The sequence below is a fragment of the Melanotaenia boesemani genome, chromosome 12 (genome assembly GCF_017639745.1).
Source record: "Melanotaenia boesemani isolate fMelBoe1 chromosome 12, fMelBoe1.pri, whole genome shotgun sequence".
NCBI classification, from domain to species: domain Eukaryota; kingdom Metazoa; phylum Chordata; class Actinopteri; order Atheriniformes; family Melanotaeniidae; genus Melanotaenia; species Melanotaenia boesemani.
In genome coordinates this window covers 5666967-5809767 of record NC_055693.1, presented here as the reverse complement: position 1 = coordinate 5809767, position 142801 = coordinate 5666967, and the positions used below count along the sequence as shown (strand labels likewise).

Below are 142801 nucleotides of genomic sequence, written 5' to 3'. Positions count from 1 at the left end.
AATATCAGAATAATTATAGACTAATTATTTATTATTATTAATTATTAAAGCATTTAAAAATAAATAAATAAATAAATTATAAAGAGGATGAATAGGGTTAACTAAATTACCTTCAGCACGTTTTCTTCTACTCTCTGACCCAGGACGCGGTATGCGGTCAGTTGCAGCACCACCTTAAAAAAAGAAAAGCAGAGTCTCAACGAACTGCAGATCCTCTAGGTAGCGCTGTCTCTGAAACATTCGAGTCACATAGCAAGAGAAAGAGCTGTCCCCAGAATATGCGTCAGCGGATGACACGTTATCGGGATCCAATATGGCAGCAATAACAGCTTCAGAGAGCTGAGTAGGTTACATTAAACTTTCTAAAAGTAAAAAGAAGCAAAAAACTGTTGCAGTAGTTTACCTGATACGCTTGGAATGGCCATGGGGTTGTTCACCGGAGGCAGGCTTTCTCCCCGGCTGGGCTTTGTAGACTCCGGACACTTTCTGAGGCTCAGCCAGTTAGCCAGCTTAGCTGTAGCAGCAGCAGCAACAACGGGTCCTGGCCTGGTTGGCAGAACCTTGATGCATACGTTTTCCCGATAAACGGCCAGATTTTCCACCCTGCTCGCTGGTTTATGCCCTCTGGATGGGTGTGTGCGTGAAGCAGGGATCAGCGGAACTGGTTCAGGCTCCGGGAGTGTCTCTGCAGCATTCAAGAGATCTGCAAGTAGGTTTCATTTGTGTTAAAACACACAGACAATGGCCATATAATGGTCAGTGGAATTGCATTATATTAAATGTTGTTTTTCGGCTGAATCACATACCAAAGTCTCTCTGCGTTAGATATAAGTCGTCAAATTTTTCTGCAGTGAGTAGCAGAAAAACAAAGTTTTTTTTTTATTAAAGCTTGCAATAGAAAAAAAATAATAAACGGCCGGCGGTGATGATCGACTTACCTCTAATTGCAAAGTTTTTAGCCGGTCTTGATGGAACTGGGGATGTATTTCTGCCACGGTGAGTGTGCCAAGGTAGACGGATTTTAAACTGAATTTAGTACTTCTGAAGAAAACTGAGTCAATGATTGGGAAGATTAAGGCCTACCACGCTCCATGCTTGGCTCGGATGATGCGTCTTCAGTCAGATTTTAAAAGCAAGACACTGGTCGGCTTACACCTTAGCATATATATAAGAAATGCCTATCTGTACATTTGACATTAGGATTCTGTATGTAGATAATGCCTGCAATAAGAAGAAAATGACTTGTTTGATGTAGATAATTATGACTCCTAGAGCTCAGTATGACTTCCCGGACGTCTGTTTTCGCACCCCGATCTAGTGCAGCCAGATGTTCATTGATCCAGCGTCGGATGTTATTAAGCTTTGAACTTTATGACTCCCCTGGAGAGACGCAGCGATGCATGGTACGAATTGTGCCGTTGAAAAAGGTCTGGTCAGTCTTATTTCGACCAACACGTAGCTTGCATTTAATTGCACCCCTCATAATAACTAGGGGACCTGGATGCGAACAAAAGTTCTCTAATCTTACAGCGGATGATATTAAGCTTTTCATTTAAAAAAAAAAATGCGCTCCTCTCTGGCAAGACGCTGTATGAGCTCTCTCGCACATGCAAAGGGAGGAGGGAGGGAGGGACATTGGCCGCTTTTCTCTCTCAATTTCTCTGTCTTTTACTCTGCAGTAGTAATATTTAGGTATCACACTCTTTTGCTAGTACTTTCACCAAAATAGCCATTTCTTCTTATTTTTCAGTGTTTCTTTATTCTTCTCCTCTTTATACCCTTGGTTATTTTATTTTATTGTTTATACGTGTTTCTTCCTTTCATGTATTCTTCTTTATACCAGTGTTTTATTCATGTTTTTTAGATACATCAGCATCCACTGGAAAATCTTGGGAAGAAGAAGGAGCTCATAGTTAAGGTAATTATTTTTAAAGCTGTACCTTATTTTCTTTCATTCTGCAGTAGTATTCAAGTGCCGACATTTCTGGTTAAGGAGGGACTTCCGCTCTCTAGGAGGAGGTGGGACTTCTGGTTAAGGAGGGACTTCTGGTGATGACGTGGCAGCTTCTGATTGGTCAATCCCACCTGTCTTATCAGTTTGATAAAAGGTGGTGCGTCTTTTCTCTATTTTCTACCGCATGTCCATTACGGGTCGCTGGTAAGCTGAAGCTTATCCCAGCATTTAACAGGTGAGAGGCAGGGTACACCCCGGACAGATCACCAGTCCATCGCAGGGCCAACACAGATAGCGACAAACAACCACTCACACACACACACACTCACTCCTAGGGAGAATTTAGAGTGACCAGTTAACCTAACATGCATGTATTTGAATGGTGGGAGGAAGCCGGAGTACCTGGAGAGAAACCACGTATACACAGCGAGAACATACAAACTCCACACAGAAAAGCCACCGCCCTCGAGGTTCAAGGATCGAACCAGCGACTTTCTTGCTGTGAGGCTGTGGTGCTAACCACCACACCACCATGCAGCCAATTTCTATGATGATTGTAAATTGTTATACACCATTAAAGAAGTTACATTTAAGTTTTTACTAATTCTTTGAAATATCTATTGAGAGGAGATACCAAGTCCTCCCCATCTTATTTAGAAACTGGAGGGAAATTATTTTACTAAACCAAAAATAAAGCAGATCCTCTGAATTGCTATTGGTTGCTGCTATTTGGTCCATCTGATTTGACAAGGCTAGTAAACCACACAGGGGTCACTTGCAAGTGGACTAAAGTTTGATTCTTTGATTTGTACCAGGGGTTGAACGTGCATTTATATTACTCCAAACAACCTGTACTCTGTTTTGTTGAATGCCAATGCCAGGTACAATCTGGTGCTGAAACATGATTGGCTCTCTAACCAGGAAGTAGAAGAGCAACACAAGACACAAACAGATCTTTCTGTCACATGGTACCAAATTTGGAAGGCTGTAACATTATTGTTGAAGGTAAAAGTTTTTATTTTTTAATCTTTCCCAAGCCCTGCTGACACATTATGGTTATAATATGAGGTTATAGAGTTATCTTATTACATATATTATTTCTTTCATGAATCTTTATTTGTTTGTAATGTGTAATATACCACACATCTCTTTATCTCTCTCCTCTTTAGCTGATGTTTTATCTCACATGAAAACAACCACGTGCAGTCTTGATGTCATACCCACCAAATTCCTCAAAGATGTTTTTAGTACTGTTGTGCCCAGCATTTTATCCATCATTAACCTATCCTTGTCAGAAGGTGTTGTCCCCTCCTGTTTTAAACATGCTGTGATCCAGCCTCTTTTAAAAAAGCCTAATTTAAGCATTGATGATTTTAACAATTTTAGACCAATCTGAAACCTTCCCTTTTATCCAAAGTTTTAGAGAAAGTTGTTTCTAATCAGATTTTAGGTTTTATAAGTGAAAATGACATCTGAGAAATTTCAATCTGGTTTTAAAGCTCTACACAGCACTGAAACAGCTCTCCTCAAAGTCTCTAATGACATTCTTTTAGCCTCAGATAGAGGAGAGAGCATCATTTTAATTCTTTTAGATTTAAGTGCTGCATTTGACACTGTTGATCATGCTATTTTAATCGATCGTCTTAAAACCTGGGTTGGCATCACAGACACTGCGCTTGATTGGTTTTACTCTTATCTTTTAGATAGAACCTTTGGGGTCACCATAGGTAATTATACTTCCTCCTCTGCCCACATTGCCTGTGGTGTACCGCAGGGCTCTATTTTAGGTCCCATTCTGTTTTCACTTCATATGCTCCCTCTAGGACACGTTATCGCCCGACATAACGTGTCCTTCCACTGTTATGCGGATGACACACAGATATACCCCCCGCTGAGACCAGGGGACACTGGAAGCCTAGCCGCTGTGTTAAGAGTGTTTCAACGATGTGAACAGTTGGATGGCACAAAACTTTCTTCAGCTCAACAGTTGTAAATCTGAAATTATCTTAATCAACCCTCCTCACTCCACTGCCCATATTGAAGACAGTCTCGGTCCTCTTTCCACTAACATCACACCATCTGCCAGAAACCTAGGTGTAACATTTGATTCCAGTTTTAATTTTCACCTTCACATTAATTAAGTCATCCAGTCCTGTTTCCTTCACCTGCGCACAGTAGGTAAAAATCAGTAAAATCAAACCTGTACTCTTCCGACCTGATCTAGAAAAAGTCATCAATGCACTCATCTTCTCCAGACTTGATTACTGCAACTCCCTCCTCTCCAGTCTCGAAAATAAATCCCTCTCTCGCCTCCAACTTGTTCAAAACGCAGCAGCTAGGCTTCTCATTAGTGGCAATAAAAGACAACATATTACCCCTGTTTTAGCCTCGCTGCACTGGCGTTTTAGAGTTGATTTTAAGGTTTTACAGATTACTTTTAAAGCTCGTTTAGGGTTGGCACCCAGCTACATTACAGACTTACTGACACCCTATGAGCCTCCACGCAGCCTTAGATCCTCAGGCAGGTCGAAACTAAAGACCAAAGGTGGCCGAGCTTTTTCTGTCTGGGCCCCTCGACTCTGGAACGACCTGCACCATCAGTATCATCTTTTAAATCACTTCTCAAAATGCACTTTTATCGATTGGCCTTTTTATAATATTATAATATTTTATCTATTTAATTTTCATGCTGTACTCTGTATGTGTCTTGTCATTGTTTTCTGCTGTGTGATGTCCAGCACTTTGTAAACTCTGTTTTTAAAAGTGCTATACAAATAAAGATTTATTATTATTATTATTAGTAGGTATTTCCCTGCAGAGACATAGTCATACCTGGGAGATGGAATGGAGTGAACTGGTTTCTAAGACAACAAAAAGTTGTGTAAAGTGAGGTAAGAGTGATGACAGTGTTCTACAGAGAGTAAAGGTGGAGAGAGGAGGGACGGTTGGAAAAGATAAATCAGCTTTAGGACAGAGTTTAGGTCAGAGAGCTGCTTTAATTTTCAGCTGCAGCTGTCTGATGATGGAGCTCCAGGACGGAGCTGAACTCTGCTTTCCACAACTATTCAACATGTCCTGCAGGAAGCCGACACTTCGCTGGTCTGAAACTGTGCTCCTGAAACTCTTGCTGTTCTTCATCTCTCTGACCACCATAGCCATCAACTTGCTCGTCATCATCTCAGTCTCCTACTTCAGGTAGAGATTAACTTCTAAGTAGAATCTAAAATTTAAGTGCATGAATAATGTTACATGGTTATATTGACATAATTTGATTATGTAAAATTTTAATTGCAGATATTTTTACATAATTTGTTGGTAATTAATGTTTCTCTGTCTCCTTCCAGGCAGCTTCACACACCTACTAACATCCTCCTCCTCTCTCTGGGAGTTTCTGACTTTCTTGTAGGTCTTGTGTTGATGCCAGGAGAAATCTTTAGATACACATCCTGCTGGATTTTTGGGGATATCATGTGTACTATATTTTTGTATATGATCTGTCAAACTCTCACTTCGTCAATCAGTAGTATTGCTATCATATCAGCTGACCGCTTCACGGCTATTTGTTACCCTCTGCATTACTCCAAAATAATCACTTTAACAAGAGCCAAATACTGTGTTTGTCTTTGTTGGCTTTGGTCTTTTGTTTTCAGTATTTTCTACGTGAGAGATGAGCTGATTCAACCAGGCACGGGTAATTCCTGCTTTGGAGAATGTGTGCTTAAATACACTTATATTACAGTCACTGTTGATATAATTTTGACCTTCACATTTCCAGTTACTGTGATCATAGTTCTGTACATGAGAGTATTTGTGGTGGCTGTGTCTCAGGCTCGCGCCATACGCTCTCACATTACAGCTGTTACAGTCCACCATGCAGTGACTTTATTAAAGAAATCTGAGCTGAAAGCAGCCAGGACTCTTGGTATTCTTGTCATTGTATATTTATCATGTTTATGCCCATATTACTGTTACTCTCTTGTTGATGTTAACATGATGAATCCTACAGTTGCAACATTTTTTGCCTTTATGTTTTATTTTAACTCCTGTCTAAACCCACTGATCTATGCTCTGTTTTACTCCTGGTTCAGAAAAGCGATTAAACTCATTGTCACTCTGCAGATCCTGCAGCCTGGATCCCGAGAGACCAATATACTGTAGTGTAGAGAGACTGTGGGGTTGTTTTAGTCCCACCAACAATTATGCAACATCTTATTCCATCATTGAAGTAAAAGATGGATTAAATTAATTTAAGGGCCCTCAAAAGCAGTAGTAATGTTTTTTATCAAATGTAGTTAATTACAGTGCTCAGAATCTAATTCATGAAACTCATATTATATGTTTATTGATCAATATCCCAAAATGGTTTTAAAAAATAAAAAGTAATTGTCATTTAAAAGGATATGAGAAATTTATTAAACCAAGTTTCAAAACAAATGGGTTCTACTGATGTGCTTTGTTCCGTTTATGGACAATCTGTCTAAAGAAACTAAATTAAATATTGTGTTTAAAATAAATTATTAACCCTGCTATTATAAGAAAATGTAGTAAAAGATTTGGTCTGATTTGATCTGTGATGATCTGTAGATAGTAAATGACGTGTAAAATATTATTATCTGTTGGAAATATATAGCATGTTGGTCAATGCTCTCTCTCTCTCATATATATATATGTGTGTGTTTGTGTGTGTGTGTGTCACGCGAATCCAGAGAGAAGTCGGACACAGGTGCAGGTAGGAATAAAGAATATTTAATAAAGCGTCTAAGCACAATAATGACTGGTGAGAGTCAGGAGCAGGATAGAGAATACCACACAATGCAGCAGTCTGTGCAGGGAGATGATAAAGACGGGTGACCAAACTGAGCAAACTGTGCAAACTGAGGATGATTATGATAGGAGGCAGGTGTGTCCAAGATGTCTGAAGCTGAGGGTTTCTGTGTAGTGTAGTGTTGTAAACGGTGATCAGTACTCAGGAGATGCAGAGCGCACTCGAGAGGAGGAAGCAGGCATGGCAATATATATATATATATATATACATTACACACCCACACAGAAAGTCTAAGGTTCAAACCTCCTCCCACCAGTGACCTTCTTGCTATGATACAGTATCTGACGCTACTAATGAAGGAAAAGTTGATCAGCTGATCACAGACAACTGACTGTAGAGGAGGGGGATGCTGCTGAGGTGTGCTACAAGTTACAGCAATGACGAGAACAGTGACGTGTGTTTTTTTTTTATGTGGGAAAGATGCAGGTGATGAACCTTATAAACTGGAAAAGTGTGGGTGTTAAAGCATCCTTATCCCCACTGGGTGTGACACTCAAATCCATGAAAAGAGCCAAACAACTTGTTCAATGCTGCCTCTAGAGACCTCCATGTCTCACTGTAATTTTAACGCAGTTAATGACATAAATTAGTTAAACATTGCTTTTGACAACCCTAATTGTTTGCAAAAAATTTTGACCCTTTTTTTAAACTGGATCACGTAGAATTAGCTTAGTTAGCACTAAGTAACTTGGATACTGAAGTACTCTTTGAGCATCTTTATAGTTTGTTTTCAGATGCTGAAAAGCTTAAAAATCTGAATTTATATTGAGTCCCTAAATACACTCACTGAAAACTAAATATGAAATATGATTAAATTTTTATACTTTTTATGGTAAGAGCTGAGCATGTATAAAAATAACTATGTGCAAAGACAAACTTCCACTTTATGTCTGCATCAGAATCAGATTTGATTTCTGCACCAGGGAAACTATTTCTGCTTGTAGATGTAGGAAAATGTTCAATCAGCACCTGCTTCTCACAAACAGCAAAGTATAGAAGTTTTTTTTTCTTCCCCTCCTCCCTTTTCCCAGTCCTTTTAGATAAAAGTTTGACACATCCTCTGTTTAGTTAGAGCTCATTGTGATGTTTGTGTGACACTGTGTGATTTCTCCTTATCCCAATGATTTTTGTAAAAGTATAACTCATGAGTGGATCCTTCTCAGTGAGACTTGCTACATCATTTTCCACAACAAGTGGTTTCACCACATTATCTTACAAACTAATCTAGTGCTACCAGATAAATAGTTTAACCCTGCTATGTAGATTTTAGGCTAACATCAGATTGATAAACTTTACTAACAGTGGTAGTTAATTGTTTTACTTGCATGGGAAATTAGTCTCTTTAGAAATGAGCAGCCAAATGTCAATATTTTTAAAGGGTGACTAATTAGGAACAAACCTTAATATTTACTCCAAATCGGTGTGGTGACACTGGTGATCCATGTCTGCCTGGAAAGATATTTCAAACCTCCCACAGGGACCTGAGGTTAGGCCTCAATGATATGGAAACAATCCAATTGCAATTTTTCTGACCAATATTGTAAACGTGATTTGGTTTGCAATTTAATCTTTCATTATTCCATCATTCAATTCCAGCTTCTTGTTAATCAAGAAATACATTTTCTATATGAGATGGAGGATTATCACGTGAGATGACATCTAAATATACACTGCTTAAAGTTGAGATGTCAACGGCTCACTTACCAACTGCAAGATGCAACCTGTGGCCAAAACACTGATGTTATTTATCTTATCTACACCACAGTGTCTCATTTCTCCTTTCTGTGCTGCACATGACAGAGTTTCACCTCAATGCCAGACATGTTTGTGTTAATTAGCTGTGTGTTAGCAAGATTTTGTCTATTGTATTCTGTTATTGCAAAGTTGTACAGTTTCCACACAATCCATTCACTTTCACAATCACTTCAAGCCATTGAATCTTTTTTTAACAGCATTGTGATCTTCATCATTGTGATCGTAGAAATTTGTAATAGTCATATTTAGAGAGGTGAGACATCATGCACCCAGTTAGCTTTAGCTTCTAAATAACTGTCATGAGTAATAAATCTGATTTATGGGGATACATGTACCAAGACATCAGTGAACTGGCGAGAAATCTGATAAAAAAGTTTTTTTTCTTTTTTGTTTCCTTTAGCATCAGCAGTGAAAATTTGAAGGAGGAAATACACTAAAAAGAAGAATAAAAAGCATACTACTGATGAAAGCTACTATTGACTATTACTAAGGCTCACTATGTTTGAGTTTGAGTGTCTTGGATGGACTGGTGCCCTATCCAGGGTGTACCCTGCCTTTCATGGGCTCTCTCTGGGTATTACAGCTTCCTCCCACTGTCCAAAGACATGCATGTTAGGTTCATTGGTCTTTCTAAATTCTCCCTAGGAGTGCGTGTGGGTGGGAATGGTACTTCTCTCTCTGTATTGGTTTTGCGTTTGACTGGTGACCTGTCCAGGTGTACCTGCCCCTCACCTGCTCAAATGCTGGGACAGGCTCCAGCTTACCCACGACCCGTAATGGACAAAGTGGTACAGATAATAAATGAATCAATGAATATATATATATATATATATATAGGAAAATGCAGTAAATTTTGGTTTTGAAACTCTGGCTCTAGCTAATGATTTAAATATGGATATACTAAAAAAAAAAAAATCTGCTTTTTTTTTTTTTTTTTTTTTTCTTTTGTCCTCCATGAGCTGCCACCTTATCGTGGTGGAGTTTGTGGGTCCTTACGATCCTAGTGGCTATGCTGTCGGGGGCGCATGCCCCTGGTAGGGTCACCCATGGCAAACAGGTGTCTAGGGGAGGGACTAGACGAAGCGCAGCTCAGATGACCCTTATGATGATGAAAAAACAAGGACCAAGGTTTCCCTTGCCCGGACGTGGGTCACCGGGCCCCCCCCTCTGGAGTCAGGCCTGGAGGTGGGGCACGAAGGCGAGCGCCTGGTGGTAGGGCCTTTGCCCAAGGGGGCCGGTCGGGCTCAGCCCGAAAGGGAGACATGGGCCTCTCCTCCCGTGGGCTCACCACATGCAGAAGGGGCCAAAGGGGTCGGGTGCATTGTGAGCTGGGCGGCTGCCAGACGGAGGGCGTTTTGCTGGGGGACTTCAATGCTCACGTGGGCAATGACAGCGAGACCTGGGGGTCGTGATTGGGAGGAACGGCCCCCCTAATTTAAATCTGAGTGGTGTTTTGTTGTTGGACTTCTGTGCTCTTCATGGATTGTCCATAGCGAACACCTGGTTCAGACATAAGCGTGTCCACATGTGCACTTGGGACCAGGACACTCTAGGCCGCAGTCCGATGATCGACTTTGTAGTCGCGTCGTTGGACTTGCGGCCGCATGTCCTGGACACTCGGATGAAGAGAGGGGCGGAGCTGTCAGCTGATCACCACCTGGTGGTGAGTTGGCTCAGATGGTGGGGGAGGATGGCGGTCAGGCCTGGCAGACCCAAGCATGTTGTGAGGGTCTGCTGGGAATGTCTGGCAGAGTCCCCTGTTAGAAAGAGTTTCAACTCCCATCTCCGGCAGAGCTTCAACCATGTCCCGGGTGAGGCAGGGGACATTGAGTCTGAATGGGCTGTGTTCCGGGTCTCTATTGTCAAGGCGGCCAGCTGCAGCTGTGGCCCTAAAGTCGTCGGTGCCTGTCGTGGCGGTAAAAAGGTGAAGAGGTGGTCTAAAGCTCCTTGGTGGCAAGGCCCCGGGGGTGGATGAGGTCCGCCCAGAGTTCCTTAAAGCTCTGGATGCTGTAGGGCTTTCTTTGTTCACACGCCTCTGCAGCATCGCGTGGACATTGGGGACAGTTCCCCTGGACTGGCAGACTGGGGTGGTGGTCCCCCTCTTCAAAAAGGGGGACCGGAGGATGTGCTCCAACTACAGGGGGATCACACTCCTCAGCCTCCTCGGTAAGGTCTATTCAGGGGTGCTGGAGAGGAGGGTCCGTCAGATAGTCAAACCTCAGATTGAGGAGAAGCAGTGTGGTTTTCATCCCGGTCGTGGAACAGTGGACCAGCTCTACACCCTCTACACTCTCTTTGGGGTCTTTGAGGGGGCATGGGAGTTTGCCCAACCAATCTACATGTCTTTTGTGGATTTGGAGAAGGCATTCAACCGTGTTCCCCGGGGACTCCTGTGGGGGGTACTCCTGGAGTATGGAGTGCCGGACTCGCTTATACAAGCTGTCCGATCCCTGTACGATCGGTGTCAGAGCTTGGTCCGCATTGCCGGCTGTAAATCAGAATCGTTTCCAGTGCGGGTTGGACTCCGCCAAGGCTGTCCTCTGTCACCGATTCTGTTCATAACTTTTATGGACAGAATTTCTAGGCACAGCCGAGGTGTGAAGGGGATCCGGTTCGGTGGTCTCAGGATTGGGTCTCTGCTCTTTGCGGATGACATGGTTCTGTTGGCTTCATCAGGCCGTGATCTTCAGCTCTTGCTGGAGCGATTCGCAGGCGAGTGTGAAGTGGCTGGGATGAGAATCAGCACCCACCGGAAAGAGGCTCCGGGGCAGACCCAGTAGGAAACGCTGGACAGATTATATCTCTCGGCTGGCCTGGGAACGCCTCGGGATCCCTCCGGATGAGCTGGTCAATGTGGCCGGGGAGAGGGAAATCTGGGTATCCCTGCTTAGGCAGCTGCCCCCACGACCCGACTCCAGATAAGCGGAAGAAAATGGATGGATGGATGGATGGTTTTTTGTCAATTTTTTTGTTTTTTCATGGAAAAATTGCATTAATTTCCCACAACATAGGCACTTATCAACTTGTCATTATGTTTTTTTTTTGTTTGTTTGTTTTTACATTTTCCACAGATATCCCATAGAAGAAAGCCTGTCAACTGCATACAATTTATGTTTTTCCTTATTTAAAAACATAAAAATATAAATAAAAAAAATGTTTCTCAAAAATGGCAATAAATTTACTATAGTAGATATTAATAAAAAATCATAAGTTGTCTTTTTCTTTTAACATTTGCATTTCTAAAGGAGTTTTATTTAGCTGAGCTGAGGGAAAAATGTCTCTTTGGATTGTAAAGGTTGCAGACCCCTGTACTAAACAGAGCACTTATCTCTTTAAACAGCAACAGTTAAAATATTTCTTAATATACTGTATATAAAATCAAATATTTATGACCAAAAAGGGTGACATTTAAATGATTTTCTAATTAAATTAAAATAAATAAATAAAGTGCAGCAGGATGAATTTAAAGCTGTGAAACTGCTTTCTTCTAAACACAGAAGGAACAATATGTGGTGAATATCAGCATCTTTCTTCTTACTCCAAGATGGCGGCGCATGTGTACGCAATGGCTCAGGGCTCTCAGCTTTTGTTTGTTTTGTTCGTATTTCTGTTTCTGTTCCAGTCACTGGAAGTATTAGTTCAGTACAGCAGTGCTGAATCATTGAACATCGGAAGAAACTGCCAACTTTATGCATCCCCTGAGCCGGATTTCATACCACCAGAGATGCAACGGATCATCACGGCTTTCGCCATCCCCTCTTTGTGGCCTAGGAGACGAAGGAGACACCGTAAACAAAAGTGGGGTAAGAGGAGTGGTGTGCGTGCTAGGCTACATGCTAACCTGCACTGACCGGCTCTTTCCAGTCTCTTCCTCTCCAACGTCTGATCACTTGCCAACAAACTAGACGAGATTCAGTTGAAGATCGTCTCACAGAGGATGGACAGCTGTGTGGCCATCATTACTGAAACCTGGTTGGATAACGACACACCTAACGCCACAATGGAGCTAGCGGGGCGCTCTTTGTTCCGAGCAGACAGGACTGCAGCCTCTGCTAAATGCAGAGGCGGAGGGCTCGCGCTTTATATCCACAATTCCTGGTGTACAGCCACACACATCATCGGAATGCACTGCACACCCGACTTGGAATACCTGGCTCTGAAATGCAGACCATTCAAGACGGTGAGAGAGCTCTGCTCCATCCTGATCATAGCTGTTTACGATCCACCGCAGGCTAACGCTAAGCTAGCGCTAGAGGAGCTCTACTGTCTGATTGGCAGGCAGATGAACTCCGACCCAGAGGCAGCTGTGATTGTGGCTGGAGACTTCAATCATGTGGAACTCAAAGCAGTGCTTCCTAAATTCCAGAAGTTCATACATTTTCCCACCAGAGACAATAACATACTGGATCAAGTTTACTGCAACATCCCTGGAGTATACAAGGCTGCAGCAGCTCCTCATTGGTTCATGTCGGATCACATCTCTGTGGAGCTGATTCCAGCATATAAACCTCTGATCTGCAGGACAAGACCAACCACCAAAACAGTTCAGGTATGGACTGAGGAGGCTTCTTCAGTACTTCAGGACTGTTTTGAACTCACTGACTGGGAAGTGTTCAAAGATGGCTCAGACCTGGAAGCCTACACATCATCCTTCCTGGACTATGTGCAGTTTTGCACTGATGCTGTTCTGCCCACAAAGTCCATCAAGGTGTTTCCAAACCAGAAACCATGGTGTGACAGCACATTGCGGTCTCTGTTCAAAGCTCGGGATGAAGCCTACAGGTCAGGTGACAGGCTGGCCTACAGCAGGGCCTGGACAGAACTGAGGAAAGGCATCCAGCAGGCCAAACACAGGTACAGACAGCGTATCGAGGAGCACTTTGCTGACAACAATCCACGGGAGATGTGGAGAGGCATCCGAACCACCACTGACTACAGGAACAAAAACCAGCAGATCAGTCATGACCCCACTCTGCCTAACACCTTAAACACCTTCTTTGCACGCTTTGATACACCTGGCAGCAGAGAGACTATTTATCTTCCACAACCCAAGGAGCAGCCCCAGCCTCTCGTCCTGCAGCAACACCATGTGAGCTCCACCCTGAGGAGGATTAACATCAACAAAGCCGCAGCATGAATATTTTTCATGCCTAAAAAATTAAAGAAGAAGATGCCAACTGTCTCATCTGTTACACCTGAGAGAATTGGGATGGAAGCCAACATGGCAGAGTGGAGCAATCAACCAGAATTTGCTGCATTAATCCACTCAATAACAAGAGAGAAAATAACCGAAGCAACTGATAGATTTCAGTTTCAATTGGATTTCTTAAAGGTTGAACTGAAGGAGTGCAAAGACAAACTAGTTGATGTCGAGGTGGCGCTCTTCAGTAGGCTATGCAAGAAAGAATGAATGAAGTGGAGAAAGTTTGTACCGTGCTCCAGAACAAAAACAAATAACTGCGAGAAAAAACTAAAAGGCTGGAAAATTTCAAAGAAGATTCAAAATCAGTGTTGGGCCTCGACAAAGATGTGGAAAAGGGATGACCTACTGAAAGGTAAAAATCTTCGTTGCCAACCTTTATGTATATGAGTGCATGCATTTTTTTTTTTTTTTACATTTTTTAAAAATGTTAACTGTAATTGATGTTGCCAAAACTGAAGTCGTCAAAATGAATATATATATATATATATATACATAATTTGTGGATTGATGGATAATGTCAGTATGTTTTGGGATTCCTTTTCCTCAAAGAAAATGAAAATGAGGAGTGCACCTACAGCTTGTGGACTATCACAGGTCATGAATAAACCAAGGAGTTTGTTTAGAGTGATGGCACTCGAGTAGCTAACTGTATTGACCATATGTTTATAAATACACCAGAACTTTGCACTAACTCAATATCCATGCAAATAATTCCAGCAACCATAATCTCATTGTAATTGTGAGGAAGACAAAAGTCCCTGAGCCTGGTCCCAAAGTAAAAGATCATTTCAGAGATTTAATCAGGCCACATATGAAGATGTTAAAGATGCTAAATAGTCAAAGGTGATCCAGTATAACCATTTCAGGCTTTTAATGAAATTTTTATGACAGTAGATCATCATCCACCATTAAAGAAGTTTATGGTTAAAAACATCAACAGCCCATGGTTGGATGAGGGACTAAAAGAACATTTGATGGAAAGGAATCAAGCAAAATCAACTGAAATTTCATCAAGTCTTAAATCAGATTGGCAAATATAGTGCAAATTAAAAACTTTTGTTACCAAACAAAACAAGGAGAAAAAGAAACTGTTATGAAAAAAGAAGGATTGAAATTAAACACAATAGAAAAAAATGATGGAATATCTATTGAGAGGAAATACCAAGTGTACCCCATCTTATTTAGAAAATGCAGGGAAACTTTAACTAACGATATAGCAGATCGTCTCAATTGATATTGGTTGTTACTGTGGTTTGAATTCACAAGGCAAGTGAATCGCAGGGTCACTTGCAAGTGAAACCAAATGGTCTAAAATTTGATTCTCTCTCACACCAGGGGTTGAATGTGCATTCATATTACTCCAAACAAATTGAATTCTATCTGTTCTATTGAATGCAGATTGTCAGGTACTATCTGGTGCTGAAACATGATTGGCTCTCTAACCAGGAAGTAGAAGAGCAACACAAGACACAAACAGATCTTTCTGTCACATGGTACCAAATTTATAAGGCTGCAACTGTATTGTTGAAGGTGAAAGTTTTTTATTTCTTAATTATTCCCAAAACCCCCTCTGACATACTATGGTTATAATATGAGTTTATAGAGTTATCTTATTACATATATTGTTTCTTTCATGAATCTTTATTTATTTGTACTGTGTAATATACCAGTAGGTATTTCCCTGCAGAGACATAGTCATAACTGAGAGATGGAAATAAATTAATTGGTTTCTAAGACAACAAAAAGTTGTGTAAAGTGAGGTAAGAGTGATGACAGTGTTCTACAGAGAGTAAAGGTGGAGAGAGGAGGGACAGTTGGAAAAGATAAATCAGCTTTAGGACAGAGTTTAGGTCAGAGAGCTGCTGGAACTGCAGCTGTCTGATGATGGAGCTCCAGGACGGAGCTGAACTCTGCTTTCCACAACTATTCAACATGTCCTGCAGGAAGCCGACACGTCGCTGGTCTGAAACTGTCCTGAAACTCTTGCTGTTCTTCATCTCTCTGACCACCATAGCCATCAACTTGCTCGTCATCATCTCAGTCTCCCACTTCAGGCAGAGATTAACTTCTAAGTAGAATCTAAACTTTAAGTGTATGAATAATGTTACATGGTTATATTAACATAATTTGATTATGTAAAATTTTCACTGCAGATATTTTTACATAATTTGTTGGTAATTAATGTTTCTCTGTCTCCATCCAGGCAGCTTCACACACCTACTAACATCCTCACCCTCTCTCTGGCTGTTTCTGACTTACTTGTAGGTCTTGTGTTGATGCCAGGAGAAATCTTTAGATCCACATCCTGCTGGATTTTTGGGGATGTCATGTGTGCTTTGTATTGGTATCTGGTCTGTCAAACTCTCACTACTTCAGTCAGCACAATTGTTATCATATCAGCTGACCGCTACACGGCTATTTGTCACCCTCTGCATTACTCCAAAATAATCACTTTAACAAGAACCAAATACTGTGTTTGTCTTTGTTGGCTTTGCTCTTTTGTTTACAGTATGATCTTCATGAGAGATGAACTGACTCAGCTAGGCACGGGTAACTCCTGCTTTGGAGAATGTGTGCTTAAATATACTTATATTACAGTCACTGTTGATATTATTGTGACCTTCATATTTCCAGTTACTGTGATCATAGTTCTGTATATGAGAGTATTTGTGGTGGCTGTGTCTCAGGCTCGCGCCATGCGCTCTCACATTACAGCTGTTACAGTCCACCATGCAGTGACTTTATCAAAGAAATCTGAGCTGAAAGCAGCCAGGACTCTTGGTATTCTTGTCATCGTATATTTATCATGATTATGCCCATATTACTGTTACTCTTTTGTTGATGTTGACATGATGAATCCTACAGTTGCAACATTGTTATTTCTGTTTTATTTTAACTCTTGTCTAAACCCACTGATCTATGCTCTGTTTTACCCCTGGTTCAGAAAAGCGATTAAACACATTGTCACTCTGCAAATTCTGCAGCCTGGATCCTGAGAGACCAACATACTGTAGTGTAGAGTGACTGTGGAGTTGTTTTAGTTTACAATTATGTGACAGAGCAAGGTGGTAAAGGTGTGTGTGTGTGTATAAGACAAAATGACAGTTGTACTATCACTGATTTTATTGATTTACATTAAAAATAGGCCTGGGCACATCAACGCGGTAATCATGCGACAATGCAACAATTAACACTGTTAATTTTTTTAATCGCGCAGTTTTTTTGTTTTTTTTTTTGGTTTGTTGCCACTAGCTTTGATCACAGAACATGGCGTCCATGTCTTCCTTTTCTGCTGCAGCGGTGTGTCTGATGTAATCAGTAGAGAGCAGGTTGATTAAAATAGGTATATATAAACCTATTTTTGTCATGGTCAGGGTCCGCAGCACGGAAGGAAGACCCAAATGCAGAACACACAGAGAGGTGAGGGAGGAAGTGAACAGTGTTTATTTACAACCAATGTGAGGAACTTGGTCCAAGTCTGGGAAACTCTTCCTAAGAGAGGGCAGAGGGTTAGCGTGGATCTGACAAGATGTTTGGTAATCTCAGCAAGATCAGCAGCTTACTATGTTCCAGAGGTTGACTGTTGGTGGAGGGGTAAAGCCGGGGATGATGTCTGGTTCCAGTGAGTGAGTTAGATGGCGGGCAGGGCGAGCAGGCAGACACAGGTGGTTAGCTGGCATGAAGAGGAGTCCTGATCCTGGGACCGGTGAGTTTCCAAGGAGTAAAAATCCAAGTGCTGAGGAACAGAGGTATCAAGGTGAGTGAACTAGCAATGAAGTGCAAAGGAAATCACAGGAATTGGCCGGATTAAAGAGAGACAATCTGGCAAAGACTGGAGCTCCTGCTTGTCCCTAAATAGCAGGGAGGAGAACAGGATTACGAGCTGGATGATGAGCTGCAGGTGGTGGCAATTGAAGCTCCAGACTTTGGATTCCCTCTGCAATTTCTCACCGCGGATGAGTTTGAGCTGAGGTAGAGGAGCTGGCTCTAGACTCAATTCAATTCAATTCAATTCAACTCAATGTCTTTATTGTCATTGTACTGGTACAACAAAATTAAAAAATGCCAGTCCTTAAATGTGCTGATTGTGCATTAAAAAAAACAAACAAACAAAAAAAAAAAGTGAAAAGATAAGAAAAATAAATAAAAACAATAAAAACCGATAAAAAACATCACACACACAACATTAACATCCTACGAATATGTACAGTGATCAGTGCCTGTTAAGTACATTTATTGCTCTGGCATAAAAACTGTTCTTTAGTCTGCTAGTTCGTGCTTTTATGGACCTGAACGGTCTACCAGAAGGAAGCAGTTCTATAATCTAATGGATGCCCATTTTTTTCCTTCTGAAGTCTATCATCAGTTCCTTAGTTGTGGTAGTATTTAGCACCAAGTTGTTCTTTTTACACCATAACGACAACTGTGCCACCTCGTCTCGATATGCAAACTCATCCTCCCCAGAGATGAGCCCCACCACAGTTGTGTCATCAATTTTATTATACTGTTGCTGGAGTGAGTGGGAGTACAGTCAGAGAGTAGAGCAGAGGACTTAGCATACAGCCCTGAGGAGATCCAGTGCTGAGGCTGAGAGCCAAGGAGATGTGAGGGCCTACTCTAGGGCCTACAGAAAGTCCCTAATCCACTGGCAAATGGAGTAAGATAGTTCCAGGGCTGACAGCTTATTCACCAGTATGTTTGGAAGGATGGTATTAAATACTGAACTAAAGTCCACAAAGAGTAGTCGCACGTACCTCCCCTACTGCGGTACTGCGGTAGTACTTCAGAGTACTAATCAGGTTATTATTTGGGTTTGGGACTATTCTAGAGGTCTTCAGACAGAGGGGAACCCTAGCCTCAGACAGGGACTGGTTAAAGATCTTGGTGAAGACCCCCGCCAGCTGATACGCGCAGTCCTTCAACACTTGTCCTGAGACACTGTCAGGTCTTGCAGCCTTTCTAGGTTTAACAGCCCTCAGCGTGCTCCTTACCTAATGCTCCTCAACCGTGAGGACATGGCTACAGTAGACAGGTGGATGAAGCGGGTTTGCCTCCACCTCAAATTGGGCAAAGAAGTGGTTCAACTCCTCTGTAAGTGTGAGGTCGCCGTCGACCGCAGAGTGGTTGCTGGATCTGTAATTAGTGAGGTGCCGTATCCCCTGCCACACCTGCTTGGAGTCGTTGCTCTGAAAGCAGTCCTCTATCCTCCTTTGTAGTCTGCTTTTGCCCCTCTTTGTGCCTTGTAAAACAGAAAGGCATGTCCTGTGACAGTCAGAGCAGGTGCAAGCTTCTCCTGGGTACAGGAGAGCACATTACAGACCAAGCAATATCCTCTACAAATGTGACAGTGTGGCTTTTCATAACATCTATAGCAAAATTGGCAAATGTATTTGTCACGTGTAGCAGGCGGAGGTGAGGACCCAAATGCAGGCAGTCAAGGCAGGAGGCAGAATTGGTGCAGGTGACGAGGTTTATTTCCCAAAACGAAGACAGGGAACCACACACGACAGGGATAAATCCAGTGAACAAAAAACCACACATGACCAAATGAGGATCTGACAATGAATGACTGAAAAGTACTTATACACAGAGGGAGTAACAAGACACAGGTGAAGTGGATGACTAATCAGGCCAGGTGATCTAATGAGGCAGAACAGAAATCACAGGAAAACAAGAGGGAAAAAACCAAACATGACAAAACTGAAAGCTAAAGCATGAACATAACTATAAACCAAGAACACCGAACTAAACATGACAAAAACCAAAATCCAAAGCATGATCAAAACACCCACCAAAACCCAGAAACCGTGACAGTATTTACTGCCGATAAAGCTGCAAAGGTTTTTTATACCGTAGTAGTGATTCTGTATTAGGAAAAGAAAGAGAGGATTAGAGCGGTCCGGGAAATCAGTTTCAAATTTTGACGGGACAGTTGTCTGGTGTTCTTTAAAAGACGTTTAAAAGATGTTTCAGCCGACTGTGAAGAAGAAGATGCAACCTCTTCACTCGCTTGGAAATCTCTTCCTCCACCGTTCTGAATGGTGGCTGCCGAATTTATTGGCACTGCTGAATTTAGTGGCGCAGGTGTGATGTCTTCCTCAGAACCAGAATCTGAACACTGCTCTTCAAAGCTGATTTGAGAATCAGGATATTAAGACAGTTGTGTATAAATGCTTTCAGAATCTGTAGATGGGTCATCAAAGCTGGTTTCAGGATCAGAATCTGAAAACAAGGTCTGGTTCATGACGTTTATGACACGCAGTGGTTCGATAGGTATGGGTCATTCTGTTTCGTGGTAGTCGGATGAGGGTGGAGAGATCGACGCTGATTCTATCAACTCAACGCGTGAGGGCTGAACTGGTGAAACAGAGGAAGGTGGGGAATCAATGTGCAGTAAGGCTTTCATCTATCAGATCTAAGTGTGAGGGCTGAATCAATGAAACAGGTTCTGAAGAAGGATTTTCAAACTCCAGTCCGTTATCACCTTCATTTAATGATGCAGGGGGTATCTGATTTAAAGCATCTGTGAGTTGCTGTAATGCATCCATGGTTTATGTACAAAAATGATACACCTTACAGTCACACAGCTAAAGGCGATCACTCAGTTTTCTTACAACTTCCATGAAAGTGAGCCCGAGCTGGAGAAAAACGTCCAGCGCTGACGTGGCCGTTGCTCCACCGATGTGAAATCGCAGCAGAGCGCCCTGACGCATGCCGTCTTCTTGGATGTTGTCTTTTGAGAGCTGCACAAAATACAGAAAAGAAAGTACTTAAAAATAAATTTTTTCACTTAAAAAAAATAAATAAATAAAAGAATAACCTATTATTGAGTTAAAGTTTTACCTCTATTTACACGGTTTGTGGCAGATAAATCTGCTGTTTGCGTCTGTTTTCTTCTCCTCATCAACCTTTCTGAAAAGGGGATACATCAACATCAGAATAATTATAGACCAATTATTTACTATTATTAATTATTAAAGCATTTAAAAATAAATAAATAAATTATAAAGAGGATGAATAGGGTTAACTAAATTACCTTCAGCACGTTTTCTTCTACTCTCTGACCCAGGACGCGGTATGCGGTCAGTTGCAGCACCACCTTTAAAAAAGAAAAGCAGAGTCTCAACGAACTGCAGATCCTCTAGGTAGCGCTGTCTCTGAAACAATCGAGTCACATAGCAAGAGAAAGAGCTGTCCCCAGAATATGCGTCAGCGGATGACACGTTATCGGGATCCAATATGGCAGCAATAACAGCTTCAGAGAGCTGAGCAGGTTACATTAAACTTTCTAAAAGTAAAAAGAAGCAAAAAACTGTTGCAGTGGTTTACCTGATACGCTTGGAGTGGCGATGGGGTTGTTCACCGGAGGCAGGCTTTCTCCCCGGTTGGGCTTTGTAGGCTCCGGACACTTTCTGAGGCTCAGCCAGTTAGCCAGCTTAGCTGTAGCCGCAGCTGCAACAACGGGTCCTGGGCTGGTTGGCAGAACCTTGATGCATACGTTTTCTCGATAAACGGCCAGATTTTCCACCCTGCTCGCTGGTTTATGCCCCCTGGATGGGTGTGTGCGTGAAGCAGGGATCAGTGGAATTGGTTCAGGCTCCGGGGGTCTCTCTGCAGCATTCAAGAGATCTGCAAGTAGGTTTCATTTGTGTTAAAACACACAGACAATGGCCATATAATGTTCATATAAGTCGTCAAATTTTTCTGCAGTGACTAGCAGAAAACAAAGTTTTTTCTTTTTAATAAAGCTTGCAATAGAAAAAATAAAATAAACGGCCGGCGTTGATGATCGACTTACCTCTAATTTGCAAAGTTTTTAGCCGGTTGTGATGGAACTGGGGATGTATTTCTGCCACGGTGGGTGTGCCAAGGTAGACAGATTTTAAACTGAATTTAGTATTTCTGAAGAAAACTGAGTCAATGATTGGGAAGATTAAGGCCTACCGCGCTCCATGCTTGGCTCGGATGATGCGTCTTCAGTCAGATTTTAAAAGCAAGACACTGGTCGGTTTACACCTGAGCATATATATAAGAAACGCCTATCTGTACATTTGACATTAGGATTCTGTATGTAGATAATGCCTGCAATAAGAAGGAAATGACTTGTTTGATGTAGATGTTTATGACTCCTAGAGCTAGTAATATTTAGGTATCACACTCTTTTACTAGTACTTTCACCATTTCTTCTTATTTTTCAGTGTTTCTTTATTCTTCTCCTCTTTATACCCCTGGTTATTTTATTTTATTGTTTATACGTGTTTTTCTTCCTTTCATGTATTCTTCTTTATACCAGTGTTTTATTCTTTTTCACTGTTTTTTAGACACATCAGCATCCACTGGAAAATCTTGGGAAGAAGAGGGAACTCATAGTTAAGGTAATTATTTTTTTAAAGCTGTACCTTCTTTGCTTTCATTCTGCAGTAGTATTCAAGTACCGACATTTCTGGTTAAGGAGGGACTTCCGCTCTCTAGGAGGAGGTGGGACTTCTGGTTAAGGAGGGACTTCTGGTGATGACGTGGCAGCTTCTGATTGGTCAATCCCACCTGTCTTATCAGTTTGATAAAAGGTGGTGCGTCTTTTCTCTATTTTCTACCGCATGTCCATCACGGGTCGCGGGTAAGCTGAAGCTTATGCCAGCATTTAACAGGTGAGAGGCAGGGTACACCCCGGACAGATCACCAGTCCATCGCAGGGCCAACACAGATAGCAACAAACAACCACTCATACACACACACTCACTCCTAGGGAGAATTTAGAGTGACCAGTTAACATGCATGTATTTGAATGGTGGGAGGAAGCCGGAGTACCTGGAGAGAAACCACGCATACACAGGGAGAACATGCAAACTCCACACAGAAAAGCCACCGCCCTCGAGGTTCAAGGATTGAACCAGCGACTTTCTTGCTGTGAGGCTGCTGTGCTAACCACCACACCACCATGCAGCCAATTTCTATGATGATTGTAAATTGTTATACACCATTAAAGAAGTTACATTTGAATTCTTTGAAATATCTATTGAGAGGAAATACCAAGTCCTCCCCATCTTATTTAGAAACTGGAGGGAAATTATTTTACTAAACCAAAAGCAGATCCTCTGAATTGCTATTGGTTGCTTTTGTTTGGTCCATTTAATTTCACAAGGCTAGTAAACTGCACAGGGGTCACTTGCAAGTGAACCAAATGAACCAAAATTTGATTCTTTGATTTGTACCAGGGGTTGAACGTATATTTATATTACTCCAAACAACCTGTACTCTGTTTTGTTGAATGCCAATGCCAAGTACTATCTGATGCTGAAACATGATTGGCTCTCTAACCAGGAAGTAGAAAAAAAACACAAGACACAAACAGATTTTTTCTGTCACACAGGGTGTGTCCCAAATCGCGCACTTCTATACTTCGGACACTACATTTAAGTGCTTAGTGCGCTGACACAGAAATTTCAGTAAAAACTCAGTGCACTGAAAGTACCCGGATGCTGCCCTAAACTCAGCCAAAAATCTAGTGCGAAACAATGGACACTACACACACTAAACAGACGCCATCTTGCTGAGGGACTTTCAGCCAGTTTTTCATAGCTGGCAGCCACCGACTCAGCGGTACGATGCAGGCGGAGGGTATTTTCTACTGTTGTAAGTATGAAGATATTTGATCATAATTCTAATATAAACTGCAGCATGCTTCTTATCTCTTCTATCCCTGATGACAGTTATGGATCCGATCATTTGTTGGAGGCTGCAGTAGAGTTAGCAACGTAAATGTTAGCAGTTTTATAGCCGATTTCGTGGATGTAGATGGGCTATAAGTGTTAAAAATGAATAATGCTATAGGTTCCGTATGTTTATTCATGATTGTTGAACCTCCAGATTAAGCACTGCGGGGTCTCTGGCATAAACGAAATGGTCCTTGATCTGAAAACTGAAACACCGCTGGTTAGAGAACCGGCCCGTTTCGATGGTATCGCTGACGAAGCCGTAGCTGATTGTACATCACTTTAAATAAACGTCTGCAAAGTACCCATAAAGTACATAATAATGTTAGCTTTTATATAACCTGCCATTGTGTGTTCACCGTAGGTCACTGTGGCATCAAACTACCGAGCCAGCAGTGGCACTGAGCCATTTACCACCTGCGGGTTAGGACACTGCTGTGGAGAAGAGGAGGCGGCAAGAGAGAAATGATTTAATAAAAATGTTAAATAAAATGTTTTCTGCATCCCTGTTTTAGCGTCTTCATTACTGCATTTCATATTTTAAATGATGGTTTCTAGTATAATAGGTTTCCTGTTGCCAGACGTGAACGGTATCAGTGTAAACACCAATGAAAACAGATGTATAATGTAACGTACTTTAATTCAGTTAAGATATCTTTGCATATTTAAAAGCTGTTTGTTAGTGTTTTAAATTGCACTTTATACTAACAAGTATGGGGGAGACATGCAAAGACACATGAACGTGTGCTGGTGGTTTCTATTGTTATCTACTGAGATAGATTAATACACTGGAGGCCACGGTTCTTTGTTTCACTAATGAGGCCTTTTGAAAGGCATTTAATAGCATAAAAGTATGATGACATGCAAACACGTATGTTAACGTGATTTTGGATTTTGGAAGAAAAAAAAAGTGTATTAATGGAGCGGCACTGCTAAGCTGGTACGTCACTACCGGTAAGTACAAAACGTTAGTGCTCAATTTAGATCAGGACTTACCCACGATACTGTGCACTACAGAAGGTAGTGCTTAGTGCGCACTATGCACTACCTTCCAGTGCACTCATGTAAGTGCACGGTTTGAGACACACTCACAGTACCATATTTGGAAGGCTGTAACTGTTTGTTTAAGGTAAAAGTTTTTATTTTTTAATCTTTCCCAAAACCTGCTGACACACTATGGTTATAATATGGGTTTATACACTTATCTTATTACATATATTGTTTCTTTCATAAATCTTTATTTATTTGTACTGTGTAATATACCAGTAGGTATTTCCCTGCAGAGACATAATCATAACTGAGAGATGGAAATAAATTAATTGGTTTCTAAGAAAACAAAAAGTTGTGTAAAGTGAGGTAAGAGTGATGACAGTGTTCTACAGAGAGTTAAGGTGGAGAGAGGAGGGACAGTAGGAAAAGATAAATCAGCTTTAGGACAGAGTTTAGGTCAGAGAGCTGCTGGAGCTGCAGCTGTCTGATGATGGAGCTCCAGGACGGAGCTGAACTCTGCTTTCCACAACTATTCAACATGTCCTGCAGGAAGCCGACACTTCGCTGGTCTGAAACTGTGCCCCTGAATCTCTTGCTGTTCTTCATCTCTCTGACCACCATAGCCATCAACTTGCTCGTCATCATCTCAGTCTCCCACTTCAGGTAGAGATTAACTTCTAAGTAGAATCTAAACTTTAAGTGTATGAATAATGTTATATGGTTATATTGACATAATTTGATTATGTAAAATTTTAATTGCAGATATTTTTTAAATATTTTATTGATAATTAATGTTTCTCTGTCTCCTTCCAGGCAGCTTCACACACCTACTAACATCCTCCTCCTCTCTCTGGCCGTTTCTGACTTTCTTGTAGGTCTTGTGTTGATGCCAGGAGAAATCTTTAGATCCACATCCTGCTGGATTTTTGGGGATATCGTGTGTACTTTATATTGGTATCTGGACTGTCAAACTCTCACTACTTCAGTCAGTTCAATTGCTATTATATCAGCTGACCGCTACATGGCTATTTGTTACCCTCTGCATTACTCCAAAATAATCACTTTTAGAAGAGCCAAATACTGTGTTTGTCTTTGTTGGCTTTGCTCTTTTGTTTACAGTATTTTCTACATGAGAGATGAACTGATTCAACCAGGCTCGGGTAATTCCTGCTTTGGAGAATGTGTGCTTATGATTTCCTATATTACAGTCACTGTTGATACAATTTTGACCTTCATATTTCCAGTTACTGTGATCATAGTTCTGTATATGAGAGTATTTGTGGTGGCTGTGTCTCAGGCTCGTGCCATGCGCTCTCACATTACAGCTGTTACAGTCCACCATGCAGGGACTTTATCAAAGAAATCTGAGCTGAAAGCAGCCAGGACTCTTGGTATTCTTGTCATTGTATATTTATCATGTTTATGCCCATATTACTGGTATTCTCTTAACATGGTGAATCATACAGTTGCAACATTTTTTGTCTTTCTGTTTTATTTTAACTCTTGTCTAAACCCACTGATCTATGCTCTGTTTTACCCCTGGTTCAGAAAAGCAATTAAACTCATTGTCACTCTGCAGGTCCTGCAGCCTGGATCCCGAGAGACCAATATACTGTAGTGTAGAGATACTGTGGAGTTGTGGTAGCCTTACCAACAATTATATAACAGAGCAGGGTGGATCTACATCGGACAAAGGTATGTGTGTGTGTGAATAAGAGATGGAATCAAAATCCATAATAATTCTTTCTTTTTTAAGTTTATGGCCCCTCAAAAGTTTAGTTGAGGTCCAACATCAAACACTGAACATTGTCTGCCTCTCGCTCTCACATGCAGTGGCAGCTTGGTGTGTGTGTATACATGTGTGTGCGTGCAACTGTGTGAAATATTTTAATGAGTGTTTTTACTGTAATGTAATTCTACTTTGATGTATGTTATATGCATGAATGTTTTTAATCACGTAAAGCACTATGTGTTGCCTGTGGCATGAAAAGTGCTTTATAAATAAAGTTTGATCTGATTTGATTTGATTTGAAGAATTCCTTGAAATAACAAGAAGCAGATAGAAATATCCATCCAGTCCATTATTTCTAAGTGTACACTTATCAACTTTAATGATCCAGTTAATTTCAACGTCCTAAAGCTAATTTATAAAACTCAAAGAAAATGTTTATCCATCAATTTCCAAAAAAAAGACTTGAATAAAGACAAAGAAATGATCATTTAAAAGAAGATGAGATAGTTATTAAACCAAGATTCAGAACAAAAGTGTTGGAGTTTCGGTCAGTTTATGGAACAATCTGAATAAAGAAACCAAATGTATTATGTTTAAAATATGTGATTAAAGCTGCTATGGTAAGAAAATGTAATAAAAAGGTTAATTTGTTTGGTCTGTTTTACTTTCTGCTGATCTGTAGATAATAAATAAAGTGTAAAACATGAAAAATGGATTGGAAATTTATACAACTTTTTGTCAAATTTTATTAAATGTTTGCTGCAGTTAATTATTTGTGTGTGGGGGAGTGATAAACATCTGGTTTGATGGAAACAATATCATGGGCATCCAACCACACCAGGAGCGAGTCCAACCATGTCCTACAGAGGTCGCTGCCATGGCAACCACCCCGATCAGGGCAGACCGGGGCCCACATCACAGCCATAAGGCTTCAGTGCAGGGCCTGAGCCACCCAGACAAGGGTGATCACCGTTTCAAAAACCCCCAGACAGAGCAAAACGATCGGCGTGGAGAATCCCCAAGAGCACCTAACCCTCCTTCCTCACTCACATTCCTGTACCTGACAGCCAAGGCTGTCCAAGATGGCGAACACTGTTTGTTTGTACCCGGTTAGGTCTGTTTTTAATAAGTCAAAAACATCACGTTTTTAATACGTTTTACTGTGTTTTTTGTGCTGGATTTACCTGTCCGAGTGAACTTTATTGCGTTGTGGCTTTCTTTTGGGTCTGTACGTCTTAAACCAGACTGTCAAGCGCTGATTGCCAACCCAGTTTCGTTTCACTAGCTTGCTAGCCTGTTTGTTTTTAGCCGCCATGCACACCGAGGAACAAATCTACCGCCTGAAAACAAATAAAACTATTGCAGACTTAAAAGAGGACATCAAACGGCTCTCAGATGAACTCAGACAGAAAGACACCCTTCTCTCACAAGTCATCGACATAGCCTTTAAACAATCGCAGCACATTACCTATGGTCACTACACTCCAGGACACTGTTGTATGGGACCCTCTTTCTTGTCCCCTACCATCATCCTGCCTAACTGGGCTGACGTGGTGGTCCGTGAGAAAGGAAAGAGCTGGGAAGGTTTCAGCCTCTCCAACCGTTTTGCCGCCATGATGGATGAAGCCTCGGCTTGTCTTGCTGTTCCTGAGCCTGAGACAAAGGATCTGAGCCCTCCATCCCAGACCGACAGCACCCAGGTGGCTCCTGTGGCCGGCACGCTGAGCCCATCCCCACCACAGCGGGCCAGTGGTTCCCTGACAATGCAGACCGGCGGACCGAGGCAGTAGGACCCAGCTCGGGCAGCGGCTTCCTCCTCTCGCCGCAGACTGTTAAAGGAGGCTGTCATTAGGAACTCTGGAGGGTTTTCTCGCTCTGATACAGCAAGGAGCCCTCCCGTTAGCTCCGTCAACACCGCGGTCGCTGGCCCCTCTATACAACGGTCCCCTGCTCTGCCCCGCACCATCATCGCTGCCACCGGCCTCGGGAGCTCTGTACAGGACGCCACAGCCGTCTAGCAGCCACCTTCCTCGCCTCCACTGTCTCGATCCTCGGACTCGTCGCAGCATCTCTCCCCTCAGCCTCGGCCCCTTTTCTCACCCACAACACTTCTAGTGGGTGTCTCCATAATACGGTACTGTAGATTTTTTTTTTTTTTTTTTTTTAACTTGTCCTGTCCAGCATCATAGCAAGCAAAATGATAATCTGGTTGCTGTATCGTGCTGAACAAATTTGCTCTGCCAAGGGGCGGCCTATGGGTAAGGCTCCTCTTGATAATGTGATTAATTTATTTATTTATTTACTTTGAATCACGGAATCTATGTAATCTTGCTGGACCTGACCGGAGGGGACAGAAAAAGATGGAAAATAGCAAAAAAAGAGCAAAAGGGAAAGAAGAAAGGAGACAAAAAGATCACAGACAGAAGGAAAACGACCCTACAATCCACACCATCACCAGACAACAAACTGTTACACCTGTACATGAACACATCAGAAAATTTCCTACAACTTTTACAAAAGCAGAAACACACACACAGAAAAAAAAAAAAAAAAAAACAACAAAAAAAAAAACAGGGCTGCCAGTCATTAAGAGATTTTAAATAATAACCAAATCAAATCAAAAAGACATAACAGCAACCAGATACTAACTCACAGGAAAAATACAAATTTTTTTTTTTTTTTTTTTTTTCTTTTTTTTCCCTCCTCTCTTTCCTTTTTTAATAATTATCGCTTAATATTAAAAACCCACTAGACAACTCAGTGACTGTGTCAGCATGCAGAGCATGAGAAACAAGTGATCAGTGATGAAGAGTGGTGAGTGAGATCATGCAAATGCGACCTCGCCTCCACGGAGGCCAGAGGCAGACCAGGGCCTGGGCCGGGCCCTCAGCAGCAGACCCGGAGCACCAACCCAAGCCACCCCACCACAAAGACGACTCCAGCCCCACCCGAAGGGCGGCAGAGAAGAGCCCCAGCAAGAGCCCCCCCACGGTCCCGGGGCACAGGCCCCAGTGGGCCAAGATCAGAAGCAGCCGACCCCGCCAGGGACCGGCCACCCAGGGCAGCCCAAGCGAAGGGCCCAGGGCCCCAGGAGCCCAGAGGCGGCCACCCCACCGCCCAAAGGCAGAGGGCCCGCAACATGCCTAGGAGGACCAGGCCCCCCCAGACAGCCACCCGGCGTAGGCCAGCACACACCCCGATGTTCCAGCCGCACACCCCGGGAACCAGGGTGCTATCGGCCCCCTCCCCCCACTCCCCATCTACTTCAACCTGCACCCCATATAACCCCACACTCACACCCTCCCCCGTGCCGCACCCACAATCGCTCACCACCACACAATCACGCCACACACAACCCTCCCACCATGCCCCGTGGGGGACACCCCAGGGGCATGGTGGGAGGCGGACCAGCGGACAGCGGGCCCCAACCCCCATAGAGCCAGCAGCCCACCAGCGCAGCCATCCCGGGACCCGGCCCCGGGGCAACCCCCTGCCCGCCCCCAGCCACACACAGGAGGAGCAGGGGCGTAAGAGGTCCCCAATACCCTCTCCCTCCCCGCTCCTGACTGTTTATGTAGTGTGTGTTGTGTGCAATTAAAATTGAGGGGCAGTGACTGAAATGAGCCGCGAGCCGGGCCACCTAAGTGGCCCCGCCCGCCATGCACCACATGCCATGCCCCCCAGGTGTTGTTTGTGTGTTGTGTTTCTTGTGTTTTGGTGTCTTGGTGCAATTAAAACTGAGAGGCGAGCAGCCACGGGGTGCATCCAAGGAGACCACTGAATGGTCTCCTCCGTTCCACCCCTCATGGCCCCACGCCTCCCAACTCCCTACGTGTGTGTGTGTGTGAGACAGAGAGAGTGGGAAGTAAGAGGGGTCCGGGGATGTACGTCCAGAGGGAAGCAAACTTCCCTCTGGATGATGAGCCTTTAGTGGCATTAGGCACCCCTGCTCCCCAGGAGGCCCCCCAGGGAAAGACAGGCCAGGAGAGGCCGCCCCCCACGACCGGGCCATTCAGGGACCGCAGCCAGTGAGCCGCCACCCACCCCAGAAAGTTCCCACCCTCCCACACCCCTAACGGGGAATGAGAGGATGGGGACAGCGGCAGACCCACGGCCCACCACCCCCAGGCCCGCCCAAGCCCCCCCCACAAGTGCACTTAACCCCGCCCCAACCACACACAGAAACACATGCACACACCTATTTCCTTGCACACTCCCACTCATCATAACTCACATATGCCCTCTCAGCCCCACCCAAAAAATATAAACACTCGCACAGCATCCAACCCTCCCACTCTCACTCCCCAGACACACCCCCACTCATCCTAACACATGCATCCGCACGCACACAAACATACCCCCCCATTCACACAAACATCCAAAGTATAGACACACACACAACATACAAGCATCCCTGTCTCACACCCCAGCACCTCCCCCTATAATCCCCCGAATCCCACTCAGCCCTCCTTCAAACCCCTACACCCCCCCTGCCCCCGGGCCATACCCTGGGTCCCAGGGTGTCAGCCAGACACCAGGGCATGCACCAACCCACACCATGGCAGCACATCCGGGCAGGCCCAGACCCCAGGCACATACGGAGCCCACCACCCCGGAGGGAGGAGGACCACCCCCAGGCACCAGAGCCCAGAACCCCCGCCCAGCCCGCCCCAGAATAGCCCGGCCACCCGTCTCAGGACCGACGCCCACCAACCCAGGCACCACCATTGGCCTCACCCCCCGCCACGAGGCGACTCCAACCGCTGGCCCCCACAGCCCCCAACGGGGCCAGACTCAGAGCCACCCCCACCGCAGAGCAGCCCGGTCCCGCATCACGGGCAACCACAAAGAACCCGCAACCGCCAGTCACTCTTGGCCCTTTCTCAAACCCCCATAGCAACGAGGTCACAGTCCTCCACCTACACTAAGTGATGGAACTAAGCACAGGGGACCAGAAGGAATGAGATTCAGCCGAATAGTTCTTTAAGGAGGCAGACATTGTCTCATTACTGATGTGGTCAACTAAGAGATTCCTAAACTGCTGAATACACAGATTATTTTTGTTTTTCCAGTTCACAAGGATAGTTTTCTTTGCGATGCATAATGCTGTGCGTATCATGTGTGCAGAGTTAAATGCCATATTAATGTCACCCAAGTCACCTAGTAGACATAGTGCGGGGATTGTAGGAATATTACATTTAAACCATGTTGACATGTCCACACATACCTGAAGCCAGAACCTGTGGACAGGTGTGCAGGACCACAAGGCATGGAGGTAGTTATCTGGTGTGTTTTCATTGCAGTGTGTGCAGATGTTTGATTGTGACAGACCCATCCTGAACATCCTTTGTCCTGTATAATGAGTTCTATGCAGAATTTTGAATTGTATTAGTTGCATATTTGAATTTTTAGTCATTTTAAAGGTGTTTAAACATATTTGTGACCATTTATCTTTATTAAAGTTACTGGATAAGTCACCCTCCCATTTTGAAGTTGGAAGACAGATTGAGTCTTCTAGTTTAGATAATAGTCTATATGTTTTTGATAATAGCTTTGGGGCATTGAGATTCATGAATTCTGCCACCCTAATAGGTAGCTGTAAGTTTAATTGATTAATGGTATATTTTTTACATATAATAGATTTAAGCTGGTGATATTCTAAAAATGTTTTGCTACTGATTCCATATTGTGAAGTGAGAATATTAAATGATAAGAAGTTTCCATTTTCTATTATATGTTCTAACTGTTTTATTCCTTTATTTTTCCATTGAGTAAAATTGATAAGCTTTTTGTTTTGCAGGATGTCAGGGTTGTTCCAGAGGGGTGTAAACTTACATGGAAAAAGTGAGGATTTGGTTATTTTTAGAAAATCCCACCAAGCCACTAAGGAGGAACTGATATTGATGCTTTTAAAACACTTATGTGTTTTGATGGTTGAGCTGATGAATGGCAGATCAGAGACAAACACATCCTCACACAATGCTTGCTCTACATCTAACCATGTTTCATCCAGACTGCTAGGTTTAAGCCATTTGGAGATATACTGCAGCTTGTTAGCTAAGAAAACATGATTAAAGTCGGGTAGCTCCAATCCGCCTCTATCTTTAGTCTGTTGTAAAGTTTTTAGACTGATACGTGATGGCTTATTTTTCCATAAAAATTTAGATATATGTGAGTCCAGTGACTTAAACCAACTGGAGGATGGTTTAGTGGGTATCATTGAAAACAGGTAGTTTACTTTAGATAGAACCATCATTTTAACTGTGGCAACCCTCCCCATGAGTGATATGGGTAAGCGCCTGCACCGTGAGAGATCATCCTCTATTGCTTTAAGTAGCTGGACATAATTTAGCTTTGTTAGTTCTGATAACCTGGGGGAAATGTTTATGCCTAGATATCTAATGTTTCCAGACTGTATTGTAGTATTGGGTATGTTTTGTAGGTCACAGTTGATGGGCATAATAATAGTCTTAGACCAGTTAATAGAGTATTCAGATATTGATGAGAATGTGTTAATAAGTGTGATTGTCTGGGGGAGAGACGTTGGTGAGAGCTGGAGAAAAAGTAATACGTCATCAGCATAAAGACTTATCTTGTGTTCTATATTTTTGGCATGGATTCCTTTAATCTCTTTATTTTGTCTTATGGCAGCAGCTAGGGGTTCAATAAATATAGCAAAGAGTGATGGAGAAAGCGGGCAGCCCTGTCTGGTGCCTCTCTGCAAACAGAAGCTTGGAGAGGTTTGATCATTGGTCTTCACACATGCATTTGGGTTGTTATATAATATCTTTATCCAATCTATGAATGATGACCCAAACCCAAATTTGTTTAACGTTGCAAATAAAAATTTCCAGTTTACTCGGTCAAACGCTTTTTCTGCGTCTAAAGAAATTACTGTGGATTCCAGATTATGTAGAGTAGAATAATCTATGATGTTAATTAATCTACGCATGTTAGTAGAGGAATGTCTACCTTTAATAAAGCCTGTTTGGTCAGGATGTATTATTAGAGGGGTTATTTTTTCTATTCATCTGGCCAAAGCTTTGCTAATTATTTTGAGATCTACATTTATTAATGAAATTGGACGGTAACTGGATGGAAGTGTCGGGTCTTTACCTGGTTTTAATAGTAGAGTAATATTGGCTAGGTTCATATTTTAAGGTATTTTTTGTTTTTCCTTTATTTCTAATATCATATTGTAGAAAGTGGGTGCCAGCATTGTCCAGAATTCTTTGTAGAATTCTGCTGGGTAACCATCTGGACCCGTAGCTTTATTGTTGGGCATATGCTGGTGAGCTTCATGGAGTTCGCCGACTGAAAGGGGGGAATCCAAGACCATTTTATCTTCATGTTTTAATTGTGGAAGATTAATGTTACTAAGAAATTTATCAATATTGTCATCTGTTGTAGTTAGTTGTGATGTATATAATGTTTTATAGAATTCTTTGAAAGTGTTATTTATCTTGTCAGGGTCGTGGCTGATGTTTCCTTCTGGATCTCTGACAGAGGAGATGGTTGTTTTCTCCTTATTTGTTTTTAACTGATTAGCCAGGAACCTTCCGGATTTGTTGACATGCTCAAAATTCTCCAAGCGAAGTCTTTGCACCAAGAACTGTGTCTTTCTATCTATTATTTCTTTTTTTTTTTGTTTGTTTTTTTTTTTTTTATTTATTTTTTTTAATCTATTATTTCATTAAATTCAAGTATTGAAATTCAAATTTAGCATTTCTGAAGAAAACTGAGTCAATGATTGGGAAGATTAAGGCCTACCGCGCTCCATGCTTGGCTCGGATGATGCGTCTTCAGTCTGATTTTAAAAGCAAGACACTGGTCGGTTTACACCTTAGCATATATATAAGAAACGCCTATCTGTACATTTGACATTAGGATTCTGTATGTAGATAATGTGTGCAATAAGAAGGAAATGACTTGTTTGATGTAGATGTTTATGACTCCTAGAGCTCAGTATGACTTCCCGGACGTCTGTTTTCACACCCCGATCTGCCAGATGTTCATTGATCCGGCGCCAGATGTTATTAAGCTTTGAACTTTATGACTCCCCCGGAGAGACGTAGTGATGCATGGTACAAATCATGCCGTTGAAAAAGGTCTGGTCAGTCTTATTTCAACCAACCAAGTCTGCATTTAATTGCACCCCTCATAATACCCGCTCTCTCCTCTTTAGCTGATGTTTTATCTTACATGAAAACAACCACGTGCAGTCTTGATGCCATACCCACCAAATTCCTCAAAGATGTTTTTAGTACTGTTGGGCCCAGCATTTTATCCATCATTAACCTATCCTTGTCAGAAGGTGTTGTCCCCTCCTGTTTTAAACATGCAGTGGTCCAACCTCTTTTTAAAAAGCCTAATTTAAGCATTGATGATTTTAACAATTTTAGACCAATCTCAAAGCTTCCTTTTTTATCCAACGTTTTAGAGAAAGTTGTTTCTAATCAGATTTAGGTTTTATAAGTGAAAATGACATCTTTGAGAAATTTCAATCTAGTTTTAAAGCTCTACACAGCACTGAAACAGTTCTTCTCAAAGTCTCTCATGACATTCTTTTAGCCTCAGATAGAGGAGAGAACAGCATTGTAATTCTTTTAGATTTAAGTGCTGCATTTGACACCCCTGCTGAAAAAAACAGCTTAAACCAGCTAAAGCTGGTAGCAGGTCCAGGCTGGTCTTGGCTGGTTTATAGGCAGGTTTAACTGGTTTACCAGGCTGGACAAGGTGGTCAGGCTGGTGCTGCTGGTCCAGCAATACAGATGGCCAGCTTGGTTAGTTGGTCACCAAAACTGATGTTGGTTGGTCAAGCTGGTTCTTGAGATGGAACAGCTGGATGGCCAGCAAGCTGGAAGGACCGACCATCAAGGCTTGTACAGTAAGCTGGTCGTTTGTATTTGGCTGACTGGTCAGCGTGCATGGCTTTCACCCGGGAGGTTGTGGGATCAATCCCCGCCCGGGCCCTCCTTCGTCCTGCCACATTTATATTATATATATAGATAGATAGAGTGTATATAAAATAAATTAACATAATATATCATAAAAGAAATTACCCCTGATCTTTTAATACCACTCTATTAGAGTATTAACTAGAAGGTTCAAGGGTGAGTTACCTCCTTTGTTTAAAAACATTTTTCACAGTTCCAATGCATAATAAGGTTCATTTTTGATGAATCCCTTAAATCTTTAAAAAATCATTCTGATTTTATAGGAATTTATTTAATTGAAATTTATTTAGGAACTGAGTGTAAAAAATGAAAAAAAAATATTTGTGTACATAGCAGGCATTCTTGCATAGCTTAATAATGTATAATTTAATTTGGCAAGTCTTTATCGACATCACAGACAAAATGTTTACAAAAATGTGATTACATATTTAAGTGCAGTACTCAAAGGCAAAGAAATGCTAAAATGAGTGTGTGTGTGAGGGAAGGAGATTTCAGTCTCCCGTTTTGTCACTTATATTGAAAATAATAAACAAACATAACATATTCTTTGTGGTTCAAACAATTCCAAAATAGAAAAAATAAATCAATAAGACACACAAATGCATTTTAAGAAGCCCAACACTAAATATGCCAAAGAACTAGCTGCTGAGAATTACCCAAAATCCATCATAAGAAATGCAAAAAAAAAAAAAAAAGTTAACAGGGGGTTCTGTAGGCTACATTTTAGTATCTTTTTAACACACCAGTATCTCAAATGTTGGAGTCTCATCTGCCAGGGTCACACCATCTCGTGTTTCATCTGCTGGCATCTCATACTGCTCCAAAGACATAGGACATACAATGAATGAAATACATTTATTCTGTAGTTCTTGCTGTCCCTTTAACTGAGAAGTGAATTTCTTTCTTTCAATAGAAAATTAATAAGTGATATTGCATTTTTAGCTGTACTGTAGTTTAATTGCCAGTTTACCATCTTAAACCAGGCATACATACCTCATTTTGATGACATATTCTCCTATGTGTTGATCTTGGGATCTCCAAACTGCAATGAGGTTCAAGGTACACTTTGTACTTTCTCTTTGGCATCTAAGGGGTAAAATAATACTGCATGATCATGATAGTCTTTTTTATTTGTTTCCTATTTAACATATACAAATATCTGTGTGGAGTGACATCAGAACTGTGGTATTTCTTATCATATAATGCACACTGATTGTACCTACATGTTGCATGTCTGTGATTATACCGGTAATTTACAGTAATGACTTAAAGTGAAATTTCCCATTGACAAACTACAAATTATATTGCTGCATCAATCTATGAAAACACAAATCAAGATGTAGTTTATAGGAAGCATCCTTCCAGTGTGTATTTTAAGGGCAACAAATGTTTTATTTGGTTTTTATTTTTGCCATGTCTAATTTCTAAATTCCATAAAATCATCAGAATGCATTCAGACCTTTTAACTATGAATGACTTCAGCAATACAATATTGCCCACAGTAAGTATGTACACCCCACATGTGAAAATCATGGTTGTAATTTGTGACTACAATCCAACTCCTTCGAGGCGAAGGGGGGGCTCAACTTGAGTACAAGAACAATATCCGTACTGTAGCAAGTTTTCATATGACGGACTCTAGAACATTCCACCGCAGTGTCGCGAGCTCATGTCTTCACAGGGTTCTTGCACCATTTTGAAAATAAAATTTAAGGCTTTTTAATACCTCACCAAATAAAATTTTATCCCTCAAAATTTTATAACGACTTATCCGGAATATTCAATTTATTGGCTCCTACAATGGAAATAAAGACACTAAATTTCCCGTTTATTATCAATTCTGTGCCATACGCAAAACTATCCCAAAGGGCTATTCACGAGAGGCGTTTTTGTAAAAAGAAATTGACAGTTTGATAGCCAACCCTTTCAACATGGTTTGGTCCATGTAGATTTAAAACACAAAGCTCACAGTTGTCATTTTCATTTATTTTCCTTTGTGATGCAGGAAAGCTGAAACAAAACATAAATTGGATTAGATTAAGCAAAAATGAAGCGGACTGCATTATGGCTCAGTAGGTACATTTGCAAAACGTCTTAAACAACATCACATGACTTAAGGAACTTGTGAATAGAGGTCCATTGATTTGTGACATCCTTCTCCTCAAGACATGTGGCGTAGCTCTGCCACTCTCTTCTCAATTTCACAGTCTAGCTCCACTAACTCCCCTCTCTTTTCCTTGCATCTTCTTCTCATGGTATTGGATTTAGTTATAAATTCCGCCATCTTGGTTCCTGCTGCATTCTCAGCCTTCTCTGCAAAGCTATCTGCATCGTTGTGTAGAGTTTCACACACGGTTGAGATTGTTCTTCTTTTCTTGCGTAGCTCTTCAAGCTCACCTTCAATCTCTTTTCTCTTGTTGGTCTGTTTTGTCTTTTCCCTTTTCTTCCTCTCATCATCCAAGAACATCCTGTATCGGTTGCGGGCGGATGAACACTCATTCAACAGTTCTTTAGTTAACGGCACTTTGACCACTCCACCACACGTTCTCACACAGTCGCAGATAAGTCTCTGTGAGACTACAGTGTCTTCATTCATATTGTACATCTCCACCTGCTTGTTTATGGAGAACCCACGCTCCACAGTAGCTTGCCCATGGGACAAGAGCAGCAGCTTTTCCACAAAGCTCCAAAGTTCTGCATATCCGTTCATGGCCTTATGCAGGAAGCTGTCAACTCGGGATTTTCCATCCAATGCACTGAAAGCAATGAACTCCTCTCCTCTGGCCTCACTGAGGAGAAACTTCTGAAATTGTTCGGCAATCTTATCACCTGAATTTAGATAAAGACAAGTATATTTCCTGGTTAAAATAACACTTTATGAAAATCAGAAGAGATTTATTTTTCCTACACTGGAAAATCATGACATATTTCTAACTATTTAGTGAGAACATATATTAGGCCAACAGACATAACCTTTACTAGGCTACATTTCTAACAATACAACTAAAAAGATTTACTGCAAAAAGGCTAGTATGACTTGAAATCTAAAATAGACTCCTTTTGATAAACAGTAGGCTAATTGGTATAATTTCTGATATGTCTGCAGATGTTACCCGCTGTCACTCCTCCAGACAACTTCTTATCCTGCACGAACTTGATGATAAGGGCCTTCATTTTTTGCAGGCACATGTCTGGTTCAGTGTACATTTTCTGGGGGTCCAGGCAAATCATATTTCGGACAGTGGGGTACTTCAGAGGGCACTTCAGTAGAAGGTTCTGACAAAGTTTGGACAGAGCAGTCTGGCTGTCTCGCATGAACAGTAGAACATCTCGCTCACTTCCACCACTCTGACTGCCTGACATTCCCTGACAAAAGTTGAACACACTTGAAATATCAAATAAACTCCCTATGACTTACTCTACACGACACTTGACATATCCATTTAATGTCAGCTGCTTGATGTCTAATCAATTAATCTGAACTCTTAACTTTTCCACCATAAATAATTCAAGATTCAAGTGATTTAAAGCTGACAAGCACATTGTGAAAAGTAATCTAAGATAAGCATTACCTTAAGGGCAGCTGTGGCTCCCAAGCCAATGTCCAGTTGCTTTGGACTGACCCAAAGTTTTTGGTCTGTCACATCAAGCTTGACCAGTTTTACTGGAGAAAGATCAACATGGACATCTCGCTTTATGAAACGTCTGAGAAGGCTCTGAAAATTGAACACAAGCACAATAATTATGATTGTAACTAAAACTGGATAACTTATTACAGTATTCAGTTCACAATATTTCATACAAACGTAATTATGCCAACAACTTATGTTACTTTTGCTTTTTACTCCTCTTAAAATGACCGTGCTTTAATAATTGAACAATTAATATACTTTTAGTAGTCATTAAACCTACCCTGATTAGATCCTCCAAATCTCTGCCAAGAAATGGAATCATTGGGGCATCTGTCTGGTAATTGGTGAGAAATGGCTGAAAACTTCTTGAGACACTCATGAAGAAGTGCAACTTTGCTAGGATCAAGGGATCCATTCGGGCTTCTGCGATAGTGTCATATGACGATGACCTTGGATTGGGGAGTTTCTTGGCTTTGACCTGAACCACATAGGTGATGATATATTGCCAAATTTCAATGGCTCTCTCCACTGCCGGCAGGTTTTCCAGCCATCGATGTCCACAAAATGGCAGAGGAAATGTATTGCACTTGGTGACTAATACAAAGTCTTCTCTCCTTGCAGGTGCACAATGAAACAGGTAGTGCAGGGCTTTTAAGACTTTCTCAACTTGCCACACCGCAAAGCCATTCTTGAACGAGTTGTGCATAGTATGAAGGCCACAACTCCCAGTCATTTGTAGCTGGGCTCCACCACACTGCTCTCGGTGTTCCTCTTGTAAGAGTTCAACAAATTTCCAATTAACAGAAGGCCCATCCATTGACAGTGAGACCATGTTGTTCAGATCCAACTCCTTTGTACCTTCCTGGACATTTGTAAATACAAATAAATTAAAAAAGTTATTTATTCAATATGCCAAGACCACCTAAGTTTAAGTTGGGTTGTTCCATTTGTGTGATTTTATTTATATATTAAACATATATAACTTACCTTGAAATGAGCCATGATGTCCTCGGCCCTGGAGTGACCCATGAACTCCGACCCATAGAAGCGGGAGATGACATGGTGTGTGCCAGTCTCATCATCAGTAGTCCAGAACCGTAAATGAAGGTCCATTTGTTTGCTCTTTGTCGTTTTATTCATGCTTTCGTCAAACATGACAACATATGGCTTCTCAGAAACGCTACGTGATAGCTCCTTCTTGATGAATGAAGCGATGCCATATTTGGCAAATGATGGGTATTTTTCCATCATAGAATAAGACACAAAGAACTCAGAGTGAAGTCAGCTTCATCGCGATGGGGAGAGACTGTGGTTCAGCACTCAGAGAGTGTCTGGTGTCAACTCCTAAGTCTCAACCCCAGTGCATCCTTTTTATTGAGCAGCTATCACACTTCAGAAGAGCAAGCAAAGTTCTCGCAAACTTCAAACAGGGAAACACATTAGCATACAACACTTTATGACCCTTATCACACAGAGCTGTGACCACCACATCCTGTCCTCTGCAGGGTGGGTGAGACCGAGAACCTTCAAACAGGGAAACACATTAGCATACAACACTTTATGACCCTTATCACACAGAGCTGTGACCACCACATCCTGTCCTCTGCAGGGTGGGTGAGACCGAGAACCTTCAAACAGGGAAACACATTAGCATACAACACTTTATGACCCTTATCACACAGAGCTGTGACCACCACATCCTGTCCTCTGCAGGGTGGGTGAGACCACAAATCATTACCCATCCTTAAGGGAGAAAGTTTAAACTGTTAACTTTAAATTGTCAACTTCGCTTACTCTAACAGCGACATATGCCGTTTTATTTTCACCACACGTGAATGATTTTGCAAGCTGGGAATCAGGGAACATAGCAGCAAAGACGTCACGTATGTCCTCATTGGATTTAAATGAATTGTGCCTCGTCACAGTGTGGAGAACCCACAGTACCTCTGCCTTTTGTGTGTCTGGCGGTGACATGAATTTTACCATATCCGACTGAGAGGTGCCGTCTGAAATTGGAGAGTCTTTAGATGGTGCTGCCAGCAATGCGGGGATTAGCCTGTTCCCGCTATGACTAGCTGCTGCTTCGTACCGCTGGTGTTTCCCTCCTTTCATGTGCGACTCAACAGCTTTGAGCCCCATGTTCCCCAACGAAAAAGTCTTTCTGCAAAATTTGCACTTTGCTTCATGGTCGTTTTCGGTCGGTATCAACCACCTTCGAAAGGCCTCCTCGTCCATCCACTTCACGTTAAACTTGCACTTCCCCATCTTTGAACGTACCGTACGTGTCGCGCCGACATTCTTTTATACGCATCCCCGCGTGACATTAGAGTGTGTAGCCGACGTACCATAAAGCCGTATTTATATCATGAAATCTCATTGACACAACACTAAATAATGTTTCATGGTGTGGCACTTTGCTTTGCCGTCAGTCTTAAGCGCACCAGCTTATAATTTAATACCTACAACAAAATTTATGCAAATTTAAGACATTTTAAGACCTTGATTTTCCAGATTTAAATTTAAGGCTTTTTAATACTTTTTAAAGACCCGCGGGAACCCTGCTTCATGCAGCGCGAGGACGTATCAAATCGGCGGGAATTTGTCGCAATTGCCGTGATGTTCGCTTATGTTAGATATACGGATGGCTACAAAGCTATCGTCCCAATTTCAGATATAAAAAATTTTGATCCGAAAACCTACAAGAATGACGTTCTTTATCAAATTCTCTGGGAAAACGACTACTACAACGGTCAAGTTCTCCTACTGAAAGGTAAGTTGATGCAAAGTTAAGATTTTTATAGTGTATATAAGCTAACGCCATCATTAGCTTAATTTAGCTACTAGCATAAGACACCACTTCTTATATATGGTCTTCGACAGACTTAAGCTTATTTACATAATTAGCTAGCATGTTAACATACACACTTACGTACTTACCTTTTCATAGAAACTCGAGAGGACCTTCAACAGTTCACAGAGAATCCTCGGAAGCGGATTAGAGTCCCAAAGGTCATGGAGGAGGGGCTAGTTGCGGTGGAAAAAAATCCTGAAGCGGTCAGAGAACGTAGTGACTTGAAGAAAAAAGCGGTAAGTATATGCAGGGCTCTCACCTCTCACGCATTGGGCGTGAAACACATTTCGACTTGCTCACATGCCGAATATACCATTTCTCACGGTGAGAAATCACCATAGACTGTAAAATCAAAGATCAATGTCGCGCCGGAATAGTACTACAAGTCCCACAATGCACTGCGGCTGGTTGCTGCGCGACAGTCCGCAGCTCTTCAGCTAGAAGCAGAAAGCGGCGGCACCGGATAAACAAAGTGGGACCGCTCGCTTTGACTTAACTTGAGACGAAGCGAAGCCACAGCGTTCCTTTTCCATGGAACCCAGGGACTTTACACTCATTGTTAAAGACGCAGGTGATTTGAATCATACACCAGAAATTACTGTGTGACAAGCCTTGGAAATGGAACATGTAATGAGCTGTAGAAAACAAGCTGTTCCGTTTATAGGAGTTAAATGTTCAGTTAAAGTTTTATCTTCAGGAGATAACCCTCAGAGCTCTTTCAGATTGCACTTTTTCAAAGCACCATTACTAAAAAACGGGAGCACACGGAGCTCTGCTTTTAACTTCATTACCAAGTGGAAACTAAGATAAACTCTGAGTTTTTGTTTGACTTCAATGGACCAAGTAAAACCGGAGATATGATCTTGAATTTAACGGTATAAAAATGTAGTGGGATATGTTTGGATAATCAAGACTGATTTTGTAGATTTATTGATTCAGTTAGCATTTAATGTTATTTATGAGTTAAGTTGAATACTATCATTACAACAAAAAAAGCTGCAGATAAAACCAGAATATAACAGATTTAACCAATCTGGCCCACTACCTGCATTTGGCTTTCATGCCCTGCTCTAGAAAGCTCCACTGAGCAAAAACCTCCATAATGAATGATAAATGCTGCATCTGATTGAACCAGTCAGATTAAACAATCATGATTTAAAACTATTAAAAAAATCAGCTTTTATATGTTTTATTTTTATTATTGATATTCATAGCAAAATATCTGAAAAAACTGCTGCATTATGTGGATATTGTTGTTAAAAAGCAGATCACAGTATTACCTGAACATATGAAAAACCATACTTTCTGTTCATTATTAAAGTTTGAATGTATAAATGCAATTCACAGTGCTTAAGCATTTTAGTCATTGCTTTGCACTAGGTGTCCAACTGTAATATCTATTTGTGTGTTCTATAATGCATTTAAAGATATAAATATCAAATAAGAATCACAGCATTTGGTTGTCTCAAATGTCGGGAAAAAGCAACTCAGAATTTGAACATTTCTCATCATGATGCTCAGTGTTTAATGCTGTCCAATCTACCAAATACGCTCCTGATATATGGTAGGACCATTGACTTTTTTTAATTTATACACGTCATGCATGTCATGAATGTAGTGGAGAGACCTGAAGTCAGCATGAGCCCATCATAGTGAAACTGTCCAAGTCTGCAGGGGACATAAAAATTAGCGCTGCAGACCAGGGGCCTCATTTATCAACAGTGCGTAGGAATTGCTTCTATCTCCTTAAGCATTCACTATTTGTATTTCAAGTTCTTACAGTAAGTGTCCACATAAAAGATCATACTTGTGAAATTTTCTTTTAAAGTGAAACACAATTATACCAGTAAATGCTTAATAAAATATTTTTTTTGTGTGTTTTGTGTTAGAAAACCATCCAAGTAGCTGAAGGAAATGAAAAAAGAAAAAGCCTTATGTGGATCTTGGAAGAAAAAAAGGCAATGAAAAAAACTTCTCCACTTCTTGCAAATGAACAAAAGGGGAAGAGGGAGGAAACGCCGCCAGACAGCTTCTCTGACAGTGATGAAGACGGAGAGGAGTTGTACCACAATGGATATATGATGAACTGAAACTGAAGTACCACCAAATGCAAAGAAAGATGCAGGATCTAAAACAAGATGCGGCCAATTCCAAAGAAAAGTAAGACGGGATGAAAAAAGTACACTTAATAAATTAATGTATTTATCACACTGAACCAAGTAAGGGTTTCTGACATACGTTAGCATTGGAGAGACTAATGACTAGCATGCCGAGGCTGGTTACCCACTGGATGGTATACTCCCTTTGCTGTCCTTTGCTTGTCGCAATTTGTTGCACGTTTATTTTGAAAAAGTAAAACACTAGGATTGGGAATTGCCTTTTATTATGAAGAAAGGAGTCCACAGTGAACCTTTCATTCTTCTCACATATAACCTGAATCAGTGTATACTGTGTAAATGCTTAAATGAGGAGGCTAAAATTCACTGAAGCATTCTGGTATCAAGCCACTGAAATCACTTTCAACATAATATTTCATCACCAGTGTGTAGTGATGCACGATATGTAAAATTTCAAATGATTAAATGATTAAGATCTGGCTAGGGATAGCAAATGGAAACTACACTTTTGGCAAAATTGTTTTTTATACGCTGTCCCCTTATCAATTAAACAAATAAAATTGAAATAATATTGGCCAATATCAGATTGATATCGGGCTGATATCGATATCCAGTTGTAAAGACAATATTGGCAGATACTGATATTGGGCCGATAGTATCGTGCACCACTACCAGTGTATTATTGTGAACGTACTGTTGGAGTTCTTAATGCTGCTCTTTTTTTTTTTCTTTTTTTATGAAGATTTGCTCAACTAAACAAGAGTAAATGTGAGCTGGAACTGGAGTTGGCTAAATATAGGGAGGCAAACCTTTCTCTGCAACAAAGCCTAGATGAGGTGCTTAAACAACTCTTTTCACAAAGTGAGTATTATTTGTTCATAATTGCACATGAATAACTAATAGCAGTATTTTTCTTTTGACAGTTTTTTTTTTTATATGTGCTTATAGGATATATATATCCTTTTGAGCCACTACAAAAAACCTCTGCAATAACATAAAGGGAAAAAAAATACTAAAAAGGGTTAGGCCATAGGGGTCTCTACATACAGTATTAAATATAGCAAAGTAGGGGCATTTTTTAAGACATTGCTGAATATGCAAAAAATGAACTTTCATTAATAACTTTGCAACAGTGTTAACTTGCATAGGTCATGTACGCTTGAACTTCATTCATGTTGACTGAGGTGAGGTGAATGAAGAATTTGAAATGACTAAAACAGGTGGGCAACATTTCCTTTGGAGGGCCAGGTTGACTTGAAATAGCAGGTTAAGAGCCACACATTCTACATTTGAATTGAAAGATGATATACATGACATGGTACCAAATAAAAAAATATCATGTACTATTTCTAAACAAAAACATTCTCATGTACATGAATACATTCATGCATTTTGGCCATGTACGGGCTAAAACGGGTCTCAAACTCAAATAAAGCGTGGACCAAAATGTTAAAATTAGTACAATTCGACGGCCGGACACGTTCTTTATTTAGAACTTATTGAAATAACCACTTTGCACATATTGACACTTGTGCCTCCAGTCATATCAGTCAGCAAGAAGTTACATAGGAAGACCTGACAGTATGTGCCAGTTATGCAGCAGTTCGATGACAGACAGTCGGACGACAGACAGGAACGCGTGCGCATCTCCCGTAACTGCAGCGCTGCTAAAAACAAATCGAATACATTTTTTAAAAGTACGCTTTTCTACTCTCCAGCTATTTCACCTGCAGCTGTCAAGAGCTCTGCGGTTCCTCTCTTCAGTCTAACGTTCAGCTGCATTCGGGCTTCGTGGTACATGATGGCACAAAAAAAAAACATTTTCAATCATCTTCTCAATTAACAACAGGGGATCAGGTTGCTGGAGCTGATGAATGAGTGGGACAAGGACTGGCGCATGCGTGACCACGCGGACCAACTTTAATATTTACTCCAAACCGGTGTGGTGACACTGGTGATCCATGTCTGCCTGGAAAGATATTTCAAACCTCCCACAGGGACCTGAGGTTAGACCTCAATGATATGGAAACAATCCAATTGCAATTTTTCTGACCAATATTGTAAACGTGATTTGGTTTGCAATTTAATCTTTCATTAATCCATCATTCAATTCCAGCTTCTTGTTAATCAAGAAATACATTTTCTATATGAGATGGAGGATTACCACATGAGATGACATCTAAATATACACTGCTTAAAGTTGAGATGTCAACGGTTCACTTACCAACTGCAAGATGCAACCTGTGGCCAAAACACTGATGTTATTTATCTTATCTACACCACAGTGTCTCATTTCTCCTTTCTGTGCTGCACATGACAGAGTTTCACCTCAATGCCAGACATGTTTGTGTTAATTAGCTGTGTGTTAGCAAGATTTTGCCCATTGTATTCTGTTATTGCAAAGTTGTACAGTTTCCACACAATCCATTCACTTTCACAATCACTTCGAGCCATTGAATCTTTTTTTTAACAGCATTGTGATCTTCATCATTGTGATCGTAGAAATTTGTAATAGTCATATTTAGAGAGGTGAGACATCATGCACCCAGTTAGCTTTAGCTTCTAAATAACTGTCATGAGTAATAAATCAGATTTATGGGGATACATGTACCAAGACATCAGTGAACTGGCGAGAAATCTGATGAAAAAGTTTTTTTCTTTTTTGTTTCCTTTAGCATCAGCAGTGAAAATTTGAAGGAGGAAATACACTAAAAACAAGAATAAAAAGCATACTACTGATGAAAGCTACTATTGACTATTACTAAGACTCACTATGTTTGAGTTTGAGTGTCTTGGATGGACTGGTGACCTATCCAGGGTGTACCCTGCCTTTCATGGGCTCTCTCTGGGTATTACAGCTTCCTCCCACTGTCCAAAGACATGCATGCTAGGTTCATTGGTCTTTCTAAATTCTCCCTAGGAGTGCGTGTGTGTGGGAATGGTACTTCTCTCTCTGTATTGGTTTTGCGTTTGACTGGTGACCTGTCCAGGTGTACCTGCCCCTCACCTGGTCAAATGCTGGGACAGGCTCCAGCTTACCCACGACCCATAATGGAGAAAGTGGTACAGATAATAAATGAATCAATGAATATATATATATATATAGGAAGGACTACTGCTATGTAAAGAAAATGCAGTAAATTTTGGTTTTGAAATTCTGGCTCTAGCTAATGATTTAAATATGGATATACTAAAAAAAAAAAATCAGCCTTTTTTTTTTTGTCCTCCATGAGCCGCCACCTTATCGTGGTAGAGGAGTTTGTGCGTCCTTACGATCCTAGCGGCTATGCTGTCGGGGGCGCATGCCCCTGGTAGGGTCACCCATGGCAAACAGGTGTCTAGGGGAGGGACTAGACGAAGCGCAGCTCAGATGACCCTTATGATGATGAAAAAACAAGGACCAAGGTTTCCCTTGCCCGGACGTGGGTCACCGGGCCCCCCCCTCTGGAGTCAGGCCTGGAGGTGGGGCACGAAGGCAAGCGCCTGGTGGTAGGGCCTTTGCCCAAGGGGGCCGGTCGGGCTCAGCCCGAAAGGGAGACATGGGCCTCTCCTCCCGTGGGCTCACCACATGCAGAAGGGGCCAAAGGGGTCGGGTGCATTGTGAGCTGGGCGGCTGCCAGACGGAGGGCGTTTTGCTGGGGGACTTCAATGCTCACGTGGGCAATGACAGCGAGACCTGGGGGTCGTGATTGGGAGGAACGGCCCCCCTAATTTAAATCTGAGTGGTGTTTTGTTGTTGGACTTCTGTGCTCTTCATGGATTGTCCATAGCGAACACCTGGTTCAGACATAAGCGTGTCCACATGTGCACTTGGGACCAGGACACTCTAGGCCGCAGTCCGATGATCGACTTTGTAGTCGCGTCGTTGGACTTGCGGCCGCATGTCCTGGACACTCGGATGAAGAGAGGGGCGGAGCTGTCAGCTGATCACCACCTGGTGGTGAGTTGGCTCAGATGGTGGGGGAGGATGGCGGTCAGGCCTGGCAGACCCAAGCATGTTGTGAGGGTCTGCTGGGAATGTCTGGCAGACTCCCCTGTTAGAAAGAGTTTCAACTCCCATCTCCGGCAGAGCTTCAACCATGTCCCGGGTGAGGCAGGGGACATTGAGTCTGAATGGGCTGTGTTCCATGTCTCTATTGTCAAGGCGGCCAGCTGCAGCTGTGGCCCTAAAGTCGTCGGTGCCTGTCGTGGCGGTAAAAAGGTGAAGAGGTGGTCTAAAGCTCCTTGGTGGCAAGGCCCTGGGGGTGGATGAGGTCCGCCCAGAGTTCCTTAAAGCTCTGGATGCTGTAGGGCTTTCTTTGTTCACACGCCTCTGCAGCATCGCGTGGACATTGGGGACAGTTCCCCTGGACTGGCAGACTGGGGTGGTGGTCCCCCTCTTCAAAAAGGGGGACCGGAGGGTGTGCTCCAACTACAGGGGGATCACACTCCTCAGCCTCCTCGGTAAGGTCTATTCAGGGGTGCTGGAGAGGAGGGTCCGTCAGATAGTCGAACCTCAGATTGAGGAGGAGCAGTGTGGTTTTCATCCCGGTCGTGGAACAGTGGACCAGCTCTACACCCTCTACACTCTCTTTGGGGTCTTTGAGGGGGCATGGGAGTTTGCCCAACCAATCTACATGTCTTTTGTGGATTTGGAGAAGGCATTCAACCGTGTTCCCCGGGGACTCCTGTGGGGGGTACTCCTGGAGTATGGAGTGCCGGACTCGCTGTCCTACAAGCTGTCCGATCCCTGTACGATCGGTGTCAGAGCTTGGTCCGCATTGCCGGCTGTAAATCAGAATCGTTTCCAGTGCGGGTTGGACTCCGCCAAGGCTGTCCTCTGTCACCGATTCTGTTCATAACTTTTATGGACAGAATTTCTAGGCGCAGCCGAGGTGTGAAGGGGATCCGGTTCGGTGGTCTCAGGATTGGGTCTCTGCTCTTTGCGGATGACATGGTTCTGTTGGCTTCATCAGGCCGTGATCTTCAGCTCTTGCTAGAGCGATTCGCAGGCGAGTGTGAAGTGGCTGGGATGAGAATCAGCACCCACCGGAAAGAGGCTCCGGGGCAGACCCAGTAGGAAACGCTGGACAGACTATATCTCTCGGCTGGCCTGGGAACGCCTCGGGATCCCTCCGGATGAGCTGGTCAATGTGGCCGGGGAGAGGGAAGTCTGGGTATCCCTGCTTAGGCAGCTGCCCCCACGACCCGACTCCAGATAAGCGGAAGAAAATGGATGGGTGGATGGATGGTTTTTTGTCAATATTTTTGTTTTTTCATGGAAAAATTGCATTAATTTCCCACAACATAGGCACTTATCAACTTGTCATTATGTTTTTTTTTGTTTGTTTGTTTTTACATTTTCCACAGATATCCCATAGAAGAAAGCCTGTCAACTGCATACAATTTATGTTTTTCCTTATTTAAAAACATAAAAATATAAATAAAAAAAATGTTTCTCAAAAATGGCAATAAATTTACTATAGTAGATATTAATAAAAAATCATAAGTTGTCTTTTTCTTTTAACATTTGCATTTCTAAAGGAGTTTTATTTAGCTGAGCTGAGGGAAAAATGTCTCTTTGGATTGTAAAGGTTGCAGACCCCTGCACTAAACAGAGCACTTATCTCTTTAAACAGCAACAGTTAAAATATTTCTTAATATATATAAAATCAAATATTTATGACCAAAAAGAGTGACATTTAAATGATTTTCTAATTAAAATGTAAAGTGCAGCAGGATGAATTTAAAGCTGTGAAACTGCTTTCTTCTAAACACAGAAGGAACAATATGTGGTGAATATCAGCATCTTTCTTCTTACTCCAAGATGGCAGCGCATGTGTACGCAATGGCTCAGGGCTCTCAGCTTTTGTTTGTTTTGTTCGTATTTCTGTTTCTGTTCCAGTCACTGGAAGTATTAGTTCAGTACAGCAGTGCTGAATCATTGAACATCGGAAGAAACTGCCAACTTTATGCATCCCCTGAGCCGGATTTCATACCACCAGAGATGCAACGGATCATCACGGCTTTCGCCATCCCCCCTTTGTGGCCTAGGAGACGAAGGAGACACCGTAAACAAAAGTGGGGTAAGAGGAGTGGTGTGCGCGCTAGGCTACATGCTAACCTGCACTGACCGGCTCTTTCCAGTCTCTTCCTCTCCAACGTCTGATCACTTGCCAACAAACTAGACGAGATTCAGTTGAAGATCGTCTCACAGAGGATGGACAGCTGTGTGGCCATCATTACTGAAACCTGGTTGGATAACGACACACCTAACGCCGCAATGGAGCTAGCGGGGCGCTCTTTGTTCCGAGCAGACAGGACTGCAGCCTCTGCTAAATGCAGAGGCGGAGGGCTCGCGCTTTATATCCACAATTCCTGGTGTACAGCCACACACATCATCGGAATGCACTGCACACCCGACTTGGAATACCTGGCTCTGAAATGCAGACCATTCAAGACGGTGAAGGAGCTCTGCTTCATCCTGATCATAGCTGTTTACATTCCACCGCAGGCTAACGCTAAGCTAGCGCTAGAGGAGCTCTACTGTCTGATCGGCAGGCAGATGAACTCCGACCCAGAGGCAGCTGTGATTGTGGCTGGAGACTTCAATCATGTGGAACTCAAAGCAGTGCTTCCTAAATTCGAGAAGTTCGAGAAGAGACAATAATATACTGGATCAAGTTTACTGCAACATCCCTGGAGCATACAAGGCGCAGCAGCTCCTCACCGGTTAATGTCGGATCACATCTCTGTGGAGCTGATTCCAGCATATAAACCTCTGATCTGCAGGACAAAACCAACCACCAAAACAGTTCAGGTATGGACTGAGGAGGCTTCTTCCGTACTTCAGGACTGTTTTGAACTCACTGACTGGGAAGTGTTCAAAGATGGCTCAGACCTGGAGGCCTACGCATCATCCTTCCTGGACTATGTGCAGTTTTGCACTGATGCTGTTCTGCCCACAAAGTCCATCAAGGTGTTTCCAAACCAGAAACCATGGTGTGACAGCACATTGCGGTCTCTGTTCAAAGCTCGGGATGAAGCCTACAGGTCAGGTGACAGGCTGGTCTACAGCAGGGCCTGGACAGAACCGAAGAAAGGCATCCAGCAGGCCAAACACAGGTACAGACAGCGTATCGAGGAGCACTTTGCTGACAACAATCCATGGGAGATGTGGAAAGGCATCCGAACCATCACTGACTACAGGAACAAAAACCAGCAGATCAGCCATGACCTCACTCTGCCTGACACCTTAAACACCTTCTTTGCACGCTTTGATACACCTGACAGCAGAGAGACTATTTATCTTCCACAACCCAAGGAGCAGCCCCAGCCTCTCGTCCTGCAGCAACACCATGTGAGCTCCACCCTGAGAAGCATCAACATCAACAAGGGCGCAGGACCAGATAAGGTGACAGGTTGGGTCCTGAAGCTGTGTGTGCATCAGCTGGCTGGAGTTTTTCTGGACATTTTCAACCTGTCCCTGCAGCTTGCTTCAGTTCCTGTGTAACTCAAATCCTCCATCAGTGTGCCGAAAAAATCTGCTGTCACCTGCCTCAGTGATTACCGCCCTGTCGCTCTAACACCGGTAATCATGAAGTGCTTTGAGAGGATCGTCCTAAGTCACATCATGGACTTTATCCCTGTCCTCTCCCGCACCTCGACTCAGTATATGACAGACAAAGGACGGCTGGTTGTATAGCTGCAGACCCCACCGACCCAGGACATGGACAGTTTGTGCCTCTTCCCTCTGGAAGAAGGTACAGGAACATCAGAACCCACAGCAACAGACTAAGACACAGCTTCTTCCCCAGAGTTGTGAAATCCATCACCCCATCCCCTCACACATCTGCCCCCCATCCATAGACTGAGCATTTACCTCTGCAGACAGACATTCCCACTGCACTGCACTTTAATACACATAGTACGACACATTTATATGTGTCGTACTATGCCAATTCCAAAATCCTAAAGTAATTATAATTTGAAACAAGATGGCTTTTTAAAAATGAAATGATTACAAGAATTGTCTTAAAACTGTTAACAGTGAAATTAGTAAAATAGTGAGCTAGAATATTTTTCATGCCTAAAAAAATCCACTCAATAACAAGAGGTTAACCGAAGCAGCTGATAGATTTCAGTTTCAATTGGATTTCTTAAAGGTTGAACTGAAGGAGTGCAAAGACAAACTAGTTGATGTCGAGGTGGCGCTCTTCAGTAGGCTACGCAAGAAAGAATGAATGAAGTGGAGAAAGTTTGTAACGTGCTCCAGAACAAAAACAAATAACTGCGAGAAAAAATTAAAAGGCTGGAAAATTTCAAAGAAGATTCAAGATCAGTGTTGGGCCTTGACAAAGATGTGGAAAAGGGACGTCCTACAGAATTTATGGCATCATTCTTTAAAGAGGTATTGAAAGGTAAAAATCTTCGTTTCCAACCTTTGTGTAAGGCAAGGCAAGGCAAGGCAGTTTATTTGTATAGCACATTTCATGTACAGGACAATTCAAAGTGCTTTACATAAAACAAAGACATTACAGATATTTAGAATAGTAAAAGGCATCAACACATAATCACAATAAAATAATAAATTACATTAAAATGATTAAAAGCAAGATAAGTTAAAAAAAAAAAAAAAAAAAAAAGTTACCGTGCAGATTTCATGCATAAGCGCATGAGAAAAGAAAAGTTTTTAACCTGGATTTAAAAATGTCTACATTTGGGGAAAGTTTAATCTCCACTGGCAGTTTGTTCCATTTGTTTGCAGCATAACAGCTAAATGCTGCTTCTCCATGTTTAGTCTGGACTCTGGCCTGGACTAGTTGACCAGAGTCTTTGGATCTAAGAGCTCTGCTAGGTTTATATTCTCTGAACATATCACAGATGTATTCTGGGCCTAAACCATTCTGGGATTTGTAAATGATCAGAAGGGTTTTAAAATCTATTCTGTGACTGACTGGAAGTCAGTGTAAAGATTTTAAAACTTGTGTGATGTGTTCAGATCTCTTAGTCCTGGTTAAAACTCTAGCAGCAGCATTTTGGATGAGCTGCAGATGTTTAATGCTCTTTTTAGGAAGTCCTGTTAAAAGACCATTACAGTAATCCAGTCTACTGGAGATGAATGCATGGATGAGTTTCTCTTGGTCTTTCTGGGAGACTAAACTTTTAATTCTGTTGATGTTTCTGAGCTGGTAAAAAGCTGTCTTAGTGACAGCTTTGATGTGGCTGCTGAAAGTCAGGTCTGAGTCTATCAACACTCCCAGGTTACGAACTTGGTTGGTAATTTTAAGAGCCCGAGTCTCCAGGTGTTTGCCAATGCTGACCCTCTTCTCTTTGCTACCAAACAGAATAATCTCAGTTTTGTCTTCATTTAATTGTAGGAAATTCTCCCTCATCCAGGTGTTTATTTGCTCCAGACACTGACACAGTAAGTCTATTGGACTGCAGTCATCTGGTGACAGAGACACAAAAAGTTGTGTATCATCTGCATAACTTTGATAACTAATGCTGTAGTTTTGTAATATTTTACCCAAAGGGAGCATATACAAGTTGAACAGAAGAGGTCCAAGGACTGACCCCTGGGGGACTCCACAAGTCATGGCCACTCGCTCGGATTCATAGCTGCCGATCGTAACAAAATAACTCCGGCCTTCTAAATAGGACCTGAACCAGTTAAGGACCGCTCCAGAAAGTCCAACCCAGTTTTCCAGCCTGTGCAACAGGATTCTGTGATCTACAGTATCAAACGCAGCACTGAGATCCAACAGAACCAGGACTGATACTTGACCAGAATCGGTATTCAACCTAATGTCATTTAACACTTTGACCAGAGCTGTTTCAGTGCTGTGATGAGGTCGGAAGCCGGACTGAAATTTATCAACATTTCCACATTCATTTAAAAAGCCATTAAGCTGGTGAAATACAACTTTCTCAATAATCTTGGAAATAAAAGAGAGGTTAGAGGCGTCTAGAGTCCTTTTCTTTAGGAGTCTTAATAGCAGCTATCTTTAGTGACTTGGGAAAAATGCCTGATGCCAGCGAGCTGTTAACTATCAGTAGGAGATCACTTTCTACTGAGGTAAAAACTGTTTTTAAAAAGTCGGATGGTATCATGTCCAGAGTGCATGTTGTTGATTTCAAATGCCAAACTGTTTCTTGTAGGACTTTTAAATTCACCATTTTAAATTGTGACATGACATCAGAATTATTTCCGGGTTTTAGACACAGACTAATTTTCTTGTTTGACTGTGTGGAATTAATATTTTGCCTAATTGTTTTAATTTTTTGGCTAAAAAAGTTTGCAAATTGGTTGCATTTCTCAGTGGAAAGGAGCTCTGGGCTTATCTGTTTAGGAGGATTTGTAAGTTTTTCAATCATAGCAAACAGAGTGCGAGAATTGTTGACATTCCTGTTAATCATTTCAGATAAATGCAGCTCTCTGGCCTTGCACAACTCATTGTTATAGTTACGCAGGCTTTGTTTGTACAGCTCATAGTAAATTTGAAGTTTATTTTTCCGCCATTTCCGCTCAGTTTTTCTGCATTCTCTTTTTAGGCCGGTAACCACAGTGGTGTTTCTCCATGGTGTTTTCTGTTTGCTCAAGTTGCTCTTGATTCTTATCGGTGCAACAGCATCCATTACATTCAAGATTTTCAGATTGAAATTATCCAGGAGTCCATCAACTGACTCTGCACTGGTTGTTGGTAACATAGCTATGGCCTCCACAAACTTAGCACTTGTTCTTTCATTAATGTACCTCTTCCTAACGGAGAAGCAGGTTGGTTGAACATTCTGAGTGATCAGTAAATCAAACAAAATACAAAAATGGTCAGACAAGGCCAAGTCAGTGACCGCAACAGAAGAAATATCAACACCCTTTGAAATAACCAGGTCCAGAATGTGACCTCGAATGTGGGTCGGTTGTTTAACATGTTGCCACAAACCAAACATGTCCAATATGGAACAAAATTCCTTGACATTACCATCCGTCATGTTATCTATGTGAATGTTAAAATCCCCAGTTAAGATGAAATGGTTAAAATCAGTAGAGATAACTGACAATAATTCAGAAAATTCATCAATAAAATTTACACAGTGTCCTGGACGTGTATATGAGTGCATGCATTTTTTTTATTTAAAAAAAAAAATGCTAACTGTAATTGATGTTGCTCCAAAACTGAATTAATCAAATTGAATATATATATATATATATATATATATATATATATATATATATAAATATATATATATGTCACAACCTGTCATGCCACTGCTCCATCTCCAGTCCCCTGATCTTCCTCACCTGGTCCTGATCTGCTCATAATCATCAAGCCAACCAGTTACACCTGTGTCCCATTAACTTCCCAGTCCTCTTATACACCAGCACCTCAGTACCGGTACCAGTATGTTTATCTGCTAAGTACTATTCTGTAAATAAAACCTTGTTAACACGCCCTTGTCTCCCTGGAGTCTATGTGTAACACACACACACACACACACACACACACACACACACATACATATATATATATATATATATATATATATATATATATATATATATATATATATATACATATATTGCACTTGGTATTTAGACATAATTTGTGGATTGATGGATAATGTCAGTAGATAGATAGATAGATAGATAGATACTTTATTGATCCCGAGGGAAATTCAAGCATCCAGTAGCATATACATACATCAAAGGTTAGTACTTGACATTAGGGGTTAGTACTTAAGCATACCTAGACTAATTTAAAATTAAATAGAGGCAACGGCAGATAAAGAAGACCATTATTATGGTCTATGTACATATATACTGTACAGGTGATCAAGTATGTACATATGTTGACGGTGGTAGCCAAACAAGGTGAATGAGTGAAAAAGTGCAGGATGTGCAAAAACTGCTGAGACAGTGTTTACAGAATGGGATAAGAGCAAGTGTGCTTCCAAATGAGAAAAAGGCACATGTCCATAAAAACTATTCAGACTATGGTAGTGGTTGTGACCCCTGGGCCCTCAGCGAGATGTTGTACAGCCGGATGGCCCGGGGTACGAAAGGGTTTTTGAGTCTGTTGGTGGAGCAGGTCAGGGACAGTAGTCTGGGGCTGAACACACTCCTCTGCCTGCTCAGAGTTCTGTGCAGAGGGTGAGAGGAGGAGTCCAGGATGGTCAGGATCTTGTCCAAGGTCCTTTTTTCTGCCACTGAGACCAAAGAGTCCAGCTCTGTGCCCACCACAGATCCTGCCCTTCGGATCACTCTGTCCAGCCGTGCTGCGTCCCTTTTCTTTATGCTGCCTCCCCAACACACCACAGCATAGAAAAGGACACTGGCCACCACAGTCTGGTAGAACATCAGCAGCAGTTTCTTGCAGATGTTGAAGGACCTCAGCCTCCTTAGAAAGTACAGACGGCTCTGTTCATTCTTGTGGATGGCGTTGATGGTCTCTGACCAGTCCAGTCTGTCATCCAGCTGCAGTCCCAGGTACTTATATGAACTGACCGACTCCACCTCCACACCCTCTATGGAGACGGGCCTCAGGTCTGATCTGTTCCTCCTGAAGTCCACCACCAGCTCCTTGGTTTTGGAAGTGTTCAGCTTCAGGTGGTTCACCCTGCACCAGCCAACAAAGTCTTCCACCAAACTCCTGTACTCCTCCTCCTGTCCATCCTTAATACATCCAACTATGGCAGTGTCGTCCGAGTACTTCTGCATGTGGCAGAGCTCAGACTCATACTGGAAGTCTGATGTGTAGATTGTGAACAGGACAGGGGAGAGCACAGTGCCCTGTGGTGCTCCGGTGCTGCTGACCACAGTGTCAGATGTGCAGCCACCCAGCCTAACGTACTGTGGTCTCTCTGAGAGGTAGTCCACAATCCAGGAGACCAGATGTGAGTCCGCTCCCATGTTATGCAGCTTGTCTCTCAGAAGAGTGGGCTGGATGGTGTTGAAGGCGCTGGAGAAGTCGAAGAACATGACCCTCACAGCGCCGCTGCCATTGTCCAAGTGAGTGTGTGCCCGGTGAAGGAGGTACAGGATGGCGTCATCCACCCCCACCTTTGCCTGGTAGGCAAACTGCAGGGGGTCCTGGGGGTGTTGAACCTGGGGTCTGAGGTGGTGGAGCATCAGCCGTTCCAGGGTCTTCATCACATGTGATGTTAGAGCCACCGGCCTGAAGTCTTCTGGTTGACTCGCGTGTGGCTTCTTGGGGACTGGGACGGGACAGGATGTCTTCCACAGGGTTGGAACTTTCCCCAGACTGATGCTCATGTTGAAGACCCGCTGGAGGGGGTCCCCCAGCTCAGCAGCACAGGCCTTGAGTAATCTCAGGCACACCTTGTCCGGACCTGCTGCCTTACCAGGGCGAAGTATGTTTTATGGGTGATTTAAACATAGACTGGAATTCCTTGTCCTCAAAGAAAATGAAACTGAGGAGTGCACCTGCAGCTTGTGGACTATCACAGGTCATAAATAAACCAATGAGTTTGTTTAGAGTGATGGCACTCGAGTAGCTAACTGTATTATGCTAACTGTATGCTAAGCTATCTGTATATGTTTATAAATACACCAGAACTTTGCTCTAACTCAATATCCATGCAAATAATTCCAGCAACCATAATCTCACTGCAATTGTGAGGAAGACGAAAGTCCCTGAGCCTGGTCCCAAAGTAAAAGATCATTTCAGAGTTTTAATCAGGCCACATATGAAGATGTTAAAGATGCTAAATAGTCAAAGGTGATCCACTACAACCATTTCAGGATTTTAATGAAATTTTTATGACAGTAGATCATCATCCATCATTAAAGAAGTTTATGGTTAAAACATCAACAGCCCATGGTTGGATGAGGGACCAAAAGAACATTTGATGGAAAGAAATCAAGCAAAATCAACAGCAATTTCATCAAGTCTTAAATCAGATTGGCAAATATATTGCAAATTAAAAACTTTTGTTACCAAACAAAACAAGGAGAAAAAGAAACTGTTATGAAAAAAGAAGGATTGAAATTAAACACAATAGAAAAAAATGATGGAATATCTATTGAGAGGAAATACCAAGTCTACCCCATCTTATTTAGAAAATGCAGGGAAACTTTAACTAACGATATAGCAGATCATCTCAATTGATATTGGTTGTTACTGCTTGATCTGTTTGAATTCACAAGGCAAGTGAAACCAAGTGGTCCAAAATTTGATTCTCTCATTCACACCAGGGGTTGAATGTGCATTCATATTACTCCAAACAAATTGAATTCTATCTGTTCTATTGAATGCACATTGCCAGGTACTATCTGGTGCTGAAACATGATTGGCTCTCTAACCAGAAAGTAAAAGAGCAACACAAGACACAAACAGATCTTTCTGTCACATGGTACCAAATTTATAAGGCTGCAACTTTATTGTTGAAGGTGAAAGTTTTTTATTTCTTAATTATTCCCAAAACCCCCTCTGACATACTATGGTTATAATATGAGTTTATAGAGTTATCTTATTACATATATTGTTTCTTTCATGAATCTTTATTTATTTATACTGTGTAATATACCAGTAGGTATTTCCCTGCAGAGACATAGTCATAACTGAGAGGTGGAAATAAATTAATTGGTTTCTAAGACAACAAAAAGTTGTGTAAAGTGAGGTAAGAGTGATGACAGTGTTCTACAGAGAGTAAAGGTGGAGAGAGGAGGGACGGTTGGAAAAGATAAATCAGCTTTAGGACAGAGTTTAGGTCAGAGAGCTGCTGGAGCTGCAGCTGTCTGATGATGGAGCTCCAGGACAGAGCTGAACTCTGCTTTCCACAACTATTCAACATGTCCTGCAGGAAGCCGACACGTCACTGGTCTGAAACTGTGCTCCTGAATCTCTTGCTGTTCTTCATCTCTCTGACCACCATAGCCATTAACTTGCTCGTCATCATCTCAGTCTCCCACTTCAGGTAGAGATTAACTTCTAAGTAGAATCTAAACTTTAAGTATATGAATAATGTTACATGGTTATATTGACATAATTTGATTATGTAAAATTTTAATTGCAGATATTTTTTAAATAATTTTTTGATAATTAATGTTTCTCTGTCTCCTTCCAGGCAGCTTCACACACCTACTAACATCCTCCTCCTCTCTCTGGCCGTTTCTGACTTTCTTGTAGGTCTTGTGTTGATGCCAGGAGAAATCTTTAGATCCACATTCTGCTGGATTTTTGGGGATATCATGTGTGCTTTATTTTGGTATCTGGACTGTCAAACTCTCACTACTTCAGTCAGCACAATTGTTATTATATCAGCTGACCGCTACATGGCTATTTGTTACCCTCTGCATTACTCCAAAATAATCACTTTAACAAGAGCCAAATACTGTGTTTGTCTTTGTTGGCTTTGGTCTTTTGTTTACAGTATTTTCTACGTGAGAGATGAGCTGATTCAACCAGGCTCGGGTAATTCCTGCTTTGGAGAATGTGTGCCTAAATACAACTATATTACAGTCACTGTTGATACAATTTTGACCTTCATATTTCCAGTTACTGTGATCATAGTTCTGTATATGAGAGTATTTGTGGTGGCTGTGTCTCAGGCTCGTGCCATGCGCTCTCACATTACAGCTGTTACAGTCCACCATGCAGGGACTTTATCAAAGAAATCTGAGCTGAAAGCAGCCAGGACTCTTGGTATTCTTGTCATTGTATATTTATCATGTTTATGCCCATATTACTGGTATTCTCTTAACATGGTGAATCATACAGTTGCAACATTTTTTGCCTTTCTGTTTTATTTTAACTCTTGTCTAAACCCACTGATCTATGCTCTGTTTTACCCCTGGTTCAGAAAAGCAATTAAACTCATTGTCACTCTGCAGGTCCTGCAGCCTGGATCCCGAGAGACCAATATACTGTAGTGTAGAGATACTGTGGAGTTGTGGTAGTCTTACCAACAATTATATAACAGAGCAGGGTGGATCTACATCGGACAAAGGTATGTGTGTGTGTGAATAAGAGATGGAATCCAAATCCATAATAATTCTTTCTTATTTAAGTTTATGGCCCCTCAAAAGTTTAGTTGAGGTCCAACATCAAACACTGAACATTGTCTGCCTCTCGCTCTCACATGCAGTGGCAGCTTGGTGTGTGTGTATACATGTGTGTGCGTGCAACTGTGTGAAATATTTTAATGAGTGTTTTTACTGTAATGTAATTCTACTTTGATGTATGTTATATGCATGAATGTTTTTAATCACGTAAAGCACTATGTGTTGCCTGTGACATGAAAAGTGCTTTATAAATAAAGTTTGATCTGATTTGATTTGATTTGAAGAATTCCTTGAAATAACAAGAAGCAGATAGAAATATCCATCCAGTCCATTATTTCTAAGTGTACATTTATCAACTTTAATGATCCAGTTAATTACAACGTCCTAAAGCTAATTTATAAAACTCAAAGAAAATGTTTACCCATCAATTTCCAAAAAAATAGACTTGAATAAAGACAAAGAAATGATCATTTAAAAGAAGATGAGATAGTTATTAAACCAAGATTCAGAACAAAAGTGTTGGAGTTTCGGTCAGTTTATGGAACAATCTGAATAAAGAAACTAAATGTATTATGTTTAAAATATGTGATTAAAGCTGCTATGGTAAGAAAATGTAATAAAAAGGTTAATTTGTTTGGTCTGTTTTACTTTCTGCTGTTCTGTAGATAATAAATAAAGTGTAAAACATGAAAAATGGATTGGAAATTTATACAACTTTTAGTCAAATTTTATTAAATGTTTGCTGCAGTTAATTATTTGTGTGTGGGGGAGTGATAAACATCTGGTTTGATGGAAACAATATCATGGGCATCCAACCACACCAGGACACCCATGTCCTACAGAGGTCGCTGCCATGGCAACCACCCCGATCAGGGCAGACCGGGGCCCACATCACAGCCATAAGGCTTCAGTGCAGGGCCTGAGCCACCCAGACAAGGGTGATCACCGTTGCAAAAACCCCCAGACGGAGCAAAACGATCGGCGTGGAGAATCCCCAAGAGCACCTAACCCTCCTTCCTCACTCACATTCCTGTACCTGACAGCCAAGGCTGTCCAAGATGGCGAACACTGTTTGTTTGTAGCCGGTTAGGTCTGTTTTTAATAAGTCAAAAACATCACGTTTTTAATACGTTTTACTGTGTTTTTTGTGCTGGATTTACCTGTCCGAGTGAACTTTATTGCGTTGTGGCTTTCTTTTGGGTCTGTACGTCTTAAACCAGACTGTCAAGCGCTGATTGCCAACCCAGTTGATCGTTTCGCTAGCTTGCTAGCCTGCTTGTTTTTAGCCGCCATGCATACCGAGGAACAAATCTACCGCCTGAAAACAAATAAAACTATTGCAGACTTAAAAGAGGACATCAAACGGCTCTCAGATGAACTCAGACAGAAAGACACCCTTCTCTCACAAGTCATCGACATAGCCTTTAAACAATCGCAGCACATTACCTATGGTCACTACACTCCAGGACACTGTTGTATGGGACCCTCTTTCTTGTCCCCTACCATCATCCTGCCTAACTGGGCTGACGTGGTGGTCCGTGGGAAAGGAAAGAGCTGGGAAGGTTTGAGCCTCTCCAACCGTTTTGCCACCATGATGGATGAAGCCTCGGCTTGTCTTGCTGTTCCTGAGCCTGAGACAAAGGATCTGAGCCCTCCATCCCAGACCGACAGCACCCAGGTGGCATCCGTGGCCGGCACGCTGAGCCCATCCCCACCACAGCGGGCCAGTGGTTCCCTGACAATGCAAACCGGCGGACCGAGGCAGTAGGACCCAGCTCGGGCAGCGGCTTCCTCCTCTCGCCGCAGACTGTTAAAGGAGGCTGTCATTAGGCACTCTGGAGGGTTTTCTCGCTCTGATACAGCAAGGAGCCCTCCCGTTAGCTCCGCCAACACCGCGGTCGCTGGCCCCTCTATACAACGGTCCCCTGCTCTGACCCACACCATCATCGCTGCCACCGGCCTTGGGAGCTCTGTACAGGACGCCACAGCCGTCTAGCAGCCACCTTCCTCGCCTCCACTGTCTCGATCCTCGGACTCGTCGCAGCATCTCTCCCCTCCGCCTCGGCCCCTATTCTCACCCACAACACTTCTAGTGGGTGTCTCCATAATACGGTACTGTAGATTTTTTTAATGCCTCCACTTGCTGTTTTCCTGGAGCTACTGTGCGCAATTTGCAGGACAAACTACCGGGGCTGCTGCAGGCAGCGGCCCCCACTATCAACAGGGTGATTATCCATGTAGGGACTAATGAGACTGCACGTCAAGAGTCTGAAATTACAAAGTTAGAGTTTAAGGACCTCTTTGAGTTTTTATGAGCTTGTGGCAAGTCTGTTTTTATCTCTGGTCTGATTCCCACGCTGGGTCGTGCGATCGGTCATTTTAGCAGGATTTTATCGCTCCACTCATGGCTCCAGCACACCTCCTCTACTTACAACTTTGGTTTTATTGACAACTTTAATTTTTTCTGGACTCGTTCAGCCTTTTTCAGGGCGGATGGTCTCCATCTCAGTCCACTAGGGAACCGGTTTTTAACTTACAACATCATCCATGCAGTTCAGACTCATAAACAAAATTGACTTGAAACCCCCTCTGCTCCCACTTCACCCCCTCCCCCCTCATTGGTACCCCCTCAACCCAGTTCCCCATGCATCCCTCTTCAACACAGGATCACTGTCATCACCAACCTGCACCCTTACAGGCAGTTCATCCCCAGAGAACCTTCTCCTCCCGGCCTTATCACCATTCCTCTCTTTCCCTCGTCACCCCCCTGCTCCCCGTTCCACTCCAATAAACTTTGGTCTTTTAAATATCAGATCCATCAACAACAAAACATTCATTTGCCACGATTTTATTACTAGCAATTACTTGGATGTTTTGATTTTAACAGAGACCTGGCTAACTCAAGGAGACTGCACACCACTCATTGAAGCAACCCCCCCTGACTACTCATTCCTTCATCAACCAAGACTGTCCGAAAAAGAAGGGGGGGGGTTGCTGCCATTTTTAAGAACAACTTTAAATGTACTCCTGGTCTCTACAACTGTTTTATCTCATTTGAGAATCTGTGTTTTATCATATCGTGTAAAGAGCCTGTGTTTGTTTTAGATATTTATAGACCCAGTGTATGGACCTCTACAACAAAGTGTTGATTCTTGGTGATTTTAATATTCACGTCTGTTGCCTCTCTCACTCTTTTACTTCTGATTTTATTGAAATTATTGACTCCTTTAATTTAACGCAAGCAGTTCACTTTCCCACTCACTCTAAGGGCAATTTTTCAACTAAGGATATCTGTGTGTCTGATCACAAAGCCGTTTTATTTAATGTTATTTTATCTCCAAAGTCTGTTTCCCAGGGTTTACCTTTCTGATCTTGTGTTTTTAACTCCTCTTCTGCCTCTAGGTTTTCTCAACTTTTTACCCCAGCTTCCTCGACTGCTCTTAACACAGATTTTAGCCTGGTAGAGCTGGTCTCTTCTTTTTATCAAACCTCAAACTCTATTTTAAATATTGTTGCTCCTTTTAAAGAGAGAAAGCCTAACTTAATTTCCCAACCCTGGCTCAATGAACACACCCAATTGTTAAAGAGGATTTGCAGGCAAAATGAGAGAAGATGGAAAAAGTCCAGGCTAAATGTATTTTATCTCACATGGAAAGAAAGTCTTAAATCCTATCAACATGCAGTCAAAGAAGCGAGGACAGCTTTTTATTCTAACATTATTACAAAAAAATCAATCCAATCCTAGAGTTTTATTTAAGGTTTTAGACTCAATCAGCAACCCTAAGCCCTGTCATTTTAATGATGCATCTACAGAACCGTGTGAACTGTTTTTAAATCACTTTGTTAAAAAGGTCAATGACATAAGAAATCAAATAGTTGCTCCGAGTCACACCATTACTGTAAGAAGAGAATTTGTTTTACTAATTTTACTCCTTTATCTCCTCTTTAGCTGATGTTTTATCTCACATGAAAACAACCATGTGCAGTCTTGATGTCATACCCACCAAATTCCTCAAAGATGTTTTTAGCACAGTTGGGCCCAGCATTTTATCCATCATTAACCTATCCTTGTCAGAAGGTGTTGTCCCCTCCTGTTTTAAACATGCTGTGATCCAGCCTCTTTTAAAAAAGCCTAATTTAAGCATTCATGATTTTAACAACTTTAGACCGATCTCAAAGCTTCCTTTTTTATCCAAAGTTTTAGAGACAGTTGTTTCTAATCAGATTTTAGGTTTTATAAATGGAAATGACATCTTTGAGAAATTTCAGTCTGGTTTTAAAGCACTACACAGCACTGAAACAGTTCTCCTCAAAGTCTCTAATGAGCTTCTTTTAGCCTCTGATAGAGGAGAGAGCATCATTTTAATTCTTTTAGATTTGAGTGCTGCATTTGATACCGTTAAACACGCTATTTTAATTGATCATCTTAAAACCTGGGTTGGCATCACAGACACTGCACTTGATTGGTTTTATTCTTATCTTTTAGATAGAACCTTTGCGGTCACCACAGGTAATTTTACTTCCTCCTCTGCCCCCATTGCCTGTGGTGTAGCGCAAGGTTCTATTCTAGGTCCCATTTTGTTTTCTATTTATATGCTCCCCCTAGGACACATTATAGCCCGCCATAACATGTCCTTCCACTATTATGCAGACGACACACAGATATACCTCCCGCTGAGACCAGGGGACACTGGAAGCCTAGCTGCTGTGTTAAAGTGTTTCAATGATGTGAACAGTTGGATGGCACAAAACTTTCTACAACTCAACAGTTCTAAATCTGAAATTATCTTAATCAACCCTCCTCACTCCACTGCCCATATTGAAGACAGTCTCGGTCCTCTCTCTTCTAACATCACCCCCTCTGCCAGAAACCTAGGTGTCATATTTGATTAAAATCTTAATTTTCATCTTCACATCAAAAAAGTCACCCAGTCCTGTTTCCTTCACCTCCGCACCATCAGTAAAATCAAACCTGTCCTCTCCTGGCCCGATTTCGAAGAAGTTATCAATGCATTCATTTTCTCCAGACTTCACTACTGCAACTCCTTCCTCTCCGGTAAAGTTTTACTGATTACTTTTGAAGCTTGTTTAGGTTTGGCACCCAAGCAGGCATTACAGCGTTACTGACACCCTACGAGCCTCCCTGCAGCCTTAGATCCTCAGACAGGTCCCTTTTAGCTTTGCCAGGGTTGAAATTCAAGACCAGAGTTGACGAGCTTTTTCAGTCCGAGCCCCTCGACTCTGGAACGACCTGCCTGATATGGCTGGCACCATCAGTATCATCTTTTAAGTCACTTCTTAAAACACATTTTTATCGACTGGCTTTTTTATAACATTTTTATTGACTTTAGTTATTTTCAAAATGTACTCGTGCATGTATCTTTTCATTGCTGATTTTTTTTACCTTACTTTGCTGTGTGCTGTTCAGCACTTTGTAAACTTGGTTTTTTAAAAGTGCTATTCAAGATTTATTATTAAGAGGAAAACACTGGAGTTAAAACATTCATTCATTCATTCATTCATTCATTCATACATATATACAGACATACAGACATACAGACATACATACATACATACATTATCTTTACAGCTTAGTCCATTACTGGTCGCAGGTAAGCTGGAGCCTATTGCAGCATTTCAACAGGTGAGAGGCAGGGTGCACCCTGGACACCAGAGAAATTCACAGTTTCAGCAGCTTCAAAGTTGGAACCATTAAGGCCTACAAGTTACAGTAAAAATGCAACAAGAATACAATGTAAAATTATTATAGAATGAAAAAAAAAAATATGAAATGCATCTGGCAGTTTTTGTTCTAGTTGTGCAATATGACGGTGTGTCACATACAGTTATACAACTTGAGTCCACATATGGATGTGTGTGTGCGTGTGTGTGCATGTGTGTGTGTGTGTGTGTCCAAGGTGCATGGTGTGAGTTAGAGTGCCTCTAGAGAGAGAGTGGCGCCACCGGAAGCTCAAAACGCTTGCCGATCATGTGGTCCATGTAGCCTCCAAAAGTTCCAGGAAGTGCTTGGCAGCCCATACAAAATAATAAGAAAACTACGATAATAGGTAAATAATGATCAATGAAGGCTTTGCTTTGCAATATTTTTATAGTTGTGTTCATTGATATGAATCATGTTAAGTTTACTAAACCTGTATGACATCAACAGCAATGTAAATCGTAATATTTTCTGTTTTTTTAAACTTTATCTTTCAGACTGAGACATACCAACAGGTGACGACAATGATTTACCAAGTGACTACACAATAAATCTAGGCTCACAGCATAATGATAACTGTTCTTACAGGAAAACTATATCCAATAAATAAAATTTAGATCCCAATTCATTTCAAATAAATGGGTTATCTATTCTTACTTATTAGTATCTACTTGTGTGAATTGCTTTTAAGTCTTAAGACTTATTTTGACTGAGGCAGACTGATAACTACACAAGTCTGGACTCACAATATAATGTGTTCTTACAGAAAATCCATGGCAAATAAATAAAATTTTGATTTCAATTCATGGAAAATACATGGCTTTCTATCACTATTTGTTAACTATCCCAAGACTTACTCCCTATATATACACATAATAAATCCGACAAACACCCTTTGTTTTCGAAATGCATTTAATACCTAAAAGAATTCCTTTACAATAGCATAAAACTCGACTAGATCAGCATGTCTAGCCATTTCTTTTCTCTGCTATCCTTGAATACAGTCTTCACCATGGTATGCTGTGCTGCATGGGGATGCTCCAATCGCTCAGAGAAAGGCGTGCGTATGTATGGCTTCCCCAAAGACAGGGACAGAAGGAAAATATGGATGGCCAAAGTCAGCAGGATACATTTGACCACCATCAGGGACTGTGAAAACAAAAAAAATGTGTGAGGTAATCATATTAAAACAATGCATTTACACATTTTCAAAGACCATATCATTGGGAAGTTTAATATTTTTAAATTAAATACAGAGAACACATCACAGGGAGATTTATATGGTTGAGGTTGCAGAATGTAGAAAAAAAGACAGGAAACAACACTTAAAAGTGGCCAAACCAGGAAGGTGAAGAAGAACAGTATCCCAGTTAACGTCAGGCTACCCCAGAACTGCTGAAAGTTCTTCAGGACAATGCTGCACGAGGGAAGAGTGATATACTTCCCTTAAGCATCTCTCTGCTTCTCTGCTCTCATCCTGCACACTGGGAGAGTGCTGAGTGCTGTCTAGTGCAGCAAATGCACTCAAATACAATCAGCCACTTATTTTGTATATGTATATTTTGTTAAGTTCTTAAGGTTAACATGTTTGTTACATTTAACAGGTTAGGTTTTATAGTTGCAAAGATTGTAAACATATATACTAAGAGTATTGTGCTATCTAATACTGTGTATTCATCTTCATATCTTTGTCCATAATTCCACAGCCTTATAAATACATTAAGATTAAATAAAAATGTAACTACTATCGCTCTCCCTACACATTAACCTCGCTATCAACGGCGTTGGATCAATTTATATTGACGAACAGAATTTACATTCATCAGCCTGTGGCATCTGTTGCTATCAGTGTGCTAGCATAAACTTTTATCGGTTTATAATCTCTAAATATATTAATCTAGACATGACAATCCGTCAACATATTTATTTACTCCTGTCAAGTTGATTTCGATGCACAACTGATATGGAAATATGACTATTAAAACATCTTACCTTGAAGAAGTGTAGCTCCGACAATCTGCTCCATTGAAATACATTGACCGTCGCTTAGCTTTTGCTAACTTCCGGGAACTTTTGAGGGGCTCCATACGCCGCCATTGCTGTGAAAAAACTGAACCATTGCAGTGAACGGAGATGGTGCCACTCTCTCTCTAGAGGCACTCTAGTGTGAGTGTGCAGTGAGTCCGGACCTCTGTTCAAAATAGGGATATTTTGGAATATATACAGTACTTGAGAATCCATTTTTGCCACAGTCAATAACAAAATTTGGTTTCCTTTGATGGTATAGTTTATTATGTTGAAGATATTTTCTTTGCATTGTGGTTTTAACAGGACAACGGGGACACTGCAAATTCATGTCATCTCACCAGTGTTATTTTGGACAGGCATCTCAGTTTTAGTCTTAGTTTTAGCCTTCAGGATGAAAATGCCTATTAGGTTTAGTCACACTTTAGTCACTTCTGAGCTTGATAGTTTTAGTCCAGTTTTAGTTGCTGAAAACTCAAAAAGGTTTTAGTCTAGTTTTAGTCAAATAAAAAAAAGTATTAGTCTTTTAATAAATTAATTTAGGTCAATAATACATATTAAAAAGTGGAATCAAGGTTGACAGGTTATAACAAGTATTGCAATTCATAAAACAAGTTAACCTTAATGCTTCTGCATAATAACCATATTCTTTACCAGACTGACATCTTTAGCTTGGAGTTTCCGTGCTATACTTAATTGCTGTTGGGGAGAAACCTTTTTTTTTATATATTTCATCTTTTTTTAATGAATTGATGCCCTACTTCATCATACAAAAATGTCACACAAGAAAATAGCAGCTCTACAAGTTTAGCAACAGATTGTGAGCTTGTTGTTTGGTTATTTTTATCAATAATTACAAAATTAAAAGGAATGGTTTTAGACTGATAAAGGTTTCCCAACCAACAACTAATACTGTAATCAATTACTCCAAAAGAGCAAAGAGCAACAACATCCTTACTTTGTTAACTGTGGCTTTATTTCTGAGAATTTTTTGAAGTGCAATACTCCACCCTGAATATACAAGAATATATACATATTCTCAACTTGACCTGGTCTACCAGTGAAATTATGATGGATTATAGTTCAAATTAGGGGTGTCAAATTATCACGTTAATTGCAAAGATGTTAGCAAGTTAGTAAGCCATAGCAAAGCTGTTCGCCAAACTAAACTCAAGGAGAACACCCCGCATATGAGCAAGTCTGCGAATGACAAGCTGACAAATGTGATTGCCAAGTGGATAGCGATGAACTGCAGGCCGATAAACATAGTGAAAGATGAGGCGTTAACAGAGGTGTTGCAAACTGCGTCCATTGACCCATCATACAACCAAGTGATGACCAAAATCATCACGTACGACGGGGAAAAGAAAAACAAACTTGAGATTTTAGCGAAGGATTCGCCCAACTATGTTGCTATAACTGGAGATCACTGGACATCAGCTGGCAACCACAGCTAATTGGGGGTGACCGGACACTTTATTGATGGTGAGTGGAACCTCAACTCATTTGCGCTTACCGTCATGAAAACAGAAACCAGGCAGTTTGCTGATAAATGCGCCGAATAGTTTCTCAAGGTGGCAAATGACTGGGGAATTGAAAACAAGATATCCACCATCGGTACAGACAGTGCAGCAAACATGCTGGCTGCTGTGAGAGACCTTCCATATAAACACATCGCCTGCAATGCTCACATTCTCCAGAGGACCATCATGGTCTGCCTCGATAACAGTGGGTTTGCCGGTGTACTAGCAAAGTGCCGCAAGATTGTTGGCCATTTTAAACTAAGCCCTGCAAGTACCATAGAACTTAACCAGCAACAAGTTACACTTGGAAAAAAGAGGTAGCAGCTTATACACAATGTACTGACCAGGTGGAATTCGACACTGGCAATGGTCTCACGTCTGCTACGAAACAGAGAGGCTGTTCAGGCGACGTTGGAACAACAGAACAATCACAGATTGGTCATGCCAACCGAAGCTGAGTGGGGGAAACTGCAGAGGCTGGAGGTCCTGCTTGAACCATGCAGGTAAGCCCAAATACCTGTCCATTTTAATGATGTAAACAACAATAAAATCTGTAATACTAACATAAATGAACATTAGGTAGTTAATTTTTAGGACAATTAAATTGGAAATCAGTTACACTTTAAATACCCAGCTAAGTTTATTTTGCAAAATTATCCACTTATGCAGGTATGTGACTAAGCTGCTGGGTGGTGAGGCCTACGTCTCTTGCTTTGTAGTGCTGCCTGCTTTTCGCTATCTGGACCGTGTCATGGACATCACTGATGATGATCCAGCCTACGTGGAAAGTTCAAGAATGCCTTCCAGAGGGAACTGGCAGTACGGCGAACTGATGGAATCGAGACATAATACATGGTGGCCATAGCACTGGATCCATGTTTTAAGGATTTGAAATGTCTTCCAAGTAAAAAGAGGGAACAGGTAAAGACCATAAGAATAAGCTGGACTAACTAGTCCAATTTATCAAATCAAACTTTATTTATATAGCACTTTTCACACATGACAATGCAACACAAAGTGCTTCACAAAATAAAAAAAAAAAAAAAAAAATATATAAAACAGCCTGCTGCACTTAGTTTCATTTATCCGTTCATCCATCCATTCAGGTGTGGATCAGTCTGGAGAGCATGCTCCAAGCAGCAGAGCCCAGAAGAGCAGCGACTCTCCAGCCCCCCACAGAGGATGATGAACCAGCTCAGAAGAAGAGGAGGAGCGTTCTCTTGCTGGGGTCTGACTCTGATTCAGAAGAAGATGGAATGGAGTCTGGAGAGCTGCAGCGCTACAGAGCAGAGCCCAGCATCAGTATTGATGACTGTCCCCTGCAGTGGTGGTATGCTCACTCAGCAGCCTATGAAAAGCTGTCAGTTCTGGCAAGCAAGTACCTGGCCTCTCGGCAACATTTGTGCCTTGTGAGAGACTGTTCAGCCTTGCAGGCCACATAGTGCAAAAGAAAAGGGCGACCTTGCTTTCAGAAAATGTGACCAAGCTAGTCTGTCTCAGCGACTGGCTGAAGAAGAGGCAAGAGGTCAGCATAGTTGCTTTGTCTTCTGTAGCCAACTAGAATTGATGGCTTGATGGTATTTCAGCACTTTAATTTGGGATGATGAACAATGTTATTTTTAATGTATTAACTTACAGCACTGTGATTAATGGGTCTTTAATTTTTATCTGAAGCTGAAGGAAAGCAAAAAAAATTCAGCGTTCAATACTTGTAAAGCTCAGAAAGTGTTCTTGTTTTTTGATGTGTTAACTACAGCACTTCATTTGGACCTGATGTTATGTTTTATTTTAATTTTCTAGGAGCATCTGTAGCAGGTCATCTCAGTTGCTATTGGTTGCTACTGCTTGGTCCGGTTGATTTAACAAGACAAGTGAATTGCACTTTCCAAGCGAACCAAGTGGACCAAAGTTTGATTCTCTGATTCATATCAGGGGTTGAATGTGCATTCACATTACTCCAAACAAAATGTACTGTTTTGTTGGACGCCAATTGTCAAATATCTGGTGCTGAAACATGATTGGCTCAAACCAGGAAGTAGAAGAGCAACACAAGACACAAACAGATCTTTCTGTTACACAGTACCATATTTGGAAGGCTGTAATATTATTGTTTTTATTTTTCCCAAAACCCTGCTGACACACTATGGTTATAATACAGGTTTATAGAGTTATCTTATTACATATAGTTTCTTTCCTAAATCTTTATTTGTTTGTAATGTGTAATATACCACTAGTTGTTTCCCTGCAGAGATTTAGTTATATTGAGAGGTAAAAAGAGTGTTTAGAGAGGGAATTGGTTTCCATGACAACAAAAAGTTGTGTAAAGTGAGGTAAGAGTGATGACAGTGTTCTACAGAGAGAAAAGGTGGAGAGAGGAGGGACGGTTGGAAAAGATAAATCAGCTTTAGGACAGAGTTTATGTCAGAGAGCTGCTGGAGCTGCAACTGTCTGATGATGGAGCTCCAGGACGGTGCTGAACTCTGCTTTCCACAATTATTCAACGTCTCCTGCAAGAAGCCGACACTTCACTGGTCTGAAGCTGTGCTCTTGAACATCTTGCTGGTCTTCATCTCTCTGATCACTGTAGTTCTAAACCTGCTCGTCATCATCTCAGTCTCCCACTTCAGGCAGAGATTCATTTCTCTAATCAAGCTACTGTTTCACTTTTAAAAGTGGAAACAATAATATTAACATGATGTGACAGTGAAATGTTTTTCATCAGGAATATTTTGAAGTCATTAATGGGTAATGATGCTTTTCTGTCTCCTTCCAGGCAGCTCCACACACCCACTAACATCCTCCTCCTCTCGTTGGCTGTCTCAGACTTTCTTGTTGGTCTCCTGTTGATGCCTTTGGAAATCTTCAAAAAAAGTGCCTGCTGGATACTCGGGGATGTTGTGTGTGTTTTATATGGTTATCTGGTCAGTCACATGGTCTTTGCCTCAATCGGCAACATAGTTCTCATATCCGTTGACCGCTACGTGGCCATTTGTCACCCTCTGCAATACCCCATCAAAATTACTGTGACCAGAGTGAAATGCTGTGTTTGTCTGTCTTGGCTCTGGTATGGTTTCTTCACCATTGTTTACTTAAAGGATGAGCTGATTGAACCAGGCAGGAATAATTCCTGTTTTGGAGAGTGTACGCTTTTCATTAGCTATGTTGCGAGAGCTGCTGACCTTGTTTTAACCTTTATAATTCCAGTTTCTGTAATTGTATTTGTGTATGTTAGGGTTTTTGCTGTGGCTGTGTCTCACGCTGTTGCCATGCGCTCTCACATTACAGATGTCACCTTTCAGCATTCGGTGAACGTGACAAAGAAATCTGAGCTGAAAGCAGCCAGGACTCTGGCTGTCCTTGTAATTGTTTATTTAATATGTTTCTGCCCCTTTTACTGTTATTCTCTTGTCACTGTTGATTTAACTGGAACATCATATGCATCATTTCTGTTCTTTCTGTTTTATTTTAACTCCTGTCTAAATCCAATAATCTATGCCCTGTTTTATCACTGGTTCAGAAAAGCTGTTAAACTCATTGTCACTCTGCAGATTCTGCAGCCTTGCTCTTGTGAAGCCAACATAATGTAAGCAGTGTGTGAAATTGTTCCTCCTAACAGAGTTGGTGAAAGAACGAGTCCAGGAGTCGGACAAAGTAAAAGTAAATTCTGTCTTTGGAGTATCAACAATGAAATGATATGTGTTCAAGAAACAAGTCTTGCAAATTTGTAAAACATTATTATTATTTTATTACTACTACTACTACTAATAATAATATACAGTATAGGATGACAACAATTGCAGCCTATAATAAGTGTTTTAATTTAATAAAATTTATCCTGTTAGCAGATAATTTCACTGATAAATATTTAAGCTTCAACAAAATAGGCCAAGTATAAACACAGTCTTTGGCCTCTACACGAAAATTGCGTACCCATTATGAAATTCGTACATTTCTGCACCCATGAGGTCCATTTGAATAGCTTTGGAGTCATAGTAAAGGGAACACTTGTACAATTTGTTAAGAACTGTAAAAATGTGTATATTTGTTACTGGCAGAGAATAAACGAAGATTGTTCGCTGAGTATTTGCTCTGCAGTGCTGTTATATATAGTATATGACAACCATAAGAACAATGTAAACACAAGTACATACAATATGACTCGGTCAAACTCATCAAGCCGTATGACATGTTCATAAGCAGAGAGTTAACGCGACCCCAGCAGCAACCATTCCAGGCCAAGTTCTAAAATAAACACCTTCCCTACAAGATACTGTTTTGTGTATGTTAAAAGTAAAGTAAAATAGATTTTTTATACATTAGATTCAATTTCAGAACAAAACTTGAACTTTTATTTCACGCTATTCAGATATCAATAAGAATGTTACATCCACTTGGAAATTATTGCTCTATTTTTCGGGATTAACAACATAATATCTCTATAGAAAAAGCCTGTTATGTTTTTTTAATTAACCAGACAGCCCTTTTGGTATTATCTCGTGTAAATACAATGAATATTTACAAGTCAGGGTGAAAGTGGTAGCAACAAGTGGAATGTAGATAAAGTGGCCTGCAGATGACAGTCTTTCATTCTGTCCACACACTATCTGTGGTGCTATGGTGTGAATACAGATTGGATCACAATAGATCGGCTCAACTTGATTGTACGTAAAGTGCCCTGAGATTACGTTTATTTGTGCTATACAAATAAAGCTGAAAGCTGAATTGAACTGTACAAGAAACCAGAATGAATCAAATACTCATTAAAATGAGCATTTCATTATTGACAGCGATTTTTAAAGACACACGAAGGAAACTCTTATGGCATTTTAGAATTAGATGTGTATTCTAAATTAAATGACCAAACATTCATTCATTCATTCATTTTTTTCTATTGTTTAATTAGAACAACATATTCAGGGTTGTGGGAAAGCTGGACCTATCCCATATCTCAATATCTCAGAGGGAAGAATATCAAAATTTGGACCAGGAAGGAGAAAGAGCCTTGTCTGCCAGACAGAATTTGTTCGTCTCCCAGTGGTTCCAAACAAACAAACAAACATATGTAAATATGTATAGCTATAATTACAGGAAAATAATTACCATCTTTATTTTTTTCATCAATTTGCAGTCTCAAACAAATAAGATCAACCAAAGTAATCAGTCTAATATTGAATATGTTTTTGTACTGCCACCGAAACCACTCTGGCCTTTGACGATTGACCATGAATATCATTTTAATAATAAACACTTCAGCCACCGTGAATTGTGAAGTGAGAGGGTGTTTAAATTGGGCTTTCTGCCTACAAATGCTATCAAAATTGAGAGTTTGGATGCTAGGTGAACTTTGCCATGCTCTTTGAGCCATTCCTATACTTAGTGGACCCAGCTGCTGTGGCGTGTGATTTAGTCAGCTTTAGGTCTGAGTGTTGTAGATGAAAACAAATTTAAGGCAGCAGCAAATGTCAAAGTAACACCCATGTTTGGATTCAGATTTCCTCAAAATATCATTGTACTGGCACAAAATCAGCAGTGGTACACAGTAGTAATGTTATACGTTGTTGCTGAAAGATTAAATTCCTCTTCTCGTCTCACTAATCTGCCAGGTGAAATGAAAGCTGGTAAAGAAGCACAAAACTAAGTTTTGTGGATTTTAAGTTAACCAACCGTGTTTTTAATCGTTAGATGAAAAACAGTTTTTTAGTACTTACTGCGGTACGCTGCCATCCGGTCTGTTTTTCTATGCTTCCCAAATACAAGCAGTGTTCTTTATTGTTAAAGGTTAAAGGTAAAAAGCACGAACCAAACGGTTAGCTACAACCAAGCAAGCTAATAGCCTTTATCCTTTCTACTTAGATGTCTGGTGCTTTCAGTCCTGCACATATCAATAAAAACACATTTCTGTTTACATTTGTTTACATAATAGATAGTTATGAGATTCTGAGTTAAGTATTTCCACTAAAAACTCTTTAGAAAATAAAATAAATTTATTTGACTGATGTACAATTTGTTAACTTACCCTGTCTGAAGGGCCGATGTCGAAAAAGTTGCCTTGTAGCAGAGAGTAACTCTTCTGGATGTGTTAGTTCGTGCCTTGCATGAGAAACTGCAGCAAACATTGATCGAAATGTTCTGTCCCTGTCTGAGTCCATTTTACCAGTCCAGGGAGAAAGCATGGCAACTGCTGGAAAGCGGGAGAAACCGTCCTGTGTTCATTTACACGTCACAACGTTACATCGAAGATCGAAGTTGCCATCATGAAATATCTTTAACTGGAATCAGGAATATCCACTATTCAGATGTGGACATTGGCAATGTGAGTTGCGGATATCTGCAACTCAATTATTACACTACATACACATGAATGGGAAAAGTGATGTCATTTATCCTAGTAAGAATACAACTTTAGATATCTGAAATGTTCATTTTGACTCGAAGGAATAGAATTACAGATATCTGATGCAGATATATATATATATATATATATATTAGGCCTATGATAAAAAAAATGCATCCCCATACATCCATCAATTCTCTGTATTGACAACGGGATGTGGAGAAGCGGGATGGAAAAGATGAGCTGGCTGGCTATATGGATAAACTAGAGAATAAACTCATCATCAATGAAGCAACCCATAGACATCGCCCCTGTGAAGAATGAGGGTTTTTAAACACCCTTTTTTAACACGCACTCTTTTCCAGGTAAGAGGGTACCATACCTGCACTTTTCCCATATGTTCCCGTTTTGCACCAACATGGCTGATCTAGTGGCTCTCTGGTCGTCTCTGTATATGTCCAGCAACTGCATCCTCCCTCTTCTTTCATGTTGTTCCGTGAATCATGATGGCTAGGGTTGCAACTATGGACTGTTCTTATAGTCAATTAGTCATTGACTATTAAACGACTAGGCAACTAATTGGATTATTTATCTCATAATTATTAAATGGATCTTATTTCACTTTTAGCTTTTAAATCTTGAATGAGGTTATGTAAGTCTGACGTGCCTCCTCTTTAAATGTTCGAGCATTGCAGACATACTTCCATGGTAAGCAAGGTCCGCTTTACAAATCTCACATGTATTTAATTTATTTTGTAAGTTTAACTTGAAGTTATCCCAGACTTTTGACGTCCTCTGTCACCATCTGTTTCCTGACTGGCCACCATATTTTTCCCTTGGTGGACTTTATTGTGCATATGCAACTCTCAGCAGAGATAAGGAAGAAGACAGTTGCAATGTGCACCCTACTGACAGCTGTCGGTGCCAGTTGATCAGCTTTGGCTAGTGGTAGACAGGGTTTATAATTCAGCTATGCAGGGTTGGGTCTAGAAAAGTTCTGATGGGGATCAGGCAGGGGCACGGACCAGGAAAAGGGGGGCACAAATGAGACCTTTTTAAAGGTCTGGATTTTATGAAATATTTAACTGATTATTACCACTGAAGTGTTCATTTAATGTAAAGATTTTTTTAATCAAATATCTATTTTTATCAACATGTGTTTACTTTGGGTGATGCTGCTAAAGGACTTTTATCACTGCTGCACAAACACTCACACTTCAATGATAAAAGAAAAAAAAACATGTTTTCATCCAGATCATAAGTTTTATCAGACTTTCTTCATCCATGTTGGCTTTTTAACGTTAGTCACATTTGCTGGTTTTATGACAGAAATTATCACCATGGAGACAGTTGGTGAGATGATGCTGTATGAATTCTGAATTATGATCTGTAACATGGTAGAGATAATTTAGAGCAACATATCAAAGTATATGACATGCTGCATTTACTGACCCTTGGACATCTGACATTTACCCAAGGGAAGGTCAGTTAACAGTAAATATTTGTAGCATTGCTCATTCTGTTGATACAACACAGTAAAAACGGGCAAATTTCAGGCATAGTCGCAAATGGTGATTAATCATAATTCATTTGAAGGCTGTAATTAATCTGATTAAAAATTATAATCATTTGACAACCCTACTTATTACATATAGTTTCTTTCATAAATCTTTATTTGTAATATGTAATAAACAGTAGGTATTTCCCTGCACAGACATAGTTATAACTGGGAGATGGAATGGAGTGAACTGGTTTCTAAGGTAACAAAAAGTTGTGTAAAGTGAGGTAAGAGTGATGAAAGTGTTCTACAGAGAGTAAAGGTGGAGAGAGGAGGGACGGCTGGAAAAGATAAATCAGCTTTAGGACAGAGTTTAGGTCAGAGAGCTGCTGGAGCTGCAGCTGTCTGATGATGGAACTCCAGGACGGAGCTGGACTCTGCTTTCCACAACTATTCAACATGTCCTGCAGGAAGCCAACACGTCGCTGGTCTGAAACTGTGCTCCTGAAACTCTTGCTGTTCTTCATCTCTCTGACCACCATAGCCATCAACTTGCTCGTCATCATCTCAGTCTCCCACTTCAGGCAGAGATTAACTTCTAAGTAGAATCTAAACTTTAATTATATGAATGATGTTATTTGGTTATACTGACATAATTTTCATTGCACATATTTTTACATAATTTGTTGGTAATCAATGTTTCTCTGTCTCCTTCCAGGCAGCTTCACACACCTACTAACATCCTCCTCCTCTCTCTGGCTGTTTCTGACTTACTTGTAGGTCTTGTGTTGATGCCAGCAGAAATCTTTAGATACACATCCTGCTGGATTTTCGGGGATATCATGTGTGTCTTATATTGGTATGTGGCCAGTCAAACTGTTGTTACTTCAATCAGCACAATTGTTATCATATCATGTGACCGCTACACGGCTATTTGTTACCCTCTGCATTACTCCAAAATAATCACTTTTAGAAGAGCCAAATACTGTGTTTGTCTTTGTTGGCTTTGGTCTTTTGTTTACAGTATGATCTACATGAAAGAAGAGCTGATTCAACCAGGCACGGGTAATTCCTGCTTTGGAGAATGTGTGCCTAAATACAACTATATTACAGTCACTGTTGATATTATTTTGACCTTCATATTTCCAGTTACTGTGATCATAGTTCTGTATATGAGAGTATTTGTGGTGGCTGTGTCTCAGGCTCGCGCCATGCGCTCTCACATTACAGCTGTTACAGTCCACCATGCAGTGACTTTATCAAAGAAATCTGAGCTGAAAGCAGCCAGGACTCTTGGTATTCTTGTCATCGTATATTTATCATGTTTATGCCCATCTTACTGCTACTCTCTTGTTGATGTTGACATGATGAATCATACAGTTGCAAAATTTTTGGTCTTTCTGTTTTATTTTAACTCCTGTCTAAACCCACTGATCTATGCTCTGTTTTACTCCTGGTTCAGAAAAGCGATTAAACTCATTGTCACTCTGCAGATCCTGCAGCCTGGATCCCGAGAGACCAATATACTGTAGTGTAGAGAGACTGTGGAGTTGTATTAGTTTCACCAAACTATAAATATATATAGACTACATTCTGGCTAGCCTGGGATCGACTTGGGATCCCCCCGGCTGGTGAATGTGGCTGAGTAGAGGGACGTCTGGGTTTCCCTGCAACAAGACCCTGGATAAGCGACAGAAAAAGGGTGGATGAATGGAAATAAATTATTAATGCTGCTTTGATAAGAAAATGTAATAAAAGGGTTCATTTGTTTTCGTCTGTTTTTTAAATAGTAAATGAAAGTGTAAAACATGAAAAATCTCTTGGAAATATATAGCATGTTGGTCCACAACAATTTTTAGTTGAAGTTAATAAAATATTTGGTGTAATAAACGTTTTGTGTATGGGGGCTGATTCTATAAGATTTTCTTGTTTCTGCTCCTTTCAAAATCAATTGAAAGGTTGCTGTTATCAACATTTTTCATTCTTCAGCTTCATGTGACAGTTACATGGATCTGACTGACATGAGACTGATAAATTTAACTAACTATTGCTAGCATGTTCAAAAACAATACTTTACATCAAGAGAGATGGCACTAGCGAAGGAAAAGTTTATCAGCTGATCACCGATAGTCTTCACAACAGGAGAGGGAAGGTGAGGAGGAGGCTGCTGAGGTGCACTGCAGCCGACAGCAACGACCAGAACAGTGATGTTTGATCAAAACTACGTAAAATTTTTTTTTTTTTTTTTTATGTGGGAAAGGTGCAGGTGATGATTCTTCTCAACAGGAAAAATGTGGGTGTTAAAGCATCCTCATCCCCCACTGGTGTGACACAATTCCATCAAAAGAGCCAACCAGCTTCTTCCACGTTGCCTCATAAATGAGAAATGCCGTGGATGCGTGAACTGAACATACTGTATTTCTGAGTGCCAGATTTCCATGGAGCCTTCCAGGCAAAATCCTGGCTAAAACATATTGCAAACAGGCTTTAATATATAGGTGAAACACATCAAATCTGGCAGCACCAGCCACCATAGAGCTGCACCATGCATGCGTCATGAAAGTGCGAAGACCAAAAAGGCCCGATAGGACTCCTTCTTTGGCTTGACAGCATCCCTTACTGCAGGTGTCCACCAATGAGTTCGGGGGTTACCGGCACGACAACCTTATGGCCACAGCTGCGGCTGGCTGCCTCGGCAATAGAGGCACAGAACAGGCAGGCTAAGTGGAACGCGGCTTTGGTGTTCGCTAAGGCAAAAACTTGGGCATGGTAGGAGTTTGGAGAGGCCATGGAGAATGACTTCCGGACGGCTTCAAGGAGATTCTGGTCCACCATCCAGCGGCTCAGGAGGGGAAGGCAGTGCTCCGTCAACACTGTGTACAGTGGGGATGAGGGGCTGCTGACCTCTACTCGGGACGTTGTGAGGTGGTGAAGGGAATACTTCGAAGACCTTCTCAATCCCTCCAACATTTCCAATGAGGAAGCAGAGTCTGGGGTAGCTGGTGCTGGCTCTCCTATCTCTGAGGCTGAGGTCGCTGAGGTGGTTAAAAAGCTCCTTGGTGGCAAGGCTCCGGGGTGGATGAGGTCCGCCCAGAGTTCCTTAAGGCTCTGGGTGCTGTTGGGCTGTCTTGGCTGACACGCCTCTGCAGCATCGCGTGGACATCGGGGACAGTTCCCCTGGACTGGCAGACTGGGGTGGTGGTCCCCCTCATCAAAAAGGGGGACCAGAGGGTGTGCTCCAACTACAAGGGGATCACACTCCTCAGCCTCCCCGGTAAGGTCTATTCAGTTGTGCTGGAGAGGAGGGTCCGTCGGATAGTCGAACCTCAGATTCAGGAGGAGCAGTGTGGTTTCCGTCCTGGTCATAGAGCAGTGGACCAGCTCTACACCCTCTTCAGGGTATTTGAGGGGACATGGGAGTTTGCCCAACCAATCTACATGTGCTTTGTGGACTTGGAGAAGGCATTCGACCTTGTCCCTCGGAAACTCGCTTGTATGGGCTGCCTGGCCCCTGTACGACCGGTGTCAGAGCTTAGTCCGCATTGCCGGCAGTAAATCAGAATCATTTCCAGTGCGGGTTGGACTTCGTCAAAGCTGCAGATAATGTGGTTCTGTTGGCTTCGTCGGGCCGTGATCTTCAGCTCTCACTGGAGCAATTCGCAGCCGAGTGTGAAGCGGCTGGGATGAGAATCAGCACTTCCAAGTCCGAGAAAAGGGTGGAGTGCTCTCTCCGGGTCTGCAATCGGGTCCTGCCCCAAGTGGAGGAGTTCACGTATCTTGGGGTCTTGTTCATGAGTGAGGGAAGGATGGCGCGGGAGATCGACAGGCGGATCGGTGCGGCATCTGCAGTGATGCGAACTCTGCATTGGTCTGTCGTGGTGAAGAGGGAGCTGAGTCAAAAGGCAAAGCTCTCGATTTACCGGTCATTCTACGTTCCTACCCTCACCCATGGCCATGAGCTGTGGGTAGTGACCGAAAGAACGAGATCGCGAATACAAGCGGCTGAAATGAGTTTTCTATGCAGGGTGGCCGGGCTCTTCCTTAGAGATAGGGTGAGAAGCTCGGTGATCTGGGAGGGGCTCAGAGTAGAGCTGCTGCTCCTCCACATCGAGAGGAGCCAGATGAGGTGGCTCGGGCATCTGGTTAGGATGCCTCCTGGACTCTCGGCTGGCTTGGGAACACCTACAGCTGGGAACACCGGATTAGCTGGTGAATGTGGCCAGGGAGAGAGAAGTCTGGGTTTCCCTGCTTAGGCAGCTGCCTCGACTCTGGATAAGCGGCAGAAAATGGATGAAAAGGAAACCCAGATGCCTGGCTGCAGACGCCCTAGATCAGAGCAGCGTGCAGGCTTATTGAACAATGTAGGAAACTATCTGTGGACTTTGACTGTTTGAAACAAAATGTTGCATCATCCTCTGGACACACACAAGCTGTAAGAGCTTTACCCGCTCTCTGAAATGACACTTTGTGTCACGTAACATAACGTTAAGCAATCTCCCTTCCCTCCACTGATCATGTCTAATACAACAGCTGCGGCCGACCGAGCTGCAGGTTCTTTGTTAGAGCCAATTAAGAGTCGCCGCTGGAGACATGCCAGATCACTGCTGTAATGGAGCGTCGCTATGAAAGCAGCCTGCAGGCTTATTGAACGATGTAGGAAAAATATGTGGACTTTGACTGTTTGAAACAAAATGTTGCATCAACCTGCCCTCTAAAATGTTTGTGTCACGAAACATTCTGCGGACAATTGAGCTGCAGGTTCAATGTTAGAGCCGGTTACCTTGGCAACGCATCACAAGGAAATAGTCCACTCAGTCGCTTGTGAAAAACATATGATTTTACCAGTGAAAAACAACATTAACGCATTAATAATTTATTTAGTAATTTTTTCTTTCTTAATGGACCTCCGCTTCGCATCGGACACTTCACGCCTCTGCGTTGTTCATTAATTTATGATAATGGCCATCTTGTCGGGCATTATACCTTACTTATTCTCCTGCAGAGACATAGTCATAACAGGCAGATGGAATGGAGTGCACTGGTTTCTAAGACAACAAAAAGTTGTGTAAAGTGAGGTAAGAGTGATGACAGTGTTCTACAGAGAGTAAAGGTGGAGAGAGGAGGGACGACTGGAAAAGATAAATCAGCTTTAGGACAGAGTTTAGGTCAGAGTGCTGCTGGAGCTGCAGCTGTCTGATGATGGAGCTCCAGGATGGAGCTGAACTCTGCTTTCCACAACTATTCAACATGTCCTGCAGGAAGCCGACACGTCGCTGGTCTGAAACTGTGCTCCTGAAACTCTTGCTGTTCTTCATCTCTCTGACCACCATAGCCATCAACTTGCTCGTCATCATCTCAGTCTCCCACTTCAGGTAGAGATTAACTTCTAAAAAGAATCTTAACTTTAATTATATAAATAATGTTATATGGTTATACTGACATAATTTGATTATGTAAAATTTTCATTGCACATATTCTTACATAATTTGTTTGTAATCAATGTTTCTCTGTCTCCTTCCAGGCAGCTTCACACACCTACTAACATCCTCATCCTCTCTCTGGCTGTTTCTGACTTACTTGTAGGTCTTGTGTTGATGCCAGGAGAAATCTTTAGATACACATCCTGCTGGATTTTTGGGGATATTATGTGTACTATATTTTTGTATGTGATCTGTCAAACTCTCACTTCGTCGATCAGTAGTATTGCTATCATATCAGCTGACCGCTACACAGCTATTTGTTACCCTCTGCATTACTCCAAAATAATCACTTTAACAAGAGCCAAATACTGTGTTTGTCTTTGTTGGCTTTGCTCTTCTGTTTACAATATTATCTACATGAAAGATGAGCTGATCCAACCAGGAACGGGTAATTCCTGCTTTGGAGAATGTGTGCTTAAATCCACCTATATTGCAATAACTGTTGATATAATTTTGACCTTTACATTTCCAGTTACTGTGATCATAGTTCTGTACATGAGAGTATTTGTGGTGGCTGTGTCTCAGGCTCGTGCCATGCGCTCTCACATTACAGCTGTTACAGTCCACCATGCAGTGACTTTATCAAAGAAATCTGAGCTGAAAGCAGCCAGGACTCTTGGTATTCTTGTCATTGTATATTTATCATGTTTATGCCCATATTACTGTTACTCTTTTGTTGATGTTAACATGATGAATCCCACAGTTGCAAATTTTTTTTCCTTTCTGTTTTATTTTAACTCCTGTCTAAACCCACTGATCTATGCTCTGTTTTACCCCTGGTTCAGAAAAGCGATTAAAGTCATTGTCACTCTGCAGATCCTGCAGCCTGGATCCCAAGAGACCAATATACTGTAGTGTAGAGAGACTCTGGACTTTTGTTAGTTTCACCAGCAATTATGTAACAGAGCAGGGTGCTGTGAAAAAGCCTCATTTGAATAACGGATGGAATCAAAAGCCATAATGATTTTTCATTTAATTTTATTTCCCCCAAAAACTTAATTAAGGTCCAGCATCAAACATTGTCTGTCTCCCGCTTCACGGCCACATGCAGCTGTACATTATAGACACGTAGGAGACCTTCTGTCTGCAACCCGGCAGGGTGGAGCAACTGTCTCCAGGTGAAGTCTGTTTGTGCAGGTGATGTTTCAACAAAGTTAATTAAATGTCTGCTGAACAATTCCCTGAAATAATTAGAAGCAGATAGAAATATCCATTCAGTCCATTATTTCTAAATGTATTCTTATCAAAATGTAATGATCCACTTAGTTAGTGTTCTGAAGCTAATTTATAAAACTTACAGAAAATGTTTATTGATCAATTTCTAAGCAAGCTTTGAATAAAAACAAAGAAATTATCATTTAAAAGAATGTGAGATATTTATTGAACCAAGATTCAGAACAAAAGTGTTGGAGTCATGTGTTTCTGGAACAATCTGAATAAAGAAACTATATCAAATATTACATTTAAAATATGTGATTAAAGCTGCTATGACAAGAAAATGTCATAAAAGGGTTAATTTGTTTGTTCTGTTTTACTTTCTGTACATCTGTAGATAGTAAATGAGGTGTAAAACATGAAAATCAGATTAGAAATTTATACAACAATTTGTAGTCCAATTTTGATAAATGTTTGCTGCAGTTAATTATTTGTATATGGGGGGATAAAAGCAATTCATGCATATTAAAAATAAAACAAGCCTTTACACACACCAAAATAGATTACATAACAATAAATAAAGAACACTCAAAGTCTTTCACACAGTCGCACGCATATACTGTATGTATACACACACAAAGCAGTCCCCCAATCATTATGCACAAACATGACTCCGTAATTTCTGTCTTTAAACTGAATGTAGGTATAAAATACTAAAAGTGATAAACAACTTGCTTGATGCTGCTGTGAAGAAACAATATCATGGGGATCCAACCACACCAGGAGCGAGCCCACCCATGTCCTACAGAGGCCGCCGCCACGGCAACCACCCCAATCAGGGCAGACCAGGGCCCACATCACAGCCATAAGGCTTCAGTGCAGGGCCCGAGCCACCCAGACAATTTTGATCACCACGGCAACAACCACCAGAGTGGGGGATCCCCATGAGGAAAAAAATGGAGTTAAAAGATTTATTGATTTATTATCTGTCCCGCTTAGTGCATTACAGGTCGCGGGTAAGCTTAAACCTATCCCAGCATTTAACAGGTGAGAGGCAGGGTACACCCTGGACAGGTCATCAGTGCATCACAAGGCCAACACAGAACGAGACAAACAGCCATTCATGCACACACTCACTCCTAGGCTGAATTTAGAGTGATTAACCTAATATGCATGTCTTTGGTGGGAGGAAGCCAGAGTACCCGGAAAGAACCCAAACTCCACACAGAAAGGCCCAGCCACCCCCTCAAGCCGAGGCTCAAACCAGTGACCTTATTGCTGTGAGTCTGCAGCCAGGCTAAAACAAAGATTAGATAACCTTAAGAAACAATAAGAACAGCTAAGAATAAATAAAAATAAATAAATAAAATAGCATTTTACTCTCAATTACGATCTAGGTTTTCAACAATCATAAATATGAAATGATCTGATTGTTTGCACTGGCATTGCAGTGTTTAGCTGTAGACACCTCCCACAGCCCTAACCATTTTGGTTTTATTCAATGCGAGTTGCCAACGCCTCTCAAGTTAGACTGAAGAGTCGAGACTAAAATATCCACCAGCTCCAAAAGACACAAAGAGATAACAAATGTTATAAACAAACATAACTTTTTTTTTTTTCCCCCTCGCCAAAAACCAGTGCTCAATTACTTGGTATCACTTGCCATCTCGTCACCATTTTAGTGGAGTGTCTCTCCTTGCCCTGTATCATGAGTATCGTCAGGGTATTGGCTACAGTCCAATGTTTCACCAGCACTACGGACCTGTGGTCAAGCTGCACCATAGAACCGTATATAAATGTCCCGCTACATTTCATTGACTCGAAACGGCAACCTCCGGCGGTGAAATGTGAAGCCTATGCGGAAGTGCAAAAAATTGCAGTTCACCCCTCATCCGCCAGGGGCTGGCTTCAAAACAGAGCAAACCCCCATCCCCATGTTAAATAGACCAACTTCACAGCAGAAAAACATGTTTAAAGCCTGGTACAAAAATCCATTTTAGGATTAATAGGTCAAGTCTACCTTCATGACAACTGTGAAGGGGTTGAATTTTTTTCTAACTCATCCGTTTGGATGTTATTTAATCTTGAAATTCGGCATAATTGGGGCGTGTCCCTGCGTGTTGCACAAATGCAGTTTTTACCCAGCTAACAGTGTGCCTTAGCTTTAGCCCACCTACCTTCATAAGCAGGTTAGCTCACGTTATAGCCGAGTTAGCTCAGTTAGCTCTTAGCTAATGACAGCTTGGAGTTTGATAGACATCAGTCATCCCCCCCCCCATGCTCACAGTCACACTTTCAGGTCTGCCACTTTGCCCATTTTTGTATTTTCCGGGAGCGACAGCAGGCGTGACGCTGCCAAGATGGCAATGACAGGAACCGCTCAAAGAGCTTCACTTTTGCTCTTCAGAAACCTATAGGAGACATCACAGAGGTTCCGTCCATCTTTTATATACAGTCTATGCTCCAGACTCACTTTTTCCAGATCCCACCAGGCAGAAAAGAGCTGCTGGTCTGAGGCAAACAATAGCTACATGGGACCTGGGTGGAAAGAAAGTAGTCTGGATTACTACAGAAAACACTTCAAAGGTCACACTGGCTGCCTCTCTCTCTCTCTCTCTCTCTCTCTCTCTCTCTCTAGATAGATAGATAGATAGATAGATAGATAGATAGATAGATAGATAGATAGATAGATAGATAGATAGATAGATAGAAGGTGGAAACGTAAATGCCTACAAGTTACAGTAAAAATGCTAAAAGCAAATGCTAAAAGTAAATATAAATAAAAGTAAATAAAAAAGTAGGGAAAAATGTAAAATAACAATATAAAATTAAAAAAATATTAAATGCATCTGGCAGTTCTGGTTCTAGCTGTGGAAAATGGCAGTGTGGGACATACAGTTATACAACTTGAGTCCACATCTGGATGTTTTTGTGTGTGTTTGTGTGTGTGTGTGTGTGTGTGTGTGTGTGTGTGTGTGTGTGTGTGTGTGTGTGTGTGTGTGTGTCCAAGGTGCGTGGTGTGAGTGTGTAGTGAGTCCGGAACTCTGTCCACAATAGAGATATTTTTGTATATTTACTTGGGCATCCATTTTCGCCACATTCAGTAACAAAATTGTGTTCACTTAGATGGTATAGTTTAATGTTGTAGATATCTTCTTTGCATTGTGGTTTTAACAGGATAACGGGGACACTGCAAATTCATGTCATCACCCAAAAGGCACTTGCAAAGTCTCCAAAACCCTCTTTTTCAAGCCAGTGAACACACATCGTCTTCATGCAGTTCTCTAACAAGGTGATCAACTGCAAACATCAATGGTGGAAATTCCATCCCCATTAATTCCAAATTCAGGCAAACACAAGGCACATACATGGTTTAAGATAGCTGGTCATGTGGCTGATTTCTAAAACCATTTTTATGACAGCCAAACGGCAGCCATAGTCTAGAACTATAGCATAAGAAAAAAATGGGGCAAATCTTGCTTGAATGGTCTCTTTTTAAAGAAGAATTGTTAAATTCTGAGGTAGGAAACAAAGGATGTACCTCAAAGTGCAAAACATTTAAACATTTATCTTTTCATTAAGTCACTTTACAATTTTTTGTGATTTATTTATTTATTTACTGACTTGTTTGTTCAAAGAAAAGTTCTAGACATTGGGTCATAAAATTTCAATATTCAGCCGAAACAAATAAGTAAAAAACAAAAAAAGTTATGCAGACCATATGTCTTGTGTTTGTCAAGTTTATGAAAGCTGAGGGTTCCTCTTTCCTCAAAGGCTGCAGGTCTGCGAGAAAATACTGCAAAAGGTTTTCCAGCTGCGGCTGGAGATGAAGACAACAGAGCTGCTGCTATTGCTCGTCATTATTTAGTTTTGGGTGGTAGAGCGTGGTAACTAATGTATGTAATTAATGGCGTTAAAATTTTTATTGCATTTAATGCTTCCACAGCATTTTTAATTTATGACGGTGAGACATGGAGAACAGATTCTGAACTATAAATCAGGGGAGATCTCCTCTTTAACCAAGTAGTCGACAAGTGGTAGAAATGATTTATGCTTCATCTGTGCAGGGATCGCTCTAAAAAAGTTTTAGTGGGGGCCAGGTGGGGTCACTGACGAGGATAAGACTGGTACAAATTATATATATAATATAATATATATATATATATATATATATATATATATATATATATATTTGAGGTCTTGATTTTATGTAATATTGAACTGATTATTAAAACCAAAGTGATCATCTATTTATGAAAAACAAAATAATTTTCAAAGGAATTTTTTATCACATTCATGGAAAAAAAAACATTTCTATAGAAATACAACTGTCATTATACACACACACACATACACATACACACACACACACACACACACACACATATATATATATATATATATATATATATATATATCAGGGCTGCTCGATTATTTAATAGTTATTTATTATTCACTTTAATAATGTGAATTTCTATCTATCTATCTAGCTAACTATCTATCTATCTGTCTGTCTGTCTGTCTATTTCATTAGATATGTAATATTACATATATAATTTCTTTCATGAATCTTTGTTTGTAATGTCTAATATACCAGTAGTTATTCTCCTGCAGAGACATAGTCATAACTGGGATATGGAGTGGAGTGAACTGGTTTCTAAGACAACAAAAAGTTGTGTAAAGTGAGGTAAGAGTGATGACAGTGTTCTACAGAGAGTAAAGGTGGAGAGAGGAGGGATGGTTGGAAAAGATAAATCAGCTTTAGGACAGAGTTTAGGTCAGAGAGCTGCTGGAACTGCAGCTGTCTGATGATGGAGCTCCAGGACGGAGCTGAACTCTGCTTTCCACAACTATTCAACATGTCCTGCAGGAAGCCGACACTTCGCTGGTCTGAAACTGTGCTCCTGAAACTCTTGCTGTTCTTCATCTCTCTGACCACCATAGCCATCAACTTGCTCGTCATCATCTCAGTCTCCCACTTCAGGTAGAGATTAACTTCTAAGTAGAATCTAAACTTTAAGTATATTAATAATGTCATATGGTTATATTGACATAATTTGTTAGTGTAAAATTTTCACTGCAGATTTTTTTTTTAATATAATTTGTAAGTAATTAATGTTTCTTTGTCTCCTTCCAGGCAGCTTCACACACCTACTAACATCCTCCTCCTCTCACTGGCTGTTTCTGACTTACTTGTAGGTCTTGTGTTGATGCCAGGAGAAATCTTTAGATACACATCCTGCTGGATTTTTGGGGATGTCATGTGTACTTTATATTGGTATGTAGCCAGTCAAACAGTCACTACTTCAGTCAGCACAATTGTTATCATATCATGTGACCGTTACACAGCTATTTGTTACCCTCTACATTACTCCAAAATAATTACTTTAACAAGAGCCAAATACGGTGTTTGTCTTTGTTGGCTTTGCTCTTTTGTTTTCAGTATTTTCTACGTGAAAGATGAGCTGATTCAACCAGGCTCGGGTAATTCCTGCTTTGGAGAATGTGTGCCTAAATACAACTATATTACAGTCACTGTTGATATTATTTTGACCTTCATATTTCCAGTTACTGTGATCATAGTTCTGTATATGAGAGTATTTGTGGTGGCTGTGTCTCAGGCCCGCGCCATGCGCTCTCACATTACAGCTGTTACAGTCCACCATGCAGTGACTTTATCAAAGAAATCTGAGATGAAAGCAGCCAGGACTCTTGGTATTCTTGTCATTGTATATTTATCATGTTTATGCCCATATTACTGTTACTCTCTTGTTGATGTTAACATGATGAATGCCACAGTTGCAACATTCTTTGTCTTTCTGTTTTATTTTAACTCCTGTCTAAACCCACTGATCTATGCTCTGTTTTACTCCTGGTTCAGAAAAGCGATTAAACTCATTGTCACTCTGCAGATCCTGCAGCCTGGATCCCGAGAGACCAATATACTGTAGTGTAGAGAGACTGTGGAGTTGTGTTGGTCTCACTGGCATTTATGTAACAGAGCAGGGATGATCTTAAAACTTAGTTAAGGTCCAACATCAAACATTGTCTGCCTCCCGCTCCACGACCACACGCAGTGGTACATTACAGACATGTAGGAGACATTCTGTCTACAACCCGGCAGGGTGGAGGAACTTTCTCCGGGTGAAGTCTGTTTCTGCAGGTGATGTTTCAACACACACAGAAAATGAAATATCTGGTGAAAAATTCCCTGAAATAAGTAGAAGCAGATATAGAGATCCATCCACTCCATTACGTCTTAATGAAATAAAAAAAATAAAACAAAATAAAATAAAATTTTAATTGATCAATATCCAAAAAGAGATTTAAAAAAGGAAGAGTAACTGTCATTTTACAGGATGTGAGATATTTCTTACACCAAGTTTCAGAACAAAAGTGTTGGAGTGATGTATTTTGGTCAGTTTATGGAACAATCTTAATAAAGAAATCCAATCAAGAGTTTAAAAAAATGCTTAAAGCTGCTATGATTAGAAAATGCGATAAATGTGTTCCCTTGTTTTTGTCTGTTTTGCTGTTCTGTGATTTGTAGAAAGTAAAAGTGTAAAACATAAAAAAATATGTTGAAAATCTAGTAAATGTTGGTCCACAACAATTTTTAGTAAGTTTTATCAAATAGTTGGTGTAATATTTTTTTTTGTGTAGGGGGCAGAACAGTAAAGATTTTTCTTCTTTATGCTCCTTTTTGTTTAAGCAGTTGTATGTGTAATGTAATCAGCAGTTTATGTATATTATGTGCATTTTATTTTGAAGTGCATACGTTTATTTTGGTAAAGGCACAACTTTGTCTTCCTGCCAAGTGGTTAGTCAGCCATTTTGTTTTTGGGGCATTGCCAGTAAGGCTTGCGTTCGGTTTTAACTCCTCCTCCTATCAACAGAAGTGGAAGCTGAGGTTGAGACCAGGCTGCTGAGCTAGCTACCAGTCTTTCTTTCTTCATTTTTCACTGGAGTGTGGTTCTGCAGGGTCATGCCATGACTAGGGGTGGTGAACTCGATGAGGACGGGTGGGGTATAATTGGCAAGAGGAAAAATAAATGTAAGACATGTGCGGATGATTCACAGGAAAGTGATTCTGATGATAATGGCCACACTAAACTATGGAGGGACGAGCAGGGCACGGAGGAGCGGTTTTGGGTGTATGTTAATGTATGTCTGGAGGTTCTGGATTATCTGCTGTTAACCCCCTAAGTTGGCGAAAGAACTTTAAAAAAGAGTGTGGTGACTTGCAGAATGTTTACGTAATGAGAAATGGGGTACTCGCTATGGTGTGAAAGAAGGCTGCACTGCAAGCCAGGGCACTGAGGATTACTAGCCTGCAAGGTAAGGGTTTTTAGGTCTCTAAACCATGGACACAGGGGGGGATTAAGGGAGTGATTTATGGTGTGTCGTTTGAGGTGTCTGACCAGGAACTATTAGTAACCTGAAGGAGAAGAATGTGATTGGGGTGGAGCCCATGGGCAACACTATGAGTGGGGGAGGCTCTTCGCTGGCCCCCCTTACTTTTCTTGATGGAGTTTTACCAGCTAAAATTTAACTTGGGTTCATGAGTTATATTGTCAAGGTGTATGAACAACCTATTCTCTATTCTACATTCTACAATCATTTAGCAGACGCTTTTATCCAGAGCGACTTACATTTGAGAGTAAGAACAACACAAGCATGAATTCAAACAAGATGGGACGTCATAATTAAGTGTTAGTCAGTAGAGATGTGAGGTTCATGAACGAATCAATTCTTTTGAACGACTCTTTAAAATGAACGGTGGGAACCGATTCACAGCTGTGAGCCGTTCATTTGTGAGGCATTCTTTTTATATACAAAATTTTGACACTGCCTTCATCAAATCAAACTATTTATAAAGCGCTTTTTTTAACTCCTTGAACTCTCTATTGAATCCATATGATTCATCTCCTCTGACTCCATCTATTGTATTGTGTGAAAGATTTTTAAAATTCTTTACTGAGAAAGTGAGTGCTGTTAGATGCTCACCCTCATTGTCCTCACCGGATCCTGCTGTACTGACTGTGTCTTCTGCTGTGTTTGAACATTTTGAGACTGTGACTATCTGTCAGATATCTGAAATAGTGCAACATCTGAGGCCTTCATACTGTCCTGGTGATTCTATTCCACCTCGACTACTGAAGGAGGTATTGTGTGCTGTAGGTCCCTGGATTGTTAACTTTGTTAATTCTTCGCTTACTTTGGGTTGTGTTCCATCTGCTCTGAAACATGCTGCTGTGCAACCTCTTCTTAAAAAGAATAACCTGGATCCTACCATTCTTTCAAATTTTAGGCCAATTTCCAAGCTTCCTTTTCTCTCCAAAATTTTAGAGAAGGTTGTTTACAATCAGTTGCAGGATCATCTAAAACTTTATGATCTTTATGAAAAATTCCAGTCTGGTTTTAGGCTGTGTCATAGCACTGAAACAGCCCTTCTTAGGGTGTGCAATGATTTATTTTTAGCTACTGATACTGGAGCCTCTGCTGTTTTAATCCTTCTTGACCTTACTGCTGCCTTTGATATGGTGGATCATGACATTCTTTTAATGCGCTGTAATGGAAAATTTATTCATATACCCTTATAGTTTGTAGGTTACACTTTGTATGTCTGTGTATTTAGATAAGAACTCCTTCTCACACCTTCCCCCCTCTCTCATCCCCTTTGTATGTCTGTGTATTTAGATAAGAACTCCTTCTCACACCTTCCCCCCCCTTTCTCATCCCCCCAACAGATGTTGAGAGTTTAATGAGCTTCCTCCTTTGCACCCTTCACTCCGTAACATTTGTTAACAGCTATGTGAGAAATTTAAAACAATGACCTCCTACTGTGATGTTATCAGCTCATGCCTGGTATATTAACTAAGCTCACTTGTATCTGGCAGACTCTCGCAGACAAACTCCTTTGACTGTGTGACTCTCATTGCCGGCCGGCTCTTAATAAAACTACTTTGTTCGATTCTCACTTAGTGTGTGATCTTTGATAACTAAAGATTTCCACAACAATTTGGCGTCACGAACAGGATATCTTGAGTGACTGACCGGAGGACCAGAACCCGTGATTGATCATCCTGAAGGATACTTCAGCCCCTGGGTCAGCCTTAACCATCAGGGGACGGCGGAGGAACTCCGTTCAGGCACCACTGATATCCAGAACGAAGTCTGCGTGTGGAGCAGCATCCAGAATCACACACGGTGAGAAGTTTTCATATCAGACTCCCATTTACTGCTCCTTTTCGCAGGGTCCCGCTATCTTGTGAGGCAAGGTAGATTACTATTCTATTGCGGTAGAGTAGAGTTAGTCCGGCACTGAGGTGAAAACTTCGGTGGTAATAATAGGCGTTTTAGTCAATTTTTGTGCCTGAGTTTGGGCTCCTCGAAGAAGAAAAATCCAGCAAGGAGACGTCCTAGCTGCATAATGGGAAACACAGCTGTGACGGGGAAGGAGAGTAAATGGGACTCCCAAATCTTAAGAGATATGAAAAAGAAATATGGACCTGACTGTACGGACTGCATGACTTACTGGACAGAGAAATATGGTTTTCCAGAGAACGGGAGTTTGAGTAGAAAGGAATTAGATAAGTTGAATGAGGAAGCACAGAAGGACTGGAATGAGAAAAAGAAGAAGAAAAAAATCAAGACAACGGACGTAGAGAAGTGGGAACGGCATAATAAATGCATTGAAATGTGGAAGAATGAGAGTGAATGTAGGGTTAGGAAAGCTAATACGAAAGAAATGGGTGGGGGATTAGATATGACTGGAGATATAGGAAACAGGAGGGATAATGCATCCCTGTCTAGTGCACCTCCACCATATAATAATAATTTAGGGCATTCACAACCCTCTCCATATCGTTCACTGCAGGAACGATTACAGGCGCTGAAGGTGGATCCAGATCTGGACTCCTGTCCCCCGGTGTTACAACAGCCCCAGCAGCCTCAGCAGCGTCATCCAGAGGACCGATGGAGAGATGAGACATCGGGTCCCGCTGACTCCAACCATGGCCAAGCTACAGGGGGAACCGAAAGACCGTCAGCAGACATGACCAGCCCTTCACGTACCAAGTCCGGGAAGATCTACGGACCGGAGGTGTCAGCAACCTCCCCTTTCTACAAATTTGGACAGACTGCAAAGGGCCTATTTTTGGGACAAAATACTGCTGAAGATGAAGACACTGAGGTTTTTAGTGCCCCCATGGTGGAAGTATCAGGACCCACCGGCCCCATATTGGTTTATCGCCCTTGGTCCCCCTCTGAAATCATGGAACATGCTAAAAATCTTCCTGACATGGATGAAAACAAGAAAAAAGCTGAATCCAAGAAAGAAAAACAGATGTCAACAGCCCTGACTCTGTTCACCTCCCAAAATCAGCCACAATCCAATAGGGATAGGAGAGACAGAGGAAGGGGCAGAGGAAGACGAGAGAGGGGGCGGCAACCAACAACAGCGTGGGCCGTGTCATCGCTGTGACCAATATGGACACTGGAAGGATAACTGCCCACAACGACATGGGCCGTGTCATCGCTGTGGCCAATATGGACACTGGAAGGATAACTGCCCTCAGGATAATGGGCCCACCCACCAGAAGGAATACCAGCAGGCTGACTGAGGGGCGGACCCGGGAGACAGGACTCCAGAGGAGCTTTTTTCTCCACCCACCACAGTTTTCGCTGCAGCAACTGTTGAGGGAAGTGAAATGCACACACACACATACACACACACATACACTCATTTAGCTGCTATAGCTTATAAACGTTTTCCTTTGTTTACATTGTCTGTAAATAATCAACCAGTTTCTTTTATGGTTGACAGTGGTGCAACTCACTCAGTTCTTAAGACAGGCACCCTAAATCCCACACCACCACTCAGTGGTAAGACTGTTATTTCTGTGTCTGCTGGAGGCCATCATGACAAAGAAAAATTCACGGTACCTTTAACCTGCTCAGTACAAGGTGAGCATCCATTTACACATTCCTTTCTTTTGTCCAAAGTTTGTCCTGTAAATTTACTGGGCCGTGATCTGATGTGCAAACTGGGAATTCAGATTTCCTCTGGGTCTCAGGGGCTGACCATATCATGTTCATCTTCTGACACTGAGGAAAAAGATTTAATGATGGTTAAATATAACCCAAGAGCTCCCTGCTATGCTTATCAGTGGAAAATGGGAAGCTCCCCTCTTTCTTCACACTGGCTGTCCCTCTGCAGAGCCAGAGTCTCCCCTGGGGCAGAGGTGATGAGGGAGAGGGAATTACATTGCACATCCTACATCTGTCCTGATGGGCCAGATCAGCAGTATGAAAAAATCTTTTTTAGGGACTGCTCTGACAAACTGACTGTGACATGTATGTTTTGGAATGAAAGTATGTGTGTTTTGTCTGTCTCACTAACCTCTGACCAACAGAAGTTGTTTAAACTTCACACACACCCACACGTGTCTCTTTCCAAGTCCCACTCGACTGAGTGGAAGGATTTGGGCCCCTTTGTTGCTACTGCTCTCAGAGAGTCTCAGTGGCAATCCACTCATGACTCAGCAGTTTTGTTTTCTCCAAGGCTGGGTGTGTTTAAGCAGAGCATGCTCTCTGTGATTCATTGCCAGAAAAGTGTTCAGTTGGTAGATGATGATTTTCTGACATGTTTATCTGCTGACTCACCCTTGCCACCTGTTCCCCCAGCCCTCTCTCAGGTTCCCTCTGATTTGTGGGCTACCTCTCCCCATGATGTGGGCCTGGTTAAGAACTGCCCCCCAGTAGTCATCACTCCGAAATCTGACTACCGCCCCTGCCAGAAGCAATATCCTCTCAAACCTGAAGCTTTGGAGGGTATTACACCTGTCTTTAATTCACATCTTAGGAGTGGTATTGTTGTTTCTTGTCCAAATTCGCCTGTTCGCACTCCTATTTTCCCAATCATGAAACCACGTAAACCACCAGCCAAACCTGACTGGCGTTTTGTCCAAGATCTCCAAGCTGTCAATAAAGCAGTTATTTCACGGGCCCCTATGATGCCCAACCCCCACACCATCGTGTCGCAGATTCCTCCTACTGCTACACATTTCTCCGTGGTAGATCTGGCAAATGCTTTTACGTCTGTTCCTGTTCATCCAGACAGCCAATTCTGGTTCGCTTTTGAGTTCAATGGGAAACCATACACTTGGACCCGGCTTCCCCAGGGGTACTGTGAGTCCCCCACAATCTACAATGAGGTACTAAGAGATTCTCTTTCTTCTTTGCAGCTTCCACAGGGCGTAGTTTTATTAACTTACGTTGATGACCTTCTGCTCTGCTGTCCTTCTGCCTCCTTGTGTGAGGAGGCCACACTGGCCCTCCTCCTCCATCTTCATTCTGAGGGTCATAAAGCCAGTCTGCGTAAACTACAGTTCTGCCAGCCTCAAGTCATCTTTCTAGGGCATCACATTTCTGCCACCACCAAGGCCCTGACCCCTAAACGGATTGAGGCCATTCAGAAAGCACCAAAACCTGTTACCAAGAAACAGCTGATGTCATTTCTAGGTATGGTAGGGTTTTGTCGGGCCTTTATTCCACATTTTTCTGAACTTGAGGCCCCCCTGACTTCCTGTATACATGGTAAGAATCTATCTGCTCATGACCATTTCTTCTGGACCCCGGAGGCTGAGCAGGCTTTCCTGTCTGTGAAACAAGCGCTGTGTTCTGCTCCAGCCCTGGCTCTGCCAGAACCAGCCAAACCTTTCTTTCAGTTTGTTGATGAAAAACATGGTTTCATGTCTTCTGTTCTCCTTCAACAGCACGGCTCTCACAAGCGCCCGGTGGCCTATTACTCTTCCAAGCTCGACTCTGTTGCTGCGGGTCTTCCTGGCTGTCTGAGAGCTGTGGCTGCATGTGAGAAGGCTGTACTTGCATCACGTGACATTGTGGGATACAGTGAGCTAACTGTTTTTGTTCCTCATTCTGTATCCATCATTTTGCTCGAACAAAAGACTTCTCATCTGTCTGCAGCTAGATGGCTGAGATACACCACAGTTCTTCTCGATATGCCTAACATCACTACGAAACGGTGTACATCACTTAACCCTGCCACTCTTCTTCCTACCGCAGAAGATGGTGTTCATCACTGTTGTGAGACTGTTCTGTCTGAAATCTGCACTCCGAGACCAGATTTATCTGATGAGCCTCTTCTTAACTCTGATCTCATTCTTTTTTGTGATGGCTCCTCCTTCAGAGACCATTCTGGTAAGAACAGAGTGGGTTTTGCTGTCTGTGATGAGCATCAGGTTCTCTTCTCTGGCTCCCTCCCTTCACAATTCTCTGCTCAGACAGCTGAACTTGTTGCTCTCACTGAGGCCTGTAAATTCGCACAAGGTAAGTCCCTGACTGTATATACCGATTCACGTTACGCCTTTGGTGTAGTTCATGACTTTGGTGCGTTGTGGCGTCACCGAAATTTTTTGAAATCTGATGGTAAGCCTATTTTGAACTCCATACAGGTTGCGGCTCTCCTTGACGCTATTCTTCTTCCTTCAGATGTCGCTGTAGTGAAATGTCAAGCTCACACTAAAGACACTTCCTCTGTTGCCCGTGGCAACGCCTTGGCCGACCAGGCTGCTAAGCAGGCAGCTCTCTCAGCCTCTCCGCACATTCTCACCTCTTCTCCTCTCACAGAAGAGGATCACTCTCCTCCCTGTTCTCTACAGGACATCCAGTCTTTTTCTACTCCAGAGGAACGCTCTGTCTGGAAGACTAACTCCTGCACCCCTGATTCTGCAGGTGTATGGCGCTCTGTTGATGGAAAACCTTGCCTTCCTCGCCATTTCTTCCCCTGGTTTGCTAAGTTGTCACATGGGTTGGACCATGTGTCAAAAGGGGGGATGGTATCTTCCACAACATCTCTTTGGTTCACAAAAGGCTTCACTGTGGTGGCTGAAAATTACTGCAAAAAATGTTTGATCTGTGCAGGCTATAACACCGCCCGCCCTCTTGCCTGCCCTCCAGCTGGTCATACACCACCTAATCAGCCTTTTGATCATTTGATGATGGATTTCATTGAGTTAACACCTGCAGAAGGTAAGAAATATTGTCTAGTTATGGTAGACATGTGGTCAAAGTGGGTTGAAGCTTTTCCAGCAAAGCATGCCACAAGTTCAGTCGTGGCTAAGGCTCTGGTGACCGAAATCATTCCAAGATGGGGGATTCCAGTTAAGGTCTCATCTGACAATGGTTCACACTTTGTAAATGCGGCCCTGAAAGAGGTAAGTGGACTATTGGGGTTCCAGCTTAAGACTCATTGTGCTTATCACCCGCAATCAGGCGGAGCAATTGAAAGAGAGAACGCCACTTTAAAAGGTAAGTTGGCTAAATGTTGTGAAGAAACAGGACTGTCTTGGCCAAAAGCCCTCCCACTCATTCTTATGCACATGAGAATGAGGAAACGTGCCCGGACAAATCTTAGTCCATTTGAGATTCTGTTTGGCAGACCTCCCTACACTGGTCTGGATCCTCCAGGACTCTCCGTGTCTACCACATACTGTGAAAGTAACATGCTTGCTTATTGTCAAAATCTGTCCAAAGTTCTCTCACAGGTGCAGAGTGTGGTGAAAGAGGCCCTGCCACGCCCAGCATCAGATCTGCTTCACTCCTTGGTTCCGGGAGATTGGATCTTGGTTCGAGAGACGAGGAGAAAGCACTGGCGGTCTAAAAGGTGGCTGGGTCCCTTCCAGGTCCTGTTGGTCACTCATACAGCCGTGAAGGTCGCTGAAAGGTCCACGTGGATTCACGCGTCCCACTGTAGAAGGTTTCAAAGTACCCCAACTCCAGCTGACCTCTCAACCACAGGGCAGAATAATCCCTGAGGTCAGCCCCGTGTGAGATGGTCCATTCTCCACGGGACAACATGAAGTACACCCAGACTGCCGTGAGGGGATGGTCGTGCGTCATCCTCTTCATCCTTATCACCTCCCTCCTCTGGTACCTGGATCCAACCGGACCTCACCTGACACAACGCACCCCAGCTTCGTCCCAACCCGCCAGACGACTGCAGGGGACAGAAGCACCCTCCCTCAGGAGGCACCGCCGAGATAACCACATCCTTCAGCATCATGATCACACTGAGAATCTTTGGTGGCAAGTTGCCAATTTGTCTGCTCATAAATTGACAAATGACAGTTGCTATGTTTGTGGACTGGTGCCGCATGCCACACCCACTCAATCAGTTTTTATTCCATATCCAGTCCCTTTGAATACCACTTTGTGGACTCTGATCATGGGTAATAGATTACACCCTAGGAACATTACTTGGCCACACCAGCGCCCTCCCCTCTCCTGGAGGAGACCAGCTGAGTTTTCCAGCAACACAAACTCCACTTGTGTTTCATCCAGAACTGTCTTCCGCTTAAGGGATCGTACAAATCCATATTCTTCTCCACCTCTTTGTTTTCAGCGAAATGGGACAGATGCACTATTCTTTTTAGGACACACTCTAGGTTGTCAGCGTATCATTTCAGCCTCATGTATATCCTCACCTTGCCCCAAACGCTCTGACCCGTTCACTTTAAATCCTCGTGATTTATTCCCTGATAGTTCTCCCTCTACAGAGTGGGCCTCAGGAGTCGTTGTGTTTAACCTTACAGCTCTCTTACCTTTTCCTGACCTTCCTATGTACAATAATTCTGTTCTTAACACCATTTGGTCTTATATCCCATCAGATACCGGCTTTGGATGTCCTCAGAACATGGTTTGGACATGTGGCAGACACTCTTATATTTACCTTCCTGTCAATTGGTCTGGAACATGTTATCTGGCTTATCTGCTCCCTGATGTCTCTGCGTTTACTCTAACCCCAAATGGTACATTGCGGCCTTTTCCCGAACCCTTTCATCACCCCCATCGTGTTAAACGCGGTATCTTCTCTCCACAGATGAAAGGATTTATGATGGCTTTGCCCTGGTGGGGGGTTGGGGAACTAGCATGGACTGTGGAAGATCTATCAATCTCTTTGGAAAATTTAACCTCTCTGGTGGATTCTGGGTTTAGCTTGCTGCAAAAGGAAGTCCAAGCCTTGAGAATAATGTCCCTACAAAACCGGATGGCCCTCGATTTTCTACTAGCTGCACAAGGTGGCACTTGCGCTCTGATTGGAGATCAATGTTGTACTTTTGTCCCTGATACATCTACTAACTTGTCTGTGATTCATGATGCCCTTACTGATCTCTGGGACACCCTACACGACCGCAACAATGCTAGTTTGCCCTCTAAGGAGTGGGATTTCTGGAACTGGCTTACTAGTGGTTCCTGGATCTTGGTTCTGACCAGGGTTACTACTCTCCTGACTATATTTCTCTTGTGTGTTCTAGTTGTTTTTTGCTGTGTTCTTCCTCTGATCAAATGTACGCTTAACAGAACATTTAATTTCCATGTTCATCATTATACCCCAGAGGATATCACTCCCTATTACAGTGGTGATTTGGAATTCCTTGAGTGAATTTTTCTTTATTCTTTAATTGTGATTAATATGTTACATTTTAATCAAAGGGGTGGATTGTAATGGAAAATTTATTCATATACCCTTATAGTTTGTAGGTTACACTTTGTATGTCTGTGTATTTAGATAAGAACTCCTTCTCACACCTTCCCCCCTCTCTCATCCCCTTTGTATGTCTGTGTATTTAGATAAGAACTCCTTCTCACACCTTCCCCCCCCTTTCTCATCCCCCCAACAGATGTTGAGAGTTTAATGAGCTTCCTCCTTTGCACCCTTCACTCCGTAACATTTGTTAACAGCTATGTGAGAAATTTAAAACAATGACCTCCTACTGTGATGTTATCAGCTCATGCCTGGTATATTAACTAAGCTCACTTGTATCTGGCAGACTCTCGCAGACAAACTCCTTTGACTGTGTGACTCTCATTGCCGGCCGGCTCTTAATAAAACTACTTTGTTCGATTCTCACTTAGTGTGTGATCTTTGATAACTAAAGATTTCCACAACAGCGCCTGCAACAGTCTATAGGAATTAATGGTATTGTACTCAAATGGTTTGAGTCCTATTGAAAAAAAGAGAAGCTTTTCAGTCCATCTTGATCCTTTCTCTTCTTCTGAGGCCCAACTTAGTTATGGGGTTCCTCAAGGCTCCGTCCTAGGCCCTATTTTGTTTTCGTTGTACTTGCTTCCTCTGGGGTCTATTTTCAAAAAATATAGAGTCTCTTTTCACTGTTATGCCGATGACATTCAGATCTATTTATCTTTTAAATCTGCAGAAGACCATTGCGTTAAAATCTTCAACAGTGTTTGCAGGACGTTAAAATTTGGATGGAGAGAAATTTCCTGTGTATAAACAGCAAAAAAACAGAGGTCATTATTTTTGGTAAATCTGACCTGCTGGCATGATGCAGCAGCGTTATTGGTACCCTGGACTTTTTTATTCATTCTTTTATTAAAACTCTTGGTGTTTTATTTGATCCTAACCTCAAATTTGACAGGCAGGTTGGTGCAGTAGTCCAGTCTAGCTTTTATCAGCTGAGGCTTATCAGCAGAATTAAGCCTTACCTTCCCCGTGATGCCCTAGAAAGGGTTATTCACGCTTTCATTTTCTCTAGACTGGACTACTGCAATTCCCTTTATTCTGGGATTGATCAATGTCTTCTGCGCCGTCTTCAGCTGATTCAAAACTCAGCTGCCCGCTTACTAACGGGGACTAGACGGCGGGAGCACATTACGCCAGTGCTGCGATCCCTTCACTGGCTGCCTGTTGCTTTTGGAATTTCTTTTAAACTCTTACTCTTGACTTTTAAATGTTTACATGGTCTAGCACCTCCTTATCTGTCTGAGCTGCTTCACCACCACTGTCCTGGTAGGGCACTGAAGTCGGAAAATCAACTGAGGTTAGTTGTCCCGAGGACTTGGTTAGTCACTCGGGGAGACAAAGCTTTTTCCGTGGTGGCTCCAAAACTTTGGAATGGACTTCCTCTCTCTGTGAGGTCTGCCAAAGATCTGAACAATTTTAAATGTCTTTTGAAAACCTATCTCTTTACTTTAGCTTTTAACCCTAGAGAGCAGGATCATTAGGCTAGGTCTTTTAATTTAATTATATTTTTATCTGTTATTTTACTGTTTTAAACCTCTTGTTTTATTATGATTTGATGTTTTATTTGTTGTAATTTTATCTGTACAGCACTTTGGGTACCCTGGGGTATGAGAAGGTGCTATATAAATAAAGGTTAATTGATTGATTGATTGATTTGAAAGCTGTGATTAATCATGAGCAATTTGAAAGGTGTGATTAATCATGATTAATTCATTTGAAAGCTGCGATTAATCTGATTAAAAATTTGAATCATTTGACAGGCTTAATAAATCCATATCCATTAATATATGTTGAGCTTTCAGAGGATCTGAGCCTGAACACAGGGTTCAAGGGCTGACCTAAAGTCAGGCCTCAATAAGGTAAGTTAATGACAACTGGCAACCATTATCTGTGTGGAAAAGATTTTTTTCCCCAAAAGTAGATGATTGTGTATTATGTTGGTTCATGATGAGAACACTTTTTTTTTTTGCCCATATGCACAGAGACATTGAAGCAATTTGTCCAAGTAAATGAATCCTACATGCTAAACGCATTACAAGAATACAACGTGCAGGTTGATGGTGAGGGATATCACGGAATTTAGGATAACCCAACTGACTGCTGTGGAAAACAGGGAGTCACAGTCATTTCTGTGGAGGTTTGTACCAGCTGTGATGACCTCTGGCTAAGGGATGAAATGACAAATGATGTGGAATTATTTGAGGTTATAGGTGGTGAATTTATAAGACTCTAACCCTAACAATCAGGCGAAATATTAATTCCACACAGTCAAACAAGAAAATTAGTCCGTGTCTTAAACCCGAAAATAATTCTGATGTCAGTTTAAAATGGTGAATTTAAAAGTCCTACAAGAAACAATTTGGCATCTGAAAAAAACAACATGCACTCTGGATATAATACCATCCGACTTTTTAAAAACAGTTTTTACCTCAGTAGAAAGTGATCTCCTACTGATAGTTAACAGTTCACTGGCAGCAGGCATTTTTCCCAAATCACTAAAGATAGCTGCTATTAAGCCACTCCTAAAGAAAAGGACTCTAGACGCCTCTATAATGAACAACTATAGACCTGTCTCTAACCTCTCTTTTATTTCTAAGATTATTGAGAAAGATGTATTTCACCAGCTTAATGACTTTTTAAATGAAAGTGGAAATCTTGATAAATTTCAGTCCAGCTTCCAACCTCATCACAGCACTGAAACAGCTCTGGTCAAAGTGCTAAATGACATTAGGTTGAATACTGATTCTGGTCAAGTATCAGTCCTGGTTCTGTTGGATCTCAGTGCTGCGTTTGATACTGTAGATCACAGAATCCTGTTGCACAGGCTGGAAAACTGGGTTGGACTTTCTGGAGCGGTTCTTAACTGGTTCAGGTCCTATTTAGAAGGCCGGAGTTATTTTGTTACGATCGGCAGCTATGAATCTGAGCTAGTGGCCATGACTTGTGGAGTCCCCCAGGGGTCAGTCCTTGGACCTCTTCTGTTCAACTTGTATATGCTTCCTTTGGCTCAAATATTACAGAACAATAGCATTAATTATCAAAGTTATGCAGATGATACCCAACTTTATGTGTCTCTGTCACCAGATGACTGCAGTCCAATAGACTTATTGTGTCAGTGTCTGGAGCAAATAAACACCTGGATGAAGGAGAATTTTCTACAATTAAATGAAGACAAAACTGAGATTACTCTGTTTGGTAGCAAAGAGAAGAGGGTCAGCATTGGTAAACACCTGGCGACTCGGGCTCTTAAAATCACTGACCAAGTTCGTAACCTTGGAGTGTTGATAGACTCAGACCTGACTTTCAGCAGCCACATCAAAGCATCACTAAGAAGCTTTTTACCAGTTCAGAAACATCAACAGAATTAAAAGTTTAGTCTCCCAGAAATACCAAGAAAAACTCATCCATGCATTCATCTCCAGTAGGCTCCAAACAAATGTACTCTCTTTTGTTAAATGCAGATTGTCAGGTACTATCTGGTGCTGACACATGATTGGCTCTCTAACCAGGAAGTAGAAGAGCTACACAAGACACAAACAGATCTTTCTGTCACACGGTACCAAATTTGGAAGGCTGTAACATTATCGTTGAAAGTGAAAGTTTTTTATTTTTTAATCTTTCCCAAAATGCTGCTGACACACTATGGTTATAATATGGGTTTATATAGTTATCACATATAGTTTCTTTCATAAATCTTTATTTGTTTGTAATGTGTACAATACCAGTAGGTATTTCCCTGCAGAGACACAGTCATAACTGGGAGATGGAATGGCGTGAACTGGTTCCTAAGGTAACAAAAAGTTGTGTAAAGTGAGGTAAGAGTGATGACAGTGTTCTACAGAGAGTAAAGGTGGAGAGAGGAGGGACGGTTGGAAAAGATAAATCAGCTTTAGGACAGAGTTTAGGTCAGAGAGCTGCTGGAGCTGCAGCTGTCTGATGATGGAGCTCCAGGATGGAGCTGAACTCTGCTTTCCACAACTATTCAACATGTCCTGCAGGAAGCCGACACTTCGCTGGTCTGAAACTGTGCTCCTGAAACTCTTGCTGTTCTTCATCTCTCTGACCACCATAGCCATCAACTTGCTCGTCATCATCTCAGTCTCCCACTTCAGGCAGAGATTAACTTCTAAGTAGAATATAAACTTTAAGTGTATGAATAATGTTACATGGTTATATTAACATAATTTGATGATGTAAAATTTTAATTGCAGATATTTTTACATAATTTGTTGGTAATTAATGTTTCTCTGTCTCCTTCCAGGCAGCTTCACACACCTACTAACATCCTCATCCTCTCTCTGGCTGTTTCTGACTTACTTGTAGGTCTTGTGTTGATGCCAGGAGAAATCTTTAGATACACATCCTGCTGGATTTTTGGGGATATCATGTGTACCATATTTTTGTATATGATCCTGCAAACTCTCACAACTTCAGTCAACACAATTGTTATTATATCATGTGATCGCTATACAGCTATATGTTACCCTCTGCATTACTCCAAAATAATCACTTTAACAAGAGCGAAATACTGTGTTTGTCTTTGTTGGCTTTGGTCTTTTGTTTATAATATTATCTACATGAAAGACAAGCTGATACAACCAGGCGTGGGTAATTCCTGCTTTGGAGAATGTGTGCTTAAATACACTTATATTACAGTCACTGTTGATCTTGTTTTGATCTTCATATTTCCAGTTACTCTGATCATAGTTCTGTACATGAGAGTATTTGTGGTGGCTGTGTCTCAGGCTCGCGCCATGCGCTCTCACATTACAGCTGTTACAGTCCACCATGCAGTGACTTTATCAAAGAAATCTGAGCTGAAAGCAGCCAGGACTCTTGGTATTCTTGTCATTGTATATTTATCATGTTTATGCCCATTTTACTGTTACTCTCTTGTTGATGTTAACATGATGAATCCTACAGTTGCAACCTGTTTGTCATTTCTGTTTTATTTTAACTCCTGTCTAAACCCACTGATCTATGCTCTGTTTTACCCCTGGTTCAGAAAAGCAATTAAATTCATTGTCACTCTGCAGATCCTGCAACCTGGATCCCGAGAGACCAATATACTGTAGTGTAGAGAGACTGTGGAGTTGTGCTGGTCTCATCGGCAATTATGTAACAGAGCAGGGATTTATTTATTTATTTGAGCGGGACAGTGCATGTTAATGAACAGACAGGCTTATACAGCATGAATGCAAACATACCAGATTCTAGCAAATGCTAATTTCCATCCGTTGTCCCGGGGATTTGGGGGAAATTGGAGAACAATATAATACAATATAGAAACAATGATCTTAAAAAAACTTAGTTAAGGTCCAGCATCAAACATTGTCTGCCTCCCGCTCCACGACCACATGCAGTGATACATTACAGATATGTAGTAGACAGTCTGTCTGCAACCCGGCAGGGTGGAACAACTTTTTCCAGGTGAAGTTTCAACACACAAAGTTAATGAAATATCTGCTGAACAATTCCCTGAAAAATCTAGAAGCAGATATAAAGATCCATCCAGTCAATTATTTATAGATTATTTATATATAAAGTAGATAATTACAGTGTTCTGAAGCTATTTTTTTTAAAATCTTCTAGAAAACGTTTAATGATCAACAAAAAAATAAATAAATAAGTAAATAAAAAGAAAAGCTTAGTGCCATTTTAAAGGATGTGAGATATTTATCAATCCAAGTTTCAGAAAAACGATGTTGGAGTGTTGTGTTTCAGTAAGTTTATGGAACAATTTGAATTAAGAAACTCAATCAAATATCAATCAAAAAAATCATTAAAGCTGCTATGATACAAAAATGTAATAAATGCGTTCATTTGTTTTGGTCTGTTTTACTCTGTGAAGATCTGTAAATAGTAAATAAAGTGTAAAACATGAAAAATCTGTTGGAAATATATAGCGTATTGGTCCACATCAATTTTTAGTTCAACTGTATTAAATGTTGGGTGTAAATAATTATTTGTGTGTGTGATTTGTCTTCTTTATGCTCTTTAGGTATATACATATATATATTAAGGCTGGGCATCGATTAAAATGTTTAATCACAATTAATAGCATGTCATGATTAATCGCGATTATTCGCATTGTTACGCACCAAATGTCTCTTTCCTTTAAAAGAAGGCCTACGGCTATATAAAGAAAATGCAGTAAATGTTAATTTACTAACACTATATCAGGGGTCTCCATCCTGCAACTCCGGAGCTGCAAGTGGCTCTCCGGACCTTCTATATTGCCTCTAAATATGTGGCTAAAATATTTTTAAATCTATCTTTCTTGTCATTAGTTTGAAAACCACAAAAGGGGAACCCTCAAGGTTAGAAAGCTCTGAGGTCTTGTTACAGGGTTTGGATGCCAGGTGAGAGACCCGAAAAGAACTAAGGAAGGATGTGAACCCTTCCCTGCAGAGTGGATGTTGTTACGGGTCATCAAAAGAAAGTGGTTAGAACCCAGGTAGATGGGACCCTTCAAGGTCCTGGAAAGAACATCTCATGCATGTTAGACTCCAGGGCAAGGGCTCTTCATGGTATCACTGGAGCCAGTGTGCTCCTACTGAGGGCAGTCTACCCTGAGGTTGAAGCTTGCAAGACTACTATGAAAAGAAGAGCCGCTAAAGTCTATCAATTCTCCTTTCTCTATCTTCATCAATTCCCCGCAGAGGATAGTGATTGCTAAATTAGCTTGCTAGCTATAAGTAATCTTGCTTTATATTAGATATAATGTTGATCTTACTTATGGTGTTGTGCACAGCAGTTATAGCTGTCCAGTCATAGGAATTACTCTAGGTCATTGGCAGTTAACCCATGTGATACAGAAGGTCTTAAGCTCCCTGGATACTGGTAGTATGCCGGTACATAGTTTGAATCCATGGGTAAGATGGGGGAACGTGGATTTCAAGGCAAGGCAAGGCAAATTTATTTGTATAGCACATTTCATGTACAAGACAATTCAAAGTGCTTTACATAAAACATAAAATCATTACAGCAAGATGCAGGAAAAAAAAATAATAATAAATAAAGAAAACCAAAGATTAAAAAAGAAAAAATTGATTACATAAAAACAACAGGAAAAAGCTCAGATAACGAAATAAAGTTAAGATTTTAGCGTAAAAGAACCAAATGCAGATCTAGATTTTTAATTAAAAACTAGTGAAATGCAGCAGAGAACAGGTGGGTCTTCAACCTTGATTTAAATAAACTAAGTGTTTCAGCTGATTTGAGGCTTTCTGGGAGTTTGTTCCAGACATGTGGAAAATAGAAGCTGAATGCAGCTTCTCCATGTCTGGTTTTGACTCTGGGAACTGATAAGAAACTGGATCCAGATGACCTGAGGGTTCTGGTAGGTTCATACTGGGTCAAGAGGTCACTGATGTATTTTGGGCCTAAACCATTCAGAGCTTTATAGACCAGCACCAGAACTTTAAAGTCTATTCTCTGACGAACAGGCAGCCAGTGTAAAGACCTCAGAGCTGGACTGATGTGGTCCACTCTCTTAGTCTTAGTGAGGACTCGAGCAGCAGAGTTCTGGATAAGCTGCAGGTGTCTAATTGATTTTTTAGGTAGAACCTGTAAAAACACTGTTACAGTAATCAAGCCGACTAAAGATGAAGGCATGGACTAGTTTTTCCAGGTCCTGCTGAGACATTAGCTCTTTTACCCTTGATATGTTCTTAAGGTGATAGTAGGCTGACTTTGTAATTCCCTTAATGTGTTTCTCAACGTTAAGATCTGAGTCCATCACCACACCCAGATTTCTGGCCTGATTGGTGGTTTTTAGTTGTATAGACGGAAGCTCTGTGGTGACAGTTAATCGTTTCTCTTTGGCTCCAAAATACATCACCTCAGTTTTGTTTTTGTTTAACTGGAGAAAGTTCAGACACATCCAGTCATTAATCTCCTCAATGCATTTCTCAAGAGCCTGTGCAGGGCCTCAATCTCCTGGTGACATTGTAATATATATCTGTGTGTCATCTGCATAGCTATGGTAACTAATTTTGTTTTTCTTTATAATCTGTGCCAGTGGGAGCATGTAGATGTTAAACAGAAGAGGCCCCAGGATGGAACCTTGGGGAACTCCACATGTAATTCTTGTCTGCTCAGATGTAAAATTACCAATTGACACAAAATACTTTCTATTCTCTATAAGATTTAAACCAGAGTAGTACAGTGCCAGAGAGGTCCACCCAGTTCTCCAGTCTTTTAAGTAATATATTGTGGTCAGCTGTATCAAATGCAGCACTGAGGTCCAGTAAGACTAAGATTGACATTTTTCCATCTTCTGTGTTCAAACATATGTCATTAATGACTTTGGTCAGAGAAGTCTCAGTGCTGTGGTGCTGTCTAAAACCTGACTGGAAGACATCGTAGCAGTTGTTTTGTGTTAAAAAGTCGTTTAGCTGATAAAAAAAACGGCTTTTTCAATTATGTTACTTAGTGAAGGAAGATTTGAGATTGGCCTGTAGTTGCTCATTTGTGTCTTGTCTAGATTGTCCCTTTTTAGCAGAGGTTTGATTACAGCTGTTTTTAGAAGTTCTGGGAAGACACCTGAAATTAAAGATAAGTTAACAATCTGCAACAGATCTCATTCCAGAGTTCTTGAGACCTTTTTGAAAAACCCTGTGAGCAGGATGTCCAAGCAGCAAGAGGAGGAGTTCAACTCGCATATGATATCGCCTAGGTCTTTGCTGCTAATGGGATTAAACTGTGTCATGGTGTTTAAGATGGTTTTCAATGGACACAGTATATTTATTGAATCTGTTGCTGCTGATGAACCAACTGTTTGTCTGATATTCTCGATTTTTTCTGTGAAGATCTCTCTGTTCTCTGTTGAGACATTTGTGTGAACAGGAATCATACTCTCAAAGAAAACACAGTAATGATCAGACAGGCCCACATCACAAACAGTAATTTTAGAAAAGTTCAAACCCTTCGAGATCAGTAAATCTAGAGTGTGTCCTTTAGTGTGTGTGGCCCCTGTTATATACTGAGTCAGCCGAAAGTTGTCCAGATTGTTACTCAGGTCTTTAGTCCCTTTATCCTGAGGGTTGTCTACATGGATGTTAAAATCACCAACAATAATTACACAGTCAAAGTCTACACAGATTAATGCCAGCAGTTCACTAAACTCATCATGAAATCCTGCACAGTACCCTGGTGGGCGGTATATATTCAGAAACATTGATCCATTTTTAGCTTTTAGCTGAAGAGCCACATATTCAAAAAAAGTAAAATTTCCAAAAGATAACTGCTTACATTGAAATGATTCATTGAGTAGAACTGCAACCCTCCCTCCTCTCCTGTTCAGTCTGACCTCACTGATAAAACTACAGTTAGGAGGGGTTGTGTTGTTATCTTGGTTTAACCAAGTTTCTGTTAAAAACATAAAATCAAGGTTGTGTTTAGTGATAAGATCATTTATTAAAAATGTTTTCCCTGCTAATGACCTAACATTTAATAAAGCTAACTTAATGGGTTTGTAATTGTTTACCCTATGTTTGGGGGCACGCTGTGGCTCACAGGGTATGTTAACACTACTCAGAAACCTTTTAGAAAGCAGCTCTCTGTGTTCTGACCGAGCTGCATTTCTCCTTCTGTTGCCAAACAGTACAGATATTTTAGAATCTTCTAAAAAGCAGGGATCCAGCTTGTCCTGGGAAAGATTTTGACTGCCATTATCCACGCAGCCTGGACCCTCCATACATCATACAGTGGAAGAACTGGCAGTTTATGGATGTGCTGTGTTGGGGTTCAGCTTTAGTGCTCGGGTTGAGTTTTTGGCTCACTGATGGGTCTGGCAAAGGTTGGAGGAGGACCCTGTGACAGCTGTGATCTGACACAACAAATGAATATTTGTTAAGGACGGAGGAGTGGAGTTGGTCTATTGGAAGGGTGACACCACCACATTGCAGGTGGATAAACTGACCTGAAAGGATTGGTCAAAGTCTTTTTGGTTCACCAAACTACCCAACGGAAAGGAGCACGTTGTAGGTCCTGAGGAGCAGGTCATTCAGGAGGACTACTCCAAGTTTCAGTTAAAACATGACAAGCTGGTATAGGAAGGATCAAAATTTCAGTATCAATCCATACATCACTACTTAGCATGGCACAGGTTTTTTAGATATAAAATAGTAGTTTTAAGTAGGACTGGGCGATATGAACCAAATTTTAATATTTTTTACCTGAATCACAATATCTAATATATCTTTTTTTTTGTCAAGTAACAACAGAAACTGTTGTCTTGATATAAACAACATACCCTCATTCTATATCCCGTCTGATCAAGTCTGACGTCATGAATTATATTTTATGGGTGATTTAAACATAAACTGGAATTCCCTCTACTGTTCAATGAAAACGAACCTAAGGAGTGCACCTGCAGCTTGTGGACTATTACAGGTCATCAATAAACCAAATTGTTTAAAAAGTCATGGCACTCGAGTAGCTACCTGTATTGACCACATGTTTATAAATACACCAGAACTTTACTCTAACTCCATATCTGTTCCAATATAGAAACTATAATCTCACTGCCACTGTGAGACAGACAAACGTCCCTGGTCCCAAAATAATAAGGAAAGATCATCTCAAAGTTTTAATCAGACCAAATATGAAGAAGATGTTAAAAATGCTAATTGGTCAAAAGGTGTTTTCAGGAAAAGAGCCAGATGAAGCATTTCAGGCTTTTAATGAAATTTTTATGACAATTGTAGATTATCCTGCACCAATAAAGAAGTTTACGGTAAAAAACATCAACACCCCATGGTTGGATAAGGAATTAAAAGAACATATGATGGAAAAGAATCAAGCAATATCAACAACTATTTTATTGAATCTCATATCGGATTGGCAAATATGTTGCAAATTAAGGAATTTTGTTACCAAACTAAATAAGGAGAAGAAGAAACTGTATTATGAAAATAGAATTAATGAAATCAAACATGATAGAAAACAATTATGAAATACTTTGAAATTTCTATTGAGAAGAAATACCAAGTCTACCCCTCTTATTCAGAAACTGGAGGGAAATGTTTTACTAAACCAAAAGATATAACAGATCATCTGAAATGCTATTGGTTGCTGCTGCTTGGTCCGTTTCATTTCACAAGTGAATCGCACCAGAGTCACTTGCAAGTGAAACAAGTGGACCAAAGTTTGGTTCTTTGATTCTAACCAGGGGTTGAACGTGCATTCATATTACTCCAAACAAACTGTACTCTGTTTTGTTGAATGCAGATTGTCAGGTACTATCTGGTGCTGAAACATGACTGACTCTCTAACCAGGAAGTAGAAGAGCAACACAAGACACAAACAGATCTTTCTGTCACACGGTACCAAATTTGGAAGGCTGTAACGTTATCGTTGAAAGTGAAAGTTTTTTATTTTTTAATCTTTCCCAAAACCCTGCTGACACACTGTGGTTATAATATGGGTTTATATAGTTATCACATATAGTTTCTTTATTTGTTTGTAATGTGTAATATACCAGTAGGTATTTCCCTGCAGAGACGTAGTCATAACTGGGAGATGGAATGGAGTGGACTGGTTTCTAAGACAACGAAAAGTTGTGTAAGGTGAGGTAAGAGTGATGACAGTGTTCTACAGAGAGTAAAGGTGGAGAGAGGAGGGACGGCTGGAAAAGATAAATCAGCTTTAGGACAGAGTTTAGGTCAGAGAGCTGATGGAGCTGCAGCTGTCTGATGATGGAGCTCCAGGACGGAGCTGAACTCTGCTTTCCACAACTATTCAACATGTCCTGCAGGAAGCCGACACTTCGCTGGTCTGAAACTGTGCTCCTGAAACTCTTGCTGTTCTTCATCTCTCTGACCATCATAGCCATCAACTTGCTTGTCATCATCTCAGTCTCCCACTTCAGGCAGAGATTAACTTCTAATCTAAACTTTAAGTGTATGAATAATGTTACATGGTTATATTGACATAATTTGATTATGTAAAATTTTCATTGCAGATATTTTTACATAATTTGTTTGTAATTAATGTTTTTCTGTCTCCTTCCAGGCAGCTTCACACACCTACTAACATCCTCCTCCTCTCTCTGGGAGTTTCAGACTTTCTTGTAGGTCTCATGATTATGCCAGGAGAAATCTTTAGATACACATCCTGCTGGATTTTTGGGGATGTCATGTGTGCTTTATTTTGGTATTTGGGTGGTCAAACTCTCACTACTTCAGTCTGCACAATTGTTATTATATCATGTGATCGCTATATGGCTATTTGTTACCCTCTGCATTACTCCAAAATAATCACTTTAACAAGAGCCAAATACTGTGTTTGTCTTTGTTGGCTTTGGTCTTTTGTTTATAATATTATCTACATGAAAGACAAGCTGATTCAACCAGGCGCAGGTAATTCCTGCTTTGGAGAATGTGTGCTTAAATACACTTATATTACAGTCACTGTTGATATTATTTTGATCTTCATATTTCCAGTTACTGTGATCATAGTTCTGTACATGAGAGTATTTGTGGTGGCTGTGTCTCAGGCTCGCGCCATGCGCTCTCACATTACAGCTGTTACAGTCCACCATGCAGTGACTTTATCAAAGAAATCTGAGCTGAAAGCAGCCAGGACTCTTGGTATTCTTGTCATTGTATATTTATCATGTTTATGCCCATATTACTGTTACTCTCTTGTAGATGTTAACATGATGAATCCTACAGTTGCAACATGTTTGTCATTTCTGTTTTATTTTAACTCCTGTCTAAACCCACTGATCTATGCTCTGTTTTACCCCTGGTTCAGAAAAGCGATTAAAGTCATTGTCACTCTGCAGATCCTGCAGCCTGGATCCCGAGAGACAAATATACTGTAGTGTAGAGAGACTGTGGAGTTGTGCTGGTCTCATCGGCAATTATGTAACAGAGCAGGGATTTATTTATTTATTTGAGCGGGACAGTGCATGTTAATGAACAGACAGGCTTATACAGCATGAATGCAAACATACCAGATTCTAGCAAATGCTAATTTCCATCCGTTGTCCCGGGGATTTGGGGGAAATTGGAGAACAATATAATACAATATAGAAACAATGATCTTAAAAAAACTTAGTTAAGGTCCAGCATCAAACATTGTCTGCCTTTGCTGTGCCACGTCAGTCTTGGTGCAGGTCGATTTTAGCAGCAAGCGGGTAAATATGTTTTTACATGTTGAATTTTATATTATGGATGAGTTTTTAAATGTAGTTTGTAATGCAGGGTTGGGATCTGAGTGATGTTGGCCCTTGGAATAAGTATTTGACTGAGCAAGGGAATTCAACGCTGCAGGTATGTTATTATTAATATGTTTTTGAGATTAAATTAAAGTGTTTTGGTTGTAGTAATTTTGTATTTCTTTCTTGCAGTTGTCGGGTACCGTTACCTGCTGTCCTTTTAAGACTTTTGTTTTTCACGTTAGTCTGCTCCTGGTTCGAGTGGTTATGGTTGTGACAATTGTAAGAGCGGACTAACTGTTTGTTTTTTCTGTTGTCTTGTTTGTTTGGGTCACTCCCCTGAGAATGACTTTAGTCCTCCTGTCTGTAGCCGCTTGGACACGTTTACACCTAACTCTGTTGCATGCAGATATGGGGTGTTAGTTTGCAGTGGTTTGCAGTGCAATTGTGTGCGGCTTTGGTTTGGCCCGCTATAAGGGCAGGTTACCTAAGAGGATCCTCCGCCATTGTGGTGTGCGGGTATAGTTCAGGTGGAAGTAAACTGGTTCCGAGTTGAACGACAGGAGGAGAATATGGGGATGGTCCCTCATTGTATTTGATCAAAAAATTGAGTTAAAACTTTACGTTGCTTGTTCTTATTGAACTTACGTTTCACAGCAGCCTGGTAACATTAAACATTAGCTTGTAGAAGAAAATAAAGAAATAATTCAATCAGCCTCTCATTAACTAGATTCACTGGTTATTGTTTTTAAAAATTGTGTTACTACACAAATTCCGTGAGAAGATATAGATGTAGGCATTGTCACTTGTCAAAAAGCGTCACTCCAGAGAAATCGATTCATAAAACATAATATTTTTTTTAATTTTAGGAAAACTTAGTTAAGACACTACTAAATCAGTATTTAATAATGTAGGTAACTTGTGTTCTGAAGACAGAACACTGTATGCGAGAGAGGGCTGGATTGAAGGACAGCACAGAGGCGCTAATCATGTCAGCACAGTAGCAGGCTCTGAGTACCAGGGCAGCTGAGGCTCAGATCTACCACACCAGACAGGAGCCCAGGTGCAGGCTGTGCAATGAGTCCCCTGAAAAAGTCTAGCACCTCACAGGGGGGTGCAAGATACTGGCAAGCAAAGAATATATAGAATGCTATCACCAAATAACTGAATAAAGAATATGGAAAGGAGACCACGAGGTCACAAAGGGAAACATCGTCCAAGGTAGTGGAGAATGAGAGGGCTAAGATCCTGTGTGGCATCCAGATACAGACCAACAAAATGGTGGTGGCCAACCAACCAGACATTGTCATCATGGATAAGCAACAAAGGAAAGCCGTAGTGATTGATGTAGCCATCCCCAACAATGGAAATATCAGGAAAAAGGAACACGAGAAACCGGAGAAATACCAAAGACTCAAGCCTGGAAGGTGAAGGCAACAGTAATACCAGCAGAACAGGCACCAAGTCAGGGGACACAGTTGCAGTATCTTAGTAGTTCCTAGGACTGTACTGTTTTGGATAGAGACATCTGATGTTTCTCCAGGTATCTGCTGCAGCCACTTCTCCAGTGTGGGAGATTAATCATGATTAATCGCACTGTGAATATTAAAAATTTTAGTCGTTGCCCAGCGCTGATATATATATGTGTGGGTGTGTGTGTGTGATTTTTAATCTTGATTGTTTGCATGAAATGTTGCGATTAATTGCATTGTTGAATGGAAAATGTCCTTTTCCTTTCAAAGAAGGTCTATTGCTATATGAAGAAAATGCAGTAAATTTTGTTTTAGAAACACTAAATCAGGGGTCTGCAATGACTGGAGCTGCAAGTGGGTCTCTGGACCTTCCATTATGGTTCTTAATACATGGCTAAACATGCTAAAGAACTAACTAATGTTTTAAATATTGATATAATAAGAAATGCAGCTTTTTAACAATTTTTAAAGCTATATAAATTTTTGTCAAAGAAAAAATTGCATTAAATTTCCCCAGCACAATTAAACTAAAAGTACCAGTAATATTCTTTTATCTATTTAATCTACATTCCATAAGAGACAGTTTGTTTTCTTTATTTTAAAACCTAAAGATTGAAATAAAAATGTAGTTCTTCACAAATGACAACAAATTTCATATTGTAGGTATTAAACAAAAATTCTAAGTTGTCTTTTTTTAAAAGGTCTCGTAACATTTGCAACTCTAAACAAATTTTATTTAGCTGGATTGAGGGGGAAAATGGCTCTTTGGATTGGAAAGGCTGCAGATCCCTGCACTAAACACATAAACAGGTTTGGCAGCATTTTTCTCTTTAAACAGCAACAGTCAAAATATTTCTTAATATATAAAAGATAAAATATTTATGACAAAGTAGGATGAAATTTTTAGGATTTACTAACTAAAAGGTAAAATGTCAGCAGGACGAATTAAAAGCTGTGTGGAGCTGCTTCCTTCTAAACACAGAAGGAACGATATCTAATGAATATCAGCCATCAGATATTGAGATATTTTGGGAGCAATTTCCCATCCAAAAATCACAATTTTAACAATGGGTTTTGACGGACAAAAAGAAATGTCTGTTCTTTCTCTTCTTTCTTAAGTTCCAGACAGAAAACGTCTTCATTTTCAAAACACATTCTCTCATGATTACGTCACCACTGCAGCAGAACCATACATAGAGGAAGAGGCATGGACTGCAGCTTCTGCATATGACAAAAATATATACACACACACACACATATATATATATATATGTGTGTGTGTGTGCGTGTATGAGGCTGTCAAATGATTCAAGTTTTTGAATCAGATTAATCACAGTTTATCACAGATGATCATGAATAATCATTATTTGTGACTATGCCTGAAATGTGACCATTTTTACTGCAAGCCAGTGCTACAAATATTTACTGTTCACTGACCTTCCCTTGGGTAAACGTTGGATGTCCAAGGGTCAGTAAATGCAGCATGTTATGCACTTGTATATCTTGTTCTGCAGCATTTTCTAGATCAACAGCATCATCTTACCAACCATCTACACATTACTGCACATCTACACCTCACATGTTATGTCTGGTTGCAGTTGGCAAGTGCAAGGGACACTGAGGACTTTAAACTTGTAAAGTAATTATAACTGGAAACAAGGTGGATCTTTCAAAATTAACCGATTACAGAAATTGTCTTAAAACTGTTTTTCCCTGATTAAACAGCAGAGATGTCCTAGAGAAGAGCGCACTTCAAGGATCTCAGGACGAAATTACATCAGGCAGAAATAAAACGTGGTCTGATTTATCCGTCAACTCTCATCATAACTTTTAATTAATTAATTATTTCCAGGATCATAGAAATGTCCGACAGGGAAGGACTGTGGTGAACCTAGAAAGAAGTTCTGTTTACTTAGGACTGCACCTATGACAGCTAGAGTAGCAATACTACAAATAATGTGTGATTTTGTGTATATGAGTGAATGTATATATGTTGTTAACTTGGTGTTGCTCCAAAATTGAATTTATCTAAATTTAACAAAAAGAAAAAAATGTTATGGAAATGTCACATAAATTGCAGAAGAAAGGTTGTAAAATAACCCAAATAAACATATGCAGTATCAGAAATAAATTAACCAAAGTAGCAGATGTACTATTATTAAATAATCTACATATATTAGCAGTATAGTCAGAGACTTATTTAGATTCTACAATTGAGGTTACATCACTGATCATACATGGATATAATATTAGAAATGACAGGAATGCATATGGAGGGGGTTTGCTTTCTAAATTCAAACTCATATACCTGTTAAAGTTAGGCAGGATTTAATTTCATCAGATGAAGAAATACTGTGGCTGTAAGTTTGTTTAAAACATCTTAAGCTAATACTAATAAGATGTTGTTTTGGACCCCCAGTGCTAACAGTTGGTATTTAGACAGAATTTGTGAATGTTGGATAATGTCAGTAATACACGTCATGAAATATATTTTATGGGTGATTTAAACATAAACTGGAATTCCTGTTCAATGAAAACGAAACTAAAGATAAACCTGCAGCTTGTGGACTATTACAGGTCATCAATAAACCAAATTGTTTAAAAAGTCATGGCACTCGAGTAGCTACCTGTATTGACCACATTTTTAATAATACACCAGAACTTTACTCTAACTCCATATCTGTTCCAATAGGTTGTAGAAACTATAACCTCACTGCCACTGTGAGACAGACAAAAGTCCCTGGTCCCAAAATAATAAGGAAAGATCATCTCAAAGTTTTAGTCAGGCCAAATATGAAGAAGATGTTAAAAATGCTAATTGGTCAAAGGTGTTTTCAGGAAAAGAGCGAGACGAAGCATTTAAGGCTTTCAATGAGATTTCTATGACAATTGTAGATTATCCTGCACCAATAAAGACGTTTACGGTAAAAAACATCAACACCCCATGGTTGGATAAGGAATTAAAAGAACATATGATGGAAAAGAATCAAGCAATATCAACAACTATTTTATTGAATCTCATATGGGATTGGCAAATATGTTGCAAATTAAGGAATTTTATTACCAAACTAAATAAGGAGAAGAAGAAACTGTATTATGAAAATAGAATTAATGAAATCAAACATGATAGAAAACAGTTATGGAATACTTTGAAATTTCTATTGAGAAGAAATACCAAGTCTACCCCTCTTATTTAGAAACTGGAGGGAAATGTTTTACTAAACCAAAAGATATAACAGATCATCTGAAATGCTGTTGGTTGCTGCTGCTTGGTCCGTTTCATTTCACAAGGTAAGTGAATCGCACCAGAGTCACTTGCAAGTAAACCAAGTGGACCAAAGTTTCACTCTTAGATTCGCACCAGAGGTTGAACGTGCATTCATATTACTCCAAACAAACTGTACTCTGTTTTGTTGAATGCAGATTGTCAGGTACTATCTGGTGCTGAAACATGACTGACACTCTAATCAGGAAGTAGAAGAGCAACACAAGACACAAACAGATCTTTCTGTCACACGGTACCAAAATTGGAAGGCTGTAACGTTATCGTTGAAAGTGAAAGTTTTTAATTTTTTAATTTTTCCCAAAACACTGCTGACACACTATGGTTATAATATGGGTTTATATGGTTATCACATATAGTTTCTTTATTTTTTTGTAATGTGTAAAATACCAGCAGGTATTTCCCTGCAGAGACGTAGTCATAACTGGGAGATGGAATGGAGTGAACTGGTTTCTAAGACAACGAAAAGTTGTGTAAGGTGAGGTAAGAGTGATGACAGTGTTCTACAGAGAGTAAAGGTGGAGAGAGGAGGGACGGCTGGAAAAGATAAATCAGCTTTAGGACAGAGTTTAGGTCAGAGAGCTGCTGGAGCTGCAGCTGTCTGATGATGGAGCTCCAGGACGGAGCTGAACTCTGCTTTCCACAACTATTCAACATGTCCTGCAGGAAGCCGACACTTCGCTGGTCTGAAACTGTGCTCCTGAAACTCTTGCTGTTCTTCATCTCTCTGACCACCATAGCCATAAACTTGCTTGTCATCATCTCAATCTCCCACTTCAGGCAGAGATTAACTTCTAAGTAGAATCTAAACTTTAATTATATGAATAATGTTATATGGTTATATTGACACAATCTGATGAAGTAAAAATTTCATTGCAGATATTTTTACATAATTTGTTGGTAATTAATGTTTCTCTGTCTCCTTCCAGGCAGCTTCACACACCTACTAACATCCTCCTCCTCTCTCTGGCTGTTTCTGACTTTCTTGTAGGTCTTGTGTTGATGCCAGGGGAAATCTTTAGATACACATCCTGCTGGATTTTTGGGGATATGATGTGTACTTTATATTGGTATCTGGTCTGTCAAACTCTTACTACTTCGATCAGTAGCATTGTTTTCATATCAGCTGACCGCTACACAGCTATTTGTTACCCTCTGCATTACTCCAAAATAATCACTTTAACAAGAGCCAAATACTGTGTTTGTCTTTGTTGGTTTTGGTCTTTTGTTTACAGTATTATCTTTGTGAAACATGACCTCATTCAACCAGGCACGGGTAATTCCTGCTTTGGAGAATGTGTGCTTAAATACACTTATATCACAATCACTGTTGACATTATTTTTACCTTCATATTTCCAGTTACTGTGATCATAGTTCTGTACATGAGAGTATTTGTGGTGGCTGTGTCTCAGGCTCGCGCCATGCGCTCTCACATTACAGCTGTTACAGTCCACCATGCAGTGACTTTATCAAAGAAATCTGAGCTGAAAGCAGCCAGGACTCTTGGTATTCTTGTCATTGTATATTTATCATGTCTATGCCCATCTTACTGTTACTCTCTTGTTGATGTTGACATGATGAATCATACAGTTGCAAAATTTTTGGTCTTTCTGTTTTACTTTAACTCATGTCTAAACCCACTGATCTATGCTCTGTTTTACCCCTGGTTCAGAAAAGCGATTAAAGTCATTGTCACTCTGCAGATCCTGCAGCCTGGATCCCGAGAGACCAATATACTGTAGTATAGAGAGACTGTGGAGTTGTGTTGGTCTCACTGGAAATTATGTAACAGAGCAGGGATGATCTTAAAAAAACTTAGTTAAGGTCCAGCATCAAACATTGTCTGCCTCCCGCTCCACGACCTCATGCAGTGATACATTACAGACATGTAGGAGACATTCTGTCTGCAACCCGGCAGGGTGAAGCAACTTTCCCCAGGTGAAGTTGGTTTCTGCAGGTGATGTTTCAACACACAAAGTTAATGAAATATCTGCTGAACAATTCCCTGAAATAACTAGAAGCAGATATAAAGATCCATCCAGTCAATTATTTATATATTATTTATATATATAGTAGATAATTACAGTGTTCTGAAGCAATTTTTTAAAAAATCTTATAGAAAACATTTATTGATCATCATAAAAAGTAAATAAATAAGTAAGTAAATAAAAAGAAAAGGTAACTGCCATTTTAAAGGATGTGAGATATTTATCAATCCAGGTTTCAGAAAAACGGTGTTGGAGTGTTGTGTTTTAGTAAGTTTATGGAACAATTTGAATAAAGAAACCAAATCAAATATCAATCAAAAAAATCATTAACGTTGCTATGATACAAAAATGTAATAAATATGTTCATTTGTTTTGGTCTGTTTTACTCTGTGAAGATCTGTAAATAGTAAATAAAGTGTAAAACATGAAAAATCTGTTGGAAATATATAGCATTTTGGTCCACATCAATTTTTAGTTTAATTGTATTAAATGTTGGGTGTAAATAATTATTTGTGTGTGTGATTTGTCTTCTTTATGCTCTTTATGTATATACATATATATATTAAGGCTGGACATCAATTAAAATGTTTAATCACGATTAATCGCATGTCGTGATTAATCCCGATTAATCTCATTGTCACGCACCAAATGTCTCTTTCCTTTGAAAGAAGGCCTACGGCTATATAAAGAAAATGCAGTAAATTTTGATTTACTAACACTATATCAGGGGTCTCCATCCTGCAACTCCGGAGCTGCAAGTGGCTCTCTGGACCTTCTATAATGCCTCTAAATATGTGGCTAAAATATTTTTAAATCTATTTTCCTTGTCATTAGTTTGAAAACCACAAAAGGGGGATGCCCCACAGGAAGTAGCACTGTGGCAACAAAGGGGAGCCCTCAAGGTTAGAAAGCTCTGAGGTGTCGTCACAGGGTTCAGATGCCAGGTGAGAGACCGGAAAAGAACTAAGGAAGGAAGTGAACCCTTCCCTGCAGAGTGGATGTTGTTACGGGTCATCAAAAGAAAGTGGTCAGAACCCAGGTGGACAGGACCCTTGAAGGTCCTGAAAAGAACATCTCATGCATGTTAGACTCCAGGGCAAGGGCTGTACATGATATCACTGGAGCCAGTGTGCTCCTACTGAGGGCAGTCTACCCTGAGGTTGAAGCTCGCAAGACTACTATGAAAAGAAGAGCCGCTAAAGTCTATCAATTCTCCTTTCTCTATCTTCATCAATTCCCTGCAGATAATAGTGATTGCTAAATTAGCTTGCTAGCTATAAGTAATCTTGCTTTATATTAGATATAATGTCGATCTTGCTTATGGTGTTGTGCATAGCAGTTATAGCTGTCCAGTCATAGGAATTACTCTAGGTCATTGGCAGTTAACCCATGTGATACAGAAGGTCTTAAGCTCCCTGGATACTGGTAGTATGCCGGTACATAGTTAGGACCCATGGGTAAGATGGGGGGACCTGGATTTCAGTGGAAGAACTGGCAGTTTATGGGTGTGTTGTGTTGGGGTTCAGCTTCAGTGCTCAAGTTGAGTTTTTGGCTCATTGAAGGGTCTGGCAAAGGTTGGAGGAGGACCCTGTGGTAGCTGTTATCCGACACAACAAATGAATATTTGTTAATGGACGGAGGAGTGGAGTTGGTCTATTGGAAGGGTGACACCACCACATTTCAGGTGGATCAACTGACCTGAAAGGATTGGTCAAAGTGTTTTTGGTTTCACCAAACTACCCAACGGAAAGGAGCACGTTGTAGGTCCTGAGGAGCAGGTCATTCAGGAGGACTACTCCAACTTTCAGTTAAAACATGACACGCTGGTATAGGAAGTATTAAAATTTCAGTATCAATCCGTACATCACTACTTAGCATGGCACAGGTTTTTTAGATATAAAATAGTAGTTTTAAGTAGGACTGGGCGATATGAACCAAATTTTATATTTCGAAATTTTTTACCTAAATCACAATATCTAATATATGTTTTTTTTGTCAAGTAACCACAGAAACTATTGTCTTGATATAAACAACATACCCTCATTCTATGTCCCGTCTGATAAAGTCTGACGTCATGAATTATATTTTATGGGCGATTTAAACATAAACTGGAATTCCCTCTACTGTTCAATGAAAATGAAACTAAGGGGTGCAGCTGCAGTTTGTGGACTATTACAGGTCATCAATAAACCAAATTGTTTAAAAAGTGATGGCACTCGAGTAGCTACCTGTATTGACCACATTTTTAATAATACACCAGAACTTTACTCTAACTCCATATCTGTGCCAATAGGTTGTAGAAACTATAATCTCACTGCCACTGTGAGAAAGACAAAAGTCCCTGGTCCCAAAATAGTCAGGCCAAATATGAAGAAGATGTTAAAAATGCTAATTGGTCAAAAGAGCCAGATGAAGCATTTCAGGCTTTTAATGAAATTTTTATGACAATTGTAGATTATCCTGCACCAATAAAGAAGTTTATGGTAAAAAACATCAACACCCCATGGTTGGATAAGGAATTAAAAGAAGATATGATGGGAAAGAATCAAGCAATATCAACAACTATTTTATCAAATCTTATATGGGATTGGCAAATATGCTGCACAGTAAGGAATTTTGTTACCAAAGTAAATAAGGAGAAAAAGAAACTGTATTATGAAATTAGAATTAATGAAATCAAACATGATAGAAAAGAATTATGGAATACCTTGAAATTTCTATTGAGAAGAAATACCAAGTCTACCCCTCTTATTTAGAAACTGGACGGAAATGTTTTACTAAACCAAAAGATATAACAGATCATCTGAAATGCTATTGGTTGCTGCTGCTTGGGCCATTTCATTTCACAAGGTAAGTGAATCGCACCAGAGTCACTTGCAAGTAAACCAAGTGGACCAAAGTTTCACTCTTAGATTCGCACCAGAGGTTGAACGTGCATTCATATTACTCCAAACAAACTGTACTCTGTTTTGGATACACATCCTGCTGGATTTTTGGGGATATCATGTGTACTTTATATTGGTATCTGGTCTGTCAAATTCTCACTTCTTCTATAAGTAGTATTGTTTTCATATCAGCTGACCGCTACACGGCTATTTGTTACCCTCTGCATTACTCCAAAATAATCACTTTAAGAAGAGTCAAATACTGTGTTTGTCTTTGTTGGTTTTGGTCTTTTGTTTACAATATTATCTACATCAAAGACGAGCTGATTCAACCAGGCACGGGTAATTCCTGCTTTGGAGAATGTGTGCTTAAATATACTTATATTACAGTCACTGTTGACATTATTTTTACCTTCATATTTCCAGTTACTGTGATCATAGTTCTGTATATGAGAGTATTTGTGGCGGCTGTGTCTCAGGCTCGCGCCATGCGCTCTCACATTACAGCTGTTACAGTCCACCATGCAGTGACTTTATCAAAGAAATCTGAGCTGAAAGCAGCCAGGACTCTTGGTATTCTTGTCATTGTATATTTATCATGTTTATGCCCATATTACTGTTACTCTCTTGTAGATGTTAACATGATGAATCCTACAGTTGAAACATTCATTGTCTTTATGTTTTATTTTAACTCCTGTCTAAACCCACTGATCTATGCTCTGTTTCATCCCTGGTTCAGAAAAGCAATTAAACTCATTGTCACTCTGCAGATCCTGCAGCCTGGATCCCGAGAGACCAACATACTGTAGTGTAGAGAGACTGTGGAGTTGTGTTGGTCTCATCGGCAATTATGTAACAGAGCAGGGATGATCTTAAAAAAAACTTAGTTAAGGTCCAGCATCAAACATTGTCTGCCTCCTGCTCCACGACCACACACAGTGGTACATTACAGACATGTAGGAGACATTCTGTCTGCAAGCTGGCAGGGTGAAGCAACTTTTTCCAGATGAAGTTGGTTTCTCCAGGTGATGTTTCAACACACGAAGTTAATGAAATATGCTGAACAATTCCCTGAAAAAACTAGAAGGAGATATAAAGATCCAGTCAATTATTTATATATATATATACACACACTAGTACACATATATATACACACACTAGTACACATATATATATATATATATATATATATATACTGTATATATATAAAGTACATAATTACAGTGTTCTGAAGCAGATTTTTATATCTTATAGAAAACGTTTGTCGATCAACATAAAAAATAAGTAAATAAATAAAAAGAAAAGGTAACTGCCATTTTAAAGGATGTGAGATATTTATCAATCCAAGTTTCAGAAAAACGGTGTTGGAGTGTTGTGTTTTAGTAAGTTTATGGAACAATTTGAATTAAACTCAATCAAATATCAATCAAAAAAATCATTAAAGCTGCTATGATACAAAAATGTAATAAATGTGTTCATTTGTTTTGGTCTGTTTTACTCTGTGAAGATCTGTAAATAGTAAATAAAGTGCAAAACATGAAAAATCTGTTGGAAATATATAGCATTTTGGTCAAGTTTTTGTTCAACTGTATTAAATGTTGGGTGTAAATAATTATTTTTGTGTGTGATTTGTCTTGTGTATGCTCTTTATGTAGATAGATAGATAGATAGATAGATAGATAGATAGATAGATAGATAGATAGATAGATAGATAGATAGATAGATAGATAGATAGATAGATAGATAGCTGGGAAATTTAGGTGTTGCAGCGGTACAGTCATTTAGCAGTTGTGCTTCTAAAGGTAGCAAAATAAAAAACAGTATAAAAATTTCATTATCTACAAGACTTGTACAAGGAGGTATTTAGCTATACACAGTAAGAAGTGAGAATAGCCAGCAAATAATATAGTCCAGTGCAATGATTAGTAGTGACAGTTATTTTCAGTGACACAAGATGAGGAGTTTAACTGTGCAAGGTTGATCCAGTCAGTGCAAAAATTCACCAGTTACAACAGTCACTCATATTGTTATTTCTGACACAATGATGATGAGTTAAACAGTCTTATTGCATGTGGCAGGAAGATTTCCTGAAGCGGTCCTTGAGACAGCGAAGCTGTCTGAGTCTTTTGGAAAAGGAGCTCCACTGTCTGTCCAGCACAGGGTGGAGAGGGTGGTCAGGGTTATCCGAGATAGATAACAGTTTGTTCAGTGTCCTCCTCTCCACCACTGCTTCTAAAGTGTCCTGTCTGCAGCCAATGACAGAGCCAGCCTTCCTGATCAGTTTGTTCAGTCTGTGCAATGCTGCCCCCCCCAGCAGACCACAGATGAAAACAGGGCACCGGCCACAACAGACTGGTAAAAGATTTCCAGCATCTTGCTGCACACGTTGAACGACCGCAGCTTCCTCAGGAAGTAGAGTCTGCTGCAGGAAGCTGCACACGTTGAACGACCGCAGCTTCCTCAGGAAGTAGAGTCTGCTGCAGGCCTTCTTGTACACAGCTGTGCTGTTGGTCTTCCAACTCAGTCTGTTATCGATAGACACTCCCAGGTATTTATATTCCTCAACCGTGTCCACATCACTACCCAGGATGCAGAGGGGCTGTGGAGCTGATCCCTTCTTCCTGAAGTCTAACACCATCTCCTTGGTCTTGTCCACATTAAGCAGCAGGCAATTCTTACCCGCCCACTCCACAAATCCGTCCACCAGCCCCCTGTACTCCTCCTCCCGCCCACCACTTATACACCCAACAACTGCAGAGTCGTCAGAAAATTTCTGAAGGTGACATGATTCTGAGTTGTACTGAAAGTCTGTGGTGTATAAGGTGAACAGGAATGGAGAGAGCACAGTGCCCTGCGGGGCTCCTACATCACTCATCACCACATCAGACAGGACACCGCCCAGCCGGACAAACTGCGGCCTGTCTGTCAGGTAATCAGCGATCCATTAATTGATTGATTAAAAATTTTTTATCGCGATTAATCGCATGACATGTTGTGATTAATCCCGATTAATTGCATTGTTACGCACCAAATGTCTCTTTCCTTTAAAAGAAGGCCTACGGCTATATAAAGAAAATGCAGTAAATTTTGGTTTACAAACACTATATCAGGGGTCTCCAACCCGCGACTCTGGAGCTGCAAGTGGCTCTCTGGACCTTCCATAATGCCTCTAAATATGCGGCTAAAATATTTTTTAAATCTATCTTTCTTGTCATTAGTTTGAAAACCAGGGACTTTTTTTCTTTAACTTTACATCATTTTCCACAAATAGGTACATCCTTTAGAAGTTTGTCTATCCTCTTTTTATAAAGGTTTATGTTTTTCTTTATTTTAAAACATAAAAACGGAAATAATAATAATAATAATAATAATAATAATAATAATAATAATAATAATATGGCAGCTCTTCATTAAAAATATATACATATTAAGTTGCCTTTTTGAAAAGGTCTTTTGCATCTCTAAGGGAGTTTTATTTAGCTGGCAGAGGGAAAATTTGCTTTTTGGATTGGAAAGGCTGCAGGCCCCTGCACTAAACACATAAACAGATTTAGCAGCAGTTTTCTCTTTAAACAGCAACAGATACATATTTCTTCATATATATTTAAAAAAATCAACTATTGATGAAAAAGAAGGATGAAATGTTCAGAATTTATTAAATTAAAAAGTAAAAAAGTGAGCAGAATGAATTTTAAGCTGTGAAGCTGCTTCCTTCTTCTCTGTGAAAACAGTTGGCAGAGACCCCCTAATTAAAAAATAAATGAATAAATAAAGAAAAATCTATCACCACCATCTCCAATGAACTGAAACTGAGACCCACTCTTACCTGCCCCACCTGATGCTCTGTATGATTCATGAAAGGACATAAGAACATTTGATCTCCAGCAATTACCACCAGAGTTCCAGAGTTTCAGAGAGTCTGAAACCAGATGTTTGATGGACATCTGCTGTGGATGGTAGAACACCATCCTCCGGAATGCTCCAGATCATGCGTTTTATTCAGAGGACAAGACCAAAGCTCAAGGACAAACCGGGACAAGAGCTCTGCAGCCCAGCTCCGAGGTGGCATGGCTGCCGGGCTCTGCAGGGCCGAAGCTGCAGAGAGGTGGGTGCTGGGGGCCTGAGGTTGGAAAACCATGCAGTTTCTACTCACCAGAGACAGAACATCCATGTGGTGAAAGTGGGTCATTGGCCATAAGATCAAAAAGGCAGTTTGCCATCTGACTGACCCACGGCAGAGCTGACTCACAGATGTAAGCAGTCATGTGACCAGTTGACACGATGATGGTGAGATTGTTCTGATATCATACCACAAATAATTATTTGATTCAAAACCCTACACTGAAGTTCAACAGATCCATATCTTTATGGAAAGAAAGTGCTAAAGAGGTAACAGAAAAAAAAGCTTCATTTCTATACATTTCATACACATAAGACTAGTTCACAACTGTTAAAAGAGACACACATATACACAAACACACACACACACAAGCTCACTGCAACAAAATATCTGCTTGCTACTGATCCACATGATGTGTTCACTGACCCTGTTTAGTTTTCACAATTTAGGAAGAGAAAGAGTGAGTAAATCCTTTCCTGCCAGAGGCGTAAATGCCAACATACTCATCCTTATGTGCATTTATGTAAATACCGAATGGTGGTTTCCCTGCTTGGTTCTGTGTGGTGATGGCGGCTGCTCGCCCCCTGATTTCCTGAGAACTTTAAGTGTGTGTGTGATTTGTACTAAAACTGTTCGTGTGTCTCTGGGTCCTGATTATTTTAATTTTGCTCATAGTCGGCTTAAATTAAGGTTTTAATAATCTTGGTATCTAAAATTATATTCAACAAAAATTGAGCGAGAAACTCAGATACAAGCTGAAGGCCTGATCTAATTCACTCAAGCAAACTAAGGACCTGAAATAAAATGAATCAATAAATAAATTGCTTAGAGGGACGTTTCTAAAACTTAAAGGATGGATTAATGGAAATTAAATTAAAGAAGCTCCTCTTTTAATCTGTCAGCAGAGGTAACTACGCAAATTAGTTTAAATAAAATGAAAGAAACTTTAAACACTAAAACAATGAATGTTGATGCAGATAAAATTATTTTAGGTCATTGTTATCTCTGCATAACACAACAAAATGCACTATAACATTAGAATTAATGTAGAGAAATACCAGAAGAAAATACAACCTATTTCATATTGGTATGATATCCATGGTTATTCTAAACTGATTCTCTCATTTAAAAAAAAAGATAGAGGTATTTGTAAAAAGAATAAAAGAAAAAGGCTGCTCGAGCAAATTTGGCCCAAATTCCAATTGGGTTTAAGTCCATATCATCTTGGAATTGAAAGCATTAATAACAAATTAATAACAAATCTCCAAAACAATTAATGTTTTCCAAACAATTTCAAAATGAACTTTAAGGATCCTCATGAATGCAGGAACATTGACCTGCTCTGATTTGGCTTTCTACGCAGAACAAGTGACGTGACTTTGACAAAGTTTTCTGACTCCGACCTGACGACAGACTGATGGACTGATTTTGAATTAACCTTTCTTCCAGCAGTTTCTTCTCCAGGATTGTTTCCACAAAAGGCTGATTGCTGTTTTATAATGCTGCTAACTCTGCTAATTTTCCTGAAAAACAGGACTGAGGACTTGGATCTGTCTACAGGAGGAGACATCTACACTAAATCCCTTTTGTAAAATGTGAGTATTTGCATTTCAAAATCAAACATGATGTTGTCCCTTATGGCATTTGGGATAAACTTTTACAGGTAGAGAGAATTGTCAGCATGTACATTTGTGTGTGTTGTTTAATTTATGTTATCACACTACTGATGACAATTGCTTTCACAGGGGTGATACCAAAGCAGTCAACTCCAGGGTTCAATTGTACAAGAAGTTGAATGTTTTATGAATAATTTTACTCTTATGTGGGATAACGTAAATTATTTAAATAAATAGGAAGGTTTTTTCTAAATAAAAGGAAGTATAAGGCCAGTTATATAAGAGGAGAAGATTGTTGAATCACAAAAGGGGGATGCCCCACGGGAAGTAGCACTGTGGCAACAAAGGGGAACCCTCAAGCTTAGAAAGCTCTGAGGTCTCGTTACAGGGTTCGGATGCCAGGTGAGAGACCAGAAAAGAACTAAGGAAGGAAGTGAACCCTTCCCTGCAGAGTGGGTGTTGTTACGGGTCATCAAAAGAAAGTGGTCAGAACCCAGGTAGACGGGACCCTTCGAGGTCCTGGAAAGAACATCTCATGCATGTTAGACTCCAGGGCAAGGGCTCTTCATGGTATCACTGGAGCCAGTGTGCTCCTACTGAGGGCAGTCTACCCTGAGGTTGAAGCTCGCAAGACTACTATGAAAAGCCGCTAAAGTCTATCAATTCTTCTTTCTCTATCTTCATCAATTCCCCACAGAGGATAGTGATTGCTAAATTAGCTTGCTAGCTATAAGTAATCTTGCTTTATATTAGATATAATGTTGATCTTACTTATGGTGTTGTGCATAGCAGTTATAGCCGTCCAGTCATAGGAATTACTACTAGTTAAAATCCATGGATAAGATGGGTGAATCTAGATTTCAGTGGAAGAACTGGCAACGGAAAGAAGCACGTAATAGGTAATAGGTAATAAGTTTCAGTTAAAACATGACACGCTGGTATAGGAAGTATCAAAATTTCAGTATCAGCCTGTACGTCACTACTTAACATGGCACAAATTTTTTAGCTATAAAATAGTAGTTTTAACTAAGACTGGGCGATATGAACCAAATTTTATATCTCGATATTTTTTACCTGAATCACAATATCTAATATGTTTTTTTGTCAATTAACCACAGAAACTGTTGTCTCGATATAAACGACATACCCTCATTCTATATCCCGTCTGATAAAGTCTCGGTTTATTTGAAAATCTTGATGTATTACCCAGCCCTAGTTTTAAGCATATGAAAAATGTTTAAACAAACATTTCCCTGCACATGAAAAGATTAAACTGTAATGAATGGTGGCGGAGGTGAGGACCCAAACGCAGGCAGTCAAGGTGGGAGGCAGAACAATGCAGGTGACAAGGTTTTTATTTCCTTAAACTCAAGACAGGTAACCACACACAACAGGGTTAAACCAAAAGGATCTGGCAAGGGCAAACTGAAAACCATGGGTTATATATACACAGAGTAACAAATTGAGACCAGGTGAAGTGAATCAAACTCAAACCAGGTGAGTTAATGAGCTGGGGACAGAAAACACAGCACGTGAGGGAAAACTGAACTAAACATGACAAAACCAAAAACCAAACCATGACCTAAACCGAAACTAAACATGACAATAACCAGAACCAGAAATATAACCAACATCATGACAGAACTAAAACATAAGGACTGTAAAACATGACATAAACGGCTATAGTATTGATTCAAACTGGACACATCAGCTGAATTTTTAAGGTAAAGAAGGTCATTCATGGGAGCTAAAGATCTCTTGATGTGACGTTAACTGCTAAGCTAACCCTGTTAGCAAAGAGAAAAAAAACGGTAATGTGCTGATAATGTTACTTTTATGGACCCTTAAAGTTGTCACAAACTAGGAGTAAAATAGTAAAATAATAAATTTGAATAGATTAAGTAATTTACCCGGTGTAATTCTCCTCTCCTTGCCCCTTCGCAGCCCACTGCCAATAGTACTGGTGACGATTACAACATCCCATTATGCAACTGAACTTATCAAATTTACAATACAATGCTGTACCTCATCCAGTTGTCCAATAAAACTTTGGGTGCCCTTTGAAAGGATTTATGTGCACAGTATGATAAAGTATTAGTGATAACCAGCGACTTACTATAAAATTTAACTGTATTTTTTAAAGCAATTCATTACAGTGTATGTTTATTATAATGTATAACGATTGGCCGGCCTTACTAAATCAAATCGAATCAAACTTATATTATATTTATAAAGCCCTTTTCATGCCGACGGCGATATGACTTGCTTAACATGAATAAGAAATTTAAGCACAATTCAACTAATGCATGTTAAGAACAAAATGAACCTTTACGCATCAAAACAGAACCACATAAAAATTACAACACTCATGAGGATCTTTCATACTGTTGCCCCTGGCTTGATGATGCTGTGAAGAAAACACTGGAGTTAAAACAAAAATTAAATTTCCTTCGGAAACAGTAAGAACAGCTATGAATGAATAAACACATGAATGAATAGATAATTAAATAATTAAATTAATAACTAAATAAACAAGAAGCAATACAGCTTAGTAAAATTAAAAGAAATTAATGTGAAATAAAATACCAGAGATGCGGTGGAAGGAGCACTCAGGGGCTGAGAACCCTTTTAAGGATCGGTTGATGGGAAAGTGTGGCAAATGTAAGGAATTGGTTGTGTTTATTGTATTGCTGTTGACCACGGTGGTGGTCCTTGTGGTTACTTGTGGTTGTTGCTGTATCCCTGGTATTAGGGCTTTGTGGGTTTGATAGATTGCTATGGCAGTAGCTCAGATGGATGGTGCTGATAAAATTATATTTTTCCTAAGTCTGGATGGGCAAACGATGGAGCTATCTGGGGAGGAGTCAGCTCTTAGGTGGTGATCTCTGGAAGAGATCAAAAGGGGGAGTTGTGAGGATGGGAAAACAGTTGGACAGGTAACATGTACGAGAGTCAGGTAACGGTAACGGTAATTATTCATAAATCATGAATAATAGCTTATGAGTGGAGTAGTGAAGGTTGTTTTTAGTTAGTAGAGGGACAGCTGCAGAAGAGAATACTTATCTCTCAGCCTTGAAGCAGCACAACAGGACAGATAGCAGAATTCCATGCACATACACACATAGATACAGATGCAGGGAATGACGTTTAACACAGATACAGACACAGATAACACAGTTTGTTTAATATTCGGATAGAACAGCTCACACACATATACAGTGTCTGAGCCCGACCGGACCGGTTTTTCTAGGGCAGAGGGTGAAGTATAAAATAAGATAGCACTTACTGAGTGTTCAGACTCTGCTTGGATCTCATAGCGCTTGTTTCTGCTTCTAGTTAAGAGTCTTCAGATATATCTGCGGGGAATTGCTCATGTAACCTTTTGCTACTAAATAAAACTATTGAAAATGGAAATGATCTCAAGTGGTTTTATCTCCATCAACGGAGCCGGGGGAATCAGGGGATTCCAACACTTCTAAACACAGAAGGAACAATATCTGATGAATATCAGCCATCGAGTGAACAGAGAGAAAGCAGGATTAAAATCTCACAGCTTCTAGATGGTGAGGAGAGAGAAATATTCACAATATCAGGGTTCCCGCGGATCCTTAAAAAGTCTTAAAAGGCATTGAATTCATCAATCTAAAATTAAGGCCTTAATTGGCATTAAAATGTCTTAGATTGATCTTTCAAAAGTCTTAAAAATGTTTACACATAATTAGTAGGATTTTATAATTGAAATTAGTCTCAAATCTAAAAATAAATCGTAACATTCATTTTATTTAAAATGTACCGAATGTCTCTGATGATGCGAACATGATAGCGGAACCAACAAAACAGTGACGCGGTTGCAGCCGTCTCTAAGAGCAGACGCACGTTGTTAATGTAGCAACTTTAAACTACATCATGGGAAAGTGTAAATTCAACGAAAAGGCAATGTGTACGAGGCACGGGGTATTTTGTGCAAAAAAATGTTTCAAACTCACCACGATGGGAGTCAAGGCAGTGGAGTCTTACATGCACAGCGCGAAAAACAAAGCGTCAAAATCGAACTGCCAACTGCATACGCCAGGTATTTCCCAGTTCTGTTCTCCTCTTGTCTCCACCATGCCTCCACCCGCACTACCAATATCAACAACTGGGACAGCAACAGCACATTTCCAGACAATGTTCGGGTGTACGCCTACACTGAAAGCAGAGGTACTGTGGTCTCTGAACACCGTGACAAAACACCAATCGTTCAAGTCTAATGAGGGAGTTGGAGACTTATTTCGTGCAATGTTCCCAGACTCCGACATTACCTACTCTTTTGCATGCGATTCCGACAAGACGGCCTACATCAGCAAGTTTGGATTTTTATGTATTGTTTTCCATGTTTTCAGCTCTGAAAAGTGTATGTTTTTCAAAATGAAAGTTTTTCACATGAACAAAAAGTCACGTTTTATGTTAAAATAAACATTTGGGTGAAATTGTCCCTAACCACTTGTATTTGATGTGGTGTTTTTTCCCCCACTTTCGTTAATTGGGAAGTTGGTCTTAAATTTATTTTCAAATGGCATTAAAAAAGTCTTAAAAAGTCTTAAATTTAACTTGCTTTAAGCTGTAGGAACCCTGCAATGTGCACAATAAATTCCATCCATGCACCTTCAGTGCTTCATTATCCAGATTTCCTACCTAGAAATTCTCAAATTTTGCATTCTTAGTTTGATTGTTTGGCTTAACCTCTTGTGCCTGCACCCTCCACTACCAGTGTTATGCCGAGAACAGCATGGCTGCCGAGATTTGCAATCCCATCGCGTGAACACACACAACAAAGCAAGCCGAAATCGACTCTTCATTTTAGCAATTTCTGAGACATGAAACATCTAGAGTCGATGTTGCTTTTTTTTTTTTTTAAATGACAACACATTATTTGAGATACTTCAAGAATATTTAGAGCTACTCCATTGGGTAAAACGTTATCCTCCTCATTAGCTCACTTAAGACGTGTAACTTTCTTCTGACCACTGTGAATTTGGCAGTGTTTCAGTCACGTAAAGGTCTGTCAATGTGATGTGGCTACATGGAAAAATCTTTCAGTCAAATGATGAAGTAATTACTTTTTTAATTGTAACATGCTTTGTGTGGTCAAATACAACAAAAATAAAAAAAAGACTAATAAAAGTGGAAGTGGAACTCCTAAAGTAATTATAATTGGAAACAAGCTCTTTCAAAATGAACTGATTACAGGAATTGTCTTAAAACTGTTAATAGTGGAACTGGAGTGGGAATATTTCTCATGCCTTAAAAATTGAAAAAGGACATGCCAGCTGTCTCACCTGTTATACCTGAGAGAATTGGGATGGAAGCCAACGTGGCACAGTGGAGCAATTAACCTGAATTTGCTGCATTAATTGGCTCAATAACAAGACAGGAAATAACCAAAGCAATTGATAAATTTCAGTTTCAGTTGGATTTCTTAAAGGTCGATCTGAAGGAGTGCAAAGACAAAGTAGATGATGTCGAGTTGGTGCTCTCTACGCAAGAAAGAATGAATGAAGCGGAGAAAGTTTGTAACGTGCTCCAGAATGAAAAGAAAGAACTGAGAGAAAAAACTGATAGGCTGGAAAATTTCAGCCAAAGACTCAACATCAGAGTGTTGGGCCTTGACAAAGATGTGGCAAAGCGACATCCTACAGAATTCATAGCATCATTCTTTAATTAGAATTTTTTCTGTAAAAATAATCTGTTGTGAGGGATAAAAGGAAGCTTCCCTATAAACAATCTATCTACTACATCAACAATATATTTGTCAACTTTTTCTCCTTCAAAACAAGAGTTCCATGCCGGAATAACTTTGGTGCACTGTGTTGCTCTTTCCTTCTTCCTGGTTCCTTATCCAATCACATACGACTCCCCACAGTTGCCAAACAACAGCCAGCAAATTTTATTTTATGTCAGCAAAAGAGTAGCAGCGTGCAGGTATGGAAGCTAGTAAAAGAAGCGGACCAGAAATAGTTTAAAATAGATATTTTACTTCAAAAACTGTAACATGATTTCAAAATAATTTTTAGTTATATTGCATTTTGTTGTAAATTAGAAAGTATGTAGGCTACAAGTAGGCTGAATGCCTATGTTGTTGTCCTGTATCCTGTGTGGAAGTTGGCCATGAATAAAAGAACACAATTCTAAAGGATATTTGAATGACTTCATAACAGCTATTTAAACACTGAGTTAAATAAAGAGAAAAAGAACCTAGAAAGAAGTTCTGCTTTCTTAGGACTGCACCTATGACAGCTAGAGTAGCAATACTACAAATAATTTGTGATTTTGTGTATATGAGTGAATGTATATATGTTGTTTACTGTAATTGGTGTTGCTCCAAAATTGAATTTATCAAAATTTAACAAAAAGAAAAAAGAGGTTTTGGGAATGTCACATAAATTGCAGAAGAAAGGTTGTAAAATAACCCAAATAAACATATGCAGTATCAGACATAAATTAACCAAAGTAGCAGATGTACTCTTATTAAATAATCTACATATATTGGCAGTACAGTCAGAGACTTTAGATTTAGATTCTACAATTGAGGATACGTCATTAATCATACATGGATATAATATTAGAAATGGCAGGAATGCATATGGAGGGGGTTTGCTTTCTAAATTCAAACTCATATACCTGTTAAAGTTAGACAGGATTTAATTTCATTAGATGCTGGAATACTGTGGCTGTAAGTTTGTTTAAAACATCTTAAGCTAATACTAATAAGACGTTGTTTTGGACCCCCAGTGCTAACAGTTGGTATTTAGACAGAATTTGTGAAATGCTGGATAATGTCAGTAATACACATAATGAAATATATTTTATGGGTGATTTAAACATAAACTGGAATTCCTGTTCAATGAAAACGAAACTAAGGAGTGCACCTGCAGCTTGTGGACTATTACAGGTCATCAATAAACCAATGAGAGTTTGTTTAAAGAGTGATGGCACTCGAGTAGCTACCTGTATTGACTACATGTTTATTAATACACCAGAACTTTGCCCTAACTAGACATTTATGCCAGTAGGTTGTAGAAACTATAATCTCATTGCAGTTGTGGGGAAGAAAAAAGTCCCTGAGCTTGATCGCAAAGTAATAAGTAAAAGATCATTTCAGAGTTTTAATCTGGCCACATATGAAGAAGATGTTAAAAATGCTAGTTGGTCAAAAGTGTTTTCGGGAAAAGACCCAGAGGAAGCATTTCAGGTTTTCCATGATATTTTTATGATAATTGTAGATTGTTATGCACCATTAAAGACATTACTTTTGAATACTTTGAAATTTCCATTGAGAAAAAATATCAAGTCTAACCCCTCTTATTTAGAAACTGGAGGGAAATGTTTTACTAAACCAAAAGATATAACAGATCATCTAAAATGCTATTGGTTGCTGCTGCTTGGTCCGTTTCATTTCACAAGGTAAGTGAATTGCACCAGAGTCACTTGCAAGTGGACCAAAGTTTGATTTTTGGTTCGCATCAGAGGTTGAACGTGCATTCATATTACTCCAAACAAACTGTACTCTGTTTTGTTGAATGCAGATTGTCAGGTACTATCTGGTGCTGAAACATGATTGGCTCTCTAACCAGGAAGTAGAAGAGCAACACAAGACACAAACAGATCTTTCTGTCACACGGAACCAAATTTGGAAGGCTGTAACATCATCGTTGAAAATGAAAGTTTTTTATTTTTTAATCTTTCCCAAAACCCTGCTGACACACTATGGTTATAATATGGGTTTATATAGTTATCACATATAGTTTCTTTCATAAATCTTTATTTGTTTGTAATGTGTACAATACCAGTAGGTATTTCCCTGCAGAGACGTAGTTATAACTGGGAGATGGAATGGAGTGAACTGGTTTCTAAGACAACAAAAAGTTGTGTAAAGTGAGGTAAGAGTGATGACAGTATTCTACAGAGAGTAAAGGTGGAGAGAGGCGGGACGATTGGAAAAGATAAATCAGCTTTAGGACAGAGTTTAGGTCAGAGAGCTGCTGGAGCTGCAGCTGTCTGATGATGGAGCTCCAGGACGGAGCTGAACTCTGCTTTCCACAACTATTCAACATGTCCTGCAGGAAGCCGACACTTCGCTGGTCTGAAACTGTGCTCCTGAAACTCTTGCTGTTCTTCATCTCTCTGACCACCATAACCATCAACTTGCTCGTCATCATCTCAGTCTCCCACTTCAGGTAGAGATTAACTTCTAAGTAGAATCTAAACTTTAAGTATATTAATAATGTTATATGGTTATATTAACATAATTTGTTGGTAATCAATTTTTTTCTGTCTCCTTCCAGGCAGCTTCACACACCTACTAACATCCTCATCCTCTCTCTGGCTGTTTCTGACTTTCTTGTAGGTCTTGTGTTGATGCCAGGAGAAATCTTTAGATACACATCCTGCTGGATTTTTGGGGATATCATGTGTGTCTTGTATTGGTATCTGGGCAGTCAAACTCTTGCTACTTCAATCAGTAGCATTGTTTTCATATCATGTGACCGCTACATGGCTATTTGTTACCCTCTGCATTACTCCAAGAAAATCACTTTTAAAAAAGCCAAATACTGTGTTTGTCTTTGTTGGCTTTGGTCTTTTGTTTACAGTATTATCTACTTGAGAGATGAGCTGATTCAACCAGGCACGAGTAATTCCTGTTTTGGAGAATGTGTGCTTAAAAACACTTATATTACAGTCACTGTTGATATTATTGTGACCTTTATATTTCCAGTAACTGTGATCATAGTTCTGTACATGAGAGTATTTGTGGTGGCTGTGTCTCAGGCTCGCGCCATGCGCTCTCACATTACAGCTGTTACAGTCCACCATGCAGTGACTTTATCAAAGAAATCTGAGCTGAAAGCAGCCAGGACTCTTGGTATTCTTGTCATTGTATATTTATCATGTTTATGCCCATATTACTGTTACTCTTTTGTTGATGTCAACATAATGAATTCTACAGCTGCAACATGTTTAGTCTTTCTGTTTTATTTTAACTCCTGTCTAAACCCACTGATCTATGCTCTGTTTTACTCCTGGTTCAGAAAAGCGATTAAACTCATTGTCACCCTGCAGATCCTGCAGCCTGGATCCCGAGAGACCAATATACTGTAGTGTAGAGAGACCGTGGAGTTGTGTCAGTCTCACTAACAATTATGTAACATCTTTTACTTCATCATTGATGTAGAAGATGGATTCACAACACATAATTTGTTATTAAGTTTAGGGCCCTCAAAAGCTTAGTAAAGCCATATTAAATTAACCTTTGAGTAACTGCAGTGTTCTAAAGCTCATTTAAAAAACTCACATTAAATGTTTATTGATCAATATCCCTAAAAAGTAATTGTCATTTAAAAGGATATCAGATTTTTATTAAACCAAGTTTCAAAACAAGTGTGTTTTGTTCCCTTTATGGACAATCTGTATAAAGAAACTAAAGAAACTACATTAAATATTGTGTTTAAAGTACATTATTAAACCTGCTTGATAAGAAAATGTAATGAAAGGGATCATTAAATTTGGTCTGATTTGCTCTGTGATGATCTGTAGATAGTAAATTAAGTGTAAAACATGATAAATCTGTTGGAAATATATAGCATGTTGGTCCACAATGATTTTTAGTTCAGTTTTATCAAATATTGGTGTAATAAATTTTTTGTGTGTCAGCGGCAGATTGTATAAAATTTCTGCCCTGTCTTATATATACAATATGTGTGTGTGTGTGTATATATATATATATATATATATATATATATATATATATATATTTATAAATTACACATACTGTGTATTGGGGGCATTTTATATAAGATTTTTCTTCTTTCTGGACCTTTTAGTTTAAGTATTTCTGCATTGTACATTTGTACATTGTATATTCATTCATCCATGATTTATACTGCTTTTTCCATTATGGGTTGTGGGTAAACTGGAGCCTATCCAGGTGATTAACAGGTGATTAGCATTAACAGGTGAGAGGCAGGCCTGGACAGGTCACAGGTCCATCGCAGGGCCAACACAAAGAGACAAACAACCATTCACACACACACACTCACTCCTAGGGAGAATTTGGTGGTTGACCAATTAATCTAGCATGCATGTCTTTTGGACTGTGGGAGGAAGCTGGAGTACCCGGAGAGAACCCACACATACACGGGGAGAACATGTAATCTCCACACAGAAAGGCCAACATTCATGGCCCCTAAATGATTCGAGAAGATCCCTGTTGTTTTACTCTCACTAGATACAGTATCTGAACCTGATCTATATTCATAGACGTGTGCATGACTGGTACATTTTTATAGCTGTTTCACTAACAAACCTCATTAATACTGAAAACTAATTTAAAATAAAGGCAAACAATATCTAATTAAAACAGGCTGCTGTTATCAACATTTTTCATTCTTCTGAGTCACATGTCAGTTACATGGATCTGATGGACGTGAACCTGATCATTTTAGCTAACTATTACTAGCACGTTCCAAAAACATTACTTTACATAAAGAGAGACGGTTCTAGTGAAGTAACAGTTGATCAGCTGATCACTGACAGCCTTCATGATTCACAACAGGAGAAGCATGAGGGAGGAGGAGGCTTCTGAGGTGGACTACAGCAGACAGCAACGACCGGAACAGGGATGTTTGATCAAAACAATTTATTATTATTTTTTTTTATGTGGGAAAGGTGCAGGTGATGAACCTTAACAGGAAAAGTGTGGGTGTCCCTGATGGGTGTGACACTCTCAAATCCATGAAAAAAGCCATCCAGCTTATTCCATGTTGCCGCTAGAGACCTCCATGTCTCGCTGTGTTACTCATGGACCTCAAGGAGACAGAATAAGGGTTAGCAGAACTTCTTTATTATAAACACAAAGGAATGATCTTACTCAGACAGGTAGTTGGAGATACAGGAAAACAAGGAGCCAGGCTGGAGAAGACGCTTAGTCCATGTAGATACGTAGGGTAAGGTCCAACAGGGAATGAACGTGGAACTGGGGAATATAAGGACTGTAGAGTTGATGAGAGACAGGTGTGACTAATCAGGCTTGACTAGAGTGAGAGTATCAGGGACAGGTGTCTGTCCAGCGTGTCCTGGATCTTCCCCGGGGCCTCTTTCTGGTGGGACGTGCTCGGAACACCTCACCAGGGAGGCGTCCAGGAGGCATCCTGACCAGATGCCTGAGCCTCTGGCTTCTCTCGATGTGGAGGAGTAGTGACTCTACTCTGAGCCCTTCTGGATCACAAGCTTCTCACCCTATCTCTAAGGGAGAACCCGGCCACCCTGCGGAGAAAACTCATTTTGGCCGCTTGTATTCGCAATCTTGTTCTTTCCGTCACTACCCACAGCTCGTGACCATAGGTGAGGGCAGGAACGTAGATCGACCAGCAAATCGAGAGCCTTGCCTTTTGGCTCAGCTCCCTGACGCTGCACCGATCCACCTGTCAATTTCCTGCTCCATCCTTCCCTCACGCGTGAACAAGACCCCGAGATATATGACCTCCTCCACTTGGGGCAGGACCTCATTGATGACCCGGAGAAGACACTCCACCCTTTTCCGGCTGAGAACCATGATCTTGGATTTGGAGGTGCTGATTTTTATCCCAGCTGCTTCACACTCGGCTTCGAATCACTCCAGTGAGAGCTGAAGATCACGGGGCGATGAAGCCAACAGAACCACATCATCCTCAAAGAGCAGAGACCCGATCCTGAGGCCACCAAACCGGATCCCCTCAACACCTCGGCTGCGCCTAGAAATTCTGTTTATAAAAGTAATGAACAGAATTGATGACAAAGGGCAGCCTTGGCAGAGTCCAATGGTCACCGGAAACGACTCTGATTTACTGCGGGCGATGTGGACCAAGCTCTGACACTGGTTGTACAGGGACTGGACAGCTCGTACAAAGGGGTACCCCACTCCATACACCCCCACAGGAGTCCCCGGGGGACAAGGTTGAACGCCTTCTCCAAGTCCAAAAAGCACATGTAGACTGGTTCAGCGAACTCCCATGCCCCCTCCGAGACCCTGAAGAGAGTGTAGTGCTGGTCCACTGTTCCACGACCGAGACGAAAACCACACTGCTCCTCCTCAATCTGAAGTTCGACTATCCGATGGACCCTCCTCTAGCACCTTTGAATAGACCTTACCAGAGAGGCTGAGGAGCGTGATCTCCCTGTAGTTGGAGCACACCCTCTGGTTCCCCTTTTTGAAGGGGGGGACCACCACCTCAGTCTGCCAATCCAGGGGAACTGTCCCCAATGTCCATGCGATGCTGTAGAGGTGTGTTAGCCAAGACAGCCCTACAGCATCCAGAGCCTTAAGGAACTCTGTGCTGACCTCATCCACTGTCACATCCCCAGGCCTGTGGCCTGTGGTTGTGATGATTTCCATTCTGCTCCTTGGATGCTTCTCTGCAATTGGCTGAAGATGCGTCAGTGACCTCCCTCCTTTTTCGCCTCCCTGATTGGTCGCCCTCAGTTCAACCTACTCTTTGGTGGGACCAACCTCCAGAACTCCTGCTCTTCTGATTGGACAACTACAGTCCTGCACATCCCCTGTGCCAGGCAACCAGGGGGCCTCCCGGCCTTTAAGAAGGAGGAAGCACCAGTACTCAGGGCAGCTGTGTACCATTAAGCCCACAGCTCGCCAACTGGGATTGTGTGTAGAAGTCGCTGGGCTGAATAACCCTTGTGGTTTGTTGTAAGAGCATTAGAATTCCCTTAGCTTAGGACACAATTGTGTTTTTTGGTTTGATTGAGAATATACTCTCTCATTATGTGTGAATAGATTTTGAATTAAGTTTTATAGCTGATTTTGGTTTATAGTTTAAATAGCATTTTGGTTTGTATTGAAGGCTAACATTGAGTATTGCATTGTGGTTTGGTTTATACAAAAAGCTCCATTTTGGTTAAGAGTAAGTTTAAATTAGTAATAAGAAGTATTTTTGTTTTGTCTAGTATATTCGTATAAGTAAAGAGAATTGTTTATCATTTTGTTTAATTGTTAATTGTTATTGTTAATTGTTAAACCTCCAATTGTGGACACCTTTTGTTAATTGTGTTTTGTTTACTTTTACCGGACTAGATATACCGACTACTGGACACTTTTTGTTGTTTTTTTTTTTTTTCTTTGAACCTGGTTTTGTAATAAATTTATTGTGTATATTTTTACGTTTGGTCCGACTCATTTTGTTACTGATCCCAATCCCCCTGGATTGTGAGACGGGTCGTAACATCCACCCCCAGGGCCCTGCCACCAAGGAGCTTTTTAACCACCTCAGCGACCTCAGCCCCAGAAATGGGAGAGCCAACGCCAGGTTCCCCAGACTATGCTTCCTCATCAGAAGATGTGTTGATGGGAAAGAGAAGGTCTTTGAAGTATTCCCTCCACCGCCTCGCAATGTCCCAAATTGACGTCAGCAGCCCCCCATCCCCACTGTACACAGTATTGACGGAGCACCGCTTTCCCCTCCTGAGCCCCCAGATGGTGGACCAGAATCTCCTCGAAGTCCTTCCAGAAGTCATTCTCCATGGCCTCTTCTAACTCCTCCTGTGCCGAGCACCCATATGATGACAACAAATCATGGACCCAGGTTCCCTTGCCCGGACGTGGGTCACCGGGGTCCCCCTCTGGAGCCAGGCCTGGAGGTGGGGCACAGAGGTGAGCACTTGGTGGATGGGCCTTTGCCCATGGGGCTTAGTTGGGTGAAATGGGCGCCCCCTCCCATGTGCTCACCACCTGCAGGAGGGGCCATAGGGGTCGGGTGCAGTGTGAGCTGGGTGGCTGCCAGAGGCGGGGACCATGGTGGTCTGATCCTTGGCTGCAGAAGCTAGCTCTAGGGATGTGGAATGTCATCTTTCTGGCCGGAAAGGAGCCTGAGGTGGTGCCCGAGATTTAGCAGTAGTTGGACCCACCTCGACACATGGCTTGGGCTCTGGAACCACTCTCCTTGAGAGGGGCTGGATCGTCTTCTCTTCTGGAGTTGCTCCCGGTGAAAGGCACCGAGCAGGTGTGGGCATGCTCATTGCCTCCCGACTTGGCGTCTGTGCGTTGGGGTTTACTCCGTTGGACGAAAAGGTAGCCTCCCTCTGCCTTCATTCATGTTAAATAATAACCTTTTTCATTTAATCATAGGGCCTTTAAAAATTTAAAGTCCAGCATCAACCATTGTCTGCCTCCTGCTCCACAGTCACATGTAGTGGTACATTACAGAC

General features: G+C 40.9%; 12 protein-coding genes, 1 long non-coding RNA gene and 1 pseudogene across 13 annotated transcripts; 12 read left to right on the top strand and 2 right to left on the bottom strand.

The window, feature by feature from the left end:
- Positions 1-2828: 2828 nt before the first annotated feature.
- LOC121650551 (trace amine-associated receptor 13c-like) lies at positions 2829-6320 on the top strand. Its single transcript, XM_042002113.1, has 4 exons — positions 2829-2835; positions 4821-4845; positions 5036-5149; positions 5299-6320. Exons 1-4 carry the CDS (start codon positions 2829-2831, stop codon positions 6110-6112), a joined length of 960 nt encoding a protein of 319 aa, XP_041858047.1. The 3' UTR covers positions 6113-6320.
- A 9236-nt stretch (positions 6321-15556) lies between these two features.
- LOC121649804 lies at positions 15557-16751 on the top strand (annotated as a pseudogene).
- An 8118-nt stretch (positions 16752-24869) lies between these two features.
- LOC121649805 (trace amine-associated receptor 13c-like) lies at positions 24870-26058 on the top strand. Its single transcript, XM_042000872.1, has 2 exons — positions 24870-25103; positions 25254-26058. Exons 1-2 carry the CDS (start codon positions 24928-24930, stop codon positions 26056-26058), a joined length of 981 nt encoding a protein of 326 aa, XP_041856806.1. The 5' UTR covers positions 24870-24927.
- An 11232-nt stretch (positions 26059-37290) lies between these two features.
- On the bottom strand, positions 37291-40009 carry LOC121650545. Its single transcript, XM_042002101.1, has 5 exons — positions 39749-40009; positions 39042-39623; positions 38702-38845; positions 38243-38495; positions 37291-37958 (listed from the first exon to the last, which is right to left on the bottom strand). The coding sequence occupies exons 1-5, from the start codon at positions 40007-40009 to the stop codon at positions 37291-37293; spliced, it is 1908 nt and encodes a 635-aa protein (XP_041858035.1).
- Positions 40010-58472: 18463 nt separating this feature from the next.
- LOC121650544 (trace amine-associated receptor 13c-like) lies at positions 58473-59600 on the top strand. The gene is made up of 2 exons (XM_042002099.1): positions 58473-58645; positions 58796-59600. The coding sequence occupies exons 1-2, from the start codon at positions 58473-58475 to the stop codon at positions 59598-59600; spliced, it is 978 nt and encodes a 325-aa protein (XP_041858033.1).
- An 8699-nt stretch (positions 59601-68299) lies between these two features.
- Positions 68300-85769, bottom strand: LOC121650370. Its single transcript, XR_006012253.1, has 3 exons — positions 85758-85769; positions 76062-76065; positions 68300-68382 (listed from the first exon to the last, which is right to left on the bottom strand). It is a non-coding gene; the product is annotated as an uncharacterized LOC121650370 (long non-coding RNA).
- LOC121650368 (trace amine-associated receptor 13c-like) lies at positions 71454-72586 on the top strand. The gene is made up of 2 exons (XM_042001848.1): positions 71454-71626; positions 71773-72586. The coding sequence occupies exons 1-2, from the start codon at positions 71454-71456 to the stop codon at positions 72584-72586; spliced, it is 987 nt and encodes a 328-aa protein (XP_041857782.1).
- LOC121650366 (trace amine-associated receptor 13c-like) lies at positions 77243-78378 on the top strand. The gene is made up of 2 exons (XM_042001846.1): positions 77243-77415; positions 77550-78378. The coding sequence occupies exons 1-2, from the start codon at positions 77243-77245 to the stop codon at positions 78361-78363; spliced, it is 987 nt and encodes a 328-aa protein (XP_041857780.1). The 3' UTR covers positions 78364-78378.
- Positions 82031-83166, top strand: LOC121650367 (trace amine-associated receptor 13c-like). The gene is made up of 2 exons (XM_042001847.1): positions 82031-82203; positions 82353-83166. The coding sequence occupies exons 1-2, from the start codon at positions 82031-82033 to the stop codon at positions 83164-83166; spliced, it is 987 nt and encodes a 328-aa protein (XP_041857781.1).
- A 2443-nt stretch (positions 85770-88212) lies between the features above and the next one.
- Positions 88213-89417, top strand: LOC121650226 (trace amine-associated receptor 13c-like). Its single transcript, XM_042001623.1, has 2 exons — positions 88213-88450; positions 88604-89417. The coding sequence occupies exons 1-2, from the start codon at positions 88275-88277 to the stop codon at positions 89415-89417; spliced, it is 990 nt and encodes a 329-aa protein (XP_041857557.1). The 5' UTR covers positions 88213-88274.
- Positions 89418-95483: 6066 nt separating this feature from the next.
- On the top strand, positions 95484-105111 carry LOC121650543 (trace amine-associated receptor 13c-like). The gene is made up of 8 exons (XM_042002098.1): positions 95484-95684; positions 95793-95996; positions 96246-96339; positions 96982-97224; positions 97765-97800; positions 103827-103851; positions 104035-104148; positions 104298-105111. Exons 1-8 carry the CDS (start codon positions 95484-95486, stop codon positions 105109-105111), a joined length of 1731 nt encoding a protein of 576 aa, XP_041858032.1.
- Positions 105112-111683: 6572 nt separating this feature from the next.
- Positions 111684-112868, top strand: LOC121650236 (trace amine-associated receptor 13c-like). The gene is made up of 2 exons (XM_042001632.1): positions 111684-111911; positions 112055-112868. Exons 1-2 carry the CDS (start codon positions 111736-111738, stop codon positions 112866-112868), a joined length of 990 nt encoding a protein of 329 aa, XP_041857566.1. The 5' UTR covers positions 111684-111735.
- Positions 112869-118504: 5636 nt separating this feature from the next.
- On the top strand, positions 118505-119702 carry LOC121650235 (trace amine-associated receptor 13c-like). The gene is made up of 2 exons (XM_042001631.1): positions 118505-118739; positions 118889-119702. Exons 1-2 carry the CDS (start codon positions 118564-118566, stop codon positions 119700-119702), a joined length of 990 nt encoding a protein of 329 aa, XP_041857565.1. The 5' UTR covers positions 118505-118563.
- Positions 119703-136550: 16848 nt separating this feature from the next.
- Positions 136551-137707, top strand: LOC121650233 (trace amine-associated receptor 13c-like). Its single transcript, XM_042001629.1, has 2 exons — positions 136551-136785; positions 136894-137707. Exons 1-2 carry the CDS (start codon positions 136610-136612, stop codon positions 137705-137707), a joined length of 990 nt encoding a protein of 329 aa, XP_041857563.1. The 5' UTR covers positions 136551-136609.
- Positions 137708-142801: the final 5094 nt, after the last annotated feature.

What these genes read in the sequence shown, in the direction of transcription:
- LOC121650226 (XM_042001623.1), top strand. Translation starts at nt 88,275, where the DNA reads ATGATGGAGCTCCAGGACGGAGCTGAACTCTGCTTTCCACAACTATTC. An exon ending in ATCTCAGTCTCCCACTTCAG is followed by an intron (nt 88,451 to 88,603) that starts GTAGAGATTAAC and finishes GTCTCCTTCCAG; the next exon opens with GCAGCTTCACACACCTACTA.
- LOC121650366 (XM_042001846.1), top strand. Translation starts at nt 77,243, where the DNA reads ATGGAACTCCAGGACGGAGCTGGACTCTGCTTTCCACAACTATTCAAC. An exon ending in ATCTCAGTCTCCCACTTCAG is followed by an intron (nt 77,416 to 77,549) that starts GCAGAGATTAAC and finishes GTCTCCTTCCAG; the next exon opens with GCAGCTTCACACACCTACTA.
- LOC121650545 (XM_042002101.1), bottom strand. Translation starts at nt 40,009, where the DNA reads ATGGAAAAATACCCATCATTTGCCAAATATGGCATCGCTTCATTCATC. An exon ending in ACATCATGGCTCATTTCAAG is followed by an intron (nt 39,624 to 39,748) that starts GTAAGTTATATA and finishes ACAAATGTCCAG; the next exon opens with GAAGGTACAAAGGAGTTGGA. An exon ending in GTCTGGAGGAGTGACAGCGG is followed by an intron (nt 37,959 to 38,242) that starts GTAACATCTGCA and finishes ATCTAAATTCAG; the next exon opens with GTGATAAGATTGCCGAACAA.
- LOC121650236 (XM_042001632.1), top strand. Translation starts at nt 111,736, where the DNA reads ATGATGGAGCTCCAGGACGGAGCTGAACTCTGCTTTCCACAACTATTC. An exon ending in ATCTCAGTCTCCCACTTCAG is followed by an intron (nt 111,912 to 112,054) that starts GCAGAGATTAAC and finishes GTCTCCTTCCAG; the next exon opens with GCAGCTTCACACACCTACTA.
- LOC121650544 (XM_042002099.1), top strand. Translation starts at nt 58,473, where the DNA reads ATGGAGCTCCAGGACAGAGCTGAACTCTGCTTTCCACAACTATTCAAC. An exon ending in ATCTCAGTCTCCCACTTCAG is followed by an intron (nt 58,646 to 58,795) that starts GTAGAGATTAAC and finishes GTCTCCTTCCAG; the next exon opens with GCAGCTTCACACACCTACTA.
- LOC121650551 (XM_042002113.1), top strand. An exon ending in AAAAAGTTGTGTAAAGTGAG is followed by an intron (nt 4,846 to 5,035) that starts GTAAGAGTGATG and finishes CATGTCCTGCAG; the next exon opens with GAAGCCGACACTTCGCTGGT. An exon ending in ATCTCAGTCTCCTACTTCAG is followed by an intron (nt 5,150 to 5,298) that starts GTAGAGATTAAC and finishes GTCTCCTTCCAG; the next exon opens with GCAGCTTCACACACCTACTA.
- LOC121650368 (XM_042001848.1), top strand. Translation starts at nt 71,454, where the DNA reads ATGGAGCTCCAGGACGGTGCTGAACTCTGCTTTCCACAATTATTCAAC. An exon ending in ATCTCAGTCTCCCACTTCAG is followed by an intron (nt 71,627 to 71,772) that starts GCAGAGATTCAT and finishes GTCTCCTTCCAG; the next exon opens with GCAGCTCCACACACCCACTA.
- LOC121649805 (XM_042000872.1), top strand. Translation starts at nt 24,928, where the DNA reads ATGATGGAGCTCCAGGACGGAGCTGAACTCTGCTTTCCACAACTATTC. An exon ending in ATCTCAGTCTCCCACTTCAG is followed by an intron (nt 25,104 to 25,253) that starts GTAGAGATTAAC and finishes GTCTCCTTCCAG; the next exon opens with GCAGCTTCACACACCTACTA.
- LOC121650233 (XM_042001629.1), top strand. Translation starts at nt 136,610, where the DNA reads ATGATGGAGCTCCAGGACGGAGCTGAACTCTGCTTTCCACAACTATTC. An exon ending in ATCTCAGTCTCCCACTTCAG is followed by an intron (nt 136,786 to 136,893) that starts GTAGAGATTAAC and finishes GTCTCCTTCCAG; the next exon opens with GCAGCTTCACACACCTACTA.
- LOC121650543 (XM_042002098.1), top strand. Translation starts at nt 95,484, where the DNA reads ATGCCCAACCCCCACACCATCGTGTCGCAGATTCCTCCTACTGCTACA. An exon ending in TCTGAGAGCTGTGGCTGCAT is followed by an intron (nt 96,340 to 96,981) that starts GTGAGAAGGCTG and finishes TTCTTCCTTCAG; the next exon opens with ATGTCGCTGTAGTGAAATGT. An exon ending in CTGCACCCCTGATTCTGCAG is followed by an intron (nt 97,225 to 97,764) that starts GTGTATGGCGCT and finishes ACCCGCAATCAG; the next exon opens with GCGGAGCAATTGAAAGAGAG.
- LOC121650235 (XM_042001631.1), top strand. Translation starts at nt 118,564, where the DNA reads ATGATGGAGCTCCAGGACGGAGCTGAACTCTGCTTTCCACAACTATTC. An exon ending in ATCTCAATCTCCCACTTCAG is followed by an intron (nt 118,740 to 118,888) that starts GCAGAGATTAAC and finishes GTCTCCTTCCAG; the next exon opens with GCAGCTTCACACACCTACTA.
- LOC121650367 (XM_042001847.1), top strand. Translation starts at nt 82,031, where the DNA reads ATGGAGCTCCAGGATGGAGCTGAACTCTGCTTTCCACAACTATTCAAC. An exon ending in ATCTCAGTCTCCCACTTCAG is followed by an intron (nt 82,204 to 82,352) that starts GTAGAGATTAAC and finishes GTCTCCTTCCAG; the next exon opens with GCAGCTTCACACACCTACTA.